This window comes from Nyctibius grandis, chromosome 15 (assembly GCF_013368605.1).
Source record: "Nyctibius grandis isolate bNycGra1 chromosome 15, bNycGra1.pri, whole genome shotgun sequence".
NCBI lineage: Eukaryota > Metazoa > Chordata > Aves > Nyctibiiformes > Nyctibiidae > Nyctibius > Nyctibius grandis.
Window position 1 is genome coordinate 8444654 of NC_090672.1, and position 126922 is coordinate 8571575.

Below are 126922 nucleotides of genomic sequence, written 5' to 3' on the forward strand. Positions count from 1 at the left end.
GTTTTAAAACAGGAGACAAAAATATTTGTTGTTACACTTCAGCACATGTATAGATGAAAACATTATCTGAAGACCTCATCGCTTGTCAAGTATTTTTTTAGTTTTAAAAAGTGCACCAATTAATATCACAGAATTTTTCAAGCTTGTTCATTGAAAGCAAAGAAATTTGTATTGCAGCTAAGAGTGAGATATCAACAGTTTTTTCATGAACTTCAATAATTTGAAAACAAAATTAAACTAAACTTGTAGCACACAGTAAGATATACCATATGTAATCTGAATGTCCTGCTGTGTATCACAGAGAAAAAAAGTGTCATGATAACTCAGAAGGCATTCCTGCTTTAATTGGACAATCATGTTTTGCTACTGTCCAAATTCACAAGGGATCCCCTACGAAATAAACTTCTTCAAATAGCCTCTAATGTAAAGAGATGTTGGGCGAATTCATATATTCTTCATTGTCAGCTTAAACGTGAACCAGTTATTTGCCATTTTCCTTTGCAGACAAGATGATAGAAAAGTTCCCAACTTCTCATATGCTAGTTTGCTGTAAATCTGAATTACCAAGTTCATACCTTATTTTCCATTTTGAGCTTGCTCTTTACACAGCAGTTATATATATATATCAGTCGCATCCCATTCATGGGAAAACTATCTATCATTCCTGTAATTTAAGATTCGGGGAGTTTTTTATTTCTGTATAAGTTTTCCTGTGAGATTCAAGCAGAGAATTCTACCTTCCAGTGGATAAGGTATATTTAATAATTAATCTCATACAGGAAAGTTGAGTCAAGACTCACAATATTCTGCAGTATAATAATGATTTCGTTGTTTCTTTATAAATCTAGAATCCATTGCAGGAAAATATGCCTCTGGAGAGAAGCTAGGGGAACTGGATGATGCATCTTTGAGAAGGTGAACTTGAGAAAAGGCTTTGGTAAGTTTCCGAAATATACAACACAATATTTATCTCCAGCCTTGATCTAGGGAAAAAGGAGGATTGTTTCCTGAAAGGAAACGGAGGAGAGGCAGGAAAGCTTTTGGATTAACACCACATTGTGAGAGTAGAATCCAAGAGGGAGGTAATAGGTAATATCTTTAAAAAAAAAAAAGTGTGAATACATGTAAAAAATTTACTTATGAAAGAATTTACACTCACTTATCCTTAGGTAAAACAAGGTACACGTGGTTTTAGTTTCAAATTAGCTGTGACTCCCATAGTGTGTTATTAAAAAATAAATGTTTTTCACCTGGAATTCTCAGTGTTTTAGAAGAGGGAGAAACACACATTTGTCCAACCTCACGTGCAAGTCCCAGGGCAGTGACAGTGTGCTGAGGCCGTGTGGTCCAGGAAAGGCAGCACAGAACCGGGAGTAAGAACACCTGACTGTCATCCACTTGTCAGCCCTGAAAAATACCGCATCCCTTGCCCTTTTCTACCTTCTGAGAGCTTTGCATTGCATATACAGAGATTTTTTTTTTTAATTTCAAATTACAAGAAAGCATTATAATGCTAAAGAGCTGAACCACAATGTGTATATGAGAAAACCCAATATGGCTGATAGGGTATTGCCTTTTCCATAAACCATCCTTCACTTCCAGCAGCCACCGCATGAAAAACGAGGCGATTCGTTGAACACGATTGCCCTCTGCAGCCCACAGACACCTCCTGCCTTCACTGCAGCGTTTGTTCCCCTTTCCTACACAGGCAAATGAAATATTCTCTAACTTAAGGGGGTTTGGATTTTTTTTTTTAAAATAAAATAGTAATTACTTCAATAGATACTTGGGGACAGCTCTTTATTCTTAGGGAGACTGGGTCCCAAACATTAATTTGCCCAAATAGCTCTTGATTAGGTTTGCTGTTATCTGAAGGCAATGAGCTAATGGAGATGATGCAGAAGGGATTTGATTTAGCCCTCTAGCTGTTTGTTCAAGTTGAGCTACCAGCACAGGCCGTAACCAGCATCTGGTCTAATGAGCTACAGTGAGAATCCTGCTGATTGTATCTTTGTTGTACTGGATAACAAGGAATAATCACACTAAAACAGACTTCTGGTGAAGACTGAGAGAGTAAATACAGCTCTTGGGAGATGGAGGAGGGAATACTTTGCAACTCCTCACCTAATCTCCGCTGAATAATGATCTTTTAAGAATCTCTCGTTTTCAAACTGGATCAAAAATAATCACCATGGTTTATAATTTTCATATAACAAATAACAGCAGGTACAAGTCAATCTCATAAATCAGTTTATGAAGATGACAGCTGTTTAAGTATTTCACTCAATGCGTTGTGTGTATGTGATTCCTTGAAAACAGGACCGCAGACTAAATAAGGTAAAGGTGTGATTTTTTAAAAAAATAAATTAATGACATATATCTCTCAACTTTAAAACTAGATTGAAAAGATGTCTGCATAGCTATAGCAATTAGGGATGTGATTTTATATTTGTAATTGACATAGCATCAACAAAATCTCTAGTACAAATAAAATCACACTGACAGGCCTGTTTATGTTGGTATAATACATGTTAGCTCAAGAGGCAGACATAAACTATGCCAGTAAACACTCTTGTTTCAAAACATTTTGCAAAGAGAAATTATTTAGCCTCTTCCTTCCTTCTTTTTTATAAGGTACTATGTGTGCTTGCAAAAGATGGAAAATGTCCCTTAATAGTAATTATTAAGTATAATACTGTATCTGCAGTAATAGTAAAATTGCAAGGAGTGCAGCAGGACTCTCCTGAGACTCTTTGATCACCGACTCATAAATACCAAGGACTCCAGCCGAGAGAAGGCTGAAGAGTCAGGCAGGCTTGTTTCAAGCAGAACCTGAAGCCCACTACGAGTACATAGATCTAGACCAGTAGCTGATTTCAATGAGTAACTTTAAGCAGTAAATTCCAATGAAAAAAGGCTTCATCAGATCATTTTTCCCCTGAGTAGCTCAATAACATATGCCCTCTGAAACAAGATCTGACTCACATTGCAGGTTCAACAAGGGCTAATTTAAATGGGCCCTAATTTCAGTTTCGGTGTTAAAGAGCAAATGAAATAAACACCTAAGTTTAGAGGATATCTTTCAAAATTCTGCAACCAAGAATAAATAAACAAACTCCTGTTCTGACAGATGATGTCTGGCTTATCACCAAATAACGAGACTAACAGAAGTGTGGAAAATTGAGATGTGTTCATCAGAAACAGTCTCAAATGGAACCTCACCAAGCTGTATGATGAGCTCCACCCATTTACTATAGAAAGAGTAAGACTAAGCTCCTGCATTCGTTCTACATGATCAACTTGTCTAAAAGTTCTTGTAATAACTTGGTTTTTGTAGAGATACTTGCAGGTACACAAAAAAGTATGTTCTCCAGCCTTTACGTTAAAGCCATCCGGTAGATGGGGCCATAGAGTTACACAAAAGGCAAAAGAAAGTAAAGTGAGTTTATCCGAGGAAGAACTCTGATCATGAGTGCAAATAGAGCTTTGTTAATTCATGAAATTCTGATGTCAGGCAAATAATTTATTTGGTTATATCATGTTCTGACTGTATGACTGATTAAGCTGTACTCAAATGCTAGCTAATGATTATGTATTTGTTTGATATTGAAATAATTACAGCTCTCAGTCAACAAAAATTACAGCCGAGGCTTCAATTTTCATTCATGCCACATTCATTCCCAAGTATTGTATAGGTCTGAGGTACAGGCAGCCTTGTGATGAAGTGACACAATGGAAGTCATTGATAGTAATTGTAGCAAGAAAGTCCCACGTGTGGAAACGTGTATGTGGTGAGAGGAACCTGGTGGTGGTTCCTACATAATACAAAGGACGACTCTATGAATGTAACTTAACATGCACTGTTTCCCACCCCCCCACCCCCTGCTTCTTTGAGATCTGTGCATCTGTTCCCGTTAAATCTATGAAACAGAAAAGAACATACGGGTTTGAGAAAACGTATGAACGTTGCAGCAGCAGCGGTCAGCTCCGGTGGATGCTTAAGTGCGCAGTACGGCAGGTTCGACCCAGGTGTTTCTGAGCTTTGCCTTACGAAATGCCAAGTTTCTCGTGGTTTCAGCTATTAAGTTGCATTTAGGAGATGGCTGAGGGACCTCTGAGTTTGTCATGAGCGGAGGGGGGGATCCCCTCACACGTTAAATTCTGGCCAAGGAGCAGGAAAAGGAGGACATGGCTACGTGATCCTGCGTGGAAGGGTCCAGGACAGACGTCCCGTCACTTTTGTGAGGCACAGCGCTCCAGGCCCGACCCCGGCCCAGCGGGGCTGCTCCCGCCGCTCCGCCGGGACAGATGCGGTGTGGCCCCGCGGGGAGCCCCGGCCCGGCCCGCACGTGATCAGCAACGAGGAGCCGCGACGGCACCTGGAGGCGGCTCCGCCCCGGTCCCAGGAAGGGAGCGACCGGCGGGGCGGGAGGGGAGCGGCCGGATCCGGCGGGACGGGACGGGGCTGCCGCCCCTCAGAGGCCGCGCGACTCCGCCGGCAGCGGCCATGGCTTTCGGGAAGGCTCCGAAGGACCCTTTCGGCACCGCCGTGGGCAGCCTGGTCGGTGAGTAACGAGGGGGCGCCGCGTCCCGCCCTGCCCCGCCGCCCGCCTGAGGGGAGCTGGGGGGGCGCCGTTTCCCGCCCAGGCCGTGAGGGGCGCGGCGGGACGGTGCCTGCCCGCTCTTCCCGCCCGGCGCGGCTCGGCGGCCCCCGGCCGGCTGAACGGCGGCTCCCCTCGGCCTTTCAGAGCGGGCGACGTTTGGAGCGCTGCAGACGGAGGAGTGGGGACAGTTCATGCACATCTGCGACGTGATCAACGCGACGGAGGAGGGGTGAGCGGGGCAGGGGGCTGCAGGCCCGGGGTGGGGTGTGTATCTCGGTGTAAGAGGGACCAGGGTGCCCTGACCTGCCCCCTTCTCTTGTGGAAATGAAAATAGCCGGTTTTTCGTCTTACGGGTAGCAGCAGCGTTGCTTGAGGGCAGGGTAAAATCGAGCAGGCAGGATACAACACGTATGTAAAGTTACCCAAAATGAAATAACAGCAGGGAGCAGGTATCTGCGGTTCCTAGGGAAGAGTTTTGCCTGTCTCCATGCCCCGTGCTCAGCTGTCAGGACTCGTAGGGATTAGACTTGTAGGCCCTTCCCCATAGACAAAGGCTAGAGAAAGGTAATAATGTAGATTTCTCACCTGAGTCCACCATATTTCATATAACTTCTACTGCTTGTCAGGCTAAGCGAGTACCCCTGTGCTGTGCAAAACCCAGCCTGGAAAAAGACCTTGAGCATTTAATTGCCTACAACACTGATAAAAACTCTGTGCTTTTAATCAGTGTTCCCCACTACGCAGTTTCTCAGCCAACCTACGTCACAGCAGGAGTGAAGCGCTGGCTGTGTTTCTGTTCAGTGGGATCCATCGTATCAACGCATGTACCCGGGGCTCCCGGGACAGAGGTGGCCTCTTGCACTGAGCGGCCACGTTCCGGTTTGCTTAGTTGCTTGCTGCTTTGTGCTTCCTTCTTCCCACCTGTAAAAGGAGGAGAAGGAAATTTTTTGCCATGTAAGATGTGCTTTAGCATTGCATTGCCAGAACTCACTGCTAGCAGTGGCATGTTTTAACACTACCTGGAGAGCTTTCTCCAGGTGAATGAGGTATGCAGTAGTTTCTGCCCAAGTATATTCTTTTATATCAGCTTTTCCTTCCTTTTGTTTTTTAAGATCCCACACTCTCACCCATGGCTCTTGGAGCTTGGAAGGTCAGTAATAACTCCCTTCTGGTCGTTGCTATAAGCAACAGTACGCTTTGACCCTCAGTGTTAGTTTTTATGTGGAGCTTCCACGCAACAGAGGTTTTTTTAATAAACTATTTCCTCTTTTGCACAGCGTATGCTTACAGAGGAACTCCTTACAACTTCCTCCTAGGCAACTACTAGTAGTCACAGTCTGTAACAGGATACTAGGAACAGCAGAACTGCTGTATCTAATTAGGCAAATAGTTAATTTAATACAATATCCAGTTCCTGACAAGAGCATTTCCAGATGCTTCAGAGAGAGAAGCAAGAAGCAGGAGTGGAATAGTGGTAGTACATTTTTCTGCAAGGGAAAGTTTTCCTCTCTGCCCTCGTGCTCGTATTTATTACTTGACGCTTCACTGGTGTGACTGGGTATGACACAGGATTAAGAAAACAACATGTCAGACTGAAAAATGTGGTAATGGCAAATACCCATTTAATTTCACTGGCTTTGAAACCTTTTCAACAATTAATTCTTTTTTTCTTATTGAAACATTGTATTTACGCCTATTGCTCCATCTTAGATTCTAGAGAGATCCTAAAGAGACTTTAGGGCATCTTGGTTTTGTTGATCATGAGCATTGAGCTGGCCCTAATAATTGTACACTATAGATAGCTCATATTAGTCAGGGAGAACTGTTTCCCACATGTGATAAGCTTGATACGTCTTCCACCCTTTTCCTCCTACATAGATAGTTAAAAGATACGGGGAGTATATATAGAAAACAAAATGACTGGGCTAGAAATGCCACTATCTCTGGGGTGGAATGGGTTGTCCATCCTTCCATGGTAATTACTTAGATGAGTTAAAAGCATCCTGCAATTACAAGATTGGAAGTTAGCCAAGACACCCCTACTCCTCACAGCCCTCCCGGGAGAATATTTTTTAATTGCATCATACATGAAAAATAGGTGCCAGTCAACTTGTGATACAGCTGGCAATTATTATTCCCTTTCATAGCAATAAAAGCTAGGTAAGTAAATCTATAGTACAACAGTGAAATAATATAGTTTTGGAGGAGTCTTTGCAGAGGAGAATAACTTTATTTCTCTGCACAAGTCTCTGAAGTAATGCACAGTCTGCAGTAACAAACCTGATTCACTGCTTTGTTACTCTGGCTCAGTGCTGAAGTGATTGCTGAAATCAGCGGGGCAATTGCTCTAGTTTTATGTGGGTGTAAATACAGGGATGAATTTGGTCCCGTATCTCAGGCCAGTATTTTTGGCTTTTGGATGAAGTTACAAACAAGAAAAACTGTCTAACTTCACTAGTAACTTTTTCTACTTAATTTCTTGCAACAGGCCTAAAGATGCAGTTAAAGCGCTAAAGAAAAAGCTTTCAAAAAACTGTAACCATAAGGAGATCAGGCTTACCCTGTCTGTAAGTACAGCTATGTTTATATTAATTAGATGCTAAGAAGGAAAACATTTTAAACGATAAGGTGGCATGCAAATTATCGCTGACACAACTCTCCAGGATGTTTTCTTTGTTGTTTGTGTGTACAGCATTACCACAGTGCAGATACGGTGGTCTACTGGCGTTCTATAGAGTCCTGGATGACACGAATTCTTAAATTTGTTGTTGTGTTTTTGGTATTTTTAAACCTGTACTACGTAAAAGTAGTATAGTTCTTTTTTACTCCAGTGACTGTCCCTCTATGAGTGCCCCACCTGTTTGTGAAACATGCAGAGGTCGGGATATTACATAAAAGCTACATTTGACCATTCTATTACTCACCTTGCAATACTGATCTTAGTTAAACTAAGCATGGTATGCAGCGTGGTGGAATGCGCGATACCTGTTTTGTAAAGGTAAATGTTATCTTGTATAAATGAGAAACTTGAATGAAAGGGTAATAAGCAAGGGAGCAAGACACAGGATAAATCACGTAAGGTTCAGATGTTGTGACTAAAGGTTGGAGTGGCTGGGAATATCCTCATTTGAGATGACCTGGTCTTCAGAACCTGATGGTGTTTCTGAACTATCGAAGAGTTTGGGGAAGTGGTGTAATTTCAGTCAATTTAAGATTTACTGAGTATGTTAACATAGTTCTGCTTTTCACTACACTGATAATGTAGGCAGTAGCAGGAAGTTCCTAACACTGTCCTAAGTCCAGAGTTCCCCACTTGAATTACTCTTGACTAAGATTAGTGCAACTGTGAGAGGAATCACACCATTTGTGTTTTAAGTTGTTGGGGATTTGTGTCTTTCATTATTTGTCTAGAAGTATTTTCCTCAGTTTCCTTTTTTGACGTTGTAGAGGCCTGTCTGCATTACACTCTGAATACTATTACTCATGGGTTTGGTATTTGTTATGCAAAATCATTATCTATATCAATATGTGCTGAGAAGTGATTAAGGAAGATAGGTGATTGATAGTGCCAAATTGTAGGTCACTTAGCAATTGCCCAAGTGTCTCCTGACAAGTTAGAGATGCAGATAAATGTGTTAAACATACCAATGTATACTTTCAACTCGTTCCATTTCCGCACTTCTTTCCTGGCTTCCTCCTCCACTGTCTCATGAGTCACCTTTTTGTGTTGTTCTATGTGTTTGCATAACAGAAACACTCGGTTTCCACTGTAATTGCAATCCCTGTATCACATCTGCTTTCTTCTACAGTCTTTGTGAGCCTCAGTCCTTTTCTGAATATCTGACACAGTCAACTGGAGTTACGATAACCCGGTGCTTAGATTTAGGAGCCTTTCTTTGGATATTTGCTCTGCAGATATACCCAAGGTGACATTCTAATTTAGCTCTTAAGAATATAAAAGTGGGGAAAGGATCTTGTTTCAGGTGTATCCAAAGAAGAGCATGATCATGTTGACTTGGAAGCTCATTATATTTGCTTGCAGATGCAGTGCGTACAAGGTTTCAGTTGTGCTTGTAGTTCAACACTTTCTCACAGTCTCTTTGCCGTTCCAGGCCCCTTTTTTTCATGTCTGTTCTCACCCACTCACATGTACGCCTGTAACCGTGCCTGCCAGGCAATCGCATCGTTTTGGCCCAGCTTCTATTTTCTGACTGCAGGGGTTTTTTTTTTTAAATAAGTGCCAGCCTTTCCTGCAAGTCTCTCTCTTCCTGCTTTTGTTCTTATGTTAGATCTTCCATACTTGCCTTTCCCTCTGCGCCTGGCTGCTTTCCTTTTTCTGGTTTTCTACCAGCACTGCTGTCAGTTTAGCATGTGTGAAACCTTTCCTTAGATGACCTCCTTGCTGACCATCTGTGACTCTTAACTCCTTTGTTTCCAAAACAGTCTTTCTATGTGCTATAACTTCTGGTTTGGGTTCTTGATTGCCTTAATGAAGTTGTTCCTGTTTCTCATTGTGAAGTGCTTAGATTGGAACAGCAAATCATTGCAAATGGAAAAACAGAAATAATTTTCGATTCCTAAAGCATCACACACCCCCCATGCAACTCTTATCTCTTCAAAATTGTTTTTCTCCCAAATGTCTACAAAAATAAGGGCTCTTTTTTGATGAACTGTAAGTTATTGCCCGTGTTTCCTGTAGTAAATGTGGTTCTCCAGCTTCTGAGACTCTACATCAAATTGTCTCTCCTACCTATATTAGATACAACTAAGAAGGCAACAGATCTACAAGTCACTTTTCTTTTGAAATGTACTTTGAGCCACTTTTATTTACTGAACCTTGAAATTCTGGAATTTAATCTTTCTAATGAAACTGCTTAAGGAGCTTATTCCCAGAGAGTACACACAGAGTGAAATGTGAAAGTCTTCATCTGAAGTAGCACAACTGCATATGTTAGATTGTGTCATTGAGACCTGTTAAATCTCAACAGTGTCTTTCTCCTTCTGGCTCATAGATGCTTATTTATTTACTTGGAGGAAGGGTGAGTGCCAGCTGTATAATGTGTTGGCTGTGGCTTGACTTCACGTACTCTGATGTACTGAAGTTACCTGGTGCTTGTGAAGTCACGTGGATCGAGGTGTATGCGTGTCAGGCTGCGGAGTTGCTTCATGCGGAGTCTTTGATAAAGGCAAGAGATCAGGCTTGGCAGTCGTGATTTCACAATCAGAGTGAAGAGGATTAGAACTTTTAGGCAGGAAGCCAACAAAGTGTATATGTGGTATTTGACTCCTTATTAGTAATAGACTTTGGATACCTAAACTCTTGTTTACATCGTGAACACCGAGACACCTGTTCAGCTGTCTCCATAGATCTCCCTTGGTTTTGTAAAGCATTTACTGCAGTGCCACAGTTCTGATGCCTGTATGGGCTTAGGAACTGAAGAGCACATGGGGAAGTAGTGTATTGAATGTGTTCCTCTCTGTACCTGTGTCCACACTCACACTCCTACATACAAAGCAGTGGGCAGAAATTTAAGGTGGAATTATTGTTTCATTTCTTCATTACACTGCTGGAAAATATTTTAAAGGAAGTCATTGGTTAGATTTAAATTTTGGCGTTTATTTTTTTGCCTTAGGCTTTTTTCTGGTTTTCCTTTTAATATTCTGTAACTTTTCAGATGTAAAAAAAATTCCGCATGGCAAATGTGGCCTTCAGATTTTCCTTTGGTAAATTAACATTTCACAAAGCAGAAGATCTAAAAACCAAAAGCACGAGAGGAGCCCTCCAGCTCCTCAATCAAAGAAGTCCTAGTCAATTTTATTACACTTTATGGTCTATATGGGCAAAGAGGAAAAGAAAATGATGTTGAGTGGGTGCAAAAGAAATCCATATTTCAGTGGATATATATATCTCATTTGAAAAATTCAAGACTTCTGAAAAAATAATATTTTTGAAATGCAGAATCTTGGTAAAGTCTATATAACCACTACACTGTAATTGATGAATGGCAGCTGAAAAAGCAGCTCATACAGGTTTCTTTTAAATGCTGGCACTTGGAAATAGTGTATTGCTGTTCAAAAACTCTACTGGGTAGACATCAGTGTTTGTTTAGTAGAGTGTAATCTTGGACGTGGATTAATGTCTTGTTCCATTTGAGTCAGAAATACGAATCAGCAAACTGTTGATCTGTGTTTTCTTGCATTCACCTTAGGTCTGAGAAGTATCGATCACGAACTACATCCATTCACTACACCTGTATGGACCATACCTGGCTGCTTTAGATGAGCAGATAGTCCTACTGAATTCTGAGTGAGGTCTCTATGTTATCCTCACCAACTTCTCCCCTTCTTGTTTCTGCCTTACAGTTTGTCTTCACCTCTGTTCAGATGCCTTTTATCATTTTAGTTTTGTGTTGCTGTCATGTGAACCAGAGGGCTTTGATTGTGTAATACGCCCTCCTTTTTGCTCACTGCAGCTCTCTTCTCAGCTGGATGTCTGGTATCAGCTAGCCTGGAACATAGCAGCTCTGTCAGTTCCAACAGTTCTCAGGTCCTGCGTGTCATTTAAAGGAAGTTTAATGGTTTGGTTGAAGTTAATTTGCTCGTTCTGTTATTAAAACATGTTTCTATTGAGAGTCCGTTGTGCTATGTGGAACAGTGGTTGACTTGGCCACCTTGGATCTATTCATTCCAATGGAACTGCTTGGGAAGGTGAAGTCCTATTTGCAACGATAAATAACCATATTGAAATTCTAATGAAAGGTGTTATTAGCATGAAAGTGGCTTGTTCATGAATGTCCAGTTGAAAATAATTGAGTCAAATTCGTTTTCTTACACCAGCTTAGTTTCGCTCTGAGTGGGCTGTACTGGCATAATTGAGTGGAGGATCTAGTCCATTAGTTCAGTACTTTCATTCAGAGGGTAAATACTCAGTCCCTTAAGTAGGGAATTAATAATAGGGAGTAGCATACCAAATTTCCCATGCACTGGATTGAAAATGTTTTACACAGACCATCTTTGAAGTACTGCACAGGCAAATGACTTGGTTTATTAGCATATGTTTCATGTACTCTTTCAAATGAAAAATGATGATTCGAGCCAAGATTTTTTTGTAATGAACTCTCAGTTTTTTGCACAGCAGTCTGCCAGTGTCTCTTTGTTCTACCCTGTTTTCATTTCAGCAATATATTTTCTTCTGGTTTTAAACCTCTTCTCCCATAAGTTCCTGATCACACTGGGAGAAAAATCCCTAAGTCCTGAGGCTAGAAAATGAGTTACTAAGATTATTTCAACTTAGTCAAATATAGCCTGCTCTGAATAGGAAAGTATATTTAACCTACTTTTATCAAGATTACAATAGCATCCTTTACAATCTGTGTATTCTTTTGAGAATATATCCTGTCTGTTGCATGAGTCAAGGGAAGTTTTGTCTCAAAAAATCATGAAATTTTGCAAACTTTTGTTAATGTCTACCATTTGCTTTCACCTTTCCATCTTCCCTCTTAAATTAGGAGGGAAAGTAAAGATATGGTTGAAGAGCAAAAAGCACAAGAGTGACCATTTTTCTCTACATGGGGCATGATAGTCCTGTGGTCGATCTCCAGATTTGAGCCAGGCCAGATGAGTTCTGTTCCTGACTCTGCACCTGATCTGACTGACCCCAGTTTCCTGTCAAGACTTGTATTGGCCTGATTTCAGTTGACTGGGACATAGTGACAGCTTTTGATATTTCTTCTCTAAAATGGGAATTATAATCAGCCGCCTCCAGGTGTACAAGGGAGAAGTATTCTGCCATCATCACATACTGCTATATTTGATAGGGCAGACACGTTACTTGCAGGGATCCTACTCTGAGCATTCCAAGCAGAGTTTTGGAAGTAGACTTCTTTAGTGAAGATGAATCTGACAATTGGAACAATTCAGCTATTCTGTTTCAAATCAATGTGACCTTTAAAACACATGGAGAAATTGTACTCTTGAGTTGTTGAATTTGTTCTTTTCTAGTTTTTCATTAGTCTCTCACTTACAGGGCAGATTAGAAGACAGGCTTTTAGCAATCTTATTTTCTTCTCTTGTAGAGCTCTTCAGAATCTGTCAGACCAGGGTACCTATGTGCTAGGCAGCGAATTAATTCTATTACTGGATCTGTACATGTTATTTTTTAAGCCATGGACAGATTTCATGCAGTTAAGATACTGTATGTTTAGTAACTGCTGTGACATGGAACCAAGTGTGACCATACTTCTCTGTTAAAAGTAGTATAACTCTGGCTAACTCATTTCATTTTGTACTGCGTAGGTATAACAGTGCACACAGTGAGCCGCTGTTTCCCTGTAGTAACCTCATCAGGCATTCTAGTGAGATAGCTGGCAATAGTCTGTTCGTGTCCATTCGTACTCTTCCCCATAACACCTTGGAACAAATTAAACAAAGGGAAACAAAAGCAGTCAAGTTTCGCTTTTTCCTAGTATTTGTGTAACAGAAGCTTTTTGTGTGTGCAGCTGCTTGACATGTGTATAGAGAACTGTGGCCCAAGATTCCAGTCTTTAGTTGTGAAGAAAGATTTCTGTAAAGACAAGCTGGTGAAACTACTGAATCCAAGGTACAATCTGCCGATTGACATGCAGGAGAAAATCTTGACCTTTATCATGGTAAGTCTAGAGTAAACAGTAAGTATTTGTGTTTCTGCTATATGGTAAACATCTAATGATGCAGCCCCTTCTGTACTGTAACACACTCATGGGGACCTCTTCCTAAAGCAGACTTATTCTTGCTGCTCCTGCTTCATGCAGGAGTAGCACAGACTGGAACACAAAGGGAGAGAACTGGAAAACTGTCGACCTCCACCATTTATATTCCCCTCCCAGTCTGTATATGTGCTCCCTGTGTGGTTGTACTTAGCAAGCAGGGTGAGAGGTAACTTTGGAGCTTTCGTGGTTTCTGTTGCTTTGAATGGAGTTACCTGGAGTGGATGGAGGGAATGACCTGCCTTTAGGACCTCATGTTTTAGAAGCGCTTGTCTGACCCACTGACTGTCCATTTCTGTGACTGTTACTGTTCCTGTTATTTCAAAACTAGACGTGGGCCCGAGGTTTCCAAGGAGTGGTGGATGTGAGCGAAGTAAAAGAAGTTTATCTAGAATTGCTGAAGAAAGGAGTGGAGTTTCCATCTTCTGACACCAGCAGAGGGGTGCCTAAGGTGGGTATACACAAGGATACTTCATTAACCACTGTAAATCAGAAACAGGATGTGTTAATTGTATGAGCTCTGTAGACAGAGAAGGTGTGTCTGTTTTGGCTTTTTTATTTAAATGCTCCAGGGCAGAATATGACCAACCTACTTAAGCACGTGAGCAGGAATCAGTTTCAATTATAACAGCTAAGATAACAACAAAGAGACCTAGCCTGTATAATAGTTTGTTTATTTTATTTGAAACTGCTGATTAGTGGATATGTTCTCAAAAAGGAAGCGTCTCTCTCTTGAGACTTTCAAAGTGTGTAAAGGATTTGGGCATGCTGTTTACCTCAAAATGAATGAGAGCAGATTGCTCCAAACTGGTCAGCTTCTGAAAGCCTCAACTAAAATGAGTCACATTTTCACAAAAACATGTACTGTTCTGAATTATGGGCATTATCTATCTTTAAAATTAAACCGAGAGGTAGACATCTATAAGAAAATATTATTGTCTATATATCACTCCAGCTGCTTGCACAGCCTGTACACGATAGGTGTTATTTAAGCATACGTCATAGGTATCATTGAGTAGCATCTAGGACATTAAGTATAAGTATGGCTTGAGCATTGGATATCAGCTGAAAATACACTACATGTTATAAAGCCATTCTTTCCAGATTTTTTTTCTATTAGAAGAGTTTTCACAAGAGTTTTGGGAAGTGTGAAAGCCCTCCACCACTGGGTGAAACCTTGCAATTACAGACTTAGATGTCTATAATCAGTGCAGGTAGGAATGATTCAGATTTATCCTGAGCTTGATTTGATGATTTAATAGTGAAATGTACAAAAGCTTATGTATTAAAGGTTGTTTGAAGAAGCTGTGTGGAGAATGCTCTCAACAGACAGCATTTTTTTTTCTCACCAAGTACAGTAGAGATGATTCTGTCTACCACATGTATCTGCCAATTAAAATCAGTGGCAAATCTGCTGTTGATCTCAGGAACAGCAGACCTGAACACAATTTCTAGCTTAGTCTCTAAGAAGTGAAGGATTGAAGTGTGTAGTCTTGTGCAGGTTGTGTTTTGGATTTGGATTTTTTTTTTATAGCAGGCAGTTCAAATGCAATGCAAGTGAAGCTTTCTGCAGATGAAGTGTTCCAGCTTTTTGATCCAGAAGGCCTTTGTAGTTCATCTTCTGCAGAGACCCAGACTTAACCCCCCAACCTTTCCACTGCTTCCAAGTGTGATCGCAGTCTGAACTGTACTTCATTGTAAAATTGCAGTGGCACTTTGGGAAGGACTCTTGGCTGTTAGATGGCTTAAGAGCTCAAGGAGCTAGCCTGTTCTTAGCCATTCCTGCTTTATCCTGTGACGGAATTTACTTGCAAACCCATTTAAAAGATATCTTAATTCCAAGCCTTATTTCATTACAAAATAGCCATTAGATTTATTCTTGAAGTAGACCTTGCTCAGCAAATTCCCTGGGAGCATTGGTTATGAGAAAGGTAATGCCCAGTTGTCTAATCTGACAAAGATGTTTTGTAGCTCTCTCATCTGGATGTCTGCTTCAATTCTTTTGTTAAATCCAAGCTCTGCTCTTTTGTCTTTCCGCAGGCTTCGTCTCAGCCTTCTACAAAGTCATCACCATCTTCTGCTAATCCTGCAAAACGTTCTTTACTGCCTCTTCCCACAGGCCCAACATTATTGTTGACTCCTGAGCAGGTGCAGTACTACAGGTTTAGTGGGAGGCGGGTCTGCTTGAAATGTACTGGTAATGTGTGATTTTGACAACCTGGGTGGATAGACCGCTGGAAGGGACCATCAGTTCAAGTGGAATAGCTCTCTCTTCATGGTTTTAGATTTGTTCTCCTGAAGATGTTTTATATGGTGGTGTGCCAAAGAAAAGTAGGCAGAAGTGAGTTCAATAAACGCCAGGCTGTACCCCAACCAGAAAGTGGGATCGTTTACTCAAGCATGAGATCTTACGATGATATCTTACAATGTTGTTATGCAAATTGCTAAAACTTACTTCAAAGATAAGTGAGAAAGCCAAACTTACTTCTGCATAAGGCTGTGTGAAGAGGTTATTCTAAAAAGCAGAAATGAAAGGACACTTCACTTCCATTCCTGCTTGGCCTGTAGGTAACTAAAAAGAGTAACAGTAACATTAGCGAGAGGCATTAACCATAAGGAAAACAGGTAGTACTATCAGACTTGGATCTTAGTTTGATTGCACATATGAAAGCTGAGCTAATTCTGTTCATTTTCATGGCATGTCGCAGGAGTAAAATAATGTTAATTAGGCCCATATTATACCTAATGGGGAAGAAAGTACATATTAGAGGTAAGAATTACTCTGCTCACTCCATTCACCTACACAATATTCTGTCCTGTTGAACTCAACAGATTGGAAAACTGTACAGTGAACTGGATATGACAAAAATGAATGTGAGAGTCATGTCATCAATATTAAAAGAAAATGTTCCTGGCTCTGAAAATCCGGATGATATGAATCTTTTACAGGTATGTGATAATTCATTGGTAGGGGCTATTTGTTTGGTTTGGTCAAAGTTGATTTCAAAATATGTTATATCCTTTCTTGCAACATCTGGATTCAGATTGCCAAATGGAATCCAACAACATGTTTCTAACTCTGGTTTTGCACAGCTTTCCCTTGTCCCCGTTGCCTTCACCTTCCCCCGACATCTAGATAGTCAGGAAAGGACAATACAGCTTGCAATGCAAATTTAAGCTCTAGGGAATTCCAAGGGCAAAGGAATTTCATAATGGAGCGTTCTCTGTTAAGCATGTTTTGTCAAACAGCCCCGAGAACATTCCAGTCGAATGCAGGTGCCTTGTGGGAAAATAATGATGACACAGTCTCTCTCTCTCATATCCGTCCTGGAGTTTTCAGTGCTCCCTTTATTATTACCAGTACCTTAAAGGCAGACTGAAGGCTGGTGAAGAACATGAAGCATTGGTTTTATGAGCGTGACCTCAAAGATTGGAAGCTTGCTGTGCTATAGATGAATCCATGTACTCTTAAAGTGTAGCCTGAAGGAAGTGTATTGCAATAGTCTGGTTTAGATTTGACAGTGGACATGCAGACATTCTTCCCGTGATGTTGTTTCTTTACTTGCTCATGCTGTATTTTCTATTTTAGAAATTAAAAATGCAGCATTGCTTTAGCATTTCAATAGTGACCTGTGTCAATGGACATTTTTCTGTTTCATATTGTCTGCAAGAATTTAAAAAGCTTTTATCACATCCTTCTGTTTCTAAACTTACCTCAGAACTTCTATGATAAGGAAGCATTTTTGGTAATTTGTCAGTATTAAATGTGTTGGAGAACTGATCTAATTTCTACAAGCCTTCGGTGTAGATAGGAGACAGACGCAACCTGTCGGTGGTTTTTCCTCCCCTGGAAATTCCTCGGATCTCCAACGCTGTATAGTTTTCAGAGATTTGTGGAGCTGTAAGTCCAAGGAGGAAGGGCCTGTGAAGCAAGGATCTGAGCAGAGTAAACTTTAAACACAGGCAAGGCAAACAGCTGTTGCAATAGATTGCAGAGGGCTTGCTTTGCCTGCACTAAAGGATTGAGCATAGGTTGTTCCAGCAATGGACACCACCTAAGCAGTTATTGTTGGCTATTCTATGCACAATACTTCACTTCTGTAGTGCAACTGCCACCAGGGAGGTTGCCAAGGTGCAAACTGGCATTCTCCCCATGCAGGAGAATATGCTGGTCTAGTATCCTTGGCCGCCTCTGTCCAGTCCATGACAAGGTAAGTATTTCTGGTTGTGAAACAGGACAAGTATGTCTTTCATTTCCTGTCTCCTATTATGGGCCTTCTGCATGTGGGTGCACAGATTAGGTTGCCCACAGTAAACCAGTGGATTCTTATTGACGCTCCCAGTAATAAAATTGTTGGCAAAAGTTTGAGGACAGGGTGTGGAGTTCCCATTTGTGGGGGAGTGACTAAAAACTCATTCCTTCTATGTTAATTTCACTGTTGCTCTTTCTGTTCTTTTCCCCTGTGCACTGAGTGGTATAAACATCAAGCATGGCTAGCCTGTTCCTTTTAGAATGTTTAATGTTCCCTTTTGTTTGTGGCTCTACCTGGTTTGCTTGGATTAGGCTTTTGTTGTCAGAGAACAAAGTCCTTTACTAAAAGAGCTGCTTATTTAGGCTTTAAGTGAGTTGCAGACATTAATTTCAATCCAAGTATCTGGAGTCTCTCAATCAAAAACTGTAACAGGGTAAACTCAGTGCAACATATTTTCAGTTCTGGAGCTTCATTAGTGGCTAGGCTCCTCCCTTTCTCCACCCTGTCTTGAACAAGGCTTAAGATAGCAGATCTCACTTGAAATATTGTGCTGACTAGTAACAGCGGTTAAAGAATAGCTAAAGCTTGGTATCAGCCAAAACGAGTAACAAAATTTTTTACTGGATCGTGAATAGACGTATTTGATGGACATACAGGAATTTCAGTCCAGATCATGAGCTGGTAAGACTTAGCACAAATACATTGGAATCACTGATGGTTGTTATAGCAGCTGGTGGTCCATCATTGTAAAACTCCAGTTTTCAAAACATGAGAGTCCATGCATCATTGTGGGTAGGAGCAAAACCTAGCAAATCCATGCTCAAAATGAGTGTCTCAATTACCTTCTATTGAGTATTGATATTTACAAAGGAGCTGTATAATGGAGTCATAAGAAATACACATTTTTAAAATGTGGATCAGGTAGTAAAGTGTGGAGAGCTTTTACATTTAATTACAGACATAAACTGAATAAATTTTTGTGTGTTTTATCCTGGGCTATGAAGATACAGTACTGGAAGGTACAGTACTCTGTAATCCTGCAGATTTGTCGAAGGGGTGCAAAATTTCTTTTTACATAAATTGTTTATTTATGTAAAGTATATGTTTTTTGAGGAAAAATCAGATCACTTTGAAAATAATACCAGAGCAATTTCTGAATAGCAGTGTGCAAATAGAGTAATTTTCCCTCTCCTTTTTTGCCAGCCAGCATTTGGAAATGCACTGTGGGGGAAGAAAAATGTTGGCTGAGTTGAAGTTCCTGTTGCTAAAGAATTTGTTTCTTTGAACATGCAAAGTCTGCAGTGGAGAGGAATACAAATAAACTATCTTCTGTTTCAACTGGCAATAATGCAGAATTCTGCTCATTAAACTCTCATAATTTTCCTATCAGCTGATTCTACTAGGTTTGTGTTACTTTCTCAAAAAGTGCTTAGATTAAGTTCATCCAAACTTCCCCACTTAGAGGAATAGTTAGAGCTAGAGACTTGCATCACAAATTACTTCTGTCTTTTAGACTACTATTGTCTTTTCTTCAAGCAGACATTGAACAGGATCAGATCCATTACGTCTATGCGAAATATCCTGCTGAGTTTAATCAGCTTCAGACAGGATCAAATCAAATTGCTCTGCATCACCCAGAGGGGTCTTCATTATTTTGCAATTTGTAATTTAGACATTAGAGACAGATAGATCTTCAGAAATAAAGGTGGGTCAAGAAGTAGGGATTGGATAGGGGTAGAAGTGCTCGCTGTGATGATAGGAGTTGTCAGCCTGCCTTGCAGAGATCAAAGACATGAAAATTATGCTATTTGCAATGTTTGGTATGCGTGCTGTTTGTATAAATTAAGGAATGTTACCTGTGAGTTTGCAGCACTCAAATGTCGTATCATTCTTCTCCAGAACTGACAAATTGGGACACCACAGTTACGATTTTTTTTTTTCTTCCCCTGCCTTGGGCAGAAACTGTATAAGACCTGTCGGATGATGCAGGAGAGGATCATGGAATTGTTGGTGACAGTGGAAAATGAAGATGTGATAGTTGAGTTAATACAAGTGAATGAAGATCTGAATAATGTCCTCCTGGGACATGAAAGGTAAGTACAGGGCCTCTTTCCTCACATTTGGTATCCTAACTGAATAAGCACACTTAATGGACACAGATGGTCCATACATCTAATGTTGATCCTCCACAAGGCGAAGATTTTATCCTTAAATCCAGAAAAGTAGCATGATTGCAAAAGAGGAAATTATGTATTTGACTTCCCCTAAACACTTTAGAAACAGTTCATAAAGGTGGGTAGAAAGCCATTAGAATGGGATCAAACAAATTAACAGCGTAGACGGGGAAATCAGTTGGAGGCACGTAAACAAAAATCACTTTGGAATTTGACATTCCTTTTTGGTAGCACACAGCGAATCTGTCATCAGTCTGCTACAAACCCTTTGGTAGTGGTGATCGTCCTTATCTCTGTTAAGTCTATATGCTTCCAGGAAAGAACACTTGTTCTCCTTTCTAAACAGCTTTGACAGCTTTACTGCAGAAATTGGCCATGGAATAGCATTGCATGCTTAAGAGAGTCACTTGCTTTTCTCAGCTGGATTGAAACACGCTGTTCTACTTGTCTTATAGCAGAAAATGTTTCTTTTCCTTCACTCATGGAAGCACTGCAGTGCTTGTGTTGACATCCTGTGTATTTGTCCATTATGTCATTGGTAGCATGACTAGATTCTAGCAAAACTGAAATTAACTTTAAACTCAAAATTCCAGTGTTACCCCCCAAAATATCACAGTGAGTATACTCATGGAGAGTATTGTGGTTTAATAGGAACTAGCCTTCCATGTTAAGTAGTTTATCTCCTTCATGGCTATGAAATGTTCTAGAAATCATTACGCATCAAGTGCAGTGGTTCATGATTAAATTTAGCAGGTTTAGGGAGTTTAGTCATCTTTTCTTTTTAAACCTCTTCTGAATGCTGCACTGAAAATATCACTAATTCTTCTAAGTGTCGTGGCACAAACTTTGGGCTTAATCTTGAAAACATTTAGTTTTCATTTATCCTTAAATCTTATGTCTACAGCACTGTTGGCATGTTTTACAGTAACTGCCTTGAAATAATTGTGGGCTCACTTCTTGCTTTATAAAGTTTTTCATTTTAGTGAAGCAAAAATAGAATTTTGTTCAGCTTTTGTAAATCCACCGAAGTCAGATGTGGGCTTACATTTTGTTACAACTGATGAATACTGGTAAGGCCAAGAACCTCTTGAACTATGAATAGTAGCTTGTGGGTATAATTCAATAAATTCCTTATGAAAGACCTGGTGATTGAAGGAGCAGTTAATTGGCCATTGTGAAACTAGACAGAAAACTACTGCGTTTTAGTACTATAATGTTATGGTTTATATGTAGGGAGTCTTCCTGGGTGCAGATGCATTGCACTTTAGAGTTGACAAGTGTTAAAATGTATTTGGTTAATGTCTGTCGCAAAAGATTTGTTCTTTGGAACTCCTTCAGAAAAGTGAGATGTGTAAAGGACAAACTGATTCTAACTAGCTGCATCTGTTTCATACTATGTGTATTGTTTGAAGACAAGTCATGCTGCATTCTGTTTCTGATTATTAATGTAGAGTCCAAATTAAACCAGGAGCAATCACCATTGTGCAATAAACTCGCCTCACGTATGTGGCAATGACTCCCTCTAGTGGCTCTACCAACTTTTCGGTTCTTCCTGTATTTCAGATCAATATTTATATTCTGCATTTGGAAAGGGTTTTTTTCCTTCTGTTCCTCCTTGCATATATACTGTCTTTGTGGGCCTCACCAGTATGGTAACCCTGAATAGCAAATGCAGTTGTGTAGACAGTCTCAAGTCTATGCCACTTAGGGCTTTTACTTCTGAAACGGATTGACCTTTTGAATGCTGAACATCACTTGACTGGGTCTCCTCTGGACCCAGGGTAGCACTGTTATGACTCTCAGTACATAAATATTTATGCAGGTGGATTTTCTGGTTTCCTTTTTTTTTTTTTTTTTTTTTAAATTATTTCAAATGCCTGAACTAATGAGAGGGCTGTGTCCCAGAATAGGCTTGTGGTTTGTCCTGAGATGACGTGAGGGAATGTGGGGACCTCTCAGGACAAAAGACTTCCTGGGCCTCAGCTGGAAGAGCGTTCTGGTCAGAAGGAGCCAGACTTGGTGAAGTGCCTGTTCATAGTTACCTATCTGGCATGAACAGAGGCAGACTTCATTGTCAGCTGTGCCTTGGTCTTGTTTTGGAAGAAACAGATGGCTTTCTCCAAAAGTAAGCCCAAGAACAAACTAACTGTTGTTAGTAGAGATGATCAGAGGACCACAGCCCTGGAGTAGAGGGAGTCAAACTGCTAATGCAGAGACAAGTGCCCCAGAGAAAAGCACCTGTAATGCTTGTTTGGCACCTCTAGAGTCTTTTGATAATCAAACTTTGATTATAACTGGTTTCATATTCTTATGAATGACATCACAGAAATGTCAGAATGAACACTTAACTCTGCAACTTCAACAGGTTCTCTCGAAACAGAGTTCGGTTTTTAGAGAATCAGAGAATACAACGTGAACGCGCAGAGGTGAGTAATTGTAGATGAACTCATGCACTGCAGGACTGTAAACATTCCCTTTTCTTCACTGTGAAAAATACACTTTTGATATACACAGAATTTTATTCTCTAGTTGAGAGGTGCAGGAGACAGCAGGTTGATACTACTCATCGATCTTCTAAAGTCTCACTTGCAGAATTTCATGCAAATTCATGTAACTAAAATAGCAAATAATGTCAAATCTAAGATGGAAGCTTGGTCAGGAAAAATGAGAGTTCTATTCAGATGCTGGTTTATGACCTCTACAGCTAAGCACTATTACCTACCATATACAAACTGAGGAACCATAATGTTTGTTCTCTGTTAAGCATTTAGAGACTGAAATACTGTTACACTATCAGAATTCACTACTACTGATGGTTTTTTCCTGAGTCAAAGCTTTTTCTGAATTGTGAATAATGGCTTGTAGCAAATCTTTAATCACTGTCCTTTATTGATTGATAATTATGGTTGTTAATGGTATTGCCCAAAGTAGTTTTGCACATGTTTCAGCTTCTGCTAAGCTGTAATTGCATAGTCATCTAGGACTCGATGTGAAGCTGACCACATTGTGAATGCTGAAATACGGCTGACAATTATTAAAAAAATGTAGAAGATGATCTTGTTTTCCTTGAAAAGCTGCTATTACTACATTCTGGTTATGTCGGTGGATGGTTTTTCTTGATGGATGCACTGTTGGATTAGTTAGTAGTCCAAATGGTGCAGTCTGTGCATTTTTGTATTATTCAGGATTCTCCAAGTTTAAAATGCATCTTCTTTTTCCCTTTTTTTTTTTTTTTTTTTAATCTGGTGTGACCAAACCTGTATGATTAAGCGTGTGGTTTTATTAAAATCTTTGGTTGGCTACATTTTTAATTCTAATGCATTCATGGAAGAAACAAACGGAACCCTTTTCTGGGTCCTAGGAAACATTGCTGTGATTTTGAACTTTTTCCTATCTAAAACAGGACTGAAAAGAAAAAGAATCTCCTAAGTATGTATCAAATCTCAATAACACAAATAACTAGCATGAAAATAATTGTACAGGATCAATCAGAAGATTGATATCAAACGTATCTAAACAAGCTCATGATTACTTTTTAGAATTGAGTCTGTTCTATTTCCTATTTTGGAATTGTTTTCCTTAATTTTTTGAAATAGCAACTTTGCTGAAACTGATCTTTTCTGGAAAGCATTTTTTGTTTCATTAGCTATCTTTTACATACACACAAAAAAATCCTGGTCTTCTCTCATACTTGCCAATTGTGATTTTAAAAGTTTATATTCTGTGGAAATAGGTATTTGTTTAAAACTATACAAGTTCATTTTTAAAAACCAAAAAAAAAGCCAAAACAAAAAAAACATGAAAGAAACCCAAACAATTTTATTCCTTTTCAAATGTCAAGCTGTACAGGAAACAGCCATCTGCTCCCTCAAGCGATCTACTTGACCTCTCCATAAATTCTCCATCTCCTGTGTCAACAGTGGTGCAAACTGACTCTGCAGTGTCTCCTTCAGGCCTTAGTAAGTGATGAATGCACGTTTCCCTTGTAGTCTGGTTTCCTAAACCAAACCAACAAGAGCTTAGTGGAGGAATCAAGAAGCTCCTTGTAAGAAAGAAAATAAAAATACTCCTTAACTCTAAGGATGTTCCTTAAATCTCGTTAAAAGGAGAACTGATGTGTGTCTACAGGAAAAAAAAAGTAAGGTAGTTTAAGGTTCCCTGTAATTTGTTTACAGTGGAAGCGATAATATTTTTCCCATGTTACTTAAATTTGAACAGTAGAACATGCTCTGTTTTCTATTACAATGAAGCCTCTAAAACATTGGGGTAGTCACCTGTTCTGTAGGCTTGGAAGAATGGAACGCAGATACCCTTTTCTCATACCCTCTTGATTTCCTAAGCTTTTTCAGGAGGCACTTGGTGTTAGAAACAGTTCACTTCGAGAAAGGTACTTATCTCCTCTAACTTTAGACTTGTTTCATAGTTAGAGGAGTGAGTAAAGCTCCTAACTTTGGTACCCTGCATTACTGTTGGCAGAAGACCCTCCTTTATCCACTCCAGGGGAGTCCGTATAGTGAAGTTAAAGGTGTGACTGTCCCCTCTATAATTCCATTTTAATCTTTTACAAATACTGAGAAGAGTTTTAAGTGGTCTCTACCATGTATAGCAGTATTGATGTTGTTCTGGCATTTTAAGGAGATAAATATATTGCATCTAAAACCTTCTCAGACTTATTAAAATTTTGCCTTTCATGTGATAAACAGCAATTCGTTTCAGATTCTTTATATGCCTTCCAAACAAAACTTTACCCTTTCAACGTTCATATTACAAGTAACCAAGATTTGCTTCATAATGTTTAAATAATCATTAATTATCACTTTGAATTTCAGATTGCATATCTGCACATCCTGAAGATAAAACCAGGCATCATCCATCAATTTATCCACAGCTAGATTCAGCAACTACTACAGCTCAGCAATTCCTGTGAGTAATCTCTTATCAAGAAATGGTAACAGATAAGAGATCTTCAGAGGTATTAGTGCTCTGTAATTCATCTAATGAGTTTATAGAAAGCTCTGAGAACACAGATTTACTACTTTTACACATTAGTCCAGTACAACAAATGAAAACTACCTGTGTGCTAGACATTGCTTAACATGCTTAAAAATACACTACTCCTGCAGCACTGTTTAGTCATAGACATAAATTCATCTCAACAGTCAAAACATACTTGAGATATTATGACTTTCTGCTTGAGTGTTGCCAGTGCTGCAGTGAAAGGGAGAAACATGAATTGCACAAGTCAGTAAGAAGAGTTTAAGACAGGAGAGGCATCCTTGTAGTTCCCTACCTTTTATGTGAATGGGACACTGGCCCACCTGCCCATGCTGCTCAGTTGTGACATAAAGTAAAGACAGACCAGCAAAAAAAAATAATGTAACAATCAGAATATACTCTTTTGTTAATTTCTCAGTTACTTTCAATGTATTACTCTTTCCTAGATTTGCAACTGAAGCACAAAACACTAGTGTAAGCAACCCAGCTGGACATTCGTATAGCAATGTGAGTAACACTCATGTTCAGAATAATCATTCTTTGCTGGCAACTGTGAAAATGAGAACTGTTCGGATTTACCCCGACTACCATCCAAATGGGATACAAAGATCTGTTCTATGGCCATTCCCCATACATGACGGAACACTCTGTAGTTCGTGACCAGGCCAACTTTCCTCTTTTGATATCATAGATGCTAATGTGAAAGTGTATTTTCTTGGGTCCAGCACAATCCCAGGGGAGTTTGCAGAAAGCAGTTGCTGTATTATTTGTGTTTAATCTGTTTCTGTGTGAAGCAAGCTGAGATCCCCTCCTGCTGCCATTATGTTACTCTGGTGTATTTCCTATCTTAGATAAGATATTAAAAAACCCCAAACAAACAAAAAACCCAAAACAACCCACCAAGAAAACCCAAACAGTTAAAAATCAAGTACAGTGTAGGACAAATGGCATATGCTGCAGAGAAAACACCCATGACAAAAGGAATGGAAAGAATACAAAAGGTGCTTTGAGGTAGTGTTATGAATTTGAATGCTATTCTGTGGTAGACAGTATGAAATAGAAAAGATGAGAAGCAGCCCCCAAACACATGTGCATATTGCCTATTTTAAAATGCAAGTAAAAGCAGGTATCTGTGTTGTGAATACTGCGGTCTTTGAGTCTGTGTAATGTAACAAATTACACAGAAGTAAATTATACAAATGTGCTATAGATAATACTAAAAGATGTTTTGAACTTTGTGTGGAGAATGGAGATTAATTAGATTGATAACTGTTGACCTTAGAATTTACCTGCTATAGTCTGAGAGTCTAAACATAAGTCAGCAGTTAGGTAAGTTAAGTCAAACCAGTTCTCTTAGAACGATCTGTTTATGCACTGTTCTGCTTGATGTCCTTAGCTGGCGACTCTTTTAAGCCCAGTGCCTCTGAATCCAGTAAATCTGCAGACTGGACACACTACATCATTAAATGGACCGTCACCAGCAGGTAATAAATACTGCAGACCACCTAACTTCCATGGAGATATATTTTTCTTGTTAGAACTTAAGGGCTTTACGTAATGGTTGTTAAAGACTAGGAGCAGGAACAAACATTGACAAAATCTCATATTGCTCATGGCTTCTCTAAGACATGTCTGTCCGTTTTAGCATTTAAAGCAATTAGATACATGGGAGATAATCTGTTACTTTCAGGAAGATACAAAGAAGCAACATGCAGTAACCATGCTTTTCGTTTACATTTCAATCTGGATTTATCTGCCTGGTTTTATTCTTCAGCTGCATCAAAGAACAAGTCACAGTCACCTCATTACTACGAAATAATGGAATTTGATCCCTTGGCTCCCACTGAGTAAGTAGCTTTTAAAATAGATAATATACAGGGGTTTTAGGTGCCAAAGGCAAGAAGGATTCTGAGATGGCTTTTTCTTCTGAGTGAGAAAACAGACCACATTATTTAGACTGCGTTAGCTGACCAACTGGATCGCTAATGTAAATGAGAGTGGCTGTGTTTTGTACATTTTCTTCCAATATTTCTGGCATAACCAATTAAGGAATAATAACTCCTATAGTGTGTTCATTGAATGGCATCTGTAAAAATGGTGGAGTAATGCTGCGTCAAAAACTATCTACTAAAATTCCATTCAGTGATACGAAAAGGTGAATAAAACATAGTCAGGGTTCTGGTGGAGGAAGATGATTGACACTTCAACACAGGTAGTTCTGGAGCAAGGTAACCAAAGTAATTCATGTTCACAGCAGTCGTGATTTTTAAGAATGCTGTTCTACCACATATCAAGAAAATCCTCAATTTAAATATAAGCTAAAAAAGGGAATGGATGCTGGGACTCTCCAGAAGACCAAACAGTCAGACAGAAAACTTCATACGAAACTAAACAGATGGCAGAACTCCCCTTTCTACCAGTAAATTGCAAAAAAAATGAGCCATCTACACAAAACTTATTTCCGAGGAACCACCAAATTCCAAGGTAGAAAAATCTCAACAAAACTGTATTTATTTATATATTTTAACTAGTGCTGTAATTGCATGCCACGTGGTATGCTGGCCATTTGCATTTTGCAGTCATGTTCCCAAACTTACTTCATCAAGACACAATGTCTAGAGGTATCGCATTAAATGTATAATCACAGACACACCACAGGACAGGCTCTTTGCTTCCGTGGAAACCTGGGCATCCTGCAACTAATGCTACTCCATTAGGCACACACTGTAAACTCTTGGCAGTTCATGCTTGGGCAGGATTTTGTTGGTGCATTTTGTCAAAATGAAACAACTGTGTTGTAGGAGTCGCCCTGTTCCTCTTCTTTCAGAGCTATTTATGAAGAGATTGATGGCGTGCTGAAGACTGAAGTTAAAAAGAGTACAGAATGCTGAAGGTGGAGGTGAAGTTCAGTTCTTTTACTGAACACACGTTATTCTCTGATGCTGGTCCTGTGCAGAGCTTCCTACAGCATCCAAATGAATAGCAGAACAGGTTTTGTATTTGGACACAACAATTAAGTATTGGAATACTAAGCTGTGTGAAAGTTGAAGAGTTACTTGGATCTACACCTTGATAATTTATCCTAAATGTTCAACTGTGTATTCTTCAAGGTGACTTGCATGATTAAAGTATTTTTGAGGCCTTTAAAATATGATTTCCAATTTCACTTGCATGTGAATTAACACTTGACACCTGACACAAGTAAACAAAAATGACTCTTACAACTGTAGAAGAAAGATTTTCTTCCAAGTTAGTTGTTCTTTTGTACTCCTTCATGCAGCAAACAAAACGTTATGTTTACAGAAACTGCAGAATCCAATTTCTGTTTTGGCCTCGTCGCTGTCTGTGTTAATCTCCCTAGAAATTTACAAGGTTTTGATATGTAGGACTTTTCTAAAATTGGGCTTCTTGATGTCTGAAGACACGCAGTGTTACTTTCCTACAGTCATATTCTGAATACAGATTTTGTTTTCTTGCCAAAAGCCCGCAATATAGGTGGATTTTTGTCTTGGTAAGAACCTGAGCTGGGACATGAGGTGCTGTCATCCATGATTAACAGAACAGAAAAAATCCTGCTTGTTCCTGTGTTGTTGTTGTTGCTTTTATTTACTCAGTAAATATTGGAGGGGGATCAGTCATTTCTTTCAGTGTTCCTGCCCTGCAGAGAATGCTGATCTGGTGAAGGAAAAAAAAAAATCATCTACAATGCAGATGAGCAATAGTTATCCATGTATTTTAGTCAAGTTGTTTAACCCTGTTAATAACAGTTTTATCTTTTAATAATTAAAGTGCCTTATCTATTTTAATGCTGAATGTAAAATGTGCACTTTAATAGGTATAGTTCTCTGAATTTATAATTGATATAAAATTTGAGAACTTAGTTCATGTTCATAGCTGATAAGCTAATTTTTTGTGGAATACTGCATTTTAAATGTTCGTTATGTTAACTGTTTAAGTGATAAGAAGTTCTCAGTCTGTTATGCAATTTTTGTAGCATAAAATGCCAAATAAAAGCAAATGCTGAGAAGTTAATCCCCATCACTTCTGAGTTTTTACCAGATGACATGCGTGTTCCATGAAATACCAAATGCAGATAGTATTGGAATTATTTCAGTGTGAATGTAGGAAGGAATTTAGAAGTATTTAGGTGTTTCATTGCAGGATTAGCAATTTTGCAGCTTGCTGTAGGGCCATTAGAACACCTTACTTCTATCAAAAAGACAACCTTGCAGAAGTTTGGGGTCTTTTTGTAAGCCGAGGTGAAAAGGTAAGCTGCTTTATAATTATTTTTCTTGACTATTTTGCAATGGTCAGGACAGCAGCCTGAGAAAACTGCTGAAAACAGGATTTGAGGTGGATCACTTTCTCCCTACAGCTTAGTTGTATTGTTAAAAGCCTAGCACACTGAAGTGTAACAAATGAAAATGGGCTATTTCAGTATGGTAATCCATAATGGATGATTGCTAACTGAACTTTTCCATATATAAAGAAGCAAAATGGTCACAGATAGATGAAAGCTCTGAAGGGAACTGCCTAATTACAGAGATGACAGAGCTTGTTTTATAGTTGGAATGTACTCAATATCTGTGCAAACTTGAGCTTTCAAACTCAGGGGAAAACCCACATCTTTATGAAACTGGCACTTGCCAGGGGGATATTCTTTTTCTTTTGAAGCATGTGGCCAGAATAAAGCAATGTGTGGAAAACTCCCATAATCAGTTCAGCTTTTAAAAAGACAATGGCCTAAAGACAACCCAGGTAAGAATTTTTTTTCCCTACCCTGGATTCAAAGATTTGTCTTTTTTTTTTTTTTTTTTTTTTTTTTTTCCTCCTGAAGCCTAACTCGAATTACAGATTATAAAGCTTGCTGCTATCTTCATACAGATATATGTCACTTGTGTGGGCTCCACAAGTTCTGCTGGGTAAAATGCATTAGAGAGATGAAAGAATGAAAAGTTTTAAAAATTTAATAAATACACAGTGCAGACCTGACACAAATGTCATCCAGAATCTATTTAAACACATATAATTGGTACAATAATGTGTTTTAAAGGTAGCATCCATTTATTTTCACAAGAGTACGTTTTAAATTATTGTATGCAAACATAATGAGACGAAAGTAACTGGAAGTTTTCTGATATATCCATTACCTCTTTAGAGTCCAAACAAACGACCATTAGTCTTATTTTGTTAGATCTCATCTGCTGAAAGGGGTAGAAAGAATTGGCCTAGCACATGAGATACTGGGCTGAGATTAATTCCTGTCTGAAAATGAGTAGGTCACTTAAACTTGCTCTGCAACTCACTCCTCATTTGCAAAGCTCTGGTAAAGTGTTATTATCCCTACCCCACAGATAATGACCAAAAGTTACATAAACATAGGCTTACATGTTCTGGTGGTAAACAAGAGTACCCAGGAGTACCTCTGAACGACTGATATGCTGCTGGGCAGGCTTTGTCAGACTTAACCTCTGAATGGGGTTGATTTCCTTTTGGTTTCTGAGGAGACTCCTATGCTATTAATTGAGAGCAGTTGTTTATGTACTGCCTTTCCCTTCAAAGCATTTCATACCTAAGCCGAGCTTATCTCTGCATAGAGGTGCCCGGTGTACAGCCCTCTGCAGAGTGAAAGAGCAGTCATTAGCAGTACAGATTATTATAAATGAGTTGAACACAACATCGAAATTTGAAGATGGTATTTCTAAATGAAAACCATACCACAGATTTGACGTGCTTACATTTAATGACTGTTCCTCATTCAAATGATAACAGTTTTAGAGCAGTCTGCTCTTACCAAATGAACTACTGATTCAGTAATAATTCGAGAGGGTGCATCATCTTCTGAATCATCATATCCTCCAGTGCCATGGGAGGGTTACAGAGCAATACAGTCTCACTTTGTTTAGTTTTGATATTTCATGAACTGATGACCTGTTTTTTATAAAGTAATTTACATGGAAGTTATTCTTCAGAGCCAGCAATGCAATTTTAGATGCCTAATAAACTGATTTATTCCTCTGTATTTAAATGAAGATCTCAATTTACACTTCAGTTTAAATTTTTGCCTCAAAGTATTCAGATAACATTTATCATCTTATAAAAAGATGGCTTGAGAAAACCCTCTCTCTGCCAGGAACAGTGTGTTCCCTTCTATTGACTGATGAAGAAATACTATCCCTAAGAAATAATATTCCAACTGCATAAGTTTTTTTTTAAAAAAATAGAAATACATCCTTTCATAACAGCAGCATGTGCCCATGGTGGTTTAATCATATAATTTCATATTGCACAGTACTCCTATAGTTTTTCCTTCAATTGAAAAATGGTTTCAAAACTGGTAGTCAGGTAGCAGAAGTCAAATGGTGTAGAGATTGCCCATTACTGATATCCAGGAAGTGGTAACTTCTGTCCTTCCTTTGCTTCAAAAAAGGTGTAAGAGAGGGTGATCAAATCAACTTTAGCCATTTTAGGGTCCTCTACAAATTCTGGATCAATGTAGAAAAAGACGGGCATGTCCACTTCCTCTTGAGGATTTAGCCGCTGTTCTTCAAAACAAAAACACTGCATGGGGGGAGGAAAAAAAACAATTAGCCAATAACAGCTATGGTAAACTTTCTCTCTGCCAACATGAGAGAAAGCTTTATCTTTTAAAATCAACTCTTTTTTTCCTTGTAAATCCCTAAAATCCTAGGAAGGATCAACCATATGAGCAACAAGACAGCAATTCTGTTCCTCTTGTGTTACAAGAAAAAAAATCAGCTTTTAATGAAGTGTCCAAATGTGCAAATTGGCCAGGCTAGCTCACATCGTCACCACCTGTCCTCAGCGTCAGTGGTACTAAATATCACATATTTGGGAGCCACTCTAATTGGACATCTACTGCAGCCTGTTACGAAGACAAAGCTAAGAATGAACTGATGCACTATCATTTGAAAAAATCAAGGTATTTCCTTAAAATGTTGGCATACAAAGAATGGTATCCAGGATTAAAATGACAAAAAGTGAATTTATGAATAACGATTCTCATTCATGTTAAAGAAATGTAATCTTTGCTTTGTTCACACTTACTTGTATTTTATTGAAATACTGTCCTGCTTCAAAGGGTATTACGTTGTAGGTAGAGATTCCAATTATTGGTTTGTCAGTAGGATTTTTCGCTTTATAAAAGGCCAGTGCGGTCTCTCCTGGTACCACCTGTATAAAGTAATTGCACCGCAATTTATTTTTTATAATCCACTGCAGCCCAGAGCTCTTTAGCCTTTAGCTATAATTAGTTCATTTTCTCTTTTGCTGTTTCAAATTAGTTACTTCACTACTTCACAAGTGTTTTGCTTATATACAAATTCACCCCCATTCAAACTTAAAAGCATCAATAATGTTATGTGTGCATTTTTAATCTTAACCAGTTTGCCACTGAGACTTCTATTGTTGTCAGCAGTTTAGCAGCATACAGAGCTTTTTTAATATGCAGATCTACGTATGGTGTACATCTAATTTTTGAGGTGTTCATTCTTTCAGTACTGGACTTGGAAACCAATCAAGCATCATGACTCCTTTTGAGAGTTTTTATTAAGAACTAATTTTAAACAGTAAAGCTAGATTGAAATGTTCACTTTTTAAAATATAGAAACAGTCCTATGACAATAGGGGCAATAAGAGAAAGTACTAGGGGGAAAGTCTGGCAAAACCCCACAGGTTTAGATATACTGCTATACCAGGTATTTTTATCTCTATATATACACACACACTTTATGGTGTACCTACCACTAAGTGTATATATAAATGTACCTTTGATAGCAATCCTTTTTTGGTAGCTTGATGGGATGGTAGGGAGGCAACTACGCTTTTAACTACACCACAAGAGGCAATAAAAGTCCTGCCCTCTGGTCGAAGGAGACATCAGCCCTGCCTTCCCCACCAGCACCGAAAATAAAGTTCATAAGTGGAAGTACTGCGGCAGCACCCTGGACTAACGTGCCCCCAGTTCTGTGTTTTTTCAGATCAAGGCCCAGAGGTGCAAACTGATGGATCGGCACGATCAGGACGCAAGGTGACAAAAACGCATGAGGCAAAACCTGATGCTTTCAGCTCCGGGTGCAAGCGGTTCTGTGTGAGGGTGAAAAGGAAGGCACTCACGTAGATTTCGCTCTGCTGGGGTTTGAAGTTCCACTGGATGCTGGAATGCACGTCCGCGTTGAAGGTGACCCTGATGACCCGGTCTCTCACCGGCTCCATGCTCTCGATCTGCTCCGCGCTGTGGCCCGCGCCCGTTGTTCCGCCCAGCCCCGTGGCCTGTCAGTGGAACCGCAGTGAGTGACCGCGCCGGCCCCGACCAGCGCCCCCCTCGTCCCTCTCGCGCCGCGGGGCTCCCCGGTACCTGGCAGTAGAGGCGGTAGAGCGGCACGGCCGCGTAGGACATGCCCACCATGCCCACGGCGGCGGCGGCGATGTAGGCCAGCGCCGACCGGTTCCGGCGCCGCCATTCCTCCTCCTGCCTGCGGGTGAAGGGGTTGGAGCTCCGCAGCCCGCGGGCCCCTCGCGGGGCCGGCGCCTGCCCTCCCGCCGCCGCCCAGAGGCCGTACCGAGCCTTCCCCTCGGGCCGCGGGGGCGCCCACCCGCCGATACGGCACGGCCGGGGAAGAGCCCGGCCCAGCGCCCAGAGCCCCGTGGGCAGCCACAGGCCCCCGCCGCGCGCCCAGCCCCGCCCGCACAGCCCCATGCCGCGCGCGGCCGCCGGCGCGGGGCGGGGCGCAGCTCTTCTCGCGAGACGCAGCGCCCGGGTGGGTCCGCCCTCACGCCGCTGCTCCGCTCGACCCGCTTTCTCGCCGCGGGGCTGCCTCGCCTCTCCTCGGCGGCTGCCCGGCGCCCCTTTGTCGGCGTGAGGGGCTCCCGCCCTGCGCCGCCTTCCCGAGGAGGCGGTGGGGCTTGCGCCGCGGGGGCGGGGGAGCGGGCCGGGCCGCCGTCGCGCCGCTGAGGGGAGGGAGCGCTGCCGCTGAGGGGTCGCTCATCCCTCAGAGCGGCGCTGAGGCGCGGGGGGTTCCCGCCAGACCCCGCCGGCTGTCTGTCCCTCCCCAGCCGGGCCCCTCGGGCGGTAGTGTGCGTATCGAGGTAACTGTCGTAGCCCTTGAGGTCGGCGGGTTTTCGCACCCCCTGGGCTCTCCCGGAGACGCCGCTGGGTTGGTGGCACCGGCGGGCCCCCGCAGCGCCGTGCACCGAGCCGGCTTTGTCCGAGCGGTGCCGGGGCGGGCAGGTGCTGGACGGCAGCGGGGCCACGGAAAAGTCTGCCAGAAGTGGGTTAACCTGGCGAAGCGCGGCGAGAGGGGGTGATTATCCTCGCTAAGTACCTCGGCGGGGTTAATGCGGGGGAGGAGTGCACTGGCGGGCAGCAGGACAGGGTGGTGGACACGAGGACCTTCCTGGCTGGTTCCTTTGGGGCTGTGAGCGCACGACCAAGCGCTTCTAAAATCCCCTTTGTGCCCATGTTCCATGTTTCAGCGTTGTGCTTCTGTAGGCAGCAGGCAGGCAGCACGCGGTGCCACACACAGACCGGTGCGAGGGTGTTCTAACAGAGAGGAGGAGCCCTCGTCCCCTTCCTGCAGATCTCCTTGTTTTGTGGACACTGACACCAATTGTTTTTTCCAGGGGTGCTTTGTTTCATGTTTAGTTTCCTCTGTATACTGATTTAGTTTTGTTTGGGTACAAATATTGACATGCTGCAAAGTGACTGAGTGCTGTTTGTAAACAGCAATAACTTCAGGACAGGCAAGGTCAGACAAACTCACAAACGCAATCTTTGTTCACAGGACTGGTCCCATGCACTGTAACAAACTTTGCTGTAGCAATGCTTGAATTTATTGCTTTAGAGCACTGCTCTGCTCTTGTGCTGGCTCTACTAATGTGAATCACACAGTGACTTTGGCAGCTTCTGATACTGCTTCATTTTCCATTTAGATGTGTTGAATAAGAGAATGATAAAGCCTGGAGCAAAGCATGAGTCCTCTGTATTTATAAGGCATTATTTTTGATCCTTTAGCGAGAGATCTGAAAATGTTTACTGCAGGAAAATTTGTGGTATTCCAGAGTTTACTTCACTTTTTTCACGCAGAAATATATAACCTGATTAATTGGTCAGTGTGTTTTTGTGGAGGCTGATACTATGCACCTGGGGAGCCTATTCTATTTTAGCTCAGGTGTGTCACTGGTACCACTAGCACTGGTTGCCGTCTTTTGCCTGTGCATTGTTCAGAGTTCCTCGTCTCCCTTGTACCGTGTCTTAGGAGTGATATGTTTTCTCATTCATGGCCATGTGGGCGTTTAGCCATACAGCTCACGAGGTCAAGATTTGCTACTGAAACAAACGGCTATTTTTGCATTAGTGCTTTTGCAGTAATTTTTCAAATGATTGTAACTCAGTACATTTAGGATTGTATTTATTCTTGTCCTGTTGCATGCGCTAATAAAAACAGAATGTGAATTACTATTTTTTTTGCTACGTTAGTGGTACGTAACCCCATTTTGCATGAGTTTTGGCCTATGTCTTATGTACTTCGTGTGAGAATTCTATGGGCACTGAATACTAGACAGTAAGTTAAAAAAATGTGAGAAAACAAGACAAACAAAACACCTTATCGTGTTCAAAACAGCATTCCCTCCCCAAGTAACCTTCACTGGAAAAAAATGAGATTGTTTTTGTCTTTAGCAGTTATATTACTTAATCCTGGAACTGTAATCTCAGTTACTTCATTTTTAAGAAGATTTTAATCACAGCGGGTTCAGGTTTACCCTAATTCCGACCTCATAAATTAAAAGGAAATTGGGATGTCAGATGTTTTGGTACAATCTATAGTGAAGTCTGAGTTGTTAACTGCTTACTGTTTTCAGCAATGAAGTGTATCTCTTTTATCATGAAAGTTCTCTTTTCCCACTTGATTTCAGCTAGTCAGTAATAAATACGAATTGTTGTCCGTGTCTGAAAATAAACATAGCCATGTAAATTTCAAAAAGTGGTTTCTCCTTTTTTACAGCAATTATTATCCTGGTTACGAGCCAGTGCTTCATGTGTCAGAATTCTTCGTTTTGAATTTTTATTAAAATAGTGCACCTAAGAAGATGTCCAGTACAGATTCCCTAACAAATACAGATGAAAAGTAAGTACTTTTTATTCCCCACACGCAGGAATACAACAGTTACTGGATTGTAACATGAAAATTCTTGCAGTGTCATTAGTAGGATCTTGTTTTGATGAAGTCTTAAGGAAAAATAACTTTGATATTGAAACAGTCTGAAGCAACATCTTAGAAAAGCTCATACCAACAGCAGTGAATTTACACATAAAGGGAAGAAATAGCTCTGAAGTTTTTCATTAAGTTAATCAGCACTTGGTTTGGACTGGTTCTGTAGAGATAAAACCCCGCATAGAAATTCCTTAATGCTTCTGCAGTGATGAAAACGTATTTGTATATAGCACATTACTTCCTTATATGTATAGGGTAACTACAGTAATGTAAGGCACTGTATGGAGTGTATTATAACTCATTACTTTTTCAGGATTCTGTCTGCATGCCTTTAAAGTTTTATATGTAGTGCTTTGGAACCATCTTATTTTTCACCCGTGCCATGGGATATATAATGATAATTATATTCGTTCTATAAACTGTAATGTTATCTGCTTAAAAGTTGAGTCAGATTCTAAATGGCAAACTTATATTCAGTCCTGATTGAAAATCATAACTCCAGACCCTTCTTGAACTGCTAAGTAACCATGCCAACGCTGTCATCAAAACCACAATTAAAAACAGGCACAGACAGCTCTTGCTGGGCTATTGTGTTTGCTGTGCTTGTGCAAGAGTCAAGCAAATAGTATTCAAAAGTATTGTCAAACAATTTAGCATAGATTTTGAATTATGCCACTGCATAAATAACTTGTTTTTTCTTGAAAAACAAATCCACAAAACGTTAAAAAAATTAACTTGCTTTTTACTGGGATCTGAAGAAGCAAACACTCTGCTTGTCTGATGGAAATACATGGTATGTAATACAAAGATACATCTTTAAAACAGCTATGGCTTGCTAGATTCATGGGGAAGGTATATTAGATGAATACTTACTAGATCACTGTATTCCAAAGGCAATTTTTCACATAGGAGATGACCATGAAAGGTGCATCTAACTGCACTTCAGCTACATGATGATGGAAGACTATAATTTTCTCTTTTTTTTTTCTTCCCTGGGAGACAGTATCAATGCACAATGCTTTAAGAATGTACTTGGTTATATGTTAATTGAGGTTTACCTAAACTTTAAATAATACCTTTCTTCTCTACACAAGGGGTTAGCCTCAAACCATTCATGCTTCTCCACAATTACAACATTGCTCAAGCTTTTTTTATGTTTAACAGTAGCCATTTAATGACATATGTTTTCTTTTAATCTTTATGACCTAATCAGCAAAATGTATTTTGAATAATTAGTGGGTTTGGATAGATCAGAACTAAGTGTGTATTCATGCTATATGATACAGCGCTCTCTTGGCTGCCGTCCTTAGTGTCATAATGAATTTTTACCTTTTAGGGTTAGTGAACTTGAAAGGCTACAGTTGCTTGATTGACTTGTATAAGACCTTGGTAAAAGATGTTTGTTTTAGTTATAACAAAAAGATCTTGTGAATCGTGCTTCCAGAGATTCTGCAAATCTTTTTGTTGTCTGCTAAATTATCCTGTAATCCAACTCAGTTTCTAAAGCATTACAAAACTTCCTTTGGGAAACATGAGTCATAATTAATAATGTTGCCAGAATCGAATAGTTTACTAGCTGTTTGAAAAAGAATCTCAGTTTGTTTGCTGCATAAAATAACAAATGATATCTCTTGAAAATTTAGTCTTACTTGCTGATACTAGGTTTGATGGAGTTTTAAGTTGTTATATTATTCCTAGATCTTTCTGGAAGTAAAAAGTAATTTGTGTTCCCCTGAGTATGTTCTTGAAAGGCAGAGAACTTGCAAGAGAAGCAGTATTACTATTTTTCTGTATGAGTTCTTTTGAAACATAAAAAGCAGCACAGCAGCAGAATTTTAAGGTAAAGAAGGATAGAAGCCTTGGGGATGAGTTCAGGAAGCTGAACAATGCATAGTTTACTTTGAAGAAGGGATGGAGGAGCAATTGTTTGAACAAGTGATGTATTGCTGGTAATAACTCTAATAAAAGAGGTGGGAGCAATAAGCTTAATACTACTTTATAACTGCTTCAGTTGTTCAGAAGTTTGTCATGTCTGGTTTAATAAAAATTGTTTTTTGCTTTTTAATGATGGCAATGCATAGCATTGAGCCATACTTTTAATTGGGAGGGTGTGGGGTGTGTGTATTTCTGTTGCAGAAAACATGACACTGGGAACAGCTATATTGGTCAGTGTTTTGTTTTGACAAATGTTCCTGATACTGATACCACAAATTGAATTCCATGGGTGTTAAGAACAGTGACAATTTTGTTGGAGAAAAGACTGTTTGTGTTTTACCTTCTGTAACCTTGCCTAGAGCAAATCTAATTGATATGGTGCTTAAAATATCAATGACTTTTCTTTCATCGGGCTGTAACTCCGGTAATACCAGCAGAGTTAAACTGATTGAGAAAATGCTACAAAGGGCCAGATCTTCATCACTGAATGGATGTGAGCAATCCAAATGATGCCAGTGGAGCTCTTCACGTTTTGGGAACTGGGAAGGCTGCTTTATGTTCCCACTTCCATCACTGATCTGCTCCTTAATCTGTAGCAGGTCACATTCTCCTTCTGCCCCTCTTGTGTGTGTAGATCGCAGGCTCTGCGGGCTCTAGGGGTGACCTCAGTACATGTGAACACTACATAGCATGGTGCCTATAAGCAAAAAGATCCTTTCCGCAGAACAATTACGTGCTAATGAAACCACAGTCACTACAACTTTAAAAAAAAAAAAAAGGTGCATGAGATAAGCATATGCATTCCTGGCATAGCCAAGCTGTCCTGCTGTGCGGCTCTAGACGCTGACAGCTGCAGTCTCATCACAGGGTTACTCCCTGCTTTAGAGAGGATTCACCTTTCTACTTAAACAAAGCCCTTAGTGAACACATAATATTTAGTTTTCATTTTAAACTGTAATCTTTTTAAGATCTTATAGAAAGAGGGGGAGTAATAGGAGTGCATCTTCTGATGCAAGCCTGGAAGAAAACAGTAGTTAACCAAACTGATGTCAGAAGCTCCAAACTTCTGAAAATATGCGTGTCTCTGCCAGACTAAGCCTCGTATCAGAAGAGAGTCTTACCTATGGGAACAGTGGTATATTTTTTCACTTTCTCAACTAGATAATTCACAAGATGTGTCAGCTTCCATTTCTAGAGAAAATATATAACCCAAATTCTGTGTTAACTTTTGACTGTTGCATATTGAAAGACTAAAAAACAAGTTTAAGCATGACACAAGTCAGTACCATGGTTGAGAATGCAAAGTAACAGCATAATGGCATTTGTTTCATTAATGCTTTCAGTCTGCCTGCTTTGTTGGCTTTCGCTTTTGTGTGTGGATGTACATAATCCAATCTGCTAGGAAGATTGCTTTAGAAAGGTCATGAGTGGTTGCTTTTGACCTTGTTTGGAGGGAACATGTAAATAAATTGTCAGAAGAACATGAGGAAATAAGTTTATTTTATTTTAATTAATTCATTTGCCTTTGGCTGCTAGATAAAGAGTGTATAATCACAGTTGTAGTAAATGCAAGTAAATTTTCTCTCCTTTGTGTTTATCAGTCTTTTAAATTGCTCTAAATTGCCATTTCAAACAGAGAAAAAGTAAACATTACCTCGATAGGTGAATTAGTCCATGTGACGCAGAGGGTTTCAGAGAAGATTAAGTAGGCAGAGACACTCGTCTCCAGCTCTGTCTGTTTGGTTTTTTTTTTTTTTAGTTAGTAGCAGAAATTGTCCTGCACATAACCCTTATCTAGCTGAATTGGAAACCTCCAGTGTATTTTGGTTGCTTTGTCATTGTCTTTGGTGCTGTGCTGAAGAATGTCCTTACTCTCACCGGGAGATGAAGATGAACCAGAGCGTTTTGATGGTCTTTCTCTCTTATACTGGTATGCTTAACCACTAGGTTCTGACGGCATTTTTCTAGTCTGTAATTGGGAAAAGTACAGTACAGGTAATTTAAAAGCTGTAGACATTTTCGGCTTCTTTTCATAAGCAGCCAGAGTTTATAATTTAGATTTTTGTTTAAGTGTCAAGTAATATCTGTTTTGTGAGGGAAGGGTATTGTACTTCTGTTGATAAATTTAGATAAATATTTTGTTCGTGGACATAAATGACTAGTAATTTTTCAGGAATAAGATTAGAAGAATAGCCGGAGTAGTATGTTCTGATAAGTCTCTAGGAGATATCAAACATAGAGCTGTTGAACTTTCATGTGTATATTGGTAAAAAGTATTAGAAAAAAGTACGAAAGATTTCATTTTAATTGCCTTTACTGGAACACCTACACAAAATTATACACACTTAGTCTATTAGCATTATAGGACTTCAGCTGGGGTGTTGAGTTTAGTATTTTTTAGTGTAACGAAGTTATAGTGTGCGTTTTGTAGAGACTTGCTAGTTTATTTATTGTTTATCTATTGACTCACGTATTTTTTTCTCTGTGTGCTAAAAGCTTGCTTACAAGTATTTTTGCATGACTTAAGTAGGAATGAGCAGCAACATCTGATTAATTTGCATCTTTTTCTACAACAAACATTGACATAATTTTTTGTTACTACTGCCAATTGGTTTAGAAGCCTATTTCCTTATTTATACTTCTGAGCATATTTCTGATGTTTTGGGGAAGTATTCTAATATTTCATGAATATTAAATAACGATAACATGAAATAAATGTTGGATGGGTGCTAAATCCGAGTCTTTTTATAGTGAAACTGTTAAAGTCCTGTTAGTTTCATTAGAACTACAACAAGTAGATTGACTTGAAGATCCATCTCTAAGTTACGTGGGAGAAAAACTAACACCAAAAGTCAGCAAGATGTGATATGCTAAACAAATTTGGGGCATTTGAAGATCATTGCCTTTACATGTGATAATTTTAAACCTCATGTATTGGAGAGAGAGCATAAACACAGCTGAATGCCCTGTAAGGGTATCTGTTCAAAGTGTCAGCCCTTTGGAATTGTAGGTGGCAACATCGTGATAATTTCACTGTTTCAGAGATCTGATTCCTCTCCACTGTGAATTTTTAGTTTATATATTCTCTGTATCCTCTTTGTCAGAATACATTTTATGTTAGTTAAGATCTCTCTTTTGAAAGTGTTGCCTGTTACTTCTGGAAACGTAGATCCTTTCCTATTAAGTGTTCTGTGCCTAGATTTGATCGTATTTCATCATCATTTTGTAGGATAGTATATAAATACATTCTACCATTTCTGGTGAACTCTGCACTTTAGAGTTACAGTCTGAGATTTGATCTTTTAAGACTTCACAAAAGTAAACTTTGTGCGAGGCTGAAACAACATTTGTTCTTGCTTTTTTTATTTTAATAAAAACTGCTATGTGAAAACCGCTGAGAGCATGGCAGAGCAAGAAACAGAACAGTAGTAGCAAAAGGCAAGACAGAAGAAAAATAGAATAATTGGCTGCTTATTTTAAAGATCAGTGTCTCTCAGTTTTCAAAGACGGATACAAATCAGGACAGACCTGTAAAGAACATGACTAGTATGTTGTCTTTCAGCTTCAAACCAATTTAAATTCATGGGATAATTGAAGTGGCAGTACTGGCAGTAATGACAAATACTCTGCTGTTGTAGTATAGAAGTAGTATATCAAAAATTTTTGTTAGAGAAATAGCAGACTTAAGGATTTATTCTTCCTTTCAGACTGTGATTAAGTAAAAGCAGTTCGGTTCGCTTTTAGCCTTACAAAGTGTGCCTTATGCTTTGTCACGTAGTAGCAAGGTCATGTGCAGTCTTGTCAGTGGCCAAATACACTAACAAGGTTTCATAATTTCTTTTTAGCCTATGAAACAAATACTGCAAGAAACGCTAAAGTGAAAATTATACGATGTTTGAAGCACAGGCTTCCTGTTTGTTTCTAAAAATGAGTCATTAGGTCTGTTCCTATGGCCAGCCTTTCTAAAGCAAAGGTTTTGCAAATACTTGGGAATTTGAGGTTGTGGAACAAATTGTTGCTTTTCAGAGCAAGTCCTTATCCCTTGATAAAAAACCTCATCCCTTGGTAAAAAAAATCATTTAGTTTTCTTATACAAACCCAAAAGAACTAGGGTTGCTCTTTAGAAGCTGGATCTCTTGCCTGGTGCTAGAATTTAGGAACATTTGGACCTTCTGGATTTCTCTCTTCCCTCTGGCACGGCACCTTTTAATGACACATACTCCGGCTTTTGCAGAAACGTCCAGTTTCAGGGATGGAGTTCAGGCGGCGTGCTGGATTTGGTTGCATGGGAGGATTTGGGTCACTATGTCCTCCACTTTCATCTTCTTTTCCCCCCTGCTAATGAATTCTAGTTGTTCCACTTCATTTTAACATCATGCGCTAGAAAATGAAACTCACTTTCTAATACAGAACAATATGTGGGTCAAAGCAGAAAAACCTAAGTGGTGCTTCTGCTTTTTTTCTAGAAGGGATCTGGTGAGTCTTCTCCAAAAATGGTACAGTGGGAGGACAAAGGAGCTATGATACAACTTGGATTTTTTTTTTTTATAATAATTAATCTAAATGAAAATAAAAAATGGTAAAGGGTAATTGGATTCATAGGAATTCTTAACACTTTGCATTCTCAGAGCAGTATGCTGGTCATGTTTTTGATGGAACTGTAAATTTAGGTTTCAAAAGTCTAATTTTACTTTGTATTCTTCGTTAATTCTTTACCATTATCAACTGCCTCCAAAATACTCATCTGCCTTTAGACAATTTCAAGTGCTATCCTAGTATCTTGTACTGGGGTGGGAGGGTACACAGGGGAGCTGGCAATAGAGTTTGGAAAGAAGACTTTTTTAAAACAGAGAAAGAAACCAGTGTTGAGTGAAGAAAGAGAGACTGTAGGGAAAAGATTATGTTCATAAATAACCACAACGTTATATGATACGTATCCTAGAAAATATTTTTGTATACACTGTCCTAACTGTGATTTTGTTTTAATATATTCATTACCTGATCTAATTTTTCTTGCCTAAATGCTAAGCTGGACCAGGTTGTGGGATTTTGTTTCTATTTAATTCTATGTATACTTTATTTTACCTTACCATCTTGTATTTGTTATGAGGAAATTGATTTTTCCTTGAAGGGAAGGGGTGGCACAGAGGTATCAAACAATATAAAGTTGTCAGTTATAGAAAACTGGTTTTGGTTTGTATTAGAGTTAAAAGTGTGGTCACTGTAATTTCTTCTATATTAACATAGCTCTACAAACAGTTCTGTAATTAGGGATTTAATGACTTTTGTTTTATTCCTTAGGACTATTATGGGCCCTCATGGAATCAATCGAGCTGTTCACCGCATTTCTTTTTCTGATTGTCAAAATGGATTAGGTAATTAGATTGCACATTCTGTTGATTCAGAATAAATCAAATCTAAAAGCACCTGGTGAGCTTTTCCAGTTCACCGTGTCATCAGCAGAAGTTTAATTTATCTGGCTTTTATGGATTTGACTGTAAATCCATTTAGCACAGTAGGTGGAATAACCAATTTCTTGCTTGTTTCTTTTATTCGTTCTGCAGGAGTTAAAATTATTGGAGGTTATCGGGCACAAACAGCAGAAGATTATGGGATTTTCGTAAAGAGAATTCTACCTGGAGGGGTTGCTGCTGTAGATAGTAAGTAATTTTAAATTTTTTCTTATGAACACACTGCATATAAAAAGGTGTCAAGTCACCTTTATTTTACTTTGTGGATAAGGATATTTAAAATAGCATAGTTTAGCCAGGATTCATGATGTTGTGGCTTACCTTAAGACAGAGAAATGAAGCTTGGACCCTTCATGGGAAAAGATTTTAATACTCCCAGTTCTTGAAAATGTGTTCAAATCTAGATATGGCTGGTGTGAAAGCAATTGGCAATCTTTCAGCACTGTTAAATAAGTGTTGAGGTGCTGAACCTCTTTTAATTTGTGAGGGATAAGAGTGGTGTTTCCTTTACAGAACCAGTATTTTTAATGAGTTTCAGTAATTTTGTTTTCTTTTTAAGTGGTGGTTTAGATGTTCAGTGTGGAAAGAACAAATTATACTGTGTAGAGTTTGCAATAATAAAGTTACAGAATATACTTCCGTCCTAGGTCTGTATATGGGTTTTTTTGAGATTCCATCTGGTCTTGTGCAGAATGATCATTTAAAATAATCTAAATCTAATTCAAAAGTGATAGTTCCTAAGCTTGATGTTTGCAGAAGGTTAAAAATAGAATTGGTTCTAAAAAATCTTTTAGATGTCTTTATTAATGTATAAAACATTAATGTATTTATACGTGGTAACTTACAGGTATGTTAAGAGTGAAATTCAGCTGAAAGTTAATTCCACAACTGTGAAATGTAAATTCCAGTCCCACAAATATTTTTGTAATGTGTAAATAATACAAATAGCTAAATAACACTTATTTTCAGTGGCTATTCTGTGGTTAATAAGACTGATTGATAGTTATTAGTCTTATGACAATAGCCTAGCTTAATTAGGATCACAACCTAAAAGTCATAAGTTGTTTATTGCATTAGATCACATCAAATTGAAAGAAAAAGCCTTGTTTTATTACCATGAAATAATATGTTCACCGTTTTCCTATTGATTCATGCATTACTCTTGATTTCATTACCAGGCCGTTTGCTCACTGGTGACCTAATTTTGGATGTCAATGGAGAAAACTTAATTGGAGTAACCAATGAAAGGTATGTTTGTGCTGATTACTAAATGTTTATTAGAGCTTGGAATATTATGTGGGGGTTTTTTGGACATTATCAACCACTGATTAAAAGAGTACAACTCCGCTGAGATCCTGGGAGTTCAACTGGCAATTCATTTATCCTATAAATCTAATTCAACAAAACTATTGTGGAAAAGTGACGGGACTTTATGTGCTTTTATAAGGACAGAATAAGCTAGTTTCTTAATGATTTAGATTTTCAGAATGTCTGTGAAAATAGCATTAAAACATATTAAGCTGTTAAAATAGTTTTATAACTATCAGTTGGTTCAATACTGGTGAATGTAAATGATACAGCTAACAAGTATCATTGTATAATGGGACTATGAAGGAGAAATTGTTTAGAAAAATTCTGTAGAATATGTTGGATGGTTTCTGTAGCTGGATCACCAGAGATCAATGCAGCTTAGTGTTGGAGATGTAGATCTAAAATTCAAAGAAAAATTACAGTATGTATTGCTGAGGGCAATCCTGAGCAATGAAGCATACCTGAGCAGTAGTTTTTCTCTGGTCTAGGCTCTTAATGCTGAAGGAGGTCCAGGAAGGCAGTAGGATGGACAAAAGAGAGATGGGAATAAAAGGGAAGGGAAAGAGAGGGCAATCCCAGTTTATCCTGTCACCAGGCACAGACTCGCCACAGTCTGTCTTTCGCTCAGTTTTCCAATGCTTAATTTGGGTCGTGCTGCTGGCAAGCTTTTTTTCTCTGTATCTGGTAGTCAAAATGATTAACTACATTAAGAATTTGTTCCTTTTCCTGCTCTTTTAGCGTTACTCGCTGTGCACTTCTTGACAGCACCCTGGTATATTTATTCGGCTGTTTTTTCCCCCTTCTAGGGCTGTTGACATCTTGCGAACAGCATCAGCATCTAATCACATGTCTCTGCTAGTTGCCAGAGATGAAGAAGCAAAGTAAGACAAAAATAAAACATTGATTTAACTTCAAAACTAATAAAAAGCCAACACTATATCTAAGGTTGGGTGGGCAGGCTTGCATGTATTTTTCTTTCAGATTAGTTTTAATCACAAAATTGCACCATATGTCACATTTTCTGTGTAGTGTTTGATACCAATTCACTCTGAGACTATTTGCATCAATTAAAGTAGCAAGCTCAGGCCAATTTCAGTTTAATGAAGAGGATTGAGATGTTATGTTACCAGCTAATGCCATTAAAAACTATTTTGCCATGGTAATTTTTTTAATACGTCTCACATTTTAAAATAATAACAAATTAGGAATACGTTAGACCTACAGTACCACAGAACTGTATGATTTAAGCTGGTCTTGCCTTCTGAAAAAAAGGCAGATTTAGTTATTGTTTCCCCTCAGAAGTTTGCTTTTCAATCTTTAATGAGCTTTGAATTAGTTTGGATAAGCAGATTAAACTGTTCACTGCAGCAAGTAGTCCAAAAGAAGTTATAAGGACATGTATATTAAACATTGCTTTAACCTTGCTGTCTAAAGTTAAGCATATAAACCAGTATTGGCAGCAAATCATCAGAAATGCTATGATCCAGGTCTGTATCCCCTTTTGACTTAAATCTCTAGAGGAAATGGCTGTTATGTAACTATATTTGATAATCATTGCAAGAGAACCTGCTGTTATTTGCCTTTCCTGGGATGTTCCACTTACAGAGTAATCTCTCCATAAAGGAATCTTCTCTAAATTCCTTTAGCTTTTTGTCCAATTTAAGCTTCCTTTTTCTGCTCCTTTATTTTTTGTATTTGACAGACATTTAAATCACTCTGTAGCCACTGATCTCTCCTTTTTTCAGACTGCCTAGATATATGTGAGGTCCACTCTTAATCTGCTTTTATCTAAAGCATACTGACCTAGTTCCTCTAAACTCCTTGAATAATTAATATCCATCAGTCCTTTTACCGTTCTGGTGGCATGCCCAGTGGCCTCTGCAGAATTTGCCACTACGTACAGTCTCTCACTCAGATACCTGTGAATTAATTTCTTGCGACTGTACATTCCTGTGCTAAAAGATTGTTTGATTTACATTGAACTGTGTTTATGTGTGTTCCCTTGGTCTGGCATTAGTTCAATAAATTTTGTCATTTTTTAGGAAATAATGCATCCAGCAGATTTCAACAACCCTCTGCAGTCACTGGAATTACTTGGGAATTACATTCCCTGCAATCAGTTAATTTATGTTCTCTCTCTCTAATTCTGTAATATTAATTTGCTGATGTTTCTGGCTTACATAATTCTGGATTACTTATATTTTTTAATCTGTTATCACTGAGGTAATCATAGCTCAGGTTATAAACATTTTTTAAATTAGGCTGCATTCAGTATTAGATTAATCAAGAGTTTTTGTTTTCTCTTTAATGCATGTAATATAGGACATAGATCTTTGCTGCTTTTTTTTGCCAGTTTGTTACGATATGACTGGTTTCTGCAAAGAACTTCTGGTTTGGTTTTTTTTTTCCCCCCAACAGCGCACTTGACCAAGACTTGCCCTTTTTTTCATCTGTTGGGGCTTTTTAAAAAAGATACTATAATGAAAAAGATAATCAAAGCCCAAGCTTATACAGTATTTAATATATAATGATATTTACCTCAGACGAAATAAACTGCAAATTTCCAAGAAAGCTAAATAGAAGTTAAGAATTTGCATCTGTTTTACTCATTCTTGAATAATTAATAAACATTCCTTCTGTCCTCTTTTTTTTGAGGTACCACAGCTTTGTTTGCCAGTCTCTTCTGGGCTCTTGTTCAGTATAGGTGAAATAAAAGCATTCTTTAAAAATACGAGTATGCTGTAGGTATGCTGATTCCTTCTAATATAAATAATTTGTTCTTGACCTAAGTAGTACCACTGTATTATTATCTGTAGTTGACTTGAATTGCAAGTTTTTAAAGTTGTGAAATCCAGGGTAAAGAGAGGTAATAATTAAGCTTTTCTACAAATAGTCTATTTCATTCATAGTCTATTGCTATTCTATCCTTGTCCCTCAGTATTACCTTACCTTTTTCTTGCCTCCTCCAAACATTTGACACGGCTTTCCTCTTTCAGTTGAGGATGAGTTTCCTTCTCTGAGGAAGGGTAACCATTCAGTAAAAACAGTAGCAGGTTTCAAAGGGTGCATTTAAACTACTGCCAAATCCTGACGGAGAGGATCTTTTTATTACCACAGGAAAGAATTTCTTGACCTGATGGATAAGTATGGCTCTCACAGTGACACCAGCTCTGCAAGAAGTTCTCCAACACAACTGTTAGCTGGTGAGAGATTGCTTTCTCGTCTGACGTAATCCTGTAGACAATAGTCATACTTTGGTGGAGTAGAAGCTAGCACTTAAAACTCTTTTCATTTGGGGAGAGGGTATATTGGAGGAAGTGACTGAAAGTCAGGCAAAACACACATGTTTACTTAGACTTTAACATTTAGTTTGTAGTCTAAACATGTAACTTGACTGGTTTGTGTGTCAGTTTCCCCAACTCCTAAAATAAATATAGGAGTTTATTTGGAACCTACTTTCAGCATTTTTAATTAATGAATAATGTGAAAAGTATTTGGTATTTGTAGATTAAATGTCCATAAGATTTCAAAGTACTAATAAAAGTTTGAGCTAGAATACCATAAATTCTAATCCTCGTGGAATTGTTGCCTAATTAGGATGCCTTTATATAGCATGAGTGATTATTCAGTTGAGATTTTTTTTGCACCCGGTTTGAAAAAAGATCATCACTTGCTATGTTTTAAGTAATTGTTCCTGGAACCCTGCGTGGCTCACAGTTCTTAGCTGTGTAGACTTAAGCTTTCTTTTGGTTATTTGATTGCTTATAATTTGTCTGTTTTCTAACATGAAAATAGTCCCACTGAACGAACTTACATGAGTTGAAATTTTGTGCGTTTTCCCAAATGTGTGTTTTATTTCTTTTTTTCATTGTTTCTTTTCTTTAAGCAAAATCTATAGACAGCCCTCCTTCTGGCTCATCCTCAAGGTCACAGAGTCCTCAGTTGCATCCAAAAGATAGTATCACGACCATCAGCAGAAATAATTCTGTTCCAGCACCATTCCCAAAGCTTGCGAAGTAATTTCCAAAACTGGCTGTAACTCTCTTGTGTGAGCTGTAGAAAATGGTGTATTTGTCTGCTTAGGAGAATTTTGGGTTGAGCACTAAGTATTCAACTTTGTCTTTTTTTTTTTTTTTTAAATCCTGTATGTTGTAATACCATTGATATTGCAAACTTTCAGTTTTAATAAGGTATTTTTTCTCATTTATTTATTGTTTACATGGTAGAACTAGTTTAATCAGATTGACTTTTGATCGTAGTGTCTGCTAATGAATTAATGCTTCTGGTTTATGTGTACCTAGGTACTCCCATAAGCCTTAGATATATATAGTAGAGGGGAGATTTTCTTCTTGTGAAATAATATATCAGTTCTTTCTGTAACTGCCAGAAGTAACAACTAAAGTTGCTGATTTTGTAGTAAGTAGGCAGTGTAATATTTGAACATTGAGATTAAATGTCCCCTATTTCTGTTTGTTGCTGTAAGAAATATTTGTGAAATCAGGAAGATAAAGATACTATATCACTTCAGTCTTTATTGAGTATCTAGTTCTGTGAAGTAATTATACTTTCCTTTTTTCCTTTCTCTTTGTAGGGATAGTGCATTTCAGATTATCTCTGTTTGCAAAGGAACAAGCCTAGGTTTGAATATTGTAGGAGGAATTAACAGAAATGAAGGGCCTTTGGTATATATTCAAGAAATTATCCCTGGTGGTGACTGTCATAAGGTAAAGACCTTTTTTCCCTCCTTCCCCCTTCAGTCCACCTGTATTTTTGCCTGCATTTAGTACCTACTTCAGTATTTTATATATACAGTTATATTTTAAATACAAATTATGTTTGGATTTCTGCATGCTTCCTCTTTAAACAGAATTATCTTATTGCACCATAGCATGGTTACATGGTAATGAAAATTATTCATGAACTCGTATGAGGTAAATAAGGATCTTATTCCCCAATTTACATATGAGAAGGTAAGAAATCAACTTCTTTAAGAGGTTGCACAATGCAAGGTAAATCAGCACGGATGGAACAGAGCTACAGATTGCATCTCTTGTTTTTTTTTTTTTTCTGGGACATTCAAAAAATCATTTTTCCCTTGGACTTAATTTAGATGAATCCTTGCAGTTGGAAAGCATTATTTAGGCAAATTAGAATAAAAAATATTCTGCTAGTGCAGACTAATGAAATGTATGAATCAGTACTGATTACTGTTTTCATTTATGACAAATGCAATATGTAAATCAGGAGAGTTTGTCAGTTTTAAAAAATAAATAAATAGCAGAGCTGTCTGGTTCAAGTACACAAAACTGTTTATCCAAGCGTCTCCTTTTGTATCCTGAGTTGTTATGGTTATTTTGATGTGTAGATCACCAGTTTGTGCCTCTTGCCAAGCACGAGGGTACGAGTTAATTTCACAAGCAATGAGTTTTGCCCCAAAACAGCCTATAACTATTGTGACTGAATTTTTGTAGATTAAGGTTAATTCCCAAATGCCAAGATGGAAGGAAAAAATGTAACGTTTCTCCAGGACTTCTTTTAGTAGATAAATGGCAATCATTATTCTTTTGTTTTCTCCTATTTTGCTGTGGCTTCTAAATCATTTTTCTCATTATAAACATATAATATAAAGCCTATCATACACAATTGATAGACTGAGACTGAGATACTAATGTGCAGGAGGTTCTAATATTAGCAATATTAGAAGTAATTTCTCAATCTTGGTTGTGCTGTTTGAGAAAACTAAGTAGCAAGCATATTTTAAATCTCTGCCACGTGAGGGCAGCATTGAAATGGATATCTTTTAATAGGCTGGGTGCAAGCAAAATAAAAGCTCTACAACTTTTTTCTTTAATCAAAACCAAAACACTAAGTGACAAAAAATGTAGTAAAGTGCTATCATAGGTTTGACATAACACATCTAGAATTATGTTATGTGGGTATTAAATATGTAAAATTATACTGGTCTTTTACTTAGTTCCTATGTATCTTCTTCTGTACACAGTTTGTTTCAAATGGCCAGATTGATTCCGTGATTAATTTCTTAAGAGCTGAAGAACACAGACATGTTATGTATAATTTAATGTGTGTTACATTAGACAAATGTCATAACTAACTCTGTAACCATAGGTCAATAACATGAATTTTCAGTTAAATTGTTGAGGCCTCTTTTAAAATGTGAGTAAAGAAACCTCTATCTTAGTGAGACATCTAGCCTAGCATGTTTAAAGTCTTGTCTTACAGTCTCTGAGACAGAAATGTGATATGTTCCTATGTCGGTAGAAAGTTTGCAATGAATTCAACAGAAGCACAAAGTTGACAATATTATTTCTGTCGTGGTTTTGACTGGTGAATTCCTAATAGACTAATCTGTTTTTCTCATTAAGATTAATATGGCTTGAAAGTGCCTGAAGAGTCCCATGTATAGCCAAGAACATTTGGTTTTGAAATACAAATTAATCCAGCTCACAGCTGAATTAATTAGTAAAGAAGTTTCCTGTGGTCAGATGGGTTGGGACTCCTTGCTGGAAAAATTACTATGTGTGGTTTGTTTGTTTGGGTTTTTTTAATAGAAATATGCATCTGGGTCCAAATTTCTTCTTTACACAATATCTGAGATCTGTTCTGTCTGATGAAGCTTTTATAATGACTGCCATCATGGTCATTAAATGATCATTTGATCTGCTGTTTGTTTTTGGAAGATTGGCAGGCAAAATGTATAGCCATTCTTGATATTTCTTGTCTTAACAGATGCAGAGGAACATGTTAAAGTGCTATGATTATACAGTTCTTTCTGTAGTGATAGCAATTAATACAAAATTTGTGGGTTTGGTTTTTTGTTTGTTGTGTTAGGATGGACGATTGAAGCCTGGAGATCAACTTGTGTCCATAAACAAAGAGTCAATGATTGGTGTCTCCTATGAAGAGGCAAAAAGTATAATCAACAGAACGAAGATGAGGTATCTGTTACTGTCAAACAGCTAACCCTCCAAAATGGTTTATTATGCGATAGTTATGATCAGATTGTGAAATGTCTTGTCATGTGTACTTTGAGGATATGTAAGGGATATTAATTCTTTTTTAAATATTCAATTGCAGTACTATTTCATAGAAAAAGACTCACATGCTTCTTTTAGACCTGTAAAATTATGATACTTTAATTCCTTTCAAAAGAAAAAAAGCCCAAAACCCAAACCCACACTATTTGCCTCTTTTAATGACAGGGAATATAACACCTTTTTAGAAAAATAAATAAATAAAATCACACACAATGTTTGGAAAAATGTAATTTTTGCAAGAGTAGCATATAATCTTATGAACAGTATAGTATACAATATGTTGAAACTTTTTAAATTTTTATTTTAGGTTTGAAAGTTTTTGGGAGATAGCTTTTATTAGACAAAAAAATATTCCCAGTTATTCAGAGAAGCTGCAACGTCCTTCCAGCCTCTTAATGTCTTCTGTAGCATATGGAGAACAACAGGCTGCAGTACTTAGTCCTCTTGCATCTCCTAATGGGAAGCTTGTTTCAGTGTTCACTCCAAATGCTGTGAGTATACTTATTACTCCCCTTAGTATAAAGTGACAAATGGTTGTTTTTCCTAATGTTATTGGGATTTCAGTATAGGGTTATTTTAATTCAGTTTCTATTCTAGTAAGAAAATGACTGGCTCTCTTTCCTGCACAATATTAATTCTCTGGAATATCAAGACTTTTTCCAGAAGATATGTTGTGTAACAGTAGAGTAGACCAGACCAATGACAGGAATAAGAATATTAGTTGACTTGTGGTAAGAAAACAAATCAAATAAAATAAGCATTGACCGTGTTCTTAAATACAGAGTTCTCCTTACTGTTTCTCTAGGGAGTAAAGTTTCAGAATCAGATATAAAGTACTCTGATTTTACTACATATGTGTGAGTACAGTTCAATCTTACAATTCCTCCTTGATGATGAGATTTTTGTTTAAAAATCAGGGTCTTAGAAGAATGTGGGTTTTTTCCCCCTTTCTTTCAGCTAAGCAACAATTGTTGTTTTAGTTTATACAGCTCACCATTAGTGTCAAGAAGTACTGTTGGCCATAAGAAAGAAGATTTTAAAACTACTCTATTATTTCAGTTTTTCAAAAAACATTTTCAATTTATTGCATTTTTGAAACTAAATAAAGTATTGTCTTTGAACAAGGAAGAATAAAATGTTCCATGTCAAACACAAAGTCAAAACACCTGATTCTCAGTTGTTCTTACATTTGTACTTAAAATTCTTGCCCATTTTTCTTTCATATTAGAGATATAAACGTTGAAACATGTTGCCTAGAGAGGCTGTGCTATCTTAATCTGTGATGATATTCAAAACTTAACTAAGGTTTTGAGAAGGCCCTGATCTAAGTTTTATGAATGGCATTCCTTCACACCACCACCACCCCTTCCATTTTCTCCTAGGGCTGTTTTGATCTATCCAGCCCTATTTCTCCCCCTAGTCTTCCTTCCTCTCCCTCTTTTTTGCATTAATGTGAATTTCTAGTTTGGCTTGTGATCTGTTTTAGAAATGGTATTTCATGACTTTTGATTTTCTTTCATAGATGGAAACTGGAATCAAGATGGGAGAGCAACGTCCAATTACTTCTCTAGACTGCAGTCCTACTGATGTGTCTGCCACTGGTAAATGCTGATTTAATTCCCTGCCACCCTTTTTTTTCTTCAATAACTGTCACACAGAAAATAGTACATAGTGAGACTTGATAGTCTTTAAAAAAAGGAATATTGCACTGTTTTTGTAGTACTAAATAAAGGACTGAAATCAATGGATTGTTTATAGCTTCTGTCAAATATAACTTACATTGTCTCTAACAAATAGCTGAAACCAAACAAAAATGAGTGATCACAACATTTGCGATACAGCAGTAATGATAATAGACTCAGTAGAAACCAGATAATGAAGACTCACGTATAGATCAAGATTACGTTGCCATAGAAACTGTGCTTTCTTGATTTGATGAAATTCAGTGGATGTACACTGCTTGCAGGTTTTGGGCTTTTTTTTAAATCAGGGCAACATATTGGAAGGATAGAAATAACATGCAGACCTCTTCAACAGTTTTTCAGTTGATAACAACTGGAATATATATGTGTCTATATTTGAAAGTCATGACATTCAAAAAGAAACAATAGTCACTCTATTAATATATATTTTGAAAACAATATTAAGGAAAAATAGAGGTTGTAGAATATGGTCAGAACCAAATCTGAACTGAACAATTGTAATTCCATTAAGAAACAAATATGCATTGTATTTCAAACAGTGAAAATGCAGTAGTCTGCAGAGTCTCAATTGACACAGAAATATAACTGATTCTGTTCTGTATTTCTATATGAAGAGCTGAACTATATTCTTTTTCTTCAGGTGGTAGGTAGTAAGCATAACCTGTGCTTCTCAACTTGATGTCTAATCTACTGAGCAGAGGAAGGACAAACATACAGGATCTGATTCATTCTAGGTGTTGCTCCACTGATGTTATTCAAATTGTACCTGCATTTATTATGGCCCATATTAGATATCCTAATTTTAAATCAGTCTCCATATAGCAAATCTGACCAGTTGGCTTCCTTCCTTCAAGGGTGAGATGGCTGAATGTGAACTTTTGAAACTGGAAACGTTCTAGTACTGAATACACCTGGAGTTTTATGACCACACAATTTTTTAATATTGATCATGGAAAACACCACAACTAAATCAGACGAACAAAACAAAAGGCTATTTTTTAATATATTCAGAATATAAGACTCTTGGTTAATATAATGCAATACACAGGAGCTTCATCGTTGCTTAAAAAGACCAAGGAGGCCACAGTTTCTTAACATATCTGAATAACATAGCTAGTAGAGTGGAAAGTAGAAATACTTGCAGCTCCAGTTTGTACTGTTTCTTGTCATTTTTCAGTTTAGTCTTATTTAATAGCACATCCTTAGTCAAAGCTGCAAATTCTCTCGTGCTGTCCTTTTTCAAGGATAATGTTGAAAAATTAAAGTAGCTCTTAGATTATTTTTTTAAATGCTGTAAGAAAAATCCGCGTAATTTTGAGAAACTCTTGCACAAACTCGTACACAAGGCTTTTCCATGCTGAGTTGAAAGGAAGAGTGCCAATTCAGCTGAGGTTCTAGCCCGCTGTCTTCAGAATTTAATATAGCATGTGAGAGGTGTTAGTGTTAGAGATTTTCAAGATGTTTTGGTTTATGCTTTTGGCATATAAAGAGAATGTAAATTACTTTGAGCTTGGAAACAGATATGCTGTGAAACTAAAAAAAAAAAATTCTGTGTGATTCCTTCTGTTCCTTTAGAGAGAAGCTCAAACTGCGAGATCCTTTAGTTTTCAAATGCTGGTTTTGGTTTCAGTACCTCTTTAGCCCATTATTGAAATAATAAATTAAGATCTAAATTGTATTTATGAATAATGAGCACAAACAAGTATTCCATTTTCTTCTGCAAAAAAACAAGTCAATGAGTTTGTTCTATTTACATACATCTAAAATCCAAAGAAATTGATGGTTAAATGCTCCTTTTGCCTACTCTCTGTGATCAAAGACTTCCAAAGGTTGCTGCTTCTTGTGTTGTATCCACAGGTGTGTCTGAAACATGACAAAGCTGTGACTGCATTTCTCAAGTTCCATTAAAACTAAGCAAGCACACAAAAAAAAAAAGCAATTATTCTGAAATCTTGCATATGGACTGCTTAGTGCTGCTAGCTTCTTTTCCTTTCCTCAGCTTAATAACTTGTGTATGTTGGAAATAAAATAAATGCATCATAAGTTATTAATGGAACTAGCTAAAATTATGGAAACTTGTTATATTTCTGACTATAAGGACGGAGGGGAGGGGATGATGGATGATGGCTTAATGGATGGTAGTTCTTGGAAAAGAGTTCCTCCCCAGGAAAAAATACTGAGGAGCCTGCTGGAATTCAGTCTAAGCTACCTCCGCACAGCCCTTAATTGGCAACAGATCATTACCTCTCTTTCCACAGTGTTTTCTAGATCACTTGATATGCTTTTGGGAACTGTTGATTATGCTGAGGGTGTGTCTTGAAGGTCTGTCTTGGAATTCACAAGTGTGTTTCCCTTTCTGTTTCCAGAGTAACAGTGTATCTCCGAGAGAAGAGAAAATACCACAACTATAAGCCATATGCTTGATGAATCGCTCAAAGTTATTCCCAGTTTCTTACTCCTAATTTGCTACTTGTCATTTTTTGATGTGAAAAAATAGTTTAAGTGATTGATACCCATAATTTTTGTTTATTATAATTATGTCCTTTAAAAAAAAGTCAATCTAAATATTAACATTTATTTGTGGCAAGTGGGTATTTAGCTGGCATCCATTTGATGAGCAGAGCCTCAGAACACATTTTTCAAAGCAATAGTTACAACTGTATCCTTATTTAATTTTAATTTTTTTTCTTCTTAGTTATTGCCCCCAGCCAGAATGATGATAATGAGCTGCAAGGAAGGAACTCTACTATTCGTCTCAAAGCAGAAAAGCTGGAGAAGGTAAACACAATCTTTGGAGTTTTCCTTTCTCCCCCTTCATGATGCATGTAAAACATCTGGAGAATATTTCTAGGTTGACAAACTTTAAGGTATATACTTCAAATTTTCTATTTGGATAGTTCTTTCAGGTTGCAGGCCAATATTTCATTTTATATGTTGGGCAAATTACTGTTTTTGTTAATCTAATTACTGATTAACTCTTCTGGGAATCTGAACATCTCGGGATTTTTAAGGCAGTTATTAAGGACAAAGGGTTTTGCTTATTACACTCATCTCTATTCAAGGTTAAATAACATCTGAACATCTCTCAATTAGAAGGAAAAGTCACAGAGTGTCTCTGGAATAAAAGTGTTGTCAGTGAGAGTGTGCTATGATACAAAGGCTCTTTGAAGTATAGCTCTTTAATTACTCCCCCATGTCCCTGCAGTCATTATCCCTAGTCCGTCCTTTTTTTTTTTTTTTTCTCCAAAATAAGTTTTCTTCTTCCAGGCATTGAATTATCTTGGGATCCAGCCCACAGATGAGCAGCAGCAAGCCCTAAGGCAGCAACTTCAGAAAGATTCTAAAGGAACAGTGTCTTTTGGAGGTAATAATTTCTTAATTACTATGGAAAATAATGAAATGTAGCAATATAGATATAATAGATAATAACCATTAATATATTTTCTTTCAGTGTTGGGTTGCTACTGCAAATAAAATCATACTTTGAGGCTAGAACCTTATTCTACTGTATAAAAATAAGCTTGGAATTCTGAAACTAAGTAATTGGAAAGCAAATCACAAATTTATCTAATTAAGAGCAACCTTGAGAAAGTTTTGATTTTGTGCTCGCAGATTCCTAAATTTTTGCCTTGACAATAGGGTACTGTAATTGTTCCAAAAATTACTTGGGAGTGAATTGATGGTTAAAGAGACTTCTTGAAGCAACTGAATTGATGGATTATTTAACTTGTTTAGTTTGTGAGAAGCAAGAACATTTCAACTATTGCATATAGAAAGCGATTGCATGGAGACCATCATGATTCTTCTTCTAGCTAAACCTAATTCTGATGGGAATGAGTTGCTTCTGTTGGTTATGACAATTTTGGTAGGTGACACTAACAATTTAAGAATATTTGTCATAAACTCTGAGACGTACGATAGTTCTGATGCTAAAACTGATGGAAATTTCACTTTTCCTAAAGTTTATGAAAACAGCATCAAACACTAGTATATGAAAAATAATTTCCTGCACTTAACCATCCAAAAAGGCACTGGATTTTCAAGTACCTTATCAAGAAAGATACTGGATCTTCCATCAGATTTTATGTGGTGTAAACAAACCGACCTTTCTATTTCCACTTTTCTGTTATATTGTAGCAGAATTTTTTTTTAATACGTTCAGAATGAATGGGTAATACAAGCCATGTTGATTGAGAATGCTGTAGTGTTTGTATTTAAAACTTTCAACTTGGTCAACATCAATTTTACCAGGCCTCTATTAGGGATATAAAGGACCTGCAAAGAAACTATGAGCTGTGAGCTACCATGAAAATTTTCATTTTTCCTGTAGAGACGCTGTGTCTCCTCTAGTAAGGTCAATTCATTGGGAAGGGCAGGTTTATAACAGGTATGCAGATTCCTTTTAATTTTTCACAGGGGTCTGCCAAATGTAGAGCATCTCTAACCAGCTACTTTGAAGGTGAACTTCACCTTTTCTCCTTCACAACTTGATTCAGGGATATTTAATCTCAAGACCTGTTCTGAACATTTTTGTTCTTATTCTTACCAGCTTTACCAAATGTTTCTATTCAGAGAGATGTGTCCAATTTTCATTTTTTCCTGTAAAAAGCTTGCGGAGGGCAGACACTGCGTTTATAAAAGGGTAGCCATACATTGTGATACTAGTAGTTCTTTTGCATCTGGTGGTACTGCTACTAAACTGAACCTGTGGACTACAGCAATAAAATCTAAACTGTTTTTTAGATTTTGTTGAAGTTTCAAGGAATTCATTCTCTATGCAATTGAATGCCACAGATGACAACCCAAAATCTGTAACATATGAGGTCAATGAGATTGTCAGCGTACTGGATTCACAGGTAAATTATGTGCCTGTACCGTGTTTAACTGTTGGGAGGAGATTATTGGAGAGCTTATTATATGTAAGATTACTCCAAATCTTGGGCAGATGTTTAAGACGGCTCCATATCATGGTGGTCTTTAAGATAACTTAGTTTCTGTGAAGCTTATTAAAGCAACCTACTTTGCAGAAAGCAGTTCTCGTAATTATATTGTGATTTGTTATAAGTGTGGACAACAGTGATTTACTGAAGTTTCTTAATGGAATACATATTGCTACTACCTGTGTGAGAGATAAACAATTATTGGGCCCAGTGATTTGAACTACTGCTACAGTGAAAATCTCTTTATTCTAAAGGTGACTTTAAGAAAGAGCATTTGCAGCATAGGAATATTAAAATAAAATTATGTGTTATTTAAAATATTGAAGAAAACAAGGACTATTAGTTTTGTATTCTTGATACTTTAAAAATATTTTTAGTAATCCTTTTTAATAAGAAAAATAATTGTTCCTTTGGAAGATAAGTTGGTCAGAATTTTCTTAGACATTTTTAGTATTTTCAGAGCTTTAAATTCTTTTAAAATTAAGATTATCCTCTCATTTTATTAACAAGACCTTTTAAGATAAGATGTTAAAGGCTATGGAAGATGCAGTGAGCAATACATTCTAACCTTGCGTGTCTAAATACACACAGTTTGTAACCAGTGATTCTTTGGAGGATGACATGGAAAGACTTAAGAAAGAAAGAAATGAAGCTTTAAAAGAAATGAGTAAATTAAAGGTAATACTTAATTTTTATTTCCTTTAAATTATTCAAGAGACTAATTTCTGTTTGTATATAGTAATTAACTATTTTTCTTTTCAATTTTATGTGCAATTTTTGATTAATAAATAAAAAGGCAGAGTAAACAGTCCTAATGAGGTTTGAAGATTGTATGCTTACAATATATTTCTGGAGACAGTGAATTTAATTTGTTATACTGAATGCTAATGCATTTTTTAATCTAATTCACAGAGAAATGAGACTAAGCAGACATTTCACAAAAGTGAATTTGGAGAAGTGACTGATTTGCATGGCAATTTTATTTAGAAATGTGTGATCCCAGTAACCACAGTGTCTGAGCATATGCTAATACTTTTGAAAGAAGTCAAAACTGGAGGATAAATTAATCTGTTTTTAAAATTAATACATATTTTCACAGACGTTACAAAATACATAAGACCTAAAGCAACAAATATATTTATTGTTTCTTGGTACCTTGGGTTACAACCATGGTCCTATGCTCCTGAATTTCTTTTTTGACAACCCAAAAGATAAACAGTTCTAGTTCTGTATTCAGTGTACCTAATTCTTGTTCTTGGACAGGGCTGGAAAATTGATCCCAGGATACAGGCAGTTCTACAAATTGCCTCCTGGTCCAAAAAAATTCTTTCTTGCTATAGATTACAAAAACATTGGGTTGACATGGCCAAAGATGTGCTCTTCATTCTGTGCACAAAGATTCTTTTTCTGAAAACTTTGTACTGAAATGGAAGAACCCGATTTACATTGAACATTGAAGCAGTGAATACTTAGCATGAGTCATTAAATTGCTGATGTCGAAAACTGGCAATGATCAATCTATAATTGCCTCATTTCTTATACTCTTCCCTTAACAATCTACAGTCAAATACTTGAATCTGAGTGAGAAATACCCTTGGTCTGACTCAGTATGAGAATCTTTATGCTTTTATATCACTTTTTTTTTTTTTTAAACTTTGTTAGAACTTTTAACCTTCTGAAAGTGGTGTACTTACAGGCTTCTGGTATAAGTAGGTGAGTGAAAGAATGGTCAAATGTACAATGTTGAAAATAACTTTATGTGAATATTAGGTTGTACAGAAATCTGTTAAAGCCACAAAAATGTCTTTATTCTGCTCATTTGCTAGGTGGTTAGGTAACAAGAGACTAAAAATGTGTATTTTACTTATATCACAGAAATGTCCAGTAAATAATCCTCAAATGCTCAAGAAACTTAAACAGTATCAATGAACTCTCTGAAAAACTAGCTTGTAGAGATTAAAATTTGGTTTTGTCACAGGTTTTATAAATGCTGTTAATTATTAATTATTTCCACCAGAACTTTTTTAATAGGTATGTTTCTGCTTATACAACATTTTTAACAGATATATATTGTGGCCTAGAAACATCGTAGTTGTACAGAAGGCAGTAAGTACATTGATAGAAGTTAAGTATTGTTGCCTGTAGTTTTGAAAGATCTAATTGGGTTTTAGGAATAAAAACTCTTTCTCTTTCAGACCTAATTATTATTTCTTCTTTTTTTAAAAAAAAAACAGGAAAAATTATCTGAATCTGTGAATTTACAGAAACAGTTAACAGAGGAGCTACAAATAGTCAAGCAAGTATGTTGAAGTTTCTTAAAAATATAATTCTTTCTTTTTTTTACTGTTTTTTGTGGAAGGGAGAAGGGAGCACTTCTTTCTCTCTTAATGCTCGTATTGACTATACTTTCACACTGATTTCAACACAAAGTGGTTCTTTTGTTACTACAAAGCTTTTGATTAGAATTGGAGAATATTGATCCTTAGGATTTTAAAGCAATAATGCTGTCCTGGTGTTGAATTGAGGTATGAACTGTAGGGCAAGCTGGATCAGAGAAGCTGGCTAATAATGTAGTAGCATCTTTCTGGTCTTAAGTGTTCTTGAAGTGATTTTGCTGTTCTTAGGCAACAGTGTGCCTGATCTACAGCCCTAACTTTAGCTAATTTATATGTCAGCCAGAGTTTTAAGTATGAAAAAATAGATGCACTTGACAATCCTACCTGATATTTACCAGGAAAAAAAGGGTAGTAACTGTTTTGTGAGGAATGTCTTGTTTCTGTCTCCATATCTATCTATAACTATGAGAGAAGAAATCAGAGTTTCTTATGAAATTTAGCCTTGTTGTGTCTCTTACAGGAAATTTCCAATTATATGTAAGTCTCATGAGTCATTTATAGCCTGGATTCAAAACCAAGTAACTTTCCTGTTTCTTGCTTCTACTGAACATCATCCTGTCAGCTCTTTTCTTCTTTTGAGCTGGCCGCCTTCCTTCTCTCCTGTACTGCTACACGTATTCCTTGTAGGTTTTTCACGGCTGTCTGTTCCATCAGATGTCATATGTAAAAATGCAAGATACATTTTAAAAATCTTTCAAGGTACTGTTATATTAAGATTACTTTTACATTTTTGCTCATATATGTAGACTTGTTCAGCACCTTCATTATCACCTTCCGTTCCTTGAATATAAGATAATTGCTTGAAAGTTTTTCCATTAATATTGTGATGTTGCCGTCTGTACACTGTGGGACAGCAGGGAAATAAATTGGATTCTTTTTTGGATAGAATTTAACAAAGATGGTTTAAGATGGTCTGTATTAAGTGGCAGCAATTCCCATTTTCTACCGCATGAGGACCTCATACTTTTATTTTTCTGTCCAGTACTGTCATGTGAGGGTGCAGGTCAGCTTTGCAGTACAAACCTCCAGGGGATAAATATGCTGATTTTCTAGTAAGCATTTTAAAGAACTTCTGTTGAAAAGGTGCCATATAGTGAAATGAAAGAGAAATAATAAATTATATGTATTTACAGCACTGTCTGACCTATTTTAGGAGATACAAGCAGGCTTTTAATGGAAATTCTAGTTCTGTTTACAGTTGGTGCATTTTCAAGTGTTTTATACATATGTCTGTAGTTCAAAACCAATATTGACGCTGAGATTCATGGTGATACAAAGTTTAAAAAAATAGGCTAGAGTACAAGTTGTCATTTAACTTACGATAATGCATTCCTGCTTGAGCTGAAGTTAATGAAATGAGTTAATGAGTACATTATTGAGCCCTAATGGCCGATTAAAATTAAACAAACAAACCAACTTAAGTATGTGCTTAAGGTCTTCTGAATTCAGTACAATTTAAACTTTTTTTTTTTTTTTTTAAATCACTGCTTTCCTGAAAAAAACCCAAGATTTTTAAATGAGGATACAGGCTAGAAGTCATATATAGGAGTATCTTTTGTGGTATTTCTATTGTCTACAAATTGTGAATTGCAGAGATTACAGCTTAATTAGGACAGGCGTACAAATATTCTGGTTAATGGACATGTTTTGTTAGTACCCATTCGTTAAGTGGGGCTTGAATCGGTAGCTAACAGGATAAGCAAACTCTTAGGCTTAGAAATATTGCTAAATTTGAAATGAGGTAGGAATTATTTTCTAATATTGGTCTATAACAATTAAAATACATTACTTGATACATTTGTACTTTGAGATTGTGATATAGCACTATTTTTATGTCTTCCTTGAAATCATGTGGAAGCTGAAATTGGCATAAAACATAGAAAGGCACTTTTGACTACCTCAGTTCTTGTCAACACCATGAATGTGAAATCTGTAACAGTGTCTTTATCGTCATGGATAAGTCTGACTGTATTCTGTGCTGCCTGAAAATCCTGGGTCATACGAACCTGAATGATCTCTTCCTTACTGGAGCTTTTTTATGCAGTTATTGTCAGCTGAAGCACCTCAGCTAAACAGAGTAAATGTGAAAGGTCGTAACGACAGGACACTGCTTGTGGTATCTCATACTGCTGGACTTGTGTTTCATAGGGCTAAGGTTTGCTATTCTATGCTTGTTTTTTCTAACGGGAAAACTGTTGCTTTTGAAGACCAGGACTTGAATGGCTGCAATTTTTGAGGCAGTATATAATTTATTTCACCCTGCCTGAAAGAAGTATTTGTTTTATTTTTATTTTATTACCTTTTTTATTTTAATATATAGTAAAGATACTCGAAGTTCTTTTAAAGGATGTTTTCAGCATACAATTTTTGTAAAATTAACAAATAAATGTAATTGAATTGTAACTGCAATTTTTTGTGTAGTTTAAAAGAGTACCTTTGTTCCAGTGTTTGTGATGGCTGGAATATTACTTGGATAAAACCTTCTCCTGACACTTGAATTTACCCAAAGAAGGAATAGAACCTGGGTTTGAAAGAAACTTGTACCTTGAAATTGATTCTGTAAGGATTCAGCTTTCTTATTTGTTGTAGTGGCTTCATACCAGAGTAGGACAAATGGTCCCATCAGGCATTTATATAGATGAAATATTAGCAGCTGCAGATTCCATTTCTATTGCGTCTTCCTTCATACAAGCAGTTGAATGGGACAAGAAAATTTTGCTGAAGCATGCTGTAATCCATCTGTTCTTCACTGGTGGGGGCCCCTTACCTGCATAAGTGAGAGAACCCACCGAGTCACCACAGTCCCAGCTTCAGTAACTGTAGAACTGGGAAACCTGATGGTATCCTTTCCCTTTGTGCCTCCCTGCTCTAGCAAACAGCTCTGGTTTGTCAGAAAATTTGGCTAATTCAGTTGTGGTGTGGATAATCATTTCATTATAATGTAAGAATCCATTGTTTGTTAATTACTCCTTTAGGTCTTTCACTGTTGAAATCTGGTCATACTTAGTCTGCTATTACAGAGGAATTAATATTCAGCAATTGGGTTTCTGAAAAAACAATGGAGGAGTAAAGGCAATTCTGGATTATAAGAGAGTAAACCTTTATCTCAAGGGGGTCTTATTTCAAAATGAAGACCTCCCTTTTCATTATAGCAATTTTCCCATGACTTTTCTGATGTCAGTTTATTTCAGTAATTCCTATGTGTGCGTTTTTAAGATGCCACCCTTTGTCAAGGCCTCTCTATTCATTTATATTAGTCAAACTTATTACCAAAGCATCGTTTCACTTTTGTCTCCAAGAGTTTTTCCACCTCCAGCCTATTACTGAAGGATACCTTTACTCCTGAAGACTTCCACATCATCCTTTGTATCAGTAGGGCCCAGCTTTTCTTGCTGGTGAGTCACAGTTTCTTACAGTGGCAATAAAATGCCCTCTACAGAGGCAGTAAGTTTGACCTATACTCCTGTAGATTCGTAACTTCTTAGAAGCTGACCCCTGTGTTCTCTGAATTGTTTCTAGGAAAAAGAGCTGCTATGAGCAGCCTGCAGGAGGGGTGGATTGTTCTGGTGGTCTTTCTGTGAGTGCTTTTGGTATTGGCCTCTTACACTGCTTTTAGTGCTGTGCAAACAGGCAACTGTAAAAGGAACTAGCCGAATAACAAAGACATGCAGCAATAAGCTTTTGAATAGTGGGCGTTTCCAGGTGGAGATGATCATCATGTAGAATAGGCTCATCTAGTGCTTTGTGCTTTCAGAAGAAAAAAAAAATAAAAATCATTATACTTGCTGTCAAATTAAAGGTTATTTAAATGTATCTTATCACTTGTGTTCCTATAACAGAAACCTCTAAGCTATATAACACCAGTGTCATCTGTATTCACTAATGATGTTGCTGTTTGCTACATGTGTGATTACTTTTTCTAATGCTTTATTTTCTAAGAGACCAGAATGTCCCTGGCAATCATCCAAATTGGTATTATATTGCAAAACCATTGTAACTATGAGGAAGATGGTGTCCTATATATGTCATTGAGTTTGGTTTACTTACGGCCTGAAATAAATGTATATTGTTTATAAAGACAGTGTACAGGTTAGAAGTAATCTGAAACTGAGACTGGTAGATCATTTTACAGAAAAAACATTATGACAAAGTATAGGAGAACCTGACTTGAAGAATACTGATTGCACAGAACAAATGGTTCTGAGTTAGAAAGAACAGAATTAAATCTGCCTTTGTAAGCTTAACTGACCTCTCTAGACATTTATATAATGACACCTGTTAAATATTATATGACATTTCTTCCACAAAAAGAAAGGAATATTTGGTCATTTAGGTTTTTCAGAAATAGTGATTTCAAGTCTAGTTTCTAGAAGGTTGTTTCCTACTTATTATGGATTCTTAGTGTCTGTTTCTTCTCTGCCCCTACCTGTTTCTCCTCTAGTCCCATTCCCAACGAGGAAATAGCTATAAGATATAATATGTAAAATAGGAATAGGATATTCACCTAAGTATATTCAGCTGATGAATTTGTACAAAGAATTTCTAGCTCTGTGAATTCGTATATTTAAAGCTTACAACTTTAATGATTCAGAAAATTCATATAAAGTGAATTTTTCCACAGTTGAATAAAAAGCTAAGGGGAAAGATGATTTACTGCTTTTGGTGCCGGTGAGCCTGTATGTCTACATTTCTTGATGAGCAGTTTGTTGTTTTTTTCCAAGTGTAAGCTCACCTGTTGTCGACACCTTTAGTTTGACTTTTTAAATTCACAAATCAAAGTTAAATTGAATTAATGTTCAGTAGTAAAAGGAACTGAGCAATATCCTTCCCTAAATCAGATTTTACAACATTTAAGGATTACTTTAGCTGAATAAACAGCTAACAGTTTCTAATTTCCTGTTTTCCATACGTTATTTTTATATAAATTTTACATAATACTCTTCAGTGATAATACAGGATAACGATGTAAGAGCAGTAACTAGGCAGAAAAATAAAAACCAGCACTTATTTTGAGAATATCAACGGAATACTTGCGTTAGAAGTCCATCTACATGATGTGCAAACTCTGAGTGTGAAGTCAGGCAATAATAGTAAAATGAGATAACATCTCATTAAAGTACCTTTTTAGTATGGAAGTGATGGGGCAGATTAACAGCACCAGATGGATTTCTATAAAACCTTTCATTCAATTAGATTTACAGTAGTCATAGAATTTGTGATTTAATTTATTAGGAAAATTATCTCTCTCTGTAAATACCTGTTCTTTGTTTGAACATCATACACTTAAAAATTAGCGATTGAACCATCTAACCATGAACACTAAAAGGTAGCCCTAATGCCAACTGCAGTACCTTTGAGATAAATTTGTACTACTTTGTTAGCTGGAGTTGTAACTTTTCGATTAAATTCTATCGTCTTTAGGAGGCTAAGGCAGCTGTAGAAGAGACAAGAGCGCTGCGGAGTAGGATTCATCTTGCAGAAGCTGCACAAAGGCAGGCTCGTGGAATGGAGATGGACTATGAAGAAGTAATTCGCCTATTAGAAGCTGAAATTGTAGAGCTGAAGGCTCAGCTCACTGATCATTCTGGCCAAAATAAAGTAAGCAAAGCAGTCGCCTGTTGTAGTTACCATGGTTTCCTTGCTGTTGTCATGTATCTTGTTTTCATTTTCTTTTCATCTGCTTTTCTAAAGTAGGTCACTGTTTGTCGTGTATTATTCAATAACTGGAATGATGTGTAGTGAAGGGGATAATGTGAAGTGCATGAGTCTTCCTTTATCCTGATATTTTTGGGGTGGAAAAATAGGAGCTAGAAGCATATGTGGGTCATAGGTCAAAATGGCACATCTCAAGCATTAAAGCATGGAATAGTTTCTGGACTGCAGATATATTGTCTTTAAAGACTATATGTATATTTCTATACTTTTGTATTTATGTAAAAATGGCCTTCATATTTATGTTTCTGTTAGGCAAATAATAACAATATAACGTCCAGTACTGTTCTTAAGTAAATTTAGATTTAATCAAGATAATCATTTAAATGCTACTAAGTGTCTTGCCAAAAAAAAATTCCTATTATTTTTTTAATTGAGCTTCATATTTTAAAACCACTTCATCTCCAGTGAGGCGTTTCAAAAAATGTTAGGGAATAAAATATTTGAGGCACTTTTAAATTTTTCCCCATAATTGCCGATCCATTTTCTACACGCAGTTTGAACAAGTGCAAGCAGGTTGGCATTTGTGTATTTATCTTGTTTTTCTCATGAAAAATGGATGTGCATATGAATTGATGAGGAAAACCTGCTCAAATGTTGCCTTATTTCATCATGAGAACTAATTCAATATTACGAAGTATGAAAAGGTAAAACCTATTGTATACCAGCTTGCAAAGAAGCAACATAGCAAGTACATGTAGCTCCCAGGGAGAAACTCCTCTCCTCTAATTGTGAGAGTGTGTGATGAGATGAATCACACCCTAGAAGTTCTTCTTTCTGAACATCTGGGTGAGATGCCCCATCTTTTATGTCAGGTATTTTTGAAGCGCTGTTTGCTTTCTAGGACTTGAATAAATATCAAAATTTTAAGAAATTCAGCACGTGTGTTGCTTTCTTAGAGATTTGTTTCTGAGATGCTAGCTTGAATTCCTGAAACTCGGAGTGAGTACTCGAAAATCTGAATTGAGATTTGATTCTCTGCCTTTATTATTCAAAAGAAGTAGTATCAAGTAGGTACCAACTCTATAGTATACTCTTTGCAGTATAAAAGTGTGTGAGGTCCCTCTGAGAGGTTACCAGCTCCTTCTCCAATAGTGGACAATGAGATTACCAAAGAAAGGTATTTTAATCAACAGATTCTTTGACATTCAAGGTGACCATGATTCTGCTGCTTTGTACACTGTATACAAACAGATGTGTGTACTCATTTGCTTCAAGTAAAGATAATAAGTGGTTTTGGGTGTTTTTTTATAAGAGTTTTATAGTAGGTAGTGGGCTTTCAGAAAAGATCACCTACAGTGATATAAAAGTTTATTTTTAATGATAGGGATATTTTCTTAATTTTGAAGAGTATTTTGGTCTAGATCCCCTGTTCAGAAGACAGCTTAGCTAAACAAACATGTCCATGTACATTTGGGGGTCCTCTCACACGAACAGTGCCAGGGACTCAAGCTGATGAAACCTTAAGCCTCCAGAACTTGATCTAATGGGGCTCACGTTCTCTGGAGCTGAAGTACAGAAGAGATGCATAACACCAATCAATAGGTTATGCAAGTGCATGTAGAGAAATCCTAGGGGGTAATTTTCTCCCAGATATGCCATAATTACTCTGTTGGCCAAAGGACATACAGATGCAAACTAGTGGACTGAGTTTATTCACATACTGGCTATTTATGCCACCCCGCTGACAGATACTGTCACCATCAGGTTGGTATTTTTGATCCATTCATGAATCAGTTCAGACTGTCTTAAGTTTTAGCCCTATCACTGTTAGGTGCAAATTTCAATTTATCTTTATCATTTGCCAAAATCTGTTGCAGTTTGGGAGCTGATTTACTAGCAGATCAGGCATACCTGCCTCAGGAACAGCTAATGTTTTTCAGAAATGTAGAAAAGAGTGTGTGTTAAACATATCACACATCCATTCAGTTCACACCCTGTATCTATGTGAGCCATGGGAGAAAATGATTAGAATAAAAGCTTTAAAATATCTTTACCAGGATAACATCCAAGACTTGAGAAAGAGAGTTACAGTGCTTGACTGCCAGCTGCGGAAATCAGAATCAGCTAGGAAGGCCTTTGAGGTGGCTACTGAAAAATTACTACAGTTTGTAGAGGTAACTTTGTCTTTCATTTCTAGCAATATTTTATTTGGATGTTGATGTTTCTGAGGAATAAACATAGTAAACTGACTATAAACTAGTTTGCAGAGATCCTTTCGTTGCTGGAACTAAAGATGGTGTATAAGTGTACATATGGGAATTTACTTAATCTTTATGTTTTGCTATACACTAAACAAATCAAACTGATCAGATAATTTTTTTCACCTAAGTTTTCACAAACTCATATCAATTTCTGTGAAATTCCGCAGAGAAAAAAGGCAGAAAAAAATGTAATATTTGATAATATTTTGAAATGTTCTGAAACAAAAAAGTGATGTTACAATATTTATTTAATTTAAAGGGCTTACAATATTTTGGTTTTTACTTTTACACTTTTAGCTGGGAGAGACTAGACTCTAATTACAAATCAAATCCCCTACACCCAAATAGAACATCGAATTATAAGGTATTAACTTTTTGACTGTGTTAGTTTATAAACTGTTAACTTCTTGACTATGGCCAACAGGTTGTGCATGAATTACTTTCAGATAACTCTACTTCCTCGACAGTTTTAAGGTAATGAAATGGCATAGTTATTAATATTGAAATGGCAATATTAATATTGAAAAACTCTTACTGTTGTTTCAAAGTCTCCAAAAACTGTCTTGTAGCTATTTTTCCTGTATTTTTTGCTGTATGTTTCTGAGTGTCATTTTATTGGAGGAGGGGGAATGGCATGAATTATAAATTAGGCTTCCAGGATACAGCTTCATTAAAAGCCTCAGAATTAAATTAAAACAGTTAGTAATTACATAGCTGTGGTTGTCTGGATGTTTCCATAAAGTAATTATAATGTGCTAAGGATTAGTTAAAATTGCAAGGAACCTTAACAGTGGGTTATAATTTTTATTATTATTTTTTGGATTTGCCCAAGAGATTTTGCATCATCATTAATCCAACAGCATATAAATAAATTGATAACATGTATATCCATTTAAGCTTTACTACTTTCCTTGTTTAAAAAGGTACCTAGGAATATTCAACAAGATTTAGAGCTGCCTTTGGTCCTTCAGAATATCAGCATGATTGTGCCTATATATCCCAGATAGTGTTCTATTAGTATTTATGTAACAGTAAAGTTGTTTGGCATCTGTCCTGCCATCTTTGTCAGCAAAGCTCTCAAGGAAATCAAATCTATTTAAGTGGAGTTAGCTGGAACTTTATTTCAAAAAAATCTGCAGGATCAAATCAACTATTTTATTGTAGATGTCTGTGTTCTCATATGCTAATCCTAATCAATTAAATGCAGTTCCCATTGGCACTGCACAAGAGTGATGTTGCATGTTTTATAAAGTTCGTAGACTTTATTTTTGTAAATGGATTGAAGTATAAAATACAAAGCTAAAGTGACAAACTGATTCACAAACAGCGTAGAAGATAAGAATTGGGTCACTTAAAGCAGTCTCCCTTCTTAAATGCTAATATGAAAATTATGTTTAAGTAAGTTACTTTCCTGACACCCACTGAGTTTTTGACACCAGATTTTGAGATGTGAATGTTGTTTGAATTGAACTTTCCTAATACCTTTATTGTACAGACAGAACTGCTTCTGAGGCAAACTCATCCATTTGGTTGTATGAATCTTTTTTGTTCATACAATGAGACCAAAACTAATCTAGAAACACAAGTTTACTTTATTAAAAGTAACCATTTCTTTTATAATCTTAGAAATAAACACTTACTATTTTTTGTTCTCTTAGTGAGAGAAGAACAACATTGTCTACTAAAGCACTTCTTTCACGGTTGGGACGGATTGGACCTACTGTCACAACAGCTCTTGCAGCAGAAGCCAGAGACCTTGCCAAGTCTGTCCGTGCCATTTTGGAAGGAGATTGTGAGTGTGTGTGTGTGTCTTTGTGTGCGTGCCTGCATGTGTACACACGCATAGATACTTTCTTCCGTCAGATGATGTGGCTTTAGCATCTTGCTTGCTAATTCAGGGTAGCATGTTTCAGTAGTCACCATGTGGGGTTTTTTTGCTAAACGTGGATCATGATAGGAGTTCTGTTTGGATTGAGTTAGGACTGTGCTATAGGTAAGGGATCCAGAGTCCAGTATCTTTCAGAATGGTGGAAGACCTACAAACACAGGAAAAGGGCTGCTGCTGCTAAGGGCTATCCCCTTTGTTTTTCTAACCCTAATCCTTACCATAACCTAAACTTAGCCAACCCATAGTCGGAACCTTCTCCTATTGGAGAAGGGCTATTTTCATATGGTGATTTGGCCACTTCTCTGTTGTGTGCTTCACCCAGTAGAATTTGTTCACTGTATTATTTTTTCATTTCATTCCGAGATTACAGAGCTGCCTTAATTCTGTCTGCTTAAGATTTAGTCAGTACTTCCTAGGACTGATATAGGTCCTTCTTCCAAGATGCAAAGGATGCATCAGAATGAGAAGATTTCTCCAGATCTTTAGAAAATCAGAGCATGATTGTTAAGGATTTTTAAATGTGAGTTTTGAAGTCAGGAAATGCCCTTGAGGAAACAAATCTTCCAGGGCTTTTAAATCTGGTATCAGTTCATCTGCAAAGAAGATAGATGTTTTTATTTAAAATTGAATGTGAACCGGCAGAATAAATCATTCATAGCGCTGGCGGACAGTGCACGTTCAGTGTCAGTTCAGTATGCACCTTCATCAAACTACAATTAGAATATAACGTTATTCTAGAGTACATTTTTTCCTGGAAAACTTAAAGTAGAAAATTAATGCCAAAATGAGGAATATGAAGATTTCCAGAATCATGTAAAACTAGCAGAATTTCCTGACTGTAATGCTCTATTTTCATACCGGAATGTTTACAAAATGTTATTCTGCTGAATTTACATGAACATGTATCCAATAGTGTCTTAATGAAGACTTTATTGCTGTAGGGAGTGAACGTAGCCTGCAGTTTCATTTAGAGATATGTTTATATCCTCAGGTCATTAACAGAAATCTATTCCCATTGGTAAAAATTACGCTGGGTCATGACCAGTTACTGTAATAAACTGCATGCATTTGGAAATCTAGGAAACAACTGTGGCTTATTATACGATTCCTGGTCCAGATCATCAAAATGATTGTATATTTTGATCATATTTCCCTATAGTTGAGCAGACATGTCAGTTCCAATACAGCTTAGCTGGATTGATTTGCAAAAATAAACCAGAAATGGCCTGACATATTACAGGAGTTTTTGGAAAGCTAGTGAATTATGATTGACAATATTCATTGTATCAAATATTTTAATATCCTTTTTATGTTGTTTGGGAATTAATTTAGAAAGGGGCTGAATAAACATATTTGTTGAGGAAATGTTTCAAGATATGAAAAATGTCTTATTTGACATTATTTATGCAAGTTATTTATTACATCACTCTATGGAGAAGAGACCAAAATAAGAAGATAAAAAAATTGTTCAGAAGTGTCCAGAATATTAGAATTAGAGTGACTGGAGGAGATGAAAAGAATAACTGTGACCAGGAGAGGAGATAATTGGTTTTCCACCAGTGACAGTGGTAGATTTCTGTCACATTGAGTTGTTTCTATCACACTGCACAGGAAATCGTGCAAGGAAACTTTTAGTTCTAAATGCAACTGAGTTTTAACGTGTGGTTGTGTCAAAGGTAGTAGGTAGGATACATGTCAGAAAGCTCTGGAGCCATAGCAGGGATCCATTTTATGAACCTGAGAGTTAAAAATAGCTCTGCAGAGAAGGATTTAAAGATTGAACGTCATCCTTCTGAGTTCATTCTGATTTGGAGAGTATTACAGATAGATTTGGGCTCTGACGAGCTTGTGTATGAGATTAAAGCTTTAAAGCTCCCTCTCTCTCTTTCTCTCTCAAAAAAAAAGTAGTTAAGGCAGAGTAACTATTTAGCAGCATGCTGTCTGCAGTCCTCTATGCCAGATTCTCTCAAAATGTTTCCCATGTGATCTGCAGGTTTTTTTTGCAGATGAGCTGTCATAAAAAGGGGGCTCTCGTGTATTCCAGAAAGATGTCCATAACATAATAATTTGTTAATGAGTTCTTAGAGAATTGGAACGAATATTTTGGAGATTGCTAAGTGCATAAAATGTATAGCTGGGCAACCATCGTGATATATTTTACCTTTTAATAGAACTTCTCTTTCAGTATTTGCTTCATTTTCTACAACGCGAAGGAGCCCTAACCAAAATACATTTTTGAGTCATTTTCAATACATGTGAAACAAAGTCTAGGTGCAAAGACAAGGTTTTGGAGTGTTCTTCCAAAAGAAAACTGCTTCCCTTGTTAAAGATCATCCTTGACAACCATGTCAAAATGACATATTTATGAATTAGCCATACAAACTGTCCTGTTCCTCTGTAACAGCATGACATTTTGCCTGAGGGAGGAGGTTTAAAGTAGTTCAGTGTATTCCTGAAAATCTCCAAGTACATAATGCCTTGTGATAATGCTGCAGATCAGTTTTCAGCTTTGTAGGTTGAATGTCAGCTATGTGAAGTCAGTTTGGCGATTGTTCAAGTGAGGGCTCTGTTAAAAAAAAAAAAAAAACCAAAACACCAACTCCTTTTCCAGTGCTTACTATTACAGGATCCTCAAGATCCAGAAATGCAGATAAGAAAGTAATAAACAGAATAATCAAGCTCATCCCTTGAAAGATTCATCCTTCATCTTCTTGAAAGACTAAGCTATTTTTGGAAACTGAGTCTTGAGAGGCCTTTCTGCTTTGTAGAGTACAAGCATCTCCTCAAGACATAAAGAAAATTACTTTCATCATACAAAGGATAATAATGCCTCAGTGAAAGAACTGTAGCATTTAAAAGTAGTTGGTGGCTGCACTTAGTAGGCCATATGGTGCAAATCATGCTAAAAAGAATTGAGAAAGCATTTTCTTTTCTATTACAAAATTAGAAAAGAAATGCACTTGGTACTGGTAATGGCTAAAATCTGATTAACCTTGGAACATACTTATCTCTTCATAAAATAGCAGGCAATCGCATTTTGAAATGTGCACTAGCATAATGCAGCTTTCAAGTATTTTGGCTGCTAATTTCCTTGCTCTGCCTCTGAAATTTCTATCCACAAATACAATCTTGCTCTTGTTGGTATAATCCCAGTCATCAGTGCTATGAAGCCTGCTTCTCTGCTCAGCAGGAACTCAAGCAGTGCATCTTGAACTAATTTTTCCCATCATGTTCCTTTAATCTGTTGTCAGCCTGGGATCTGACACATGGCAATCACGCTGAAGTTCACTAAAACGATCTCTAAATTAACATAGCTTCCAAAAATCCTGCTTACCTTACTGATTCTGATCTTGCTAGTCACAGTAGTCACTATACATTTGCTTATGAAGATCCTACAGGCAGAAGCTTAGTTGCCCAGTTTTTGTATTCGTTTTCCTCTTATGCTGATTGCTTATAAAAAGGTGGCAATGGAAACTGCTGGTGGTCAGCATCCATCAGTGCTTGGTCTCTTGATAGTTAAGTTGCTTTTGATTTTTGGACCACAAAGTCTTACATCTCAGGCATTAAAAGCTGAAATATGCAATCTATCAATTTCTTCAGTTTGTTTTTTTAAACTATATTATGGTCAATCGCCAAAACCATTCCATATTCAGCAGTGTTAGTTGTCCCTTCTCATCCTTTTGACAGTGTGAGTAGACCAAAGTTATAAGTTAGAGTAGCAAGTCTTTGCAAATAACAGTTTTGCTATTTTGAGAAGAGCTAATCACGTTAACTATTCATATTCATTCTATTTATTTGTTGCAGCCCTGGTGTGTTTGTTTATTACAACAGAATTAATGCCATATACATTATTACTATTGTGTTCTTTAATATAAAGATACAACAGTGCTGTAATTTTATACAGATAATTGGCTGTAGTTCATCAGGAGAGTTCTGAAAAAGCTGGCTTGTAAGTGTGGGCTGTTCTCCCTGGCCCTGCCTTTTGGTTTATGTCTATTTATCAAAATCCAGCTGTAATTGTAACACGGGTAGGCATACCCTAGCTAACTTGACTTTTTTTAATTAGGCCAGTGCTATTAAAGATGCATTTGCAGAGACTGAATATCAAAATATGAGTCCTCTGTTGACTCCAAGAGTATTGTCTGATTGGTAGCATTTTCTGAAACTCGTGCTGCTATGTCTTATTATATTTTTAGTATCAGAAATAGAAAATTATTTCCTGAAAGATCATCTTTGTGGGGACAATTCTGCACTGGGAGGATAACATAGCTTTAATATTCTTTCAGCTAGTAAACTAGAAATGTACCTTTTCTTCCTTACTAGAAGAGCTGCTTGGAAAGGAGCAGCATAATGATAACTAAAGAGATAACTCTGTGTATTCATTGTTCTGGCAAGGCCATAAATATTTCAGTGAATTACTGAAATCAGAAATAGAAGAGACCTATTAAATTATACAATTTATATCCTGAAAGCATCTGTACGGCTCCCCTTTTTAATAGTTTTTGGCTACGAAGGAAATAAATCTTAAAATCAGTGCTGTACGCTTTAAAGATAGAGAAGTTATGTTTGTTAATTAAACATTTTCTGAGACAGTACTTCCATTAGAAAATATTAATTTGGTGAAATTAAAATGTACTATCCCTTTGAAATTTTGAACAACAACCACCAAAGAGGTGAGTTTTCCCAAAAGAGATTTTATCAACTGTTTTATCCAGTAGAAAATTTCTCAGTTCTAGTCTGTGAAGGGTGAAGAATTTTTCTTAAACCCAAAAATATTTAATGGGAGGGCAATTTCATTTTTGTACAAAGTAATAATATTGTTATTAAATGAACTATTTACTGTTCAATCTTTTCTGAGTTGGCATTCAAAAAAAAATAATCCCAGAATCGCATTGGTAATTTTGGAATATGACCTGGTCATCAGTGGCTCCTTCTACTTGCAGAATGATGCTGAATTGTGAGCTCGTGGGGACTGCTGTCTTTTGCCACAGAATATTGGCACTGTATCCTCATGTAGCATCATGGCATTATACCAAATGGTGTCACCTTCTCAAGAACAATGCTCCAAAATCCATTTTTCCTTACACAGGAGCAGGAGTAGGTGTGCCTGTAGTGTGTCTTCCTGGCCTCCGCTGAGTTCTGAAGGCAACATGAGACATAAAACCTCTTCCTTATGTAGCAGAAGAATCTCCCAGTTTGTCTTGAATTTGGAAGTTAGTTACTTTCTTGTTTGCTCAGTTTCATTTTGTAAAGACAACGTAGGGCAAGACAAGATAGAGCAAGATGGGAGCTTCATGCTGCTCCTGAATGCATCACTTGATTGAGTCTCTGTGGGGCAGTGGTTTCTGGTTTCCAGCTCTGCTCGACAGAAAACTTCATAGGCACTAGGAGCAGTTGTCTTCCAGTTGAACACGTGCTCTGGACTGTAGGTCCCTGCTATCAACCACACACTGTGAGTGAGTGACACTATGGAGAAACAATGGCTACTACACAAACCAATAGTTTGTCCAAAAATTACACTTAAGGTTGCAAGAAATTTTAATGTTCTTCTTTATAAATTGCAGAGTACCCTTATTTCTTCACTGATCTGAAAACTTTGCTAGTGCAACACAGGAATATAGTTCAGGAACTGAAATAAAACTTAGTAATTTTCCTTTTACATCTTCAGTGATGTAAACTGAGAACAACCCTTGACCTAATTTTAATTGTTCCAATACATAACATCAAATACACATGAGATGAGAAGTGGATCCCTTTTGCCCTGTAATATAGACATTGTTGAACTTTTGCCTCATTCTGAAAAAGAGAATGTGTCATTGAAAAATTGATAGCTTATCAGCAACTCTTTAGATACACTGCAAATCAGTTCACAATGAGAAGCCCAAAGGTGAACAATTTATGTACTTTCAGAAAAATTAAAATTCAGAGTTGCATAACAGGCAAAATGGTTTCTATAATCCTCAGAAAAAAATCCCAGCATATTGAATACAATTTTACAAGGACACAGTCTAGAATTTAAAAGCTTAATCTATATAACTGCTTACTGCAGCAAGAGTTTGAATTTTCTGTAAATCATTTAAATTTCCCATTTTGCCTGCATGGTAAATAAGAATGAAGAGTTGTATTTTTGATAGTGTTGAAGAACTGTAATTCCAAAAGGAAAATCTATCCAAGAATTTTAAAATGTTTCATTGCAACAGAAAGGAAGTGTTCCACTTGAGAAATGTATATTGTACAATTTTTAAAATATTTCCAATTTAAATTAAATTGAGTGTGCATGGATATTAAATTAAAAATGGAGCACTAGACCTGTGAGACAAGTCCATTCTTGAATCTGTAAATCTAATATGATGTTTTATTTCCATCATTTGTACACCTTGATTAAAATTATTATCCCCATTTTAAGGAGGAATTTGAGCCATGAAGCAACTGACTTGCTCATTCATAGGAGGGGAAAAAAAAAAAAAAAAGGCAAGGATTTAACAGAAGTCTCCTGAATGAAATATTTTTTTTTCCTGACTAGGTGTCATATCAATAGGAAATTCTGAAAGCAGCTATTTTTTTCTTCCTGGATAGTAACGTACTATTACTAGATTCCATTACAATATAGATAATATTCTTCTGCATTCTTAGATAACTGTCAAGTTTGTTAGTGATTTATAAAAATACTTTGTTTCTGTTTTGTCATTACCGTATGTTATATTTATGCAGTGCGTTTTCATTGAACAAAGATGTCAGTTGGTGCCTTGACTGTGGAACAGTGTCAAGTAGCACCTTTACACTGTCTTACCCTCTTAAAGGCTTCGTTAGAAAAGGAGAATGACTAATGAGAAAGCACAGAGACAGCCACCATAGGCTCCGTTAAAGTATTCTGAAAAAGTTTTACTGGTTTTGGTTTCTTGCCTTTTTTTATTGTAATTGCTATATTTTGGTACTATATGTTTGATGCTGCATTTCAGTGCTGCGTTCTTGATCCAAATTAAATTCCCAATGCATGGTCGTTCACATATTTCAAAGTAGTTTAAAATTATAGCTGTGGTTTCCAAGCTGTAGTTTGTCAACAGCTGCTGAAACACAAAACTTATAACTGATTTACAGCTTGTCTACAGGAACTTAGCACTTTTACATTCTTTTCAATTACAGCATTCATTATGATAATCTATGAGAATTTTTGAGGGTGGGTAGTGATGCCTGAATCAAAAAAATTTGAGACCACTAAGCTATAGCATCATCGCTGCTGAAATAGCAGTATTTAAGTGCATACCTCTAGTTAAAAGCAGTGCCTATAATGTTACATAAATGAAGCCAGTGAAGCCAAATCCAGGTTGAATAGTTTATTAGAAAGGTAGTAGACAGCAAAAAAACTTTCCCAGTTTCACCTTTGGCTGTGTTTTTGTTGTTGGTTTGGTTTGGTTTTAGTATTGTTGTTGGGATGCAAGTTCAGGTGCTATCTGACAAGCCTGAAAAAACATACTATAAAGCCTGTTTCTTTGGCCAGGGTTGGTTTGGTTTTACAATAAATACTTGGAAGGAGACAAGTGAAGAGATGTTTGGTACATAATATAATTAAAATATATTACTCCTGTAAACACAAAACATATAAATGCCTTGCAGATGGGAAGCAGAAGAAATGTCTGCGTGTAATGTAAATTACGCAACAGTTTACCAAATTAGCACTCAGATAGTACTTTACCACCAAGGAATCAGAAAAGATTTGGCTAGAAAAGACCTCCAGCAATTAGGTGGTGCATCCATCTGCCTCTAGCAACATGAGTTATATGTACATTAATCCAAACAGCTCTTTGTCTAGCATATTCCACAGCTTCTGTAGGCTAACTGTTCCCATCCTTAATTATCTTTGCCATTAGAAATGTCTCCTTTGGCCTAAATTCTCCTCGTTGCAGTTTAAGCCCATTACTACCTGTGTTCATCCCTATAGTTACTGAAAACACCCTACTACTTTCCTCTTTGTGGCAGTTTTTAACGTATTTGAAGACCATGCCGTGTCTCCCCTCCATTTTGTGTTCTCCAAAATAAACTAAGTGATACCAGTTTGCTCATTTTTCTCTTCTAGAGTATGTCTTCTAGCCATTTCGTCACCCTTGTATTTCTCTGAGTTTTCTCCAATTCATCAAAATTATATTGAATTCTGTAGTTGGGACCTTCCTGTGGGACACAAAAATGGAATAAGAAGTTTGTTTGCTTTAATATATAGCACAGCAGCTCTTACGTCCCCAAATGGTGTTCCCTTTCCCTGATAGCTTCATGTTACTGATTCATGTGAAGTTTGGGCTTTCCTCTACTTCCAGAGCCTTTTCTGCTGAACCAAAGGCTGGCTAGACATACCCCACTTGCTTTTGTGCAGTTGATATTTCTACCTAGGGTAGTATTTGCTTTTGTCTTTATTGAATTACACCCTATTTATTTCAAACATTCGATCCAGTTAATCAAGCTCTTACAAAATTCTAATCCTATTTTTCAATTAAATTTCAAGAAATGTCTCTTTACAAATGGGTTTTAAATCCTGAACTATCCCTGAACTCTCCTTACTTGCACTAAAACGACATTTTGTTGAATGTGAGCGAGGAATGACATTGTTTTCACCTAAGTGGTCTTACCTGGGGGTATTGTTACAGGACCTAGAAATTAGACCCCACTTGTTTAATTTGATGTCCGAGAATCAGAACATTACAGTAATTATGTACTAGCAGAGAAGCTAGGTAAAAGGTGACGTTAATAAGGACAGAGTAATTTTATAACCTGATCAAATAAAAACCATATTTAAAGTATCAATTATGAACAAGTTTTTAGCTAATTTATTGGTGATTGAACATGTATGTTATTCCCAATGTTTCACAGCAAGGAAAAGAACAATTCAATGTCTAAAGCCTGTGTTTAAGACAGTTCTTTAACGTGACCTAGATTTCAGAACTCTGTTGTTGCTGCTAGAAAAGCAATTTATTCCCTTTCCATTCACTTACCTTTAATGAGAAAAGATGAGTCAGCTTTTGAATAGGCACTGTCTGTACTGACTTTCAAATCAAAACATTTTAATAATGAAAAACAAGTAAGTGATATTATTATACCTTAAAATGCAGATGAGCTAACAAGATTAGTGCAGTCTCATTAGGTTAATTTCCAACATCTCTGAAGGAAGACTTCATTAAAGAGAAGACCTTTAAAAGTCTATGAACACATTTAGTTCATACTGTGACCACACTATGAAAAAATTGACTTTGTGCCTCTTCCCATGCAAGTTGTACTTGCTTTTGGTAACTACGGAGCCTGAAGGCAAAACCCTCCAGTATAACAATTTTACTGGATGGTAAATACTTCCTAAATTGTCCCTCTATTAATTTCTGTTGACATAATGTTTAGAATTTTAGTATATTAATCCTTAATTATAGTACGATGTTTTGACATAAAACCCCATATAGTATGATTTGATATAAAAAAAACATGTCGCGGGGGGAACCTTCCAAATTTTGTAGCATGGAGATGGAAATTGCTCCCAGTCAGAGGAAATGCACAGGTGAGACAGGAATTGAACCTTGAGGTCTCAATCCCAGATCAGTGTCTGAAACTCAAGGCTGACATCCCTCTTTTGATTTGCAAGCACAGTTAGACATCGTTGGCCGGTTATCGGGAGAGGTGGGTAGCCCCGATATCTTGTGGGTATGTATGTCTGCACAGCAGTCAGAGAGTAACTGTCTCATTATTTCAGGTACCGAAAAATAAAATAACCGTTACAGCGTGGTGCTGAACCAAAGGAGTTGTGTGTACTTCTTTGCAGTTAATGCTGAGTTTATTTTCTGTGGCTTCACAACTATGAGCATCCTGAGAGAGCTGGATTAAAGCTGGGGGGAGGCGGGGAGCAGGGAATGATCAGACCTTTGTTTCGAATGTCAATGTTTGCTAAAGCTATCAGTGCTCATCTTGTCTAAGAGGGTTGGTATGCTTCTCTGTCAGTTCCTTCACTTGTCACATTTTTTCCCTTTTTTTCAGTAGGTAGGAGTGAGAAGCTGAGGGCTAGCAGAGTTACTTAGACATATATGGTGCACAAGTGTGATAATTGAAATGGAAAGAAGTACAGAGAAAGTTGATTGCCAAGAATGATATAGGAAGCTTTTTAAAAGTATATTTTAAGGAGAATTTGCAAGAGGAAAAATAATTGCTTGGTGCTTATGAAGGAGACCTAAATGAGGTACAAAATGTGCGTAAGTTTCATACTAGTTCTATTACCTCGTGCCGTAAAGCACATATATCATTGACTGGGAGTTAAGGATGACGATTTTGCCTTGCATTACTGATAGCTACAGGTATTACGTTTGAATCCTTTACAGTTAAGGTAAAATAATGTATGCTAATTTAGGTACATGGTAGATTTTTTTTTTTCCCCCTTCAGATTTATAAGAAAAAAGGAAAGGTATCTATCCTAGTTTCTAAGAACGTTTGACGTTATTTTTAAAGTATGCTGGCTTTAAAGTCATGTCTTCCTGTAAGTAAAACCCTTCTTTTATTTATGTGTAGCTGCAGTGGTTTTTGTAACACACTAAAAGGATATCTGGCATTAATGTATTTTTACAATTCTTGCTTCAAAAGGGAGAAGTATGACTTTGGTCTGTGCTTACTGTGAAATGGGCTCAGCAGAGAGTAGTTCTGTGTCTTTCAATTGTAGGTGGTTCATGCCAGCCCCCTGTGCAGTTTCATTTCATCATCAGTGCAAAAAAGTAAGATATTACTTAGCAAGAAAGGTATATCATGTAATACTATTGCTTTTTAAATCTCAGACAATTTCTGATCAATTCTTATTTTAGACAGTCATTTTAATTTGTTACCAGTGAATGCTCTCTAATTAAACTTATATTTAACAATCACATGCGTCAGTGAGCAATGTGAGATGACAGTGATAGAAGTGGGTGGATAGCACAATAGATGGTGACAAGAGAAGTTGATCCAGTAAGGAAAGGAGGAGACAGATGAATTCCAGAACAGAGAGTAATCAGGGGAGCAAGAGAGTAGGGAAACTGAGGAAAAAAGAAATGGTTTAGAGCTGGGCCATACAGTGAAGTATTCCGGGCTATTCTTAATTCCCTAGTCCTGGCGGCGAGTGCCCTGGGTGCAGAAGGTGGTATTTCTGGAATAAGAACGTGTTATACCAGATTCTTTTTGATCAGCTGGAGGTGGATTGTACCAATTCAGAACAAGAATGTTGTCAAGAGAGTACTTACTTCTATGAATTTAACTTTTTTTTTAGCCTACATGGCATTTGTGTTGAATTCCCCAGTTATGGACCATTTCTCTAATGTTATAATAAATAATGAGTTTCCTGTTTTCTCTTCAGCAGTTCGAATTAATTTCAAATTAACTTACGCAAATACTGCACAAAAAATAAATTGTAGTGTATTCAATCAGCAATGGAAATAATAATGTGTTCTTGACCAATCACAAACAGACAGCATCATGTTAACAGTCAGTACTGGAAGACTGTAGAACAAAGCCTGCAATTAATTCATAGAAAGGAATATTTTCTTTAAAAGCTGGATAAGACTGAAAAAAATGTAATGGGAAACATGCTTACCATTTTTAAGACCTTATCAGGGAGCACTACTAACTATATGATCCTAGGGTACGGTATTTTTCTTGCTGTGTCACTAATTGAGACTCTGTTATTGGAGCCTTTAACATTAAAATAAACCATCTTTGAGTTGGCAAACTAAAGCAGATGGGAGCCACTAGAGGATAAGGAGCACTGTGGGTTTTTTTCCTTTGTAGCCTTCTCTGTGTAGGAAGTAGGTTGCTGCATTCTGCAGTTTTCTGATTTTCTGTGTTGCCTCCACCTGATCCACGGATTCTCAACCACAATAAACAAAACAACTGCGGGGGATTGGTCACTGCATTGTCATGTATTTTTGCTGGACAGCCAGTAGCATCTTAGTAAGAAGCAGTGTAGGTGAAAAATAGAAAAATAAGTGTCAGATAATCAGTATGTTAAATGCATTTTTAAAAGCAAATAATATGAGCCAGTAGATTATGCAAAATTCAATGTTTGGTACGAATGAGCTAGTCTTAAACTCTTCTTTGTGTTCATTGTCCCCTACCTTTGAGGGCTTACGCTTTCCTGACCTGATGACTAGACAAACATATTACATTCATGACTAAAATAGCTATAATGTTGAAGGACATACTGCTTAATGGTATCTCGGCCTCCTCAAATTAGATTGTTCAACTTCTGACTAGCAAATGTGTGGTATGTGAAAAGGCGTTGTAAGCCAAATGTGATACATATTGATTGTATTATAAACATATTGAAATAACCAGCTTATGTTTTTCAATGTAAGTTGTTAAATAACTCCTTTTTTTCTGAAAGATGATTACATTACAAAAAATAATAGTGATTGTAGTACCTTGAATTCCTTTCATGTCAGCATTTCAAGGAATGCAGTTTTTCTTCGGCTTTTTGTATGCTTAAAGGTGTTCCCAGTTTCACATCAGTAGTTGGTGTAGTCAGACTCCGGCCTGTGACTGTAGGTAATGGCATGAATCTTCTGGTTTACCTTTGGGCTAAAAGCAGGATTTATCCAAAAGTTGATGTGTTTTTTTGGCAGTTGCTGGTGGCTTATTTACCTTCCCTGTTCTCACAAAGGTCTGTATCTTCTCCAGTGTACTTAGAACAGCTTCTATTTGGTGAAGCAGACAGCTCTGTACTTAATTTGCTGTACTCTTTCCGTTCCCTTTAAAAGTCAGAATGTTTTATAGTAATGTTATTGTGAAGTGTGTACTGCAAGCTCCGGTGGCTTCTGCCATTTCTGTATAATTGGTTGTACATGTTCGATTGCCATCAACTAAGCAGAAGAGAGTATTTTATTGCCCTTGTTAAGTGTGTTGTGCTTATGCTGTACTTTCACTACTAACCTGCGTGGATAAAAATGAGCATCAGCTGGACTGTTTGTCTCTCATTTTAATAACAGTCTAAATTGCTTGGGTCCTACAGTACCTAAAACTATTTGAAAGGAGCATATCAGTCTTTATTTGAAAAATATGTAGTTTTGGTTTTTCGTTGTATTTCCAACATTCAGTTTCTGAAAAGGTACATTTTTTAAGTAATGTTTCAGGAAGATAATTCTTTATCAGTCTTGAAGACATGTAGCAGCAACCTCATTGTTGGGGTGACTGTAACTCTCACTCATTTCTGAAGAAATTAAGTGCGCTTGCTGGGCAGAGTTTGTTCTAAATTCGGATTTCCTTATTTGTTAGGTAGGAGAGCAATATGTCTACAGTAATATCTGATCACATGTACTGATTGGAGGTCATTCTTATTTCCTTAAATTAGTCAGTTGACTGATCATTGTTCATATGTTACAACTTCTGTTGTATCCATACTGTTTCTAATTAACTGTACCAAGTTATTCACAGACAAGTATTAGAATAGAAGGAAAACATTTATAACATTTTGTAATTTCAAAATAACCATAAGGATCTTGAAGTTGATCATATGATCCTTTGGCATGAGAAGCAAATGATTTTATAACTCTCATTCTAAATTGTAACTTGATATGATGTAATTGTTTTAATAAGAGATTAATGAGTTTGCCAACACAGATGGGTCAATATCTTATGATTAATAGGAAATGGGAAAACACAAAGTCATCTTGCACCATGCCCTGAATATCCAAAGGAAGAAAAATATTTTTCCTGAAGCATGGTTTCTAGAAACAAGACTGAAGGGAGACAAGCCAGTCTGGCAACCATACTCTAAATTAGCATAAATTTCAGTTGCTAGTATTTCCCAGATGTCTGCACTTGAAAACTACTTACTCCATCTTTGTTTTATTAAATCACCAACAACAAAAGAAAAAGAACAATTTCGTTAAAATGGAATTTGATATGTGAAAGAAAGGAATGGAATGTCCCCTTAGCAGAGTATTATTCACAAAATGAAACGCATTTGTTTGTGGGAAGAGCACTTGAAATGTTCTAAAGAATAAAGCGGCACACAAGCAAATGCCAGAAGCGCATACTCACTTCTGAAAGCTGTTTTTCTGAACCTGAGTTTTTATAGTTAATTCACAAATAAGCAGTAAAATACTGTATGTATTATTGACAGCCTCAAAAAATAAAGGGTCATTTTATGCCTGCTCCCCCTTGAACACACTTGACAAATGAGGCTGGATGTTTCTCCACAAATTTTTGCTTTAGCTGTGTCAAATTACAAAACTCGCAGAGGAGTTCCTCTGCCAGTCTCACATCATGATACCAGTCTCATATCTGGGATATTCCCATATTCCAGTAGCACTCAGGAGTCCACAACCAGGTAGCTTTGAACAAGCAAGGCAGATCTTCAGCTTTCCATCCTCTTTGCATTGCCTAGATAGCTCAAAGAGAAGAGCCAAAGGCATTGGGGATCTTAACTAACGAATGTTGCGTTATTATTGAGGCCACATGAGGAAGGTTTAAGTGCTGATAAGAGCTGAATTGGTGAATATTGAAGAGATCAGAATTCAAAACCTCATTTAGCAAGTGATGGAGAAAACTGTTTATAATGTCCTTTAGCAAATCTTGAATATCAGAAATACTTTTAGCAGGTAATTCCTGTTTCTTAAAAAACTTCATCATTTTTGAGAATCTAATATTAAATGTAAATAAATGACAAGGAGGTAAATAAAGGGTAGTTCTGAGCTAGCTCATGCTCTCTTAAAAAAAATGTATAACTGGAAAAGTCAAGCTAGGTGAAAGGATATGTAAAAAAGACATCCTTATTTCTGTGGTTGGTCAAAGAATGTGTTCATTGGGAAACTGAATACTTGTATGATGTGGCTTTTGAATTCCAGATGGATATCCCTTAAGCTTGATACTTCATATTCATTCCAGACAAGGTGGTTTAATGATACAGGCATGAGATTGTTTAGCCCTAACAGGAAAGGAATTGTAGCCAGACATCCTTTTTATGGTGGATGACAGAGCTGTGAACACCACTGGAAAGAGTTTATGCTTTGCAAAAGAGTTTTGAGAGCGAGATTACCACCTCTGGTAGGCAGCTATCCCTAAGCAGTCTTTTCAAACTCATCAGTAATGTTTGTGTGACAATTCCTACTATAGTCTCTAAGTCTCTCATTTCCATTGAGTAATTTTGTCAGAAAATAAGAAAAATAAAACATTTTTGGACTGCAGTATTTAGATGTTAGGGAAGTAACTGTCAGTTTTGAGTCAACTGAATATTCATGCCATGGTATCTGCTTTTATTAGTTTCATCTGCTAATCTCAACATGTCTTGTGCTTTGATATTTTTTAACTTATTAAACAAAAACCTACATTATTGCACAGTTTCTAGGTTTGATAACTGCCCAGTGAAATGAGGCTTTTCCCCAATATCTGTATTTTCCTCCCTCTTCCTTTAGGGACATACTTTGATCGTGCTACGTGCAGCTTTTATTGAGGGACAGTATGTGCATTCTGTCTTGGAAACAATAGGCAAAATCTTCAACATCTGTCACTTCATACAAGTTTATAATTTGGGCTGATACTTATTTTTCTAGTTACTGCAACCAACCAAGTATCAATGCTGGTGCATTTTCTTTGTCCTGTTAACCCAAGGACGTGATAAAGATCGATGAGATCCACACTCTTATCAAGTATCAGGAAAATTTTTTTTGCCCTAGGGTTTCATTTCCTTTCTGCTTTATATAAGGTTAGCTTTACAATAGTTGTTATCACAGCAGGCATCTTGCAGCTGAGGAGGCAAGCAGTCACCAGGGACACAGGTTATAATTTATTTTGGCTAACATACACTCTCTCAGGAGACTATTTCTTCTGTTTGGGCAAAGGCTGCTTTGGACTGTATCCATTTCTTTTGCATGCGTAATTACTTTTGCAGTTTTACCTTTTCTTTACCTTGCAAAAGATAAATAATCACAAATGTTTGAATAGCAAGAAGCCCTGTATTTTCTGCTGAAAAGAAATTATTTTTGAATATTGTAAATCTGTAATTTTTTTAAGATTATATATGCAGACAGCTGCAGCCAAGATACATTATTTATGAAGTTTCATCAAAGACTGTAGCAATTCACAGAAGAAATGATAAATATGTAGGAAAGCCAAGACTGACGGAGTTTATATAAGCTAAATCCTGTATCTTTCAGACTATATTTCTGACTGAGCTCCTTTACCTCCCACTTACTCAGGTGAGAGCTTAGCAGTCTTTTAAAGCAAGTCCTAGGACAGGCAACAGATCTGACCCTGGAGGGTGTGAAAAAATAGAGCGCTAGGAAGTAGATCAACTTATGAATGATTCATGGAGAAAGTGAGCTTGAAGGAAGTGAAGATAATGTCTAGGGAAATACGATGCAAAACATGAGAGCCTCCTGGCTACCATGGGAAATACCAGGAAATGTAAGTACAAATCTAACAGTGAAGGAAAGGAGTAAAGGGAACAGCAGTGAAAAGCTAGTGGAGAAAGAGTAAAAATGTGGAAAATAAAGGCATTAAAAAACCTAAAGATGTAGGTGGAACTTTGAAGGATATAAAGAGTGGACAGGATATATAATCCAATGCATATAAAGTCAAACAGGCAAATAAAGCTGTGCAGATATCTCTGGAGGCTCATTTATAGGTGACAAATGTATTCGGTGTTTTTGAAAAGCGTAGTTTTTCGTGGTTAAGAAAAGAATACAGAGCATCAGTTATTATTGCTACCTATGTGCTGTTCTTCATTCAGAAGGAAAAATAAATTATTTTAGTCAAATTACTAGTGAAAAAAGTGTAATTATCACTGATGAATGAAACAGGTGATGTAGGGGATCCATGTGAGCACAGAGCAGATGCTGAGGGTTTTATTCATAATTGAGCAAATCCATTGTCGTTTATTTTGGATATGCATGTTGCATGCAGGAATGAGGAAAGGCCAGGGCAGATGGAAGCAATTGAAGGATGAATTCTATTGCCATTTAAATCATTAGAAAATATCCATGTTGAATAAAGGTCCCATCTTTTATGGGAGAGGAAGGAAGAACTAGTGATCATGTCTAGCATATTTATAACTTAAAACATCCTTTTCTTCCTTCCTTCATAGGAGTCAGAGCCTGAAAACCGTTATGCAGCAACTACCTTGTATTTAAAGGGAAGTAGCTGTGGATTATTCTCTCTCAAAGGTAGTAGGTGGCATGTTTTGAGGAACAGATTGTATTGATCAATGCTAAATTGAAAATGGAAGCAGCCTGAGATAAGTGACTAATACAGGGTAAAAGTGAAAGGAAAACAATTAATCCAGGGTGCTTTTTGCTTTTCGAGCTGTACTAAACAGTAATGGTGCTGTTCTACAATTACCAGTTCTCACGTTCCTGAATTCTGGAGTTTTGGTAGACTTGTTGCTCTTCACTTTGTGCCTGCAGGTATAATTACTTCTCAGATGTTTTGTACTTGCTTCACTGTGCCAAGTCGTGATTCAGTAGCTGTAATGAACTCTGTTCATCTTTGAGAACTGAAGTTATCCCCTTCCAGATTTTTAAGAAGTAAGGACCACACTAGAGACAAAGGTGTGATGATGGAAGAAAAGAAAATGAGCCTTTTAAGACAGAAATTCTAAAAACAAATACATGTGTGGACTTAGGGCATGCCGTGGTATGAAGCAGCTTTCAAAGGTCATATGGTGCGTGCAGTCCAGCAGATTTTCCAAATAAAAGTTTTAAATCTAAAGCAGGCTCACAGATGGTTCTAATGAGCTGGTCTTTGAGATACACTGTGACTTGAACAAAAATGCTTTAACTCCTAAGACACTAACGTTTCGAGATGACTTTCAAGCTAAAGCACTTGCAGAACAATTTTTCATGCAATTTTAATTTTATGTATATTTCTAGTCTCCAAAAAAGGGAGGACCTTGCACTTGCCTTTATTTTTATATATATATATTACAGTACAGTATCACAAAAGCATACATCAGGAACATTTTTGCACAGTGACTGATGCTGCTTTCTCCAGCACTTTTCAAACTCTACAAACATTGTTTTGAAAAAATACTAATAAAAAAGGTAAAGTTTTCCTATTAAAATTTAATTTTTAAAGTGATATAGTGTAGTACCCTACTAAAAGTATTACTCATCATGGATGGGACTTTCAAACTAAGAACAAAGTTGAAGATTGAGTTTTTAAGATGAACATGGCTGATAATTACAAAGGGGAAAAGAGAGCACAGTTTCTTAGTGCATGTAAAAATGGCACCCTTTCAGAATTATTTATTTTAATTTGTGCTAAATGTTGAAGTATTAAATACTTTAAGTCACAGAAACATTAGTGTAAATCACAAAATTAAGCAATGCATTTAGTAAATTAACCATTGGATATGTAGACATAGATAAGTACACATACAAGTATCTGTACATATTTTCTCTGAATCTCTCTCTAAGTGTCTTGGAGTTTGTGTCTAAATTCTCAAAGAACTATGTATAAACACAGAAGTTGTTGATAAACCAAACAGCAGAGGATTTCATTCTGCCCAGACTTCTACCTCATAGTTATTAGCATCTGTATGTAACAGCTGTAAAAACAGAGTAAAACAGACCTCAGCAGACCACAAACATAGGGGGTTTTTGGTCACTTCATATAGGTGTAAATTACAATAAAATGTTCAAAAAGAGTTAACTGCTACACTCTAATTTGACTAGACTGTCAGCATCTACAAAAGAAATGCGAGTAATAAAAGTATCATCAAATGGTTTATAGCTTTGTAGCACAGCAAATATTTATTAAATTGTGTTGTTTATATTATTATCTATTACAAAAAGAGCAAGAATTAATTTATAATCTTTTTATGATATGGTTTGAAATTACAGCATTCTAACTTACACCATTTCAAAACTGTATGTTCTTAGTGTCACCTAAGCTTTGAGAGACATCTTATGTCTTTATTTCATCTTAGGTCTGCCTTATGGATGGGAAGAAGCTCATACAGCAGATGGAATCAAATACTTTATCAAGTGAGTAGTTCTTGGGGAAAATGGGTCAGAGTTGAAATAAAATCGCATCAAACTAAACACATTTTTAAACCTAGAATTAATGGAAAAATGAATAAAATATAAAAGCTGTCATATGTTTTATGTACATCTTTATTACCAACATCACTTGGTTCATTTCTGGTTTTTGTGAATTCACTGTCCAGAGGGTCCTAGAGGGCTTAGTCACAAACCCAACTGAAATTCAGTCAGAACTGTGTCTCTCAGTCCTTCAGATGTCTGAAAACCCCAGTCTACAATGTTGAAGTTACATGTTTGACCCTATGATGGACCCAGGAGATATGAAAAAAAAATCTCATCCCCAAGTAGTTTACAGGTATAAATATCTATTTGAAAAAAATGCCCTTATATTTTGGGGAAGTGGTAGAATTCATAGAATTCTTTTAGATTTTTAGGTCATGCTCTGGTTTCACCTAAATGTAAAGTTACTGATGTTTTTTTTTTTTTATGTCATATCCTGCTCCCTTGTGTTGAAATAAGTTGTTCTGTTGCTGCAAGAGGGTGAAGGAACAGGACTGAATGCATTTAGCTACATTTACAAAATGATCAAGAGATTTCCAACTGCCATATCATTCATTTAGAAGAAAAGTCATTATACTCTAGACTTTACACTTAAGATGCTAAATGGAGACTTACTAGCTTGAGTATCACAGAATATTGACATCACGGCTGCAGCTTAAGCAACTTTTATTCCATTGATAATGCCACTGAAGCTGCACCAGGTGCAAAAGCCTTCTCTTATATTCTGCATATATACTACTTTTTGTTCTTGATTTTTACACCATGAAAATTATATGTAGGGTTTCCATAGGATTTGCTTTCTACATTTTCAAGGGGTTGCCAAAGATAAAGCCATACTCTTCATAGCTGGCTTATTTAATAGCGAATTTCACTGACCGGTGTTCAGGATAGACATTGCAAGAGTGAGCAGTTGCTATGCACCCCCACAAAAAAAATATGGAAAAATATGTCTGTATGAGGAGTAACCTGTGATTTTTTTAGAAGATACTGCAAACAAATTAATTTTTCAAAACTCTCCAGAGACTAGAGGAAAGGTGACATTGATAAGATGTTACAATAACACGGTGTCTAAAGCATAAAGAAAACCTCTGCAAAAGCTTTATAAGCAGTAATCATTTGAAGATGTAATCATCTGGGGAGAAAAAAAAACCAACAAAGCACTAAGCTTGGGCCCTTGTTATTTACTTTTTGGCTTTCCTTAACTGTAAGATTTCCTTAGTGATAATTTTTCTGAAAAACTAGAAGAAAAAATGCAGTGCAAATCCATTATTTAAAAAAGATGAAAAAAAAAAAAGGTATTTTTTTTTTAACCAAATCCAAAGTATGGTTTATATCCTGCTAATGTCTTGCAGGTAGAGAATTGAAAGCTTTTTTACAAAGACTTACTTGATAAAAGCTATAGGAATTTGTTGTATACTATCGGAAAGATTTTTTTTCAATTGTATTCTCTGATCCCGGAGAAAAAATGCATGAAAAAGAAGTAGCTCATGTTGTTTGTCCCAGAAGCTTCAGGACGTGAATTGGACAGTATGCTGTTGGTTTTTTCCAGAATATAGTGAAAATTAATTCATATAATAGGTTTTTTTTATTATTCCCCTAAAAGATTGAAACAACTGGTGAAAAATAGAATTCATCTCCATTCCATATATATCACGAATCATTGTTTAATTAATAGCTAGTTATTCTAGCTTCTGAAATTTGTATATTATTTAATTCTTATAGGTGCCAGGAGGACACTATTTTGCAGGTGGACTTTCACAGTCTCCTAAAAGACAGGAAGGGCAGCAAATAAATCTTTGCAGTGAGATAAAATTACTTTTATCTCAGACTCTTATAAAAGCCATGTAAATAACATCAAAGTTTATATATTAGCTAGCCAAGAAAAGCAGGGACTTTTTTTTTCTTTTTTTTTTTTTTTTTTCAAACATACTGCTCTCTTGTCCTTGACTCACCCCGTGGTGCCTCGAGCTAGATGTATTAAAGCAGACATGGGGTTTTTTTTCTGCCGAGGTTTCCAAACACACCGTATATGATACTGCATTCCAGCTCTAATCAAAGGGCAGCTTTTATTTTCAGACTGATGTAGGTTACTTCATGGGATTTATACAAAAAAAATATGTAGAAAATAACTTAGGAAATGAAAGTGAATTAAAAGCCAATTTCATAGCAATGGAAATAAATATAAGAGCAACTACTAAAACAGAGCACTGGTCCCTTGGTCTCCATCTGTTGATACAGGGAGCCATTTTAGAACAGTTGGAAAGTTAAGGTGAATGCTGAATTCTGTTCTGGGTAAAATACTTAAAATATTCTAGGTTTATAATTGCATAAGTGGAAACTGAGCTTGAATATAGTATTATCTAGCAATAATGGCAAATAAAGTTTAGCAGCAGAACAGAAGAAATATCACATTCTTGAAAAATTCCCCCCCCCCCTTTTTTTTCTGTGGTTTTGTTACTGTGCTTCTCATACAAGTACTTCTCTTGATGACTCAGCAGAAAGCTAGATTTGCTGAATATGTGCAAGAAATTTCTTTTAAGTTCTGCACTTGGATGTTGAGCTATTGCAGATGTGACAATAAGATGCATATTAGCAACCGTAGAATCTCAGCTAGTCTAGGTGGTGGAAGCCTAATTTGGAGAAAGCATCAGATGTTTTATATGTTATCCCCACTTGCTGAAACTACAGATTTGAATTGAGTAATTCACATGAAAAAGTTTTTTTCAGGAATTTTTGCATATCTGATCCTTGATTGTTAATGGCTCATGCATGTTCTTCCTCCTTCTTAGTGTGCTCCTAGCATGACATGGGATAGTGCCCCAGGTTTTCCATCGTTGTTGCCTTCTGTAATCTGTCTGATAAAGGTCTGTGTGTCAGTCTTTATGTGCAGGCAAGGAAAATCTATCCATTTTAATTGCAGAGAAGGGTATGAAATCACCCTTCATGGCCACTGTCTAAAACCTTCTATTCGTTTGAATGGAGCCACCACACTGAAGTGGTGTTAATAGCTCTTAATGCAGTTTATTAGAATGGAATTTACTGAGCATTGCAATAAGACATCATGGTAATTAATATTAACTATTTCCTTATTTTGCTTTCATCACTGTTTCCAAATGCCTTTGCAGAGCATAAGCCATGCTTGAAAATTCATACCTCTTACTACACTTTGTAATGTGTATGAAGTCAGTCTGACAGTTAACTATTCAGAGCAAGGAGCAGGGGTTGTGTAAGTCCCTTGTTTCTAACATTGAATGGTAGAAATTACAATTCTACCCAACACTGAAAATATCATTTTCTAGAAGGAACTTAGCTTGAGGTGCATCTTATCAGCTGATCCTTTTCAGTAGGATTTAATCTAATTGTTTAAATGGAGATTAGCAGAATAGTTGATACTTTACAGCGCTGGTACTAATACTGTAACCTTCTTGTTCTCTTTGACTGTGAATTTCAATCTTTTCATTCTTTGCTGTTTAGAACAGCCAAAGCCGTGAGGCGCTTAAGAGTATTTCAATGCTACCCTACTTCCATGTATACACACAGATAGAAAAACGTGTTATAATTCCTGAAGTGTAGCCACAATTAAACTGATCTTATATGTGAATTGTCAGTTTTCTTATCATGCAGTTAGGCTGTGAGGCTATATAGAAGCAGCAATGGCTCTGTTTAAATCCGTAACAGTTTACAATATGCTAAGGACAATCAAATATTATTTTAATTAGTAGTTGCCTTCAGTTCCAACGTGCTTTATTGGGCCATCAAGTAGCTGAGTCCATAAATCTATATGTTATAAATCTAATGCAGTAAACACCCCAGAATGGAATCTTAATAGCACATAAGCTTGAAACAGCTTGCTGTGAAATTTCCATAAATATCTCTGAAGGGGGTGTAGCAATATGAAGTACATGAGAAATCAGAGTTTAAAAGAAGCAAACCAGCTGGCTTGTGTTACACACTAAAGTGAAACCCACTTATGTGAATAACTGACATGAATAAAACATTTACATGGCTATATGCCTAAAGGGCTGAACAGCTCTACCTGCCTACCAGGGAAAGCTGTATCTTGTCCATGAATCCTCACCTTAAGACAATTTTGAAATGAGATCAAAAAAATGATCTCTTTTATTCAGGAAATCATTTCAGTCCCTCAGTAAAATACTTTCAACCAGGTTGCTAAGATCAGTCACAAAGTAATGGCAAGAGTGAGAAAACTACCTTTTATACTGCTTCTGTGTCATAAACGCACATGATCCTGTGCTAGGCATTAAGGTCATGTGTACATGTTTACCATGAAACAGCAGACAGTAATGTAAGTCTCTCTGAGTTACATCTCAGTGTGCATCGGAAAAAAAGCAAGTCGAGTGTCTTACTAATATAATATAAATTAACACTTATCGAAAGGACAAACATTACACCAGTAGACTAAAAGGTAGGGAACAGCTTCATTGCTAATATAACTGTGCTTTCTTCCTGCTGGAGAGTAAAGGTTGAATTTGGCACCAGATGTGTTTTGAGATAACCTGGTGTACTTTAAAGTAAGAGAGAGGGCAAGCACTATTTTATTTTGGATGTAGCAGTACAATCAGTCACTCATACATAGCATCAGATTCATGCCCCATCAATTAATGTGTAATAGCAACACATTACCAGTGTCTGTTTCCTCACCAATATATGTTTGGTATTTCTGTCACTGTTTATATCAGCCAATTTTGTTAAGAAGAGTTGAGATTCTGACCTCACTTGCTCCAAGTGACAATTGAATGTAGCCTGATGGGTTTTTCAGCAGTCCATTGCAATTCCAAAATCATAGAAAAGTCTAAATTGGAAGGGATGTCTAGAGGTCATCTCATTTAACCTTCTGTTGAAGAATAAGTTGTCCAGAACCCTGTCAAACCAAGCCTTGAATAGTGAGGGAGATTCCACCACCTCTCTGGGCACTCTATTCCAATGTTTAGCTGTTCTTACAGTGAAGAATATTTTCTTAATCTAGATGGCATTTCCCCTGAAGCAACTTGTGCCCATTGCTTCCTGTCTGTTGCCAAAAAGCTTTGTGAGAAGAGTGCCTCCATCTTCTTTATAATTACTGTTTAGGTATTGGAAGACTTTGATTAGACACCCACACCCCACCCCCCAAGCTTTCTCTTCTCTAGGCTGAACAAACCCAATTCCTTCAACATTTCTTCATGTGCCAAGTTCTTCAACCCTGTAATCATCTTGGTGACCCTTCACTAGATCCTCTCCAATTTTTCCATTGTCTATCTTGAACTTGGAGGACCAGTGTACTGAAGAGACCCCGCATAATAAGGTAAAAAAGTTGAATATTAATAAATTTTACTTATTAGATGATTAAGGCTGTTCTCTTGTGAGAGATTAAATTACTAATTTTCTAATAGAAATTCCTGTCCCAAATAGACATTTTATTTGTAAATCCCAGAAACGCAAAGGGGCTAATGAGCCCTCATAAAGTATCACCTACTTCCAGATGTGTATGTATGCACTTACCAGTCAGCTGGGAGGCATTAGGATGGGAAAAGTTTTATGAGAGGAGATTCATCTTGTTCACTTTTAAAGCTAGTCATGTGGCTGTTTTGGCCCAGGCTTAGTTCAGGTGTAACACTGAATGAGTTTACTAAATGTTGTAAGCACTATTAGAACAAAATTTCACTTTTGTTGTATGCTCTGGCGTTGAAGTCCTCATGGAAGTCACAGCACTGCAGCAGTGCAAACAGAAAGACATTGTATTCTATCATTGAATGGATTTTGTGAATTAGTAACTTCTGGGTTTGATTTTTAAATAGGTGAAAGAGTATGCATAACTTTGCTCTCCCAGTGAAGTATCATATATGCTAATTAATTAATGAATATACACTGGTGGTTTAGAATCACACAGGAACAGTATAAAAAAGTATAGCTGGGACACTAATTTTTTCCCAGAAAACCCATTATAGTTAATCTCTTCCATCCTCCCACTATGTTCACCTTTAACATATGGCAGCTCTGTATCATAAGACTGGCACCTAAAATTAGGTAGGGCCTTGCTATTCTCCCTCCCACTCTCACCCACTCCTTGCATATGTGTACAGTTTGTAAGGACCAGCTGTGAATTTTGCCCCTGTAAACACTGTTTTTCTAGCTTTTTCATAGGACTAGGTTCCAACTATTCCACCTTAACTGTTATTTTCCTCAAGAACATTTATCTTAAATTCTCCTGAAATACAAGTAAAGCTTCCCAAATATTTTAATATTTTGGGATCTTTTCCCTTAGATGTGTTAGGGCCTGCGATATTTTCTATCTTATACCAAAGGGTAAACAGTAATATTTGATTTAGGGTTGTCTTTCTGCAGTTTATCTAAAAATCTGAAGTTTCACATGGAAGCATTGTGTGCTTCAGTGTGACAAAGTAGGCAATGAAGGTGCTCTGATAGTATGCCAGAATAACTGAGAATAGAATTTAGTTCATGTTAAGTAGGAGCCTAAAGTCAATACTTGTAAAATAGACATTAATAAAAACCACATGACGTGTTCTGGTAGCTTTTGAAATCATACCTAACAAATCAGGCTTCCACTTTGAAAGCCAACACATCGTACTTACATATTTTATAATATTCTATTTTGTTTGGTGTTGCTTGGGAAGGAGCCATCATTAATTTTACTGAAAGCTGGGCATTCACAGGAACTGTTTATGATTTTATGACTGAACTAAGAATAGCAAAGCATGTGTGATAGATGAAGAACTTCTGTAGTATAAACATTGATGTTTTGTAGCACTAAAGCTAAAGGTATCATCATAAAAGGAAAATAAATAACAGCTGATTTTACTGACTGCCTGCTAAATTGAAAGAACAAAGCTGGTCCTTTGATAAGTGTACTCTACATACATCTACTGAAGAAAGGACCCAAACCCCAACATACTGAGGTGTGTTCAGCTTTGCCTCTGCTGTTCCATTCCAGTATATACTAGTATATTACAATATACTAGTTACCTGCAGGTTATCTAAGTAGTGGTTGGAGTGGCCCTTCCTAGAAGAAATCAAGTTCAAATCATAGCAGAGATGATCTGGAAGTAAAGTCCTGTATGTTTGTTTCAGCGAGTTCAGAGCAGCAAACTAAGAAAAACCATGATCTGCCGTACTGACATGCAACTGAAATCCCCCCAGATTGAACCCAGGACCAGCCCTGCTCCCAACTCCCTGTATAGTGGTAGGCAAGTTAATTGCACCAAAATTATCAGTTATCAAAATCATTATTGTAGGTGTTCCCATCTTAATAACCTTGATGTTTTGTGAGTAGGAATGGATATTCTGAGGCATGGAGCACTCTTTGTTTTCACTGAGTTCAAAGAAAAATGCAATTACTTTGCATCTCTTAAAGTTGGACCTTTCCTATTTTACATGTCACTCAAAAATAGAGGTTGCTTTTGAAAATGTTTCATTTTACCTGTCATCCTCAAGTCCTCCTATCTGAAAACAGAGGAAAATAGTTACATAGTCACGAGAAGTTGCAAATATTTAAATAAAACTGGCTTAGCACTAACCAAGTGCTAACTGTTATTACTGCTTTTTAATGTATAACAATCCAAAGCTCTCTGCATCCATCAGCTCAACATCAGTTCAAACTCTTTCAGATGTAGCTTTATGAATTTGGGTAATCCTGACATTTTGATTTCTGGATAAGCAACTTGAGACATCTCAGAGAACTTTTATTTTCACCAAGTGTTAATGCCAGCCATCTGAGGTACATGACTCTTTGCTGTGTCACAAGCTGGTCACTAGGAATAAATATATCCAGAAGTAACAGTCCTCTTCGAAACTTGTGCCCCCTTGTTGTTCTTTGTCCACAGTCACTGTTCAATGAAGAAAGACTTCTTATTAAAAGACACAGCAAGGATTTAGTGTAAGACATTTTGCTAACTAAAAATTCATTAAGACTTACAGCTGAGATAAGATTAAAATTCAAAATAATTTCTAAGGTTTAGAAATGATTTATTGCCAGATATTTGGGGTGTAGGGAAGTCAGTTTCTCTGATTTTTCACTGAAATAATTTTGCATGACTATAATGAAAATAACCTCAGATGTAAAACTAGGAAAGTTGGCATCGGATTTTATGATGCCATGAGCTTGTAATACAAGAATGTTAAGACCTTAAGCTGCTTTTGGTTGGGCAATTTTTTTCCTGAGAGGTTGTTTGTTTCTTAATATCAAGAACCAAAATGGAGAAACATTCTTTCAGCTTCCACAGATGCTGCATGCTCTGTCCAGGTTCTGGCCTGTCATGTAAGGCAGCTGTTAAAATTTCTTCTCTGAGAAAACACATGAAGCTGAAATTATTTTTTTTCTCTAGACTTATAAATCCCACTGAAATCAGTGTGCTGATTTTTGTTACCTCTCCTGGGTAATTTTACTCTTACGCTGATGTGATCAAAGGTCTAATTCTCACCTATCTAGTTACTTCTGTGAGTAGGACTGGAAATGTGAAAGTTCAGACTCCTATTAAATTTTCCTTTGTTAGGACAGGATTTGGCACTTGTGGAATAAGCCATGTGCACCGCTCTACACCATCAGTTCTCCTGAGAGCTCCCTGGGTTTTGGGAGAGCAATCAGAAGCAGAAAAATGCACAGCAAGGTTTTTTCAGTATGTGTTTCATCTGAAGCATGAGCCGAAGGCACCACTTAGGCTTTAATTCATTTTAGTACACACTTAGTTTAAACATAAGCCTTGAGCATGCTTGTAGGCTGTTGTAGAAAAAAACTTATGTGATCTTGGCCTAAATCTGCAACATCTATTTTATCAAGGTATCAGTCCCATGATGATAAGACAGGACTGATGTGAAATGAGCAACCTGGTCGTGCAATTCTTCACAAAACTAACACCGCTGATCTTTATGTTCTGATGCATTTGCAAATAAACTGCACCAGAATTTTTATGATATTCACTTACAGATGCAGGATTATGAGTAACTGCATATATTAAACCAGCACTTTTAGAGTAATAGCAGTTGGCTAATACTGGGCTGAGACAGATTGCGGGTTGTGCTTTAAAACTGTGATAAGTTTGGATATCCTGTCACTCAAACCTTTGGGCTTATTCAGCCTTGGCTCAGGTCCTACTGTTATTACTGTTTTCATTTTATATTGGGCCATTTGTTTATTGTTGACAATTTTTAATGATATAGCACACTATTTGGCTATATACATCTTCTTCCTAGTGATAACTGCCGTCTGAAATTGCTCATAGATTTGTCTTAGTAGACAAGGGTTTAATCAGTTTAATCAAGGAATAAATAGCAAGACTCTCTTCTGGAGTTTCACTTTATATCCCTCAATCTTTAATTTAATACTCAAGAAAAATCTGCAATCCCTGAGGGAAATACAAGAAACATTTGTGTCACCGTAGGACACAGTTCCATGAGGTGACAAGTGCTCTCAACGTATTACAGCTGACAGAAGTTAAGGGCACTGCCATCTTCCAGGACCTGCCGAGCATCTCCTGGGGTACTATTATATGCTGTATGTTCCTTTTGAAATGTTGCCTTGAAAGAGGTCCAGTCTTAAGCCAATTTTAACAAAAAGGGGAAAGAAAAAAAAGAATGTTTAATTTCAGATAATCTGATTTTGATAAAAGCAATACAAAACCCCTTCCCAAACTGCTTATAGGTTCCATGTCTGGAAACTGTCTTCCCCAGATGCTTTCAAGGATTGATTGATTATACTTGCATCAACTTCACTCAGTTGTTTTATTTTGTTCTAATTGCTTATCCACATAATTAAAATCCTTTAGTTATGGTTAAGACTGTTATTCCTTGCAGATCCTCCCAGCATTTGCTTTTCAAAATAGCAAGAGTTTTCAGTTGCTTGACTTGGTATCCCCTTACAGCGTTTAACATCTGCTTTCCAACCACTGGCATTTTCAAAGGAGATACCAAACATAACGGGTATCATGACTAGGTCTGCAAGTGTGTGCTAGCTCTGAGAGCTTATTTCGTGATAAACATTGGTGACGAAGAAACAAAAAATTAATACGTTTAAATTCATAAGGGACAACAGCAAAGTGTTAAAAGCACTGGCTGTTGAAAGCTGAGAAATAGTTCTGCTCCCCAAACTCATGCAATCCTAAATAAAATTAGGAATGCATTCGCAAAATGCGTCAGGTGTGGCACCAGTAACTACACATTATACTCTAAGTGATGTAGAAACACTGTCGGGTAGAGATGTAGAAACACTGCCAGGTAGAGATTTGAGGGCAACAGAGTTAGCACGCTTCCAGCATTTAGACCATCCTATGTACCAAATCTTGCTGTATAGTATTTGTCTAAACTCCACAATCACGGGAGGGGGCTGGGCTATAACTAAAAGGTCTGCAATTATCATCATCCCATGATCAAAACTTGTTAAACGTCTTCAGGAGTAGCAGCTCCCTGGTACTCCCTTAGATACTCCATTGCCACCTGCTGGCATGAGGAACGGTAATTCTGTCTCACCCTACCAAGACGTGATCTTCAAGGGGCCTGGTGTAAACTAGGACTACTCCATTTGTGTGCAGGATCTGTTTTGATGGTATATTTTCTTATGCAGTGTTTCAGAAGGTGCAAAAGAAACGCTGATCATGGCCCAAGAGACTTGTATTAGCAAGTTTGAGAAGTATGAGTAAAATAGAGATGAAAGAGCTGGGTACCTTCTCAAAGGTGCAAGATTTAGGACAGTGGATTTTAAAGAGAAAAAGGATCCTTGCAAAGCAAAAGGCTATTCCAAGTACAAGGGGAACAGAAACAGAAAGGCCCAACAACAAAAGACAAAGGCAGTAATTAAACCAAATTTTGCAAAGCTGTGTGTAGTCCCGCAAAGAGCTACACAGATTCTGTGCAAGAACAAGCAAGGAAGATGATACAACCTCTAGAAGAAGGATTAAGTTTCAGGATCTTCATTCAGTGGCATTGTTCTTTATTTTCCTGTTGCTCTGGCCCTCATTAGCCTCCAAACCACCACTGTGTGAGGGCTGCATACTAGCGTGTAACAAAGGAACGCAGTGTCCCCCATAGAGCTAGTCATCTAGCAGATGGCACACACTCCTTTCGCAGTAACTTCAGAACTTCCCACTGGGATACAAAAGCACAATATGGAATGTATTTCTGGGTAGTGTAGAGCATATCCCCTTCCAACACATTGCATCTACATCCAGCAGTGCTATTTGTTACATTTTTTAATGATTATTTCAATAACAACAGCGAAGGTACTAAAGGTTAAAGCCTTCAGAGCGCGCAGTTTCCCATGTCTCAGCCTTAGGGCTGTCAGCAGTACCACACTGCGACAGTGGCTTTGCAAACATTTCCAGTTGTGCTTTGGAGCTCAGCATCCTGCACCGTGACCTACAGCAGTTGTGTTGTCTGCAAGACTCTTCATGATTCCCTGTAAGGCTCCAGAGTTTGGCCCTAGTTGGAGAACACAATTTAAGGTGAAACGCATGTCTTGATAATGCTCAAAATCTAAAGAAGGTGCAGACATTTTTTCCATTAGTTTTTTTTCTTTGAATTATGCTTTTCTTAAAAGATTGTCTTGAGTTCTCATTTTAAAAGAAATCATTTTCCATGCAAAGAAGTAAGACCCATAACGAGGGTAATTATGATGGTATTTTAAATAATTTGCTACCACTTCTTTGCCAAAAAAATCCCTGTGTTCTCATGTTTTGCTTTTCCAAGCTCCAGAATTTGTCCTGCAATTTACTAATGTTAAAAAGACAGAATAAGCTACTGACATATTCCCAGATCAAATGCTTCTGTTTTCTAACAATAAATTTGGCTACCCTCCGATAGCAATGACTTGTCTGAAAAACTAAAAATCTTTAAAAATTGTTAATTGCTCTGAAAATGTGAAATTAATCTTTTGAACAAGAACATTTGCAAATGGAAGATGTTTTACATTTAGAATTTGTCATGCTGGCTTTCCAGTTATGCCTTTAATATTCAAAACAGTCTCATCAATTAAGCAAAACCTAGAGGTACATTTGAATTCCCTCTCACTTTTATTGCTGGCCCTAACACACAAATCAGAGAGGATGTATTTCTAATACAAGAATGTTCTGCAAACCAGTAAATCTGGGATTATCTGTTCGGACTGATTATGTCAAAGCTCTTTAGCCACAGCACTTTTGGAGAGCTAAAAATAAATAGCAGAGGGGTTTATACATTTGTTCTGTACCTAAATAATCTGTGCATATTGTGTGAGGCTGTCTACAATGTGAGACATGGTATCTGGACTTAATGTTTATTTATAAGAGTTCTTTTCCTAGTAAGGATTTTGGCAAAGGGTTTAAAACAAACTGTCCTACTAGAAGCGTCCATGGGATTAAGTCTAGTGCAAGTTTCAAAGAACTGAGTTCAAATAGGAAGCATTTACAGCACATTGACATTAGAGCAAAATTTGGCCCCATATATTTTGAAAATGGATGAAAACTAGTTCTTTCTTACCAGTGATTAAACAATGTTATGCCATTGAATATAGAAAATTACAATCCTGATTTCAGTGCCACAGTTCTGCACTGTTAAAGGTTGGGAGAATTTTTGCATTTATTTGTATAAGAACAAAAGTTCTTACAGCGGTTAACAGAAAGATAGGCATGCTTCATTTGCCTCCTGGTCCTAAAGTACGTAGGAGGAAAATCTTCCGAAGAATAAACACTTAACAAAGAATTTTTTAATTGGTTACATCAAAGACCTGTGAATGCTTTTCCACATAACTCTTCTACTCCTGTGCAGTTTCTCCCATTTCACAGGACTGATACTGCATGCTCATGAGCAAACAGAGCTAAGGATTTAGGTATGCAGCAGGTCAAGGCATGCTACATGGGGAAGTCAAATGGGAAAAAAAAAAAAATTTAAAAATAATTTTGTTCTTATTTAAATTCAGTAATGGATTGTTGAGAAATGGCTTGATAAAAGCAGGCAATATAAACACTTAAACTAGTACTGCAGGCAATAAATCTTGCATTGGCAGAGCTGGATTGGACAGAATCCAGTTCATTCAGCTCCCATGATTCTGCATGTATTGGAAGGAGTTCTATGTTGTTACGCAGATAAATGAAATCACATGCTGGGACTTTACTTTAGAGTGATATCTTCAATATTAAGCCATAATGACTGATTTTTTTAATTAAAAAAAAAATTGGTGGCATTTCCTAACAGTATAGAAAACACTGCAGAAAAATTCAGCAAAGACACTTTCCATAGTACATTTGCAAATATAAATATAATGTAAATACAAATACATCTATTTCCCTGTGTTGTGGAATAATGGGAATTATATTCTTGATTAGACACATTTCCTCTTAAAATGGAATTTTATTCACAAATTTCTCATAAAATGTTGTATAAGGACTCTCTTCATGTTGGCTATCGTCTGACTTTCTAAAGGTAAACGTTGGAAACTTTTGGAAAGTTGCTCTCTTTCCTAGTAAAAATGGTACATTCACTTTCTTAGAATGAAATTATTACTGTACTTCAGCATGGTCAGTATCTGCTGTGCTGTGTTTTCTGTAGCTACACCTTGTGCAGTAATATTTCTGTTTTAACTTCTGTGAAATTGATCTCTACAGCTTCAGTAAGGTGTGATGCACATTTTTGTAATGAAGGAATGGAGTCCATCCAGTGCTGTTCTGACCAAAAAAGCACTTATGCATTGCTTTTACACATAACTGGAGCTTTTGGGTTTGTTGTTTTTTAAGGATAAGAACTGAGGATATGGCCTTTATCTTCCATGTTTTGTTTTTCTTGCTTGGTCCTTACTCGGGCGTTGCTTCAATTGAAGTAGTGGCTAAATTCACAGATTACCAGTTCAGAGAGAGGTTAATCTTATTAATGCAGCTCAAGCTGTGATTTACATTAGCATCATATTTACCTCCTGGTGAACAGTATTGTTGTCCTCATCATATCCAACTTATTCTGAGCTCAGTATACTCAAATGAAAGGTGTGAATACAAGGTCATGGCATGATAGTTGACTGGAAAAGTGATCCCCGTACCCATAACTCAGTGTAATGGAACAGTGACTCATATTTCTACTTTAATATATCAGTTTCTGTAATGGGATATTCAAGAGAGCATTCCTGAAGACAGAAAGACAAAATCTGTTTTCACTCGAAAAGGTAAATCTAGAGTAGTTCCATCATGGCACTTCATATTTAATTAAACCAGTGCACCTGAAAGGTGAGTATAGGCATGGGCTTTAGGTACACTCTATGTTAGAAGTTGTAGGAAGAGCTATCTGTCTTTTATGGTGTATATTATATGTACAATATTTTTCAGCTAGTTCTTGTAATGAACTTATATTACAAAATTCATCTTTGCACTGACTTGACTGTAAAAACTGTGAATTTATTAGCAAGATTTTTTTAAGTGAAAAGAAGCTATTTCCTTTACCAAGAACACATTATTCCAGAAGGGAGAAGAGGCTGTGTCTTGCCCACACACAGTATGGCTAGCATGCATCCCACCGATCATAAGCTGTACAGTGTTCTCACCCCCTAACAGTAAGCGTATTCCATTTATCTGTCCTTACTGAGCCTTGATGAGGTTCTTTCCATTCATATAGGATCTTACCAGAAACTATAAAGCTTAGACTGCAAGTCAAATGTAGGGTTTAAGCCTTAAAAAGTAGTACTGACTCCCTTTTATTAGATGTTTAAAGGCTGTGGAAGCATGTCCGGAATTTGGTCTAGAGGACATGTAAAGAACATCCTTTTTTGGATTTATTCATCAGGCTTTTTCTGCAAGAAGAGGAATGGCTTAATGATGCTAGAATATTAGTTCATGGTCTAACAAACTGAGCGTATTTCTAGGATGTGATTCCACATAGGGTCAACTTCCTCTTGACCACTCTGCCCCAGCCTTTAACTGGTATGATGGCGATGTTAATACCTTGCTAGCTTGTTGGAGTTTTGTAAGACTTTGCTAGTCTGGGCTGTATACTGTTGCTGGGTTAATTGTCTACAGTTCTATTAACAGGAAATGTCACCAGTCTGTGTCAGGAGTCTTTTACAAAAGCATTCTCTCTAATGTATTGGGAAATGAGACCTTCAGTCCAGGTTCTAGCACCCAGAAGACTCCACATTTTGTTTGTAAAATCTCATAGTTAGCAAGAAAAAAGAGAATTCTGTATTTGAAAGTGTTGTAATTATCATTACAACTCCAGCCTCCATCTGGTATTTCTTGTTTTGAGATTGGTAAACCTCTTTTGGGTTGCTAATAGTATTTCTTGTTTCTTTTTAGCCATGTGACACAGACAACATCATGGATCCATCCCGTAACAAGCGCACTAAGCTTGCTTTGCTCTGAGGATGATGATGATGGAATAAAAGAGCTTCCTGGGTCCAAGAGCTGAGGACGTCTGTTGGCAGAAAGTAGTTTGTCTACTTTCCGTATGTTAGTGAGAAGATGCACACTTCTTAATCTATGTACTTTCTACTGTAATAGTACCTGATGATGTTTCTCCCCTTCAAGTTAGAGGAAGTTCTGCCAGTCTTTTGGGTGGGTTTTCTGATGCTACAAAAGATGCAGGTGTTGCAGAAGTCTCCCTTCAGTCCTTAATCTGTCCCAACTCAGTGTGCAGGGATCAGTCTTGTCTTAGGGCCCAATCCAGTCTTTTCATGACTTCTCTACTGGCATAACTCCACTGAAGTGAAATTTTCACAGCTTTGACCAGCACAAGAGTTAAGATTGGGCCATTGGGTGTAATTTCACATGGTAAATTCCAGGTAATGGTTGACTGAAAGATGCAAGGTGAGCTTTTCTCTTCTTTTAACCAATGCTAGTGAGCATAATGTAGATGATACCTTTTCTTTAACTACTGAAAATTCTTATTTCTGTGGAAGAAATTTGCAGATAAGTTTTGCTAACAGAAATTTAGCAATTTATTACAAGTATTGGAGTCCTGATGACTTTTAAAATACTCATTAAGATTGGTGGTTGGGCTTTAGAAAAATGAGTCTTTGATAAGTTGTCAAGTAAAAAGAAACAGTTTTGGTAGAGGACACCATATTCTGTCAACAATATGAGGCAAGAATGAAAATTATTCTACTTTTGTACTCTGCTAAACCGATACATACATGCATCAAATACTTCAGTGGAAGCTGTGAAGTTTCAAGTACAATGAAACCTGTGAAACCACCTCCAGGATCAGCAGAAATCAGTCACCTCCTCAAAATTGGTCTTTAAGTAGAACAAAATCACTTTGTACACATTGGTGATGATATAAGGAGGATAAAGAAAATGACGGGAGGTGCTAGTGCAAGCTAATGAACAGGTTTCACTGTACCTCAGCAGCACAGGATATTTTGAATCTCATTATTCACAGCACAACGTATGATGTCAGCTTTGTCAAGTATATGATAGTATGCTACGTTTTTCTGGAGGCTCTTTATATATGTGTATGATACATACGGTAGGTGTTGACTAATGAATGACAGACCTGAAACTTTGCAGAAGCACTGATGAATATGGCAAAGGAAAACCCTATCTCTGACCTTGAGTCCAAGAAGGAGAACAGGATTGTACCAGTGTGAGGAAGGCACAGGCTGCCATCTGCATTTTTCTGAGCCACACACCTAAGGACTTCAGAACCACCCTGGAAAGGTTTGGGCACACTTCTGCACTCCAGCTCACCTCTGTTGGCCGATACAAAGGAATGAGGCTGTGCAGTCACATTTTTTGAGGTCTGTCTTCAGCAGGTGTGGCATTGGATGTAAAAATCCTTGTACTCTGAGGAACAGGTATAAAGACCAGACTTATTTGCAGTTCTGGTGCCTCTGTCCTTGGCATTACAGAGCAGTGGCAAGTCAGGCACACCGTAGCTGTTGATCCTTTTGAATTAAATATAATATACCTTTTTTTAAAATCCAAGTCAAATCTCCTCTTTGAATAGCAGTGCAGCCATCTACTGCATTTGGCCTGTGAGCTGTAGAGCACATCACCAAATGTTCTTCCTGGAGGAGCACAGTGCAGCTCACAAGAGAGTGTTTTGCCGGCTTTGCTGGAAGTAGGTGTCAGGATATATTGAATAAGCAAATACGAAAAATTTGTTTTGTACTTTTAACTAGGTCAGAACCAAATTATCCATGAATCTACACAGGTGGTGTGGATTAGGAAGAAGAGCTTGCTCAGCAGACCCACAGTAACTTATATTTCTAAGAAAACTTCTCATAGCAATAACACATAAATGCTTTAGCCATATTTTGCTCCAATGGCTCCTACATGCTTCACTGCCTCCTTTGCATTCCTGGAGAACACAATCTGAAGGGACAGTATGTGTGCTTCGGTTTCAGGGTTGGACACTGTAGAAGCATTTTTATTTAAATCCCTTTTCTGAAAATGGCACAAACTCACAACCCATAGAGGATCTAGAATGTTCTGAATTCCTTGCAGTATTTGCTGTACTCTTAGTAGTCATTTGGATGCTTTGTGACAGGCCCTTTCACTTCATACTTCCATGCTATCCAGATTGCATGTAGGTTCCAGTTTTCCAATTCTGTTCGAGAGGTTTGAATCCCCGCTTGACCCTCGCAGTCTTGATTTATTCTGCTTGTGGCTTTGTGACAGCTAGCTGGGGGTTTCAAATAGGAGAAGCTATTTGGGGACAGAGACTATGGATCAGGCAGGCTGCATGAGTGGAGACTTGTAGAGACCTAACAGCAGTTTGAAGCTGTCCTTGTGTTTGATGAGCCGGAGGAGGACAGCTATGCACACACCGCTTGCCCTTCCTGGGGACTGGTGATGCTCTGAGCATGCAGTGCCCAGGCTGCTGCGCACGGGAGGGCGAGAAATCGAGACAGAATGTTGGCGTTCTGCCTGCTCTGCTTACTGCCTCCGCCCACAGCTGAGCACACTGCAGAAACTTGGAGACTATTTCTCCCTCTCTCTTATAAATTTGCCTAGAAATTAAAGATGTTAGAAATAGATCTCTGCATCTATCTCTCTCTTCCCCGGTAAGCACTACCTCTTCAGATAATCTGCTAGCTCAAATTCTCCATTATTGAGACTACATTTTCATACCTACAATCTCCAAATGTTCTAATCTATTTTTGTATGTTGGCATACTTGTTTCCTAGGTTATTTCTCTCTATCTCCCCTTGTCTCTTCCTTTCTGTGAAATAGTTTGTGAAGTTATTTTGATTAAGCTGAATTCTGTATATTGAGAAAATGGTTCTAGGATAACTTAAAAAGAATTTGTAAAGAGCAGTTGTCAAAATACACAACACTGTAAACAACTTTTCATTTTTATTCCAGAATAAAAAAAAAATAAGTGGAAAATAAATGAAAGTGCACGTTATATCCTTTTTAAAAATAGCGAAAATACAGTTTTATAAGGGAATGGCCACAGGGCCATAAATGGTTCCTGTACCTCTATTTATTTTCCATGTAAAGGTGACATTGTGAGAAACACTGTTCTGGTACACACTGGTGTTAACCTTTACCTCAATACTTGCACCACACTGCCCTTCAAATACTGCAGATATTCCAATAAATTTAAAATGGCACATTCTCGCCTCAAAGCAAATAGCTTAACCCAACTACCTACACAGGCATATTAGGTACTCAGCAGGTGCACAGCCACGCTGCTGTATAACGGCTGCACTGGAGTTTTCTACAGTAACATCTATAGAAAAGATACAGCTATTATGTAAGCAAATACATAAAGCCTCTGTAGATTTTTATGCTCAATGGAGGGGAAACAACAGTTGCTATTTGCACACAGACATTTAATGCAAAGCAAGGACCATCTTGGACACAGCCTTGCAGCACTAAATCTGTCCTGACACCAATTTCATTTGGAGCCTTAAGGACTCACAAGGGTTTGCAGTGGTGCCAGAGGCCGCGCAGAGAATTTCACTGTAGTTCTCAAGTAGTGTTATTCTCAAAGGATGATCCTACTCGGACTTTGTCTAGAAATACCATCCCCTTTAAAACCATAACTGATGCAGACTACCGTTCCTCTTTGTACTCAAAAACATCTGTGGTGGCGGAAGTCTCTTGTGTAGTTCAGAGTACAGATTTCAGTGACAGAAAGTACTTACTACTTATGTAATTAAACAGTACAAATCGCTTCTTCATCTACTCGGGCTGTGCACGTTACTGAATGACTCTTGCTTACTTTCTAGAGCTGTTGCAGGCATGTTAATGGGGCAAAACCCCAATGGTTGGCCAAGGAGGGAGAGAGAACAAATCCTACTTTTCCTGCTCTAACATACAATTTTTCAGAATTACCAAAACTCGACTTTTAAAGGAAGCTAAAAAGCAAATCAGGCTTGCTACAATTCCTGTGTAGGTCTCTGTGGAGCCTCGCCTACTTTACTTAACGCTCCCCATGGTCGTAGTTTAATGGTATCCTGCCTAGAAATCAGCTGGAGGCTTTAGCCTCTGCTGTAAATTAAGGAATAAGAAATTACTTACACTAAAATGAGAAATACAATAAAATAGGTGTAATTCCTGTAACTTGTCCTTTTAACTAGCTGGTTTACTTCAGAACATATTTGCTTCGTGGACACTATCTGTTGGGTGGCCTCATCTGCTCCTCAGCCGAAGTGGAGTTGGAGTCTCCTCGAGCAGCTGCTGCCAGAGGCAGCTGGGTTTCACCGTGTGTGTTTTGCTGTGGAAGATAAACCTGACAAGCTGGAGGACTGGGAGACAGGTTCAGTCAAGCAGTGTTTAACGTGGGTTGGTCTATCCCAGGTAACATTCACCATCTATTTCAATGCTTCTCGTGACAGGCTGCTTTATGAACCTGAAACAAACAGTTTGGCTGATTTCTTTACATGTGTTTCTGACAGACAGGAGGGTGTCTTTTAGCATTAAGGTAAGGAAAGTCCTTTAAGAAAAATGTTTGTGGTTGAACAGGCCAGGCTGTGCAGGACTGACAAGTGGGAAAGGCTCTCCTGAGGGTCAGCAAATGCTGTTATGACTTGGCCTGTGAAATCTTAACTTTTCTGGGAACTGATGGGATTGTTAACACTCGGCTCAAGAAACTCACTGCGAGCTACTCAGAAACCTTAATGCTTATTCCAAACCAAGCACCAAAATTCCGTGGCCTTTTTGCAAATATTGGGCTGAGTTACTTTTGTATAATTCTAGCTTAATTCAGTAACAAAATTCCAAGTCAGCTCAAGAGCTTTTGTTCACTTCTGTGCTCCTGGTCCTCACGTATCGTCCAAGGAGCATCAGCTTGAGCTTCAGCTGCTGCGGAGGAGCACAGCCCCACCAGTTCAACTGGAGACGCCTGCCAGCTCAGGCTCTGGGGCCAGCTCTGCAAAGATGTTTAGCAGCTTAAAGATGTTGATGGAGTTAATGGGAATTAGGCACCTAACCTACTTAGATGCTGCTATAAATGCTGCTAGGCATGTTTAGGTACCTAAATACCTTAGTAAATCTTTCCCCTTACTGCTTGCAATGATAGCGTACCAAAAATCAAATACTGATGAATAAAGCCTAACCTTTGTCCTCTGTAACCAGCTTTGCCTTTCCCTGGGGATTGTTTTCATGTAATACTAAAAATACCAGCCATCTCATTGGTTGTGCCATCCAGATTCTGTTCCTGTTTTTTGGTGGCTTGATTATTTATTGCTCATTTTAGATTTTTTCCCCAGACAGTGGCTGATATTGCCATGGATTTAATAGGTTTGATATTTTCGTAACACTTAAGTTATTTTATTACAAGATAATTGTATTGAATTCTCTTCCCACAAAGATGCAATGACTTTTCCATCATTCATCATTAAGTCATATGGTTGAAAAAAATTGAATGGGCTAAAATCTGTTACAAATACAGACTTGTGTTTCCAAATACTAGGATGGGAAGTTGAAATCTAATAACCAATACTGATTTTTTTCTCATGATACAGTATCTAAGCCAAATCCAAACCAGTTAAAGCTGTTAAGAGAATACATGAAAAAAATGTTTCTCCCTCCTGCGCCCAGTTTTGTTTTGGGAGGTTAGTGTGTCCTCTACAAATTCTGTCCCTGAAGACATAAGGCCATGTTTGATCTGATATACATAAGGATCCTCATTTACAACTTCCATGATTAGCTGAGCTTAAATATGTGTAGGGTTAACTACTGTCTAAGGATATTTTCTTGCATTAGAGCATATATGTCATGTAGGTTCAGCTGTGTTCAGCATACCAGGAAGGATGATGATCTGTTTAGCAGTTCCAATGGCACTCAAGACTCACAGACTTTAGTCCAGCATCTTTTCCAAAACATACATAAGCTATGTGCTTCCTTCAAGTTATGAAGGATATTGATGAATTGAGATACTGAACTGCAACTATATGATGCCTTATGATTCCCTATGGGGAATATCAGTTCAATTGCAAGGCTTCTTGGTTAAAAGCAAACCATGAAAAAACAGTAGTTTTGCTGCTGCTTTGCGTAAGTCATGATTTCACCATGACCCCCAAAAGCCACACACTGATCAGAAATGTCTTAATCTCTTTCTAAGTACCCTGCTCTTTAGCTATTAAGCAGTCGATATTTCCCTATGGCCCAATTATTATTATCACCAAGACCCATCCTTGCTCTTGTATGCAAAGAGAAGTCATTAAAGCATATGGTTAAAATGGAAAAAGAAATAAATTTATGTTTGTGGCCTAAAATAAAAATATAACAATAATAGCACTGATACGGGAAAGAGAAAGGATCTCAGGAAAGGCGAAGCATTGCGGTTCCTTCTAATGTTTTCATTTTGACTCCAAACCCTGGTAGTGCATCCCCGTTCCTTTCTAACCCCAATGGCCCAAGGAAACCAAGAGCGCTGAGCTCCCCAGGGACAGTGGAGCTCCCCAGGGACAATGAAGCTCCCAGTCCCCAAGCAGCAGGCTGAACTGCATTTATTAATCGCTAGTCCATGCCATTGGGGACCCAAACATTAGGTACTGTAATTAGGCACCATGGGGGTTACACATTCCAAGTGAAAGACAACTGTCCATAATTGATGTCATGGCATGAGCAGGAGCAGACAAGCCCATTAAGAAAGCTGCCTGCCACTCTCAGATCGTATTATTCCTTCAAATTAAATGCAAAAGGGTTGTAAATAATGAAGAGGAATGGGAAATAGGACGCCAACAGTGTTAAAATGTGACTGTCTTGTTATCTGGCTATTTGAAAGATGCAACCAAAAGGAATCATCTTATTAAAGGAAAATGTGTAAATGCAATTAATCTCACCTGGTTCATTTCTTAATGTGCTCATCTTTGGGAATGTAGTCTGGTCTCCTGAGCCTAAACTCTCTATGTATGTGCTTAACCCACCCTGATTCTGGATGCTGAAGTAGCATGGTAATATAGGCTCTGGTGTTCCAATAACCCTTTAGAGTCCCGCAGTGAATGATATAAAAACCAAAAATCAAATCAATAGCAAATGTACACTAACAGGAAAGTCCTGGGGCTGGCTGAAGATAACTGAAAAGTCTGTTTTACTGCTGTGCTCAGGGGTTGTCTGGTAGAAAATTCTGGAGTCTATTTCAGTCCAGCTTTGTTATCATCGCTTGTCCTGACGGTTGTGTATACACAAATTAACCTACTTACAAGTGAATACGGTTTCAGGGAAGTGAAGGAAAAGGCCTTAGTAACTTCACTGCATTCAGAAAAATACAGATTCCCTCTTACAATAAAACTTGTTCGCCATCGGGAATGAAGTTTTGCTACAGCACAAGCGGGCGCTGCAAAAGGACTCCTGAGGCAAGGGGCAGCTCCTGCCCAGAGGTGAGCAGCACAGCCGCGTAATCAGCAGTTTGGTTTCTGATGTGGCTGAGAGAAATTGCTGCTCTCCGGGTAAGGAAAAGTATCTAGTTTCTTTTTTTTCGCTACAGCCAGACAGGAAAGGCAAGCCAAGGGACTCTGGGGCTGGGAGCGAAGGCAGGGGCACGCAGTCAGGCGCATCATCACATCCCTGAATCCACAGTGCACAAGAGCTGGTTCCTGAGAAGGGGTCGTTACCAGGTAAGCTCTTGCTCTAACAACTTCTTGTTTATCATAGTGGAAAGTCCTCAATCCAAAAAAAAAAGGTTTGCTCTGTAAAGGTACTGACAAACTGTAGCTCCAGGCATGGAGGTTAAATGAGTAGGGACATGCACAGAAGTGTCTGTAATTCCTTGTTAAAACCAAGGCCCCAGCCCAGCCTCCTATCACTTCCAGCACTAACTGCATTTAGCAGTTGTTCACAGTACCGATGCCAACGCAGCGCCCATCCATAGCTCTCCTCTTGCCCTACCCAGTTCCGAGCACTCTTTAGAGTAAAGCAGTTCTCAGCTGCCTTTTCCCTGTCATCTACCATGTTTCCAAGGGAAAGCCTGCAAGTCTGACACCTCCCAAACAGGTAAATTGAGTTTGCAGTAATCCCAAATACCTGAGATAAGCAGCACGGCTCTGCCATGGAGGCGGAAGGTTTTGAGAGCAGGGAAGGACAGGGAGTCAGACGGATGTACGTGCCTTATGTCGTGTGTCCCTGCCAGGGCTGGAGGCTAATTGGATTTCACAAATGCGACTTCTGTGTCTCTTGATCACAAAACCAAATTAAACCTCAAAAAGTTCCAAACAAATCCCTACCTGAAAGTTTGCCTTAAAAAGAAAATGATGATAGATCATCTCATTTCAGCTTCTTCTCTGCCCCAGAAGGGGAATAAAATGAAAACTTCAAAGCTATTGCTTTAAACCAAATAAGAAGAGAAGCAAAGTACAGCCAGCAGATCTGCTGAATTCCTGGGTGCACTGAATAAAATCAGTCATGTGATAATGATGGGATTTTCTAGAACACCTTTTAGGCATTCAATTTCTCTATTAAATCTATTCAGACGTCCCTAGAACATCTGTTTCTTCTATAAAATGGGAATAACAGCCACTTTTTACAGGGCATTGACAGCTACAGATAAAAGCATGGTAATTGCTAGTAGTGACTACTGCCTAACGAGAGATTTTCTTGAAAGGTAACCTGCCAAGATTTTTAAGACAATTGCACATTTACATGCAGATTCTGGATAAGAACCTCAGCCATGATAGCCCTGTGCCAGTTCACACAGTTCTGGGAGATGGGGGACATGTTAAAATTATAGATAACAGTGGGATGCATCTAGATTCAAGCCTCTCTTGAAGCCAGATCACAAGCGGGCTGATCCGCAGCCTGTCTGAACTCAAGGAGCAGAGCTCTCCCTCCAAGGCTGCCTGGTCCCTCTGATTTGCTGTTAATGTGACCTAAAATCAGCCAGAGCTGCTTTCACATGCTGGTGCAATGGGCTGCTCTGCCTCCCTTCAGGGACACGCCGAAACACCTGCTCAAATACCGGTGAGCCCCGAAAGAGAGGAGCCAATTATAGCTGATCCTCGGGAAGATCCACAGCTCCACGGCAACACGGGTCCCAGCTGCTTTTCATCTCGCTCCCGCTTTCCCTATGTTTATTCATGAGTCAGAGTGCAGAGAAGATGAAAAGGCTGCCGGCAGACTTCTCCCTGGAGTCACCACTGGAAATGGGACGTTTGCAGGGCAGCCTCGCCTGCGTTCACAGCAGACTGGTGCTCATGGGAACGCCGTGGTTCCTCTGTAGTTCTCAAGGCAAGCAAACATTATCCTTATTGTCCAAACACCGAGGCACAAGGAGAAGTCACTAAACCCAATTTACTTTGGTAAGACCCAGAGCTAGAGTGAAATTTTCCCTCTCCTGAAAAACCCAACGGCGATATTGCGATGGGTTTCCTTGGTGCCAGGCTGTTCTTCTGGTCTTTATGGCAGCCACGTGAGCAGCTGTACAATAGTACCTAAAAACCAAGAGACAGGGCTCTAGCAGAGCAAAATTCTGCTGCAGGAAACCTGGCTGACATCTTTTTTTTTTTGCAACAGGGAATGGCAGCTATTGGAGCAGAAAAAAAACCAAGCCTGAATGAAAGCAAAGAGACTTTGGGGAGGCACCAGCTCGGAACAGCTGCCGCCGTCCTTTGTAGCACCCTCGCTCAGTGAGTGGGGATGGCCAGGAACAGGCTGTCAGGGTGCTCTGTATGCAACATCCCCTTGCTAAGGAATCACAGTTACTCCTCTGGAGCACCTACAACCTGGAAAAAAGCTAAATCAGGCTGATTTTTTTGATTTTGAGGGAAACTGTCACAAATATTGAAAAGAAATCACATCTCCTATTATAGGAGTCCTATTATAGTGTGTTATCTATTATACACCTGGAAAGCTTAAAATTATTTTTTTTTCTCAGTTGATTTGCAAACTCTCCTTAGTGCTGTGTGTGCTGATGCCTCATCCTAAGGGTGTCTCTGAGTGATGAAATATGGATTCTCTAAATGAACCAAAAGCACAAATTTTGTGTCTGTACCTGCAATGTGTGTCAGAGCTACAAACTCCTCTCCCACAAACTCATGCATATTTTATTTTTTGTTAAATTTTACAAGCACCTTCAGATGACAGCAAATGTTACATTTATAATAAAGCCAGTGTTACCTTTTCAGAAAAGACAGCGGCCTGGACCACGCTGGGCCCTTTTCTGACCCTTATGCCAGAAATGCAACATTTCCACACATTTCTTTGATTTTAAAAACCCATCTGTGTGGCAGCGGGATACGGCACCTGAGAAATTTCAACAGCCTAGTGAGAGTGAATTGTTTTAGTAGAGATTACTGAAGAGCTACTGATCTTAGCATAATAAAGCCTTTGACTGACTTCTAAAGGACCTCAGTGCAACTCATAAGTAAACCTGTCTTGCCTACTAGTAACCCAGAGTAACCAAGGTGTTTTCTTGCACGGATTCCCCCTCCAAGTCAGACTGGACCTGCAGCACTCAGAGTGCCTTTACCTCCCCTGATGTGCTGAGGATGGTTGGGCTCCCAACAAGTGTTCAGCACCCGGCAGGATCAAACCCTCAGGATCTAACTGGGATCTAGGCAGCTCAGATTTCTCATGCTGAGCAGTTATTAGACTGTTGTCTGTGCCAGCAAAGTGCAGAAATCTGCAATAACCAAGATCAATACTGACTCTGCTACTGAGATGCCATCTCCCAACCTCTGAGCAGATCATTAATGGGGCTTGAGAGAGCAGCAAGAGGGTATTACTGTGAGGTTCAGAGAAATATAACATACTGCAACAGGACTTATTACTAGAAACAAGTACCCAGCTGTTGTGTACAAGGGCTTCCAATCTGTCAATGTCATAACAGACCTCGTTACCTTATCTATATATGAAATCACATAGCTAACTCCTGCAAATATTCACCTGGGATATAGATGTTGCTCTCTAAGATCCTCCTACCAGCTCCTACAGGAAACAGAGACAAACAATGAGAGAGAGAACACTGACAGAAACCGAGAGACTCATCCAAGGTCACCCAGCAAGTGGTGGCAGATGTGCTGGATGTCTGAGCCTTTGCTCAGAGAAATGTTCGAAAAAGCTTGTCTGAAAGTCTACAGCAGTTGAAGATTTATTTCTGCTGCATGGAAGCTTCTTGGCCATAGAGGCATTTCAATGCCCACTGGCTCCAGTTCTGGACAGGACAGAGGGGAAGCAGTGCCCTGAGGAGCAAAATAATCACTTGTTTGTACAAGTGCAAGTGCAAAATATTGTGAAAAGCTGATTGTAGTTAATGGAGTTAGTGGATGAAATGCTGTATCCATGGTATCTAAGAAGGGGACTCATGTCACCGCTATAAATACTAACTGGGCTTGCAAAGAATATATTCTGGTAAAATCTGCATTTGTACTGCATTTGCACAACAAGCTTGTACTGAGGTTCCACTTCTTCCAATGTCAATAGTGCATCTCTCAGGATGAGATACTGGTGTAAAACAGCCGGGGCCCAAAGAGAAGCCGTGCCCCCATGCTCTGCCTCTCCTTCTCCCGGCTGAGGGCACTAAGCCCTGACCAGCAGGCAGCCCTCCTGGGCTGAGCATATTGCCGAGCATTATTACGAGTGCACCAAAGCGGTGAGGAAACATCTCTGTGTCCATCTTCAAGAGCTTAATGCAGTAACTGTAATTCAAAATGTTTGCTTCACACAGAAACACATCACTGGCTCCTCTCTGACTTGTTAGTGCTTTCAGCCATTAAGAATATAGTGGTGCCACCTGGAAAGAAAGGTAGCCTGCAAATGGGGTAACCATTAAATAGCTGCATGCCAGCTTATTTGGCTCTTTCCTGGGAAGAAAGAACCTTGCAGCAGAGCATCTGGAAGTTCCTAGAAGAAACAACAGACCTCATAAGGTAAAGACATCAGGCAGAGCTCCACTGGCAATCTGGAATTCCCATCAGCAAATAGCTTTGGATGTTTGCACTTGGAGAGGAGAATGTAACTTGCCTCCCCAGGAAACAAAGGGGGGAAAAGGGCAGCCTCTCCAAACTGACAGAAATGCTGTTTGCGTCTGAGCTCAGAGCTCCGTGCCCCCAAAGCGAATGCAAAGATGTCTGTGGATTTCAGAATACGCTGCTCCCCCAGCTCATCTAATGAGCATGGAGATGTGCTCCCTCTCCTTTTCTGGCTAAATTTTGGGAGACATGAGTAAACCAGTGGGGAAGACAGAACTGTATTCACAGCTGCTCTGTAGTCAGAGGTCTTTAAGTGACATAAATAGGACTTTTTAAAAATAATATACTGAATTCTTAATGATTTTTAGGAGATACCAATAACTTTCTCATTAAAAGAATGTTCTTCACTCACTTTGTTTAAATATTCCCTAGTTCAGTCAAGGTGCAAAAAAAGACAGAAAGCTGAGTTGGTTCAACACTACAAGGCTTTGGAAAAAATAGTGATAGACAAGCACTTCTCCATCCAGGGTCACAAAACAGGTAAAATCTAGCTGCTTTGGTAGTTTTTTTGCATGCATTATTGTATGTCTTGAGATTCTGATAAAATGGAAAGATAATCAAATTGGAATCCCATTACTGTGTACCTTTTGCAAGATTAGTAATTTCACAGTATATTAATTTTTTCCTAGATTAGTTTAAATGTGCAACAGCACTTGATTTAACAGAGAAGCATGGGCAGGCAGTATTGCAACGCTGCTGTGAACATCTGTTTCGAGTTACCGAAATTCCAGCTGAACAACAAATACGTCCACTATAAATCAACATTATCCTGAGTGTTGTAGCAGATGCAAAATGATTCTGGCTCCCTCTGCCCTGTGGTTTGGCTCTTTCCTTAAAATTGCTGTCAATATATTTATTCACACACTTCAAGAAACACACATTTGAAATGGCTATTTAAGCTTACTTAGATTAGGACTGACCTTAGTTCAAAGCTAATGGTCAGTTGATAGACTGTCTTATTAACTACAGATGCTACCAATTAGCATAAACTCGTTACAGCTTTCCAGATAAACCTGGTCTAGAGCAACACTTGAAGTCCTGCTCAAGTGTTCTGATCACTTCAACCCAGTGCTACTAGAAATGATGACTTGGAGTTTGTGCAAGGGCGAGTATTTGGTTTGGGGGTTTATATTCATTCTGCTCTGGTGTGCTTTGGCAGGGCGGGGGTTACCCATATTGTTACTGCTGCTGTTCATTAGTTTCATGAGCTAAATGAATCAGAAGAGATATTGATTTAGCTGGAATAAAGAAGTTAGATTTATTTACTAAACATGAAATTTGGAAGAAGGCTTTGCCAGAGACTTCCTGGTTAATGGTCGCAGTATGTGAAGAAACTGGTTTGTTTAGGCAGAAGCTGCACTTCCATACTTTGTGGTGTTTAACTGCATTAAGCTGCACCTGAGGAACTCTGATTAAAGATGCTTTCCTTTTTTGAAATATTTCATATGTAACAGAGAAGCCAGAGAAGGAGAGAACTGAACTACGGTACCATAAATAACAACAAAATCTTGCAGGGGGGAAAGAGAAAAGTCCTTTTGGTTTATCCCTCTTTGCACGAAATATACTTCGGGTGAAGAAACAGCCCTGTGTTTTGAGGATGACGTTTTGTGGTTGTTAATCATTTTCTGTCTTAAATGCTCCGAGAAAAACAGTGCGTGTAGCCTAAATATAACCGTGCCTTTTGTGATGGTTGGGAAATGGGAGCTGCAGGCAAGTTACCCAGCCCACAAACAATAGGAACACATGGTCCATCCAAAGATGTGATGATGGCAAATGGAGCACTGAGGGGAAGTAAAAGGGCCCAGCTCACGCTGCCACTGCGACAGCGGCGTGTGTCAGACTGGGGTTTTCAGGGGTCTGTGTCAAAGTGAACAGAAACTGTACAGGGGGTTCAGCCATAAGCACCTGTGTTATTCCCCTTTAGAGATGTCAAAGTTATTATAAAAGTCCAGGACCACATTTTCTAAAGACAACTTGTTAATTAAGGCATAACAGTAAAAAAAAAAAAAAAGCTGCATATATTTAAAACAGCATAAGAAGGTGTATTTTGTTCAATATTTCTACTTGTAAAGAGACTGAAAACATTCTATATGCAGTAGGCTGTGTCCCTTTTATGGCATTATACATTTGCTTTACATATTGTTAATTAGACCTAATTTAGGCCTCGAAAAGAAGAACCTCATTAAAATTCTGATTAGTGATGTTGGCGAGCAGCCATCTAAAAAGTCTCTATTTCTTCCTTTGATAAGTTTGAAACCACTATAACAAACAGTAAAAATGAGATCACAGCCTTCTTTCTCATGCCAATCAACATAATATATTCTCCAGGTCAAAGCCATTTAAGGGAAAATATAGGCGGAGGACATCTTTATTTCCTTGCATACATGCTGTCAGATGGCTATAGAATACTGTAAGTATGTTTATGCCCTTTGGTGGTTTAAAAAAAAAAAACAAAACCCAAAAAACTGCCTATGAAAATGCTAGTTCAAAACCAACTTACTCTGCAAGACAATTAATTAAAGATTTTTTTTTTAAAGGCTTTAAAAATGAATGTGAATTAAAAAATAACACAAAGCTGGTTTAATATTAAACTAGTTGTGTCTGATGTTTTCAGTATAACTTTCTGCCTGATGTTTTCAATATAGCTTATAGTCTAAATGCCCGGCCAGGAAAACATGCAGACAAGAATATCTTTAGTCCAAATACAGTCAATTATGCACCCACATTACTGCAGATCAGGGCAGATAACTTTAAAAGAAAACATGACATTACAAGAAAAAGTCAAAGGCAGAATAAAGCAACAAACAATAGCAATGCTTCTGCGCTTCCCTGTGTCTGCATGTGTATCGCAGGGTTATGATGATACAGCTGCCAGCTATCATTGCATTCATCTCAATTAACTTAAACATTTCACTGCAATGCATAAAAACAACTCTACAAAGCTGACAGCACAAAGCTGAACACTGTTTGAAATGGCAAATATTATGCATCTCTTTTAGTGTACATCTTTTCAGTACACATCTGTCCTCGCAGGAGACGTTAGCAATTAGTCTCCTCTTTCAGAAGATAAAACGAGGAGCAGGACTTGTGCAGAGCTGCTGACTCCAGCGGCAAGGAAAGGTAGGAGGACTCGTGGTCTGCACACTCCGAATCCGTTCCTTTCCCCTCAAGCCCAATCCCCAGTGTGCAGCTGCTCCATCCTGCACCACGGTGGCCCTGGACACTGGTGTAACAAAGCCAACATACGATTAGGGGAAAATACCTCCTTTTCCTTTGGATACAGATCCATACGACTGAAATCCAGCTTCAGGATGCTCTGTATCAGTAAAGCTGATTCTATGTTTGAATATACATTTTAAAAAATCCAAGTTACTAATACTCTATTTTTTTTCTAAGCCCTTCTAAACTGTAATCCTTAGAGATCTAATCAGACTTTCTGTAGCAAATAAAGTAGGGAGATACATGCACGGAATGCAGGGTACATTTGCCTCTTAAGACAGTGTTCAATGCTACTGTCACCATGTTGCATTACAATATTTGCGTAAGTAGGTTTCCAAAACCCTGGGAAGCCTGGTGTGCTGGTATTTAACATATTCAATGTGCATGTTCTGGTACTGAGCTAGCAAGTAGTTTCCAACTGAAATTTCTATGAGAGATTTCAACAGAATAAAATGGGCCATAAGAGAGATGAATCCCCCTGGCTGGGCTGAGGAAGGGTGCTGCAGGCTGACAGGAGCATCGGGGACCTGCGCTGCTGCTGCTGTATATAACTGAAAGTGGGAGTACATTAAAAAAAGGTGTAGGGGGGAACCAAACCAGTCTCATCTGCAAGACTTAACGAATCTGAACCTACAGGATAAACTACGTACAGATTAATAGTGTGTGTTTCTGCACTACTTGCTGCTCTTTTAAAAGCTGTGCAGTTACAATGATTCTTTCATGAAGAGACATAGCATGACTTTAATGCCTTTATGTTTAGAAGCCTGATTTTTGTCTGTAGGAGTGTTCCGTTTTCTGCAGGTCAGGATTTCTTGCCAAAGATAAGAGAGGTTTTATCACGTTTCTGGGGTCTTAATAATCTAAGGCCATGGGATTAAAAACTAGTTTGGATTTTTCTGCAATTTCTTTTTCTTTTTAATTTTTTTTTTTAGAGGGAAACCTGGGAGCAAGGTGGATGTCACAGAACTGATCACAGAAGTACAGGACAGAAAGAAATTCCAAGCTTGGGGCAGCCTTGCAAGCCTGATGCCCAGGGTACTAGTGACTTCAGTGACTTTCACAGACCTCCTTGAAGAACATGGGTTTTCAAGTATCAAGTTCTACAGATCCAGATCTGATAAGCCTACGCATGCAGAACACTTCAGGCTAAATTCTGCCTGACCTTCCCCAGCCCCGTGCCTCTGGCAAGCTCTCTGAAAACAGCCATTTGAAGTCAGAGAAATCTGGGTCATTGACTTCAATAGAAACTCTGAATAAAGAGGAGATGCTCAGCTCCCGCACCTTTCGCTCCTCCCTTCTGTTACAGCTCTGCATGGGGATGGGTTGTTTTATTCTGTGCTTGTGGGTGCTCTCTTCTCTCTCCACTAAAACCAATGCCAACTTCCAAAATCAAACAGCCTGAGCATGTAAGAACAGCTATTTCTAACTGTCTTCCTGCAGCATCACAAGCCAAAAGTGAGAAAGGAAGAGGAATGGAGCGCAGAGGAATAAATGGAAGGATCCAGTTGTTTCTCCTGTTGGCACCAGCTGGGAGTTGTCTTTATTCAGGGGAAGGTCTGACTGCAAAACAGACCAGCTACTGCCTTATCGCTTGTCTCAATCCGGCTCTGTCATCTGGCTGCTTACACCTACTGGGTCTAAATAACTCGCCAAGGCACCAAGGGCACTAGGTGCTTGAAATGGTCTTGAGAGGCTGATTAATGCTTTACAAGGTTAAGGTTGCTTTAAAAAGCATAGCAGAGTATTTGTTCCAAAAACGTAGTCGTCATTGAGAGTAACGCTTGCTGAGTTCAAACCAGGTCAGCTGCCCAGGCAAGTACATGTATTTGATCCGCTGTCATGGTAAAGGCTGACTGCAAACTTTGGCACAGAAAATTATTATTCTTTCAACTCACAGCATATAAGCCATGACTAGTAATACCTATTTTTCTGAGAACTGGAATGCCTTTTGGAACCACCCCAGATTACTTAAGAGAAGTTCCTCTGCCATCACCCAAAAGCAGTTCCAAACCTGTCTCTCCCACATTCAATTAAACCTAAAAAATTAAATAAATAAAAGAAAAAAGGCGGGGGCAGATCATGGTTCATTCAACAAGCATTTTTCCTCTTGCGAGGATCCACAGCAGCTCGCTCAGCTGCACACCACGTGGATAATAAACATCCGTTTTTAAGTAGTTCAGCGTTGCTGGTAGCAGCTTTCACTTGGAAAGCCAAGCCAAGCTTCTTCCAGAATCTCTATGATGGTGAAGGAAGTGGGGGACAGGCTTTGCTCCTTGGTTCTTCTCAACCTTGTCTTCAAAAGCTGCTGCTTTTTAGCTCCAGTTAGGGTGTGGGTATCTGAACGTACCCTTGTGGCTTTCGACGTACCTCTGAGTCATGCATCACATAGTATAGCTGGAAATGTACCACTATCTGAGGCCAATCTGGCAACGTTTCACTGGTTTAGGACAAATTAGAACTAAGACAAAGGCTGAATCTTATGTCTCTTCAAATTCTCTCCTGTTTTTTTGTGCGTCTCACTCGATCCTTTCATCCATTGTTTTGGCTCCTAAAGGGCCGAGGCGGGGATCACTCTGTCGATAAACCCGTAGGTATTTAAGGTACTGTAAACCATTTGCTTTTGCAATCTGTCCTGTGCCTTGACCCCAAAGCCTGCTCTCCTGCAGTATTTATCCTCTCTCTCCACCTTGTAGCTTGTTATCCATCCCCCTACTTTTGCCATTCTTTTCTCCAGACAGACCATACTTAAAAGAAAGGAACCTAACAGAGGAACTAAGTGCCACTGGCAGTCCAACCATGACCGTATGCACACCTGATCAGAGGAAGTTTTGCTCAAGTTCAAGAGATTTCTCAAACTGCACATACACAGTACTGGCTCCTATGGAACCCTGAGAGAGAATGAGATGCTCAATGGACTGGATTCTTCAGACGAATCTATATTTAAATACATATGGAGCTCTAGGTTAGAAGTTGATTATGATATACCTGTCTTTCAGCACAGGATTGGGAATCTTTCCATCTATCAGTATCGACATTTATGCTGACCTGTGATTATTGCACAGTCCTCCTGGCCCACTTTTCTCCATATTTATGGAGAAAATACAAGTAGGTCCCCTGGAAGATGCTGATTAGATGTATCCCTAAAGAAAACCTTCACTGAAGCTTTCTGTATGGGGAAGAAAAACTGCAATCTTGTTTCCAGAAGATATTTCAGGACAGAATTCCCAATTACCGTTACAAACTATGCAAATGCAGTAAGAGAATGGGAACTGCAGCAAAACAGTGGAGAGCACACCTTGCTCGTGAACTATGCTGAAGATTTTTTTTTTTTTTACTGAAAACAAGCAGCATCCCCTTTTAAAACACGTTCAAAATAACTTTGGGGCGCGGGGGAAGAGATCTTTATTCAGTTTTAAAAGCATAGCAATGAGTAGGTTCAGACCAAGAGAAGGCTCAGCCGTGAGCCACGCCAAGGGCTACAAGAACTCGCAGGGAGCGGTTCCCACCTTCCCTCTGGCTGAAAGCTCCGCATTTCAACCGCATTTCCGAGCCCGAAGCGCCCAACAACCAGCTCAGCCCCCCGCGGGGCAGCGGCTCGGCGGCTCCCGGCCCTCACCGTGTGCGCAAGCGGCGAGCGCCCGCGGCGCTCCGCACTGTGCGGGGGCAGCAGCCGGACCCCGGGGGCTCTGACGGGTGCTGCTTCAGTGACAGCCAACACCCGCTCGGCACGAGCCCCCGCAGAGTGTGCGGTGCAGGCGCCGGGCCGGAGCGCTCCCGCGCCAGAGCCGGTTCACGGGGGAAGGCGTCGGCGCGGCCGCGGTGCGGGTGTGGTGCCGAAGCGCCCGCGCGGGGCCCAAGGCGCCGCCCGCCTCCCGCCCCGCCGGCCGCTCCCAGCCCGCAGCGGGCAGCGCGCGGGGGCGGCGCGGGGGAGCGCGCGGCCGCCCAGGCCCCGCCATTGGCCCAAAGTAGGTCAGCCCGCGCGCTCACGTGACGGCCCGCGCGCGTCTTTCTCCCCCCCACCCCGCCGCGCTCCGCGTGACGGCGGCGGCTCCGGGGGCGGCGGGAGCGGCCGGGGCCCCGCGGGGCTGCGGGCAGTGAGCGGGGCTCAGCCCCCGCCGTTACTTCGTCCACAGCAGCGGCGCGGCCAGCCCTCCGCGGGTGTCGGGCCCAGCCGCACACGGGTCCCCGCGACTGCCGGTGGGGAGCAGAGCGGGGAAGGCCGTGGCGGTCCCGGTAACCAGGTTTTCCCCAGCCCGGTTGTGTGGTCCTGTGCTGTCTGAACGGCAACGGGGGCTCGTGCTACAGCAGGGGTTTTGATCCTGCTATTCCTGGTCTGTAGGGAGAAGGACCCCTTAAGAGTGTAAAGGCTTTTTGAGTTTAAAATTGTGGTTTCAAATTGTCCTTGCTAAAGGAAAGAATTGAATTTTTTTAAAAAAATCACCAACATGATCTTGAAAAATGGTACATTAACTTATGTGTACTTGGTTTGAAAAAAATAGGATCTTTGGGTCATAGAACTGATCACATTTCCGTGATGCAAACACTAGGGGCAGAAACATAAACAGTGGCTGAGATTTTTTTTTTAATTGGGGGCTGATCAACGTATTTGTCTATACAAACCCTAACCAGCTGTCATAGTCCTTCATAAGCCATAAAATAAACATTTCCTGGATGCATGCCAAGCTAAGAATACACGCCAACAAACAGTATTTTGGTTGGAAAATGTAGAAATACAGTTAGTGTCCCATTGGCTCTGTTCTGGTTGTGCTAGCCTTACCTGGAGCGTTGAATTACTGCTCCTGTTGTGTGAGACTGAAAACAACAGCTCGAGCACCGCACTCGGGGACTCTTCTCAGCTGTTCGGGCTGGTCCATATCTCAGGAGAGTTGTTTCAGCTTTCTCACCCAGGGAGTTCCCAGCTCCTGCGTGTCAGGAATGCAGGGTCTGTAACTGTGGTCCTCAGTGTCTGGTTGCTTCATTTTGTTCCACACTTGCACAGATCTAAACACAATTATTCTGTTCGATGTCAAGCAGGGAAACAGTGCGGTTTTCCTGTCATTCTGCTGCACTGAAAATGCTGTTTCTTTCTGTCGAGTATATTTTGTCTGTAATGGTCAATAACCATAAAAACGTGAGTAGTTCTGCTCCAAGGTGAGCTTTCAGTACGTGCTTAACCAATCTTGTTACTTTTACTCTTCTTCATTGCTTACCAAATCTCCTAAATGTACCATTTTTTTTCTTTATACTGCATAGAAAAAAACATTCTGTACCACATCTGCATATGGATTGCCAAGCATCACCCTAATCTTTCTGTCACTCACTCTGTACCTCTGTAATTAAAGGTTTCCAGTAACTAGCAATTTGGCCATCTGAGGCAGCATTGGTATGTGTACAATCATTTAATAATCTAGTGCTTTTTTCATAGTTAAATGACTTAAAAACTAGTGTGCTGCTGCTATCACATTGCTGCCTGAAGCCCCTCCAGCCGTGAACCATGCCGCGTCCATGGTGTTTGCAGGTTCTCCCAGACCCCCTGTTCGGTTGTGCCGTGAACATGTTAATGTTACGCTGTCTCTGGTTCTGAAGGGCCTGACGAGTACAATTGCCCATCTTCAGGTTTTGGTTGTGCCAGCACAATTTTATTGATTTGAATGTACTTTGGACTTTGATTAGTTGCTTGTTTTAGTCGGATCATTTGACCAGACGCTTGTCAGTGCACAGAATCATAGACAGATGCATAAGGGGAGAACATAACTTCAGGGCAGCCTTCTGTTCCTCAGGCAGCTTTTATTTCTACATACTGGGCACTCCAACTACAAGTTTATGCACATAATTTACCTTTATTTGCTTATAGTGAGTATTTATGATAATTTATATTTTTTAATGGTGAAAGACTTGACTTTTGAGGAGTAACAACTAAATATGGATGGTAAAGCTTTGCAAAATGCCATCCAAAAGAAAAGTGAGAAGCAGGGAGATACCAGTGCCTACAAGCACCTGAATGGTGGCAGTTACTACAGCCAGGCTGCGCTCCTTGAACAGTCTACGCGGGCAGGGCTCAGTTCCCGAGAGGGTGGCTGAAGGCCTAAGCTGGTAGAAAGTCATCAGTCCTCACAAGGAGGATCTTTGCAAGTAGAGAGGAAAGCCCTTTCTGACACAAAACTGGGACAAGACTCCGGGAACTGTGCTAGTGGTGACAGGTACCTCACCCTGGTTTATCTTGGTAGCTGGGGAGAGAAGCCATCTGCTATCGGAAATGAGACGTATAAAAGATCCACGTGGCTCCGAAACTCAACGCTCGCAAGCCCAATAACCGGTTCCCTCAGAAATGGATAAACCACCACCCGCCTCGCCGCCTTCGGGGCGCCCGGCAGTTCGCTCCCCACCGCGTCCCCCGCCGCCGCCCTCAGCCCGCGGTGCTCCGCGCTGGGCTGGGCGCGACCCGCCGCCCCTCACGCACAGGCTTGGCCCGGGTCCCTCAAGACGCGGCGGCGGGGGGGACACCCGCCCGCCCCGCTCCCGCTCCCCTGAGGGGCGCCACCGCGCTCCCCGCTGCCCTCACGCTCGGATGCACCGAGCGAGGTCAAACATTCAGGCTCATTAACATTCCTCCCGGTTACCGGGGAGACGGCTCCCGGCCGCGGCCTGGCCACGCGCGGCTCCCCGCGGGCGGGGGGGATGCGGCGCGGCCGCGCTCCCCGCCGGAGCCCCGCGCACGGCCCGGCCGTGCCCCCCCCCGC

At 38.4% G+C, this 126922-nt stretch overlaps 3 protein-coding genes across 4 annotated transcripts; 2 read left to right on the forward strand and 1 right to left on the reverse strand.

Moving 5' to 3' along the window:
* The first annotated feature begins 4504 nt into the window (after positions 1-4504).
* Positions 4505-27961, forward strand: TOM1L1 (target of myb1 like 1 membrane trafficking protein). Its single transcript, XM_068413394.1, has 15 exons — positions 4505-4565; positions 4749-4833; positions 7093-7171; positions 13103-13252; positions 13680-13799; positions 15389-15496; positions 16181-16297; positions 19561-19694; positions 22141-22201; positions 23617-23734; positions 24605-24698; positions 25217-25277; positions 26167-26254; positions 26545-26617; positions 27598-27961. Exons 1-15 carry the CDS (start codon positions 4508-4510, stop codon positions 27659-27661), a joined length of 1410 nt encoding a protein of 469 aa, XP_068269495.1. The 5' UTR covers positions 4505-4507; the 3' UTR covers positions 27662-27961.
* A 1760-nt stretch (positions 27962-29721) lies between these two features.
* Positions 29722-33495, reverse strand: COX11 (cytochrome c oxidase copper chaperone COX11). The gene is made up of 4 exons (XM_068413227.1): positions 33148-33495; positions 32907-33062; positions 31839-31964; positions 29722-31331 (listed from the first exon to the last, which is right to left on the reverse strand). Exons 1-4 carry the CDS (start codon positions 33487-33489, stop codon positions 31149-31151), a joined length of 807 nt encoding a protein of 268 aa, XP_068269328.1. The 5' UTR covers positions 33490-33495; the 3' UTR covers positions 29722-31148.
* Positions 33496-33756: 261 nt separating this feature from the next.
* STXBP4 (syntaxin binding protein 4) lies at positions 33757-107918 on the forward strand. 2 transcript variants are annotated; one of them, XM_068413204.1, is made up of 23 exons: positions 33757-33878; positions 35795-35917; positions 43241-43314; positions 43504-43599; positions 44589-44658; positions 45528-45602; positions 47839-47924; positions 48608-48737; positions 49313-49445; positions 51571-51677; positions 52084-52267; positions 53299-53377; positions 56175-56257; positions 56747-56843; positions 58223-58335; positions 59011-59097; positions 60654-60719; positions 66237-66413; positions 68528-68644; positions 69156-69205; positions 70390-70523; positions 89530-89587; positions 104899-107918. In XM_068413204.1, the coding sequence occupies exons 2-23, from the start codon at positions 35880-35882 to the stop codon at positions 105008-105010; spliced, it is 2166 nt and encodes a 721-aa protein (XP_068269305.1). In that variant the 5' UTR covers positions 33757-33878; positions 35795-35879; the 3' UTR covers positions 105011-107918. The 2 variants fall into 2 exon arrangements, with proteins under 2 accessions (XP_068269305.1, XP_068269306.1); XM_068413205.1 differs by having other exon boundaries at positions 58274-58335.
* Positions 107919-126922: the final 19004 nt, after the last annotated feature.

What these genes read in the sequence shown, in the direction of transcription:
- STXBP4 (XM_068413204.1), top strand. Translation starts at nt 35,880, where the DNA reads ATGTCCAGTACAGATTCCCTAACAAATACAGATGAAAA. An exon ending in ATCATTCTGGCCAAAATAAA is followed by an intron (nt 66,414 to 68,527) that starts GTAAGCAAAGCA and finishes TATCTTTACCAG; the next exon opens with GATAACATCCAAGACTTGAG. An exon ending in GGAATCAAATACTTTATCAA is followed by an intron (nt 89,588 to 104,898) that starts GTGAGTAGTTCT and finishes GTTTCTTTTTAG; the next exon opens with CCATGTGACACAGACAACAT.
- TOM1L1 (XM_068413394.1), top strand. Translation starts at nt 4,508, where the DNA reads ATGGCTTTCGGGAAGGCTCCGAAGGACCCTTTCGGCACCGCCGTGGGC. An exon ending in TATTGTTGACTCCTGAGCAG is followed by an intron (nt 15,497 to 16,180) that starts GTGCAGTACTAC and finishes TGAACTCAACAG; the next exon opens with ATTGGAAAACTGTACAGTGA. An exon ending in ATGATATGAATCTTTTACAG is followed by an intron (nt 16,298 to 19,560) that starts GTATGTGATAAT and finishes TGCCTTGGGCAG; the next exon opens with AAACTGTATAAGACCTGTCG.
- COX11 (XM_068413227.1), bottom strand. Translation starts at nt 33,489, where the DNA reads ATGGGGCTGTGCGGGCGGGGCTGGGCGCGCGGCGGGGGCCTGTGGCTG. An exon ending in TCTACCGCCTCTACTGCCAG is followed by an intron (nt 33,063 to 33,147) that starts GTACCGGGGAGC and finishes TTCCACTGACAG; the next exon opens with GCCACGGGGCTGGGCGGAAC. An exon ending in AGTATTTCAATAAAATACAA is followed by an intron (nt 31,332 to 31,838) that starts GTAAGTGTGAAC and finishes CCCCCCATGCAG; the next exon opens with TGTTTTTGTTTTGAAGAACA.